We start from the raw sequence: 144,179 nt of genomic DNA on the forward strand, positions 1-144,179 counted from the left end.
AGAGCGTTGGACTCGCATCCCTTCGGTTTTGAGTTCTAACCCACCGGCCGAAGACTCTCCGTGTGTACGGTGGATGGCGCACGTATAAATCTTTTGTGGTTACATAGTCCTCCATGTCGAGAGTAATACCACTGGGGGTACTGGTTTAGAGGTGATCATTTTCTGATTCAGGTCTAAATTACGATTTGTGGATGAGTGAATGAAATGAATGAATGAAGCCCGCCCCGTAAAAAGGGTTATGATGCGTGAGTACCAAAGTCGTCTTTACCCTAGTTAGCGCTACTGTAAAAAAAGAGATGCTCACACGGTTTAAATAGCTGACATATTATAATATCCCTCTTTTAATAATTGTTCAATATGTCGTAAAAGATGGAATTTATTTGGAAACATCGCGGATAAAAGGACTGAGATAATAAAAGTATTCAAAAATGAATCGTAATTATCAATAGAAGACTTCATTACGTACAATTGCAAGCATTTAATAAGCATAAAAATTCATAATTAAATGTTGAAATTTAAGCAAATGAAACATTAAAAACTAAATGAAATACATAAATGAATAATTAATATTTCAATATATTAAAAATAAATGAAGGATTATACTTAATTTAATAATGATTTTCATAGTTTTAGATAAGCACATATTATAGTCCTAAAATTTTATAATTTATAGATATAATAATATTTAAAAAAATCAAATTTATTTATTTGGTTTTGAATTTGGCTTATTTTTAAACATTTAATTTCTTCAGCTAGATAGTTTTGTAAATTTTAAATCTTATATTTCGTTTTTCTTTTATTGTTTAACCTGATGTTCGATTCTAAAATTATTTATTGCAAACTTCGAGAAAACGATTTGTGGTCATGTGCATCTACAAAATTTAAATATTTGAAATGATGAAGCATCAAGTGACTACTTATTCTGAAATCGAACAATAGAATAAATGATAAACAATAATACAAACAAATGAAACAATATCAATACCAAATTCAAAAATTGAAATAAACTCCATAATTCCCTTTCTACGATTATTTGATTTAAGTTATTAAATGATAGTTTTTTAATTAATTATTAAGAAATTTACCTCTTTCGAACTCTTTCATTGATATGATTTAATATTGGCGCTGCTTATTTGTTGACTATCTTGGATAATTCAGTATTTCTTCGCTATCATTCTATAGCAACCTATTTGCAGAATCATGCTCTCAGACGATTTTTGTTTTCAGATTTGGCGCAAATCTTCTATTAGCTTGGAATTTCAACTTTACGTCTGCTCTTCAAATAGAATAAATAAATCGAAACAGAATAAATAAACTAGAGTTCTTCGGACATATGTGCTATTCAAACTAATCCCTAACTTTACCAGACAGATTTCTTTCTGTGTTTTGAACTATTTTTTTTTTCTTTTTTACATTGCAGGAAGCCATATTCTCCCAAAACAAAACAAAAAAAGTGTGTTTTATGGCTCGAATAAATATGAAAAGGCCGCACTTTTCTTTAGTGTTTTTATACTAAACAATACTAAATTGTGAGCATATATTTTTATACAAGACTCGTATCGTGAAAAGAAGCGGTCTAACTATATGACAGACGTCTGGATATTTTTGTTATCAGAATATTAAACCACTGGTTTTGGAAAGTTTCAAATCAAAGGTCTTTCAACTACGTCAAGTCCCCGAAAATTGTTGTTATAGTGGTATAACTCAGTTGTCTCAGATAATTTTACATCTAACGAAGATGAATACGAAAAGCTAATAAATGAAGTCACGCAAATACAGTAAGTCTTAATCAAATGGATCAAATCTTGTCTTTGATTATTTGTTTCAATCTTCGCTTCTAATAATAAAGATGAATGTGTGTGTGTGTGTGTGTGTGTGTGTGTGTGTGTGTATGTGTGTGTGTGTGTGTGTGTGTGTGTGTGTGTGTGTGTGTGTGTGTGTGTGTGTGTGTGTGTGTGTGTGTGTGTGTGTGTCTATGTGTTTTTTTGGTGCTCTGCAGGGTAGATCATTTGACCTATAGCTAAAAATTTTGCATATCTATACATAAAGGAGGAAAAAAATGTGCACTTAGGACCGAGGTATTTGAAATCTTTAATTAACACCTCAGTGAAAAAAAAATAAGATTGATTTATGCGTGTTTACCCGGAATAAATTCCAAAAATATTATTGTCCAAAAAGGAATTTTACAGCATTCAAATATTTTTGAAAATATCTTTTTAATGATATTAGTTTCGTAATCGTTCAGATTCTGAATTTATAGGTAAATGCACAGTTTAACACTGAAAATAATTTTTTATACAGTACATTTCATTTTATTAATGTGCAAAATCGTTAATTAAAGCCAAATTATAAAAGAATGCAAAACTTAAAAAATTGCGAAACAAAATAAAAATGGAAAGGCATAAAAGAAAGTATTGAATGTTAAGGTTGATTATTCTCTGAGAAATGAAGTTGCATTTTATAAGAGTAATCAAGAAGTAATGGTTTTATGTCTGATTTAAACTTCTTCATTTTTCATATTGAAGAATGTTTATATAAAAACCATGTATACCATGAACCATGTTTGTATAAAAACCATGTAAACCATGTGTATATATTCAAAGCGGAAAAAATTTTCAAAACAGAAAAAGAAAGAAACAAAAAAAAAAAAAAAAAAGAAAGGAAGAAAGAAAGAAAGGAAGGAAGGAAGGAAGGAAACTGCAAACAGAAAAGTACCACTGTCGCTTAAAATTTTGCAGGTAAAAAAACCACTCTTTGAATAGAAGTATGAATTCGTGATGTTAAATATCATTGAATTACTGAACGGCTATGAGGCTATGTTGATACAATCATATTCAAGTAAAAATCCATCAGAATATAATTGTATTACATTGAATTACTGAATCGCTATAAGGTTACTGTAATATACCCATTATTGGATCTATAAGGTTATTGGAAATAACATAATTTAGATATTGAGATACTGAATTTTTTTTCACATTTAAAAAATTACTGTAAGAAAAAAGCTCGAGAAGAATTTTTGATATAAAAATTATATTCATTTATATTTAAGTATTGTAGATTTATATTAATAAAAGTATATGTAGCATATGAAAAAATTTTCGGTTTTGTGACAAAATCCAGACAATTATATATGCTGTAAAATAACATTTCTCAGCATTTTTTCACATTTGAATTTTTTATATCGTAAATTTGAAAGTTTATCGATACCAAGCTGGTTAAAAATGTATTATTTCAAATTCTAATCATTGCTACCTTACTCAGAAATTTCTTTACGATTAAATGTGCAAAAGAGAACATTTCCAGAAATTGGATTCTTTTGTAGCAGCATTTAAATGAACTACAAATGAAAAAGTTTAGAAATTATAAAAGAAGAAGAATATTTTAAAAATATGTTTTCAATGGATCATAGAAGAATTGAAGTAAAATTCAAATTTTAATATGTATTTTACTATGTATTTTAGGAATAACAATAGCTTTCATTATAAAATGAATACATTACTAGGAATAATTCAAATGTATAATAATATATTAAAATGAAATGAAGAAATAATATTTTCTAATCATTTATTTAAATGAAAACAACAACAAGAATACCAAATGAATGCTTCAGTTCGAAATATTTAAATATAAAGTTTAGATTACGTACATGGGATTAATTATTATAATTCAGATGCAAATGCATTTTCACATATCTTATTACTTCATCCATTATAAATCATTCTTTTGTCAAGTAAAATTAGATATTCATTAGAAGAATTGAAATAAGAATACTGAAAAATACTGTATTCTGAGATAATGGATGTTAAATTAAAAATATTGGAACATTCGTACATAGAATAATGTTTTCCGTTTCATGAATAATGAATTCGATTTGCAAATACTTTTAAATTTCATTTTTTTTCATTATATTCCTTAGTTGAATAAAATTCCTTAAAACTTGGGTTTCGAATATGAGATGTAGGAGCTCTAATTTTTAAACAGCAAAATTGATTTTAAATTAAAATGACGTTTTATGTTAAATTTAAGCAACAGAAAAATAACAAATATTTAATTAATTTATGTACAAGATGAAGGTTTTCAGAAAATGATGAAAATGATATTTCATAAATAGTGTTAAAATTTCTGTGAATTTCTTCGTGTAAAAAATCGATTTATTAAATGTAATGAAAGCAAAATTTCTAGTCCAGATATATTCAAATAAAAAGATTATCTTGTACTTATAAATATTTAGGATACATTTAACTTAATCTAGAAATAAATCATTCGAATATTCGCAATATATTTCGAATTTTTCTTTGGATTTAATTCAAGAAAACATTTGTGGCATGCTTCGAATAATAAAAAAAATGTATTTCAAATGCTCAAAAGAAGTTTTATTCTGAATTTATTCATTTTAAAATGCGAGTTGTAGTTTTCTCGAATCTTTGTAAAACTCTAGAAAATATGTAATCGTTTTGCACGATTTATTTTCTTCAAGTGAGATGGAAATGGGCAGTAAATAAATAGAGTAGCTGTTTAAATCTCAAAAACAAAAACTTTATACCATCCAATATTTTTCATTCTTCTTTTATATTTACGGTACTGCATCTTTATTTCAACAAATGCCTTGCTCCAGAATGATTTGCAGTCTTACAAGACGCAAATATTATGAAAAAGAGATAGAAACTGGTTTCATTGGCAAGTATCTGAGTCTCCATTCACTGCAAAATTTTCTATTATTGTGAGAGAGAGCTCTTATTTGCATGTCTTTAAGACAAACATCAAATAGCTCTTCATGAAACCGCGGGCTAGATTGTCTGTTAATAAACATGTCTTAAAGGACTTTATATTATTTTCAGCTAACTGAAAGAAAAAGAAATATGTCCATGGTAATCTTCGAAAAAAGTTTTACCTCTACATATGTTTTCAGTCTCAAAAAAGGATAAATAAATTCATTACAAATATAAGATAAAATTTAAACTGCATTATGGAAATATCTTTAATGGAATAGTTAATTTGGTGCAGTTTCCAAACCAATGTTAGAATTAGGTATGAAGACAAAAGTCATTAAGTAAACCTGCAATATTTATTTAGATTATTATTCTGCCATTAATAATAGTAATGAAATATAGATTTGCTTTCTAATTTTTTTGCATACCCACCATTTTGTTTTACAAAGTATGGTGCATTTTGTGCATTTAACCTGTATGGTGCATTTAGCCTGTATAATAAAGTGAACGAAGCATGTATTTTGCATTATTTGATGTAGGTCGAATCTTATATAGAATTGATCTGCTATTATGATTCCAAGAACACACACCAAATTTTATTCATCTAGTTAGATATACTTCTGAGCTGTATGGTTTACATTACACTAACTGGCAAAAAGTCATACTTTCGAATCTTTGATGGATTGGTCATTAGATTTTGTACATTTTTTATTATTTGAAAAAAAATTCCCATACTAAAAATAATCAAGCTAGTTTGCTACTAAATTAATTCGGCGCCTTATTTTTAATTACTAATTAAAAATAAGGCGCCGAATGTTCGATCTGGTAGAGATGATGGTCTTTGACGGTAGATATTGTTCTTCAAATACCCCACAACCAAAAGTCGCAAGGGGTGATGTCCGGCGAGCGAGGAGGCCCTGCTGTTGGTAAATGACGGCTGATAATTCGTGTTTCAGTAAAATGATGTATTCACAATCGCTTTACCCGACGATCAATATGAGGTGGTGCAGCATTCTGCATGAAAATGATGTCTTGAAGGCATCCATGCTGTAGAAGAGTTGGGATTACAAAATCCCTCAGCATATCATGGTACCGTTGTCCTGTAACGGAACAGGTTTGGATTTCATTTGAAGTCATCTCTTCAAAGAAATATGGTCCAATGATAAAGGTAGTTGTAAAACCACACCATACTGTCACTTTTTCAGGACGTAAGGGTTGTTCCTGGATAACGTGAGAATTTTCCTGTGCCCAAATTCGACAGTTGTGGATGTTAACTTGCTCATTGAGGCAAAAGTGGGCCTCATCATTCCACAGAATGTTCCATGACCAAGTTGTGTCAACCATCATTCGAGCAAGAAACTGAAGTGCAAAAGTTTTAAGGACTTCTAAGTCCCCGCCCTGCAACAGGTGCACAGACTTGATTTTGTATGCATAAAAATGCAAAATCTGCTGTATGCAAAATCTGCTGCATTTGAATACGGCATATTCCGAACACGGAAAACAACAGGCAAAGTTACATTATTATGCGGTGAATGACTACTGTCTTCAACGAGGGTGGTCGCAACATTTCTGACGCTGGAAGAAGGGATTTTTTTTTCATTCTCTATATGGAATAATGCCAAGTTGCTCATTTTTTTAACATTTCTGCATCATCTTGCTTAGGTCACCTGGAGATATTGGACTTCTTCGTTTTAGCTTCTTACCATGAAATTCCTTTAGAGCCGCAACGGAGTTTTGTTGGTTCTGGTAGAACAAATTCACCAGTAGCACTTTTTCTTGCAATGTAGGCATGACGAACAGAGAAGAAATTAATGTTCGTGCAGAATTCGTCTTCTTTTTATCCAAAGTAGAATGGCAATAGACATTTGCTAAAACGCAAATTGTGTTTCACATTTTTAACATATGCAAATAAATGCCATTTGTATTACAGCGCCATCTATTGGTAAATCTTTTGTACTAATTTTTTGTAATGTAAAGCACATAATCTGAATAATCTGTAGTTCGTTCACATTTTATCTTATTTGGATATATATATATATATATATATATATATATATATATATATATATATATATATATATATATATATATATATATATATATATATATATATATATATATATATATATATATATATATATATATATATATATATTATAGTACCTTAAATAAAATATGTAAAACCAAGACCATTTATATTTGGTAAAATGTTAACATTATCTTAACATTTTATAATGAAACTTACTCACAAACTTAATTACAAAAACATTAATTATTTGCTTACTGATTTCTTTTTTGACAAATAAAAGGATAATTTTCTTTAATTGACTTACTTGCTACACCCCTCTCAGTCTAACGGCTATAGATAGCTGTATAATTGGAAATTCGCCTCTGCTTTTCAATGCATTTTGTTTTTTCACAACTTAAACGAAAAAAATCATGTATAAAAGTGGCATTGAAATGAATTATAATGGCAATAAAATGCCTAAGTACTTACTTTTCAAGAACCCTATGATTGTTATTTTATTTCATTATTTAAAATGCCGACTACCGAGAAACGTCTGTAAAACGTCTAATAAAAGGTAAGTAATGTGTATGTCTAAAATAAATCATCGATTTGCTTAGACATACATAAAACATTATAAAAAAGGCATAATTTAGAAAAATGAAAGAAATGCTTTAAGTAATATGGAAGAGTATTTTCAAGATTTATGATTACGCAACATTCATTCTATCAATGATTTCATTAACAACCGGTAGTCTGCATTTTGAATTTGGTTTATCTAGGAATGGTCATAATTATAACTGTCCCAGATTAACATTAATACAATAGTCGTGGAATAAATTATTTTGGTAAAATATTGGCCGTCCGTTTCGCTTGAAATGCTTAGTAAGAGAGGCTCTTATTCAAAACTTATGAATAATTCATTGGTGAATTCACAATAATCTTATGCATGATTGACGAATAAAGATTCTAACTCAAAATTCTAATCTGAACTGAACTTCTAAGAATTCAATAACTGAAAGTTCTATGGATACAGTAAGTGAAAATTCTATGGATTTTCTAAGCAAAGTGGTATTCGGATAGGTAACGAATACGTGAATTCCGACCATATCTTATTCACTTAATTATGAGAAGAAACTTGGATAATATTAGTGACATTTATCTTCAAAAATAAAGTGACAATATCCCCAGTTTTATGGAAATAATTATAAAAAAAAGATGTATCTGTACTCAAAGCAGAAATATGGATTATTCATTTTTCTAAATTTATTAGAAACGCTTGTTCTGTAATAATTTAAGCATTATATTTTCAACAAAAGACTCATGAGGCAGAAAAAAAAATGAATCTTTTCTAAAATAATAGTTTTTATCAGCTTAAGTTGGAGATTTCTGTATCGCATATATGCATCCTAGAAGAAATGAAAAATTAATGTTCTGTATTTTAGTAATTTTCGCATACATCAGCGCATTAAAATGCTCATGCGAACTTACAAATCGTGGTGCATAAATAAAATGTCTCAAATTTTACTCCCTTTCTTTTCCTTTTGTATTATTAATATTTATTAATTATATCTATATTTGTATGTCTATATATAACTTGGGAGTGTCATTTTTTTATAATAACGTTTATTATCCAAAATCGGTTCGACTGATTATAGCACTCAGGAATACAAGAAAAAAAAATGTTTTATAATATGACCAAAAAAAGAAGATGATAATGCCCGTTCTACATGTGTATCCTATAATGTTGTAAGACTTAGCCAAAGTTGGTCAAAGGCAATTATTATTGATATGCAATACTAGACACCTTTGAAATAAATAGTTAAATTGTTTTTATTGGCAATAAATTAACAGTTTTTCTTCGCTAGGTTGGATCATTGTTAATAGAAAATTGAAAAATACCTCTAAACCAGAATACTGGCTTCATATTTTCAATCCTTTAGATTTTGAAGAGAATACTATTACCAGAAAGAAAAGAAAATTTATCTGCCCACTTGAAACCTTAGTGCAACAAAAAGTCTTGCCGAACCTGTCTAAGCATCAAGAAAAGAAGGTTGATCAAATTTACAAGTTACGTCTATGGTTCTTCTTTATTTTTGCAACAAAGTCAATTAAGAAAAAGGATATATACATCAATATTTTTAATTTCTTGTATATAAAGTATAGAGATTTTGACGAATTTCCACGTTTTGGAACCTCTACGAGTTCGAAGTACGCATTTTTGGAAAATGTCTGTCTATCCGTCTGTTTGTAATAAAAATAACTCAAAAACGCTCTGAACTAAATGGACAAAATTTGATATATAATCATTTAATTTAATTTGTAGATTTTTTTCAAACCGGTCAGCAAGCGCTTGTCAGAGGAAGTCTGTCTAACATAAGTTAACGCATTAACTATAAAACGGATCGAACGAGATAGATTAAACTCTGTATATAGATTTACCAATGTAGTGAAGACAACTATCAAAGTTTCAGCCAAATCCAACAAGGAGTTGACCGTCTGTCGATCTGTGCTTTCAGAAACGTATAAACACGATAACTCAAAATCGCAATGACTTAAATATATTAAAATTTTGTACTATGCGTTTAATGGTTTTTGGTTTAAATCCAAAATATGATTCATTCCGGGGATTAATCGCCAAAAAACTCGCCAAATATCAAACATAGATTCAATAAAAATGTTAAATTCTTGTCCAAGGTCATTGTTTCTTAACTATTGTACGTGATTGCCATGCTAAATATTCTCTGGGATAATAACATTATTAGAGAGTGTGGGAGAAAATCTTATGAAGACAATTCCACCGGTCTGTTTCTCCTCATTGTATTTAATATATATATATATATATATATGCAATATTTTATGAGTTCAGTTGCATTGATTTGTGATTACGATTGTCAATTTTATTGTATGGATTTGTGATTATTTTAACATTCTTTGCTGAATCTGTAATTTTAATAATTCCCATAAATTCTGACCTTCATTGCCCTTCATTTATCAATTGTGTTTTATTTATCAATCAAATTTGTGATAATGATTATTATGATATATATAAATAATTGATAATGATTATTATGATATATATAAATAATTGATAATGATTATTATGATATATATTTTTTGTATGTTTTTATCATAAAAATTAAGGCATGGAACCAAGTTCGTGATGATTTTTTTTTTGAAAAACGTTTGAAAATTGTTATAATTTTTGAATATTTGCATAAAAAAAGATTTAAAAATATCTATGAAATCAAAATACATATCAGTCAAGTGACAAAAATTTGTTTAGCTAGAACAAGTAGCAATTTTGGCTAACAAGTAGTATAAAGTAAAAATATTCTAGTTTAGAGATTTATTAAACCATTTGTTTGAAGTTTTGTAGATAGGAAATATATTATGTAGTTTCGGAACTAAAAAGTAATTAGTATTTCTATCCATTCTTTAAATATATATTGTGATCCTACTGAAAATTAACAATTTTTTTTCACATTTTGAAACACTAAAACTACTATAAAATATTTCTAAATGAATACATTATTTATTTTTTACTTCAAGAACTGTAAACACGTTAATAAGTTACTATATCAAATTTGAACAGAAAAAAAGTATGCGTTATATTTAAACTCATGAGGTTTTTCGTATGGAAATTTTATCAAAGATTAGAATTTGAGAAAATAGTATTTAAACGTAAAATATCATTGAAATGCTTGCAAATATAAACATAAAAATTAGAGTAACTTCCCAAAAATTCGATTTACAAAAAAAAAAAAAAAAAAAAAACATGTAACAGTTTTAAAAAGAATCTGTTCAAGTATCAAGAACAGTAAACAAAAAAGAATTCATAACTTCTCAAAAAATCGACTTTTCAACCTGACAAGATAAATTCGCACGCTCTTTAGATCAAAGAAAAAAAAATGCTTTACAAAATGAAACAAAACTAGCACCAAAAGATGCATTAATCAGTTTTAATATTAAAAAAAACTTCCAATGAATGATTTAAGATAAACATTAGAATTTCATTCTTTTTGCTAAAATAAATCCTTTACATTAACGCTTTCGTTGAAGACTTTGATAACAAGCATAATTCCTTTGAATTGTTTTCCAGAAAATGACAATAAAAAAATTTACCATTATAATGTCATGGAATCAATATGGGAAGATATATAGTCTTAATGACTTTTGTTTGCAATTCTTCATTCATGTTATATCGGGAAATGATTCCATGTCCCGTTTCCATGTTTATTGCTTGTCATTAAGATCTTTCCCATTCCAAAAAACAGTTTTCTGAAAGAGAACTCCGGCTTTTCTGAAAACGCATTCGAATTGCCGAATCGGAAAAATGTTCTTTGGGAAAGATTAACTTTTGTTACTGGAACAAAGGAACATTCGGTCTTTCTATTTGAGCGCAATAAAAATTTCAATGGAACAGTTGTTATTTTGCAAAAAGAGAGAAAAAGAATAAGAATTCTCGTGGCGGATAGTAACGCATTGTTGGGAAAATTAGGGATGCTATCGCAAATAGAGGGAAATGAAAATTTTTCAGAAAGATACCATGCTTTCCTTACTTATTGAAAACAACTGATTAGGTAATGTTTGGAGGGGTGGACATGAAATAATTATTTCTTATAAAATAAGATTATATTTTTCAAATCCTCTAATTAATTATTTAAAAAAATAATTTTAAAAAGAAATTTTAGCTCTCATAATTTAAAGGAAATATTCACAGTCATATATATATATATATATATATATATATATATATATATATATATATATATATATATATATAGTGTTATAAAATTTGATGTTGCTTATGGCTCTTGTCATAGAAAAGCCCGCTCACTAGGTCAGAGATTTAAGCCGAGTTTATGCAGTAGCTTCTGAGAGTAAAGGCTCCTGAGCACCCGAGGGCAGAAGTCTGACTTCTAGCTCTTATGAAGATGACACATACTCGCTTGCACAACCCTTTTTTACATGGGGGGAGGGGCTCTTTCACACACCTCACAGATAGAACACAGGGTAAAGAACAACCATCCCGAACCAGGACGCCCAGATTACGGGGAAGACACGCTACCCCTAGGCCAGGACGCCGGCGTATTATAAAAATGTTGTTGATTTGCGCATCAAATTAGTTTTAATTGCCTTAAGCAGGCATTTTATAACATCTAAAATAAATTTCTAAATGTTTTTAACTATATACAATAAAAATACTTTATATTAGGTTATGTATTGTGGTTATAAAAATAAAATATGATTCTTAATTTTGTAAATTTTTGTCCTTTCATATCACAATAACGTCATAAAAATTGAACATACTAGGTCGGAACAGCCTTGTAAATCTAACATTATTAATTAAAAGCAATTAATGAGTATGTATAGCTTTGGTATTGAAAATTTATGATTCAACAATAAAATTCGATTAAAATTAATTGCCATGTGAGTATTTCACAGCACTGATTCTAATGACCAAATTAGATATTTATCTTCTATTTAGTATTAATATCAGAACCAGGTATTCGATAACAATTATCTCACAATGATATGTCGAAAAGAAAAGAAATAATCAGTAGAAATAGCAATAAAATTGAAAGATAACGTTTAAGAAAGAAATATATGGCATTATTATTTAAAATATATTTATTAATAAGAAAAAACAGATAAGTTGTTTTAAAAAATGCATTTATTGTTGACTTATAATAGATCATCCATAGAAATCCATTTTATATTTTATATTCACTGATTGTAATGACCAGATTAGATATTTATCTTCTATTTAGTATTAATATAAGAACCAGGTATTGAATAACAATTATCTCACAATAACAGTAAACTTACTCACTAAATATTAGTAACATATATTCAGTAAATATTCTCACTAAATATGATGGCTATTCCGAATGTTAAATCGAAGCTGGTGGTAAGGTCTCGGCTTCGGAACCGGAGAGCTTCAGGTTCGAGACCCGATTCCACCAAATAACAGTCACTTAAGCGGTTCTGATGCACGCAAAATCCGTCGAGACCAAGCTTCTTCCCATTGGTGTGGTGGAAGTTTCGATATGGGATGCCAGATCACGTGTCGTTCTTGTTACGTAGGGAAGTTTGAAAAGTGGGTTCCAGCTCACGTGTCGTTTTCGTTATCTGACCGCGGTTCAAAATTAATAAATAGTAAGAGTTTTTTGCGATTACAATACTTATAATACGATTACAATACTTACGATTACAATACGATACAATAATAATAATCTTGTTTTCTCTTAAAATAAGAGAAAGTAAGAATAATATATAAGAATAATTCTCCATACAAGAATGTGAATATTTTCATTATTTTCCTTATATATTTATAGACTCTTCTCTTTTTGTAATTAAATTGATAAATATATAATTTTGTAATTAAATTGATAAATATGATTTTCCTTACATGGAGTAGGTGTATCTGGTCTAATCTATGGAATTGGTTCAGAATATTATTCTTTAATATATGTTTCAGTAATTTCCATTTCATAAACTACGATAGAATCTTGTTTTAATTGTTTTCATTTACCTAAATGAAGATGACTAGTCTATGAGAACTATTTTTTTTTCAGTGTCTATTTGAATAATGAGAATTTCCTTTCCGTTGTTATTTTCATTTCAGGGATACCAAACCACCAAATAAAAGCTGAAATCATTTAAAAGTGTTCTCCTGAATGCCTGTCAACTGATAACAAATGTTGGGAACGCACGAGAATATGTTTTAGAGAAAATAAAAAAGTACGGTTATGCATAAGTCAATAAAATCGTCGGCGAAAAATAAGTTTAAAAGAAGTTCCTCAAATCATTATCATTAATTTGATGCCATTGTCTTACATAATTCGCATTATTCAAATTTGTCAAAGAAAATGTCTATCAGAACAATGCTGATCATAATAATTTCACGGAATGTGCTTCTGGCAGCACGAAAGAAAAGAACATTTGGAAAAAATATGTTGTGACAGCTTGTCTGCAGTAGCATTAATAACAAAGCGGGAAAGGGAGTGAAATCTTTTATCATAATTGCCCAGATGACTGCTTTACCTCTAGAGAATACCACTGAAGTACTTTTATTTAACATTCCCATCACAACATTTAAGAAGGAAATTGAAAATTACTTATACGTAAATTATAATTTAAAACTCTAATTTTCCAATGCATGCACTTAATGCATATGCATGAAAGAAAATGCTTGTACTAACACGTACTAATATTGAAATGCTGAAAGAAATGTCAAGAAATTTATTGAATGACATTTTATTTTAAGTCCAATTCATTTGGAATATTTATTGATAAGATAATCCAAAATAATAAAGAATTTTATATACTAAGAGATGAACATTTGTTCGGTATTTAGTTGAAATTATTTGATAGGCAGCATTCATTATTCGCTATCATTTATAGATATCCATTTCCATTTATAGATGCATTTAAAGCTCAAGTTTCTTATTGCAGGCCCAAAATGACAAATAAATCGATATTAATCTTCAGTGTTATCGTCATGTCTACAGGTTGATAGAGATTTCTCGACAATAGATTTCTCAACCGCAAATAAATAAAGCGAATGACATCGCGCCCTAATCCTCACACCACTTCGATCCGACGATGGCTTCGGATGTAGCCATTAACGTTCCAGCTCACGAACCGACAGGATTTGCGGAGATCACGAAAACCAGTGATTATATCATCTTGCCCACGATAAGCGATAAAAAAGAGGTGTGATATCTCTGGGGTATGTCAAGTCCCAGAAAGAGAAGCAGACGTGCATTTCATTTACAGAGCTTTTTCTTTCGTTGATACCTACAAGTACATTGTCACCACCTCCACAATTTTTCTGTTTGGAAAACGGTTTTAAGTCGCTTTTATTATTTGGGCAGTGATTGTAGATCAACAATATATTTTCCAAGACAGATGAGCGTTCTATGTAGAAAAGGAGATTTCTAAATAATGACATTTCGAAAAATAGTGCAATCATTAATGTGTTTATATTTATTTTCCCCTTATTTATGAAGATGAACATGCTGAACTCAATTTTTGATAGAAGAATAAATTAATAAGAGTTTTTGAACCCTGTGAAAAGGCCTGTGATGCATGAGTATTTGAGAAATGCTCTTGGTCCTAGATGGTGCTACTGAAACAAGCGATGGTAAAACTCGGCTTAAAATCACTGACTTACTCAGCGGGCTTGTCTTTGACAAGTGCCATAAGCAGCAATAACGACATTTGATCTAAAAGATTAACAGTTCTGTTTGACCCATATCGATATTTAAAATGAATTATGAAAGTCATGTTAAAGAAAATTCAAGACTGCTTACTCAGATTCGAAATTTTCAATTACACTCATCATAACATTATGCCTTCTCCAGATCTAGTTTGATAATACATGTTATTGCAAAACTTCATTCAGGTGGGACTCGGAAAAGTAATCCTGATTTCAAATTATTCCATTTAGAATTGCTATTTTACGAGGCGACGGTCACAGTTAATAACTGCGACGTATTAATGCAGTTATTAGTAAATGTATACCATCTCCACCCACTTCGATCTCGGCCAAGAAAGTATCGCGGATGCATAATAGCGACGACTGGGGATAAATTAAGTAATCTTGAGCAGCGACTGTTGTCCAGTCTCCTGAATATGCATTTCGTGGGATGTGAAACTTCTCTTATTAAGAAGATGATGAGAAATCTTATTACATTAAAATCATACTGCAGAGTAGATATATAGAAATAAGGAAGACTGTTATATTCATATTGACTTGAGGATGCTGGAAGGATTGAATGAGGACGAAATGGTATGCATATTCAGTAGAGTTGTCAAAGCATGTAAATGGTTTTGAGGAATTGTCTGGTTGCTTATATCCTTACAAGGTGATCGAAAAAGAAATAGGAATTACCATTTGGTACCAGTCTTTACCTCCAGATATAAACAATTAAAATTATCGTTATGTAATATAGAACGGTTTCATATGAATGAAGTTGATAACGTTTTGTAATATTCTATATAAACTATTGACAAAAAATATTATATAAAATCAAATATCTTACACTTCATTAAAATTATGAATAAAAATCAATTAGACTTTGAAAGTAGAGATAAATTCTATATTATGAATGCAATATTTTATTTTTCAAATTGAAAAACTGTTTTTTAAAATTATAAACATAGTTGAAGTTTGTTTAAATTACTCAAACTACTAATCGCGTAAAGTTTGATTTTCCTTATCAGTAGGATGTTTCAATTTTAATAAGATTTTCTTTACAAACATATACTTTATATATGGTATCATCATTTACTTATCTAAAAGAAAGTCTTAAAAAATTGATTTATTCTTTCAACTATTGACCTGATAGTCGATAGTGTAACTAGTAATATTAATTAATCAAGAACCAAATGAAAATTATTATTCACAGTTCAGGTGATCTCAAGAAATAAGAAAATTTGGCATTGTAACTTAAGATAAGAACTTCCCTATTTCTTAAATATAATGAAAACATAAATGTCAGAAATATAGTAATTTTTCATTGTAAAAATGCGTATTTTTAAGTAATGGAGTTTTACGCATTTTTAAGTAAAAATGCGTAAATTTAAAAGTACATGGATGCACTTTTAAATATGGAACACCATTTTAAAGTCAACTAAATTAAAATAAAAAGCATTCAAAGAAAGTAATCAATTAAAACTTGTATGTAAAATGTACCCATGAATGAAAATATGTCTTGTTTATTGTTTCACTCCATGAAATATGAATGCTATTACTTTTTTCACGAAATATAATTATTTTTCGGAACTTGTGTAAAGTTATAAAAATAGGATTAAAATTGACAAGCACTTTATTTTCTAAAATACCCGAGAATAAAATAATAAATGTGACTTTCAAAATTACAAAAAAAAAAATCTTGTTTTTTGTAAATGATTCGCTTGTCTCATGGTCCACACCACTTACCACATAATTTAATCAAAATAAATTTGATATTTTCTTTTTTAGTTGCAATTTTTTTAACTATTAATTCCCGAGATACTTATTTAATTAATGTCAACTTGCAACGAATTTATAGTTACTTTGACTTCTTTTATAAAACTAATTTGAATCCCTTGTTCAACTGCCTTATGAAATATTTGTAAATTTTGTTATCAGCTGAATTACATTTAGGTTAAGAAATTTAATTTGTGCAAGTCAGCTTTTGGTATCTCATATCTCAGAAAAAATGATAGAAACTGGAAATTTAATTTTATTCAAACAATCGTACAAAGAAAACACTTGTAAGCTATCTAATTAATTTCTAAAAAATTACTAAAAGACCATGTTATTTTTTAATGAAGAAAATACTTGCATTTTTTGCTTAAAAATGGAAAGTCATAAAAACGAATGCAGCTATGAAAAATGAGATTTCAAAAAAGACTAATCTATTCGGTTGACGCATATTTCCATTTCATATATGAATGAGCGAATCGAATAAGAAGAAAAAAATGAATAAAATAGATTAAAAAACAGAGAAAGAAGTTTAATTTTCCTTTTCGAGATTTATGAGATGAAAGATCTAAATTTAATTATCTGTATGCGTGTAAAAAATGCAATCATTAGAATTGCAATTAATAATCGCATTTTTATTTCAGTTAGCAAAATTTATTTCAGTTTTTATTTTATCATATGTATATATATATATAATTTTTATTTTTCTTAAAAATAAAATTTGAATGAATGGAGCTCTAAGGATTTAGGTAAGAAATACAATTTTAATTAACTGATTTCATTCTTCATTTCAACCGAAGAGTGCAAAAAGGAAATATTGCAAAGTCAAAAAAAATTGATCTCGGGATTTTGTAGAATCTTTATTTTCCAGATCTCCTTCTAATTTCCAAAATTTACCTATTTTGGAAATATATCTACCTGTATATGGAAACTATAATTCAAGAGCGTTTTGACCTAGACGAATGTCATTTGGTATGTGGTATCTGCATCAAATTGGCAGATTTCTAACAAATTTTGAATGTAGGCCATTCACAGGAAGCTTGTCTGTCTGTCTGAGATTATGTAACTACGATAAATGCAAGAGCAAATAAATAAAATATGGAAACATTCTTTGTTAGTCTGTTCCTTTTTATGAATATTAATGCCAAAACTATAAATAAAGTACCAAAAGCAGAATGAATGAAATTTGGGATATGCTGCGTTTTGTTGAAATTGTAATGCTGTATTTTGGTTTTAATCAGTCGACAAAAAATCTTTCAAAATAGGACAAAATGGGCAGCACAAAACGGCCATGTTGGAAACACTCAAAATAAAATACTGCGCACTCGTGGTGTGTTCATGCCTTACTTTAAGTCCCAATTCTTAGATAGAAATAACACCTGTATATTACAGAATATGCGATAATGTTTCTCACGGCAACTCATCTGCTTCAATTTGGAGGTGATTGAAGAAAAACGAACATAAACCTGAGAGACTACACAGTATTCCAGACTCACTAAATATGATACCTTTCCTAATTTTTCTGGAAATCAAATTTTTTAATAATATGAATTACCAAAATTTATACGAAAGCTGGTATTGCAACTACGAGCGCAAACTAGAGATCCAGTGGGTTCATTTAGTTCAAGCAGACATTTTCTGCATTAAGAATTTTTAAGCATTTCTTACAGATTGAATTTGGTTTGACCTTCAAACTGCAATTTCTTATTGAACCGAAAGTTTCTTTAAACTTATCGATAACAGTTTGGCAAGAAGAAAAATTAGATTTCCCGTATTGCTACATATTGTGAGACGCAAATGTTTTGAAAAGTTTTCATCGATAACCAAAGCATATATTGCAGTCAATTTCTAAATTGAATGAAATGAAAAATGCCTGTCTGTATTTTATGCAACTTTTCGAAAATAGCAAATGAAGCAATGCCATGTGGAAAAATTTTAGAATACCGAAAACTTTATTAGTATTTACACATGTAAAATTCTCCATTTCGAAATTTAAATACTTATAAGAGTTATAATTTAAAATTTCACTTTTTTATCCGTAGAAAATTGTTTTAAATATCAATCCAGCCCATTTTCCTTCGAAACCCAATCGAGCTATATATAGTTATATTGATTCAATATAAATGCTATAAGTTTGATGTTATGCAAATAGTGAAGTAAATGTAATAATAATTATGAATAATTGATTAATATAATAATAATTTGTATTTAACAAAAAATTGTTGCTAAGTTTGATGTTAAAATGCAAATAACAAAATACAGATGTTTGTTTATCTTTTTTTTTTGTCGTAATCATTACTGATGTAATTTTCAAGTTATTATTTCCAGATTAAAAATATTTATGTCGAAAATTATTTTAAAAGAGATTGAATATATTTAAAGTCCTATTTTTTCCCATAAATAATTGAAATAGCCTTTTCGATAAAATGAAGGTAATAACAATGTATCATCTCTAGCGAAAATTCAATCTTATCAATGAACATATAATGAGCAATAGAAATAATTTTGCAATCACTGCATAGTTAAAAATTTTCTTCCAGCTTTCTCAATGATCTGTTGCTAAGGGATAATTACTCCCTCTATCTTACTCCCGTCATCAAGCACAAACAAAAGATGTCAAAATCTTAACTCGTTAACGTGAGAAAATATTTAGGATGACTAACCTTTTTTAGAAAGTAGCAGCAACCTATCGTTTTCCCGTAACGAAATGCGATAGACAGACAGTCTTCTTCACAGAACTAATACCGCTCGTTATTTCTAATTGGAAAAGAATGCTATTCTTGGAAACGGCAGTTACAAACGAAATGCCGCCTATTGTGAAAAGGTATTGGATCGATATTTTCTTGCCGAGTGATTTAATTAAAAGTTTGAATTTCATTCTTGTCCACAGTTTCTCTGGTTCTCAAAAACAATGGAGGTCGTTAAGGTAGCTTTTAATGAAAGGGACGCGCTTTAAAAATGAGCGCGAGATACTGCAAATGGGATAGAAAGATTATGCAGAATGGTCTAGGGGGTGATTTGGTTTAAAGAATAAGAAATATTAAATGTAAGTTATTCTCTTAATCAAATGGATATGGACGAATTATTTTTCTTAATTTAGCTAACAAAGCAATTACTTCTAGAATTGAAGGATATGCATTGTATTTATATGCATTAATGAATTTTACAAATTTTATTTTAAATGAAGAGAACACACCGGATTTATTATTGGATAAAAATCTAGACAAACACTTTAAATTATAACATTTGGATTTATTATGAAATAAATTTAGAGATTAAACATCATATTTATATAACTACCTCAAAAATAAATAAAAATATGGCGAAGGATTCATAGTGTTTATTTGAATGACAGTAAAGATTCAAAAAAATTTTAAAAAATCTTGGTTATTCTCTTATTTTCATGCTTATGAATATAAGAAAATATTGTGGCAAGCAGAATTTGAATTCCAACCAAATAAAGTATATAGGATATTAGGCCCTTCTAGTACGAGTATAACTAGGCATTGAATTTTCATGTCATACAGCACGATGACGAGCTACATTCTTTACTGTTGAATATGATAATAAATTTGGTTTAAAATTTCTAGTGTATTGAATCCGGTAGCACTTTTGTTACTTCTGTTGTTATCAGAGATCACTACAACATATTGCTTACCGTTAGAATTCCTTGATATAAATCACAACTAAATTGTTGTTATTCAGAGAGATTTCATTCTTATAAACGTTTAGTGTAGACATCGGTCAGACCAATATATATTTTTACTAAAAGAAAAACATATTGCGAAATAAACAACTGCAATGGATAGTGCAGACTATGAATATCAAGATGATTAAAGATATTCTGAATAATCAGAATAAATAAGTAAATTTTAATGCCATGCCGATAATGAAACTTATGATAGTGAAGTATTACCATAAAGACGAAAACATACAAGGCGACTAGTAAGTGATTCTTGTGATTATTCTGGAATTATAGACACATCATCAGAAGTATGGATTTGGAAGGAAATAGATAATGTGCTTGAAATAAAGAAATTTACGGAAGTGCCTCTTGTAAACGCTCTGATATTGGGAAAACTATGTGCTTATCGAAAATTATTAGATGTTTCTGACAAAGTGTTAAATATAAATTTAGGAATTGCAATTATATCCATATCAATAATAAAGTTTTAATTTACACTATGTAAGAATTATAAAATAAAACTTTTTTTAAATAAAGATTTAATGCTTATTTTAAGCACAATTTTTCATTATTAATTCTTATATATAAAATTCAAAAATATTAAAAAATATCAAAAAAGTTGCTAAATTATTTCGTTCTTAAAACCTAAGTTACAGTAATATTTATGACCAAAATTGTACAATATTCAAAAGAACTTTAAAACGAGGATAACTGACATTTATCAAAAAAAGTTAAGAAAATATGAAATAAAATAAATCATTGCAGCATGCATTAATTACACATAAAGGGGGAAAAAATATGTATCGTCGAAAAGCTTAGCTTCATTATACCAATGTTCCATTTTAACACAACGCTAGGACTATTTTGGGACGGACCTCGTAACTTTGAACAGCGGTCAGATGACGAGGATGATACCAGATCAGGTACCCCCTCTCCAAGCTTCCAGGCCACACCAGTGGGATAGTATTTGACCCCGACGAATTTATCGCTCACCAGACACGTTTACTCGGTGATTCATTAGTGGAATCGGGTCTCAAACCTGGCGCCTTCTGGTTCCGAAACCAAGATCTTACCATCAGGACACCGAGGCCGCAAAGAGTGCAGCATAAATGTAATAAAGACCAAATACGATCAGAATATTGATTGAATAACTAGTTTTCAATATTTTTATTTGTAAATAAATCTGAGAATTAATACTAAATTTAAAAATGAATTTTAAGAAAAATTATGAATAAGATATTTAATTTTTATATTGTCGCTGACGTGTCAATAAGCGTATTTTAAGTATTTCATTTATGCTCCTTTATATATATATATATGTATATATATATATATATATATATATATATATATATATATATATATATATATATATATATATATATATATATATATATATATATATATATATATATATATATATATATATATATATATATATATATATATATATATATATATATATATATATATATATTCATTCTTTAACTGCAATCTTTTCCTCTGTACATTTTTTTCAGTATTTTTTTTTCCTTCAGTTGAAAAAATTTTGTATAAAGCTTCCATTGGAAATAATTCTTTGATATATCTTATTTGAATGCACTCTTTACTCTTGTCGTAGGTTTACACTGCACATTTATTCAAGATTAGATTTACAGGTCGAATTCTAATAATGGGTATATTTAGCCTTAATATTTCCTTGTGAGAATCTTGTATAATGGTTTGAGCATCGAAATCGGCGAGTAACGTCAACTGTCAGACGAACACAAACAAAACAGTATTTCGAAAGCCTTGTACCGTCACTAAAATATTGGAAAACTTGCCGAAATATCGACAACTACCTAATGAATAAAGTATTTTTCCAAGAGAAAACAAACCTGGCAGAAATGATTTCTATTTTTAACGCTAATCTCAAGGGTTTGGTGAAGTGAAACAATCGCCGCCTTTCGCGACTCTAAAAAACCACATTAGATTAGTTAGCATAAATGTTAAACAAAACGCTTTGAATCTTATCCGAATTAGAAAATTACAGATCAATTATGTTGTATCACCCATTTAATTTATTCCCTTTCAGGGTTCTTGATCTTTGATAGATCTGTGACGTCATACATCATTTACGATTCCAATAAAATTTTTAAGTTATGTAATAGTTTAAATAATCAAAAAGCAAATTTTGTTCATCAGTTAATAATTAAGATGATTGTGGTAAATTCAAATATATTTCAAAATAAATTTTATGTATCATTCTGACATATATTGTGAATTTTTTTCTTTAATCGGTTCAAAACAATACTTCCTGGCAAGTGTCAAATACAGACGTATCTTTCTGAAAAGTTTGGACTAAACTTTCCGAATTTTTATTCATAATAAAAATATTCTATGTTTTGCAGTTAGATTTTTGAGTAGAATTGCGAAATTTTTGATAATATTAATGCAGATATTTTCTGATATCCATCACTACCGGTGATATTGAGATTGTGGATGAAGGAAACAGAACAGTTAAATTTTAGAGACAAAAGATTATTTTTCCTCAAATAGCTTTCATACACAAGATTCAGATATCGTTGCTTCATTTTGTCCCTAAAGTTTCTTTCTGTCAAGAATAAATTTAAAACTTTTTAGGAAATAAATATTCTCAATAGTATGCATATAATACAAATAAGATAGTATATCACATGGTGTTGCTAGGAATCTTCAATGTTGCTTCCTAGCACAGTTGATTCCATTGTAGGCAAGACAGTTTTGCGCTTAGCTCTATTGGGTGCTGACTGGAATCAATGACCCTGGGTTTGGCGACCATTTGGCCATTTGACGCCGAATTTGATAACAAAATGGATGATACTAGAATCTTCAAGAATTTTGGAAATAGAACCAATAGGAGCCGAATTATTCTTGATTGTTCGAGAACATTCTCTGCCCTACTCCGGAAAGGATAAAAGGTCGGCAGCCAAGACGAAAACAATCTTATAGAGGTAGTATAGTGAGTAAACAAAAAATTAGTTTGACAAACAAACAAAAAATTAGCAGCTGGGTGCAGCTAAAGTGAGTAGGCAGTGGAGAACAGCAGGCGTTTGGAGAGACTTTAGTGAATAGCTAAGTGGATTCCCTCTTCCTGCTGAGTTCTTTCTGGCCGCATTGGCCAGAAGTTCTTGGCCGTGTTGTTATGGTTGCTTACTACCGATTACTAATTCTGGATTGCTGTTTGTTATAAGTGTTGCTGTGCATTGCTTGTGTAAAGCTCGTCTGTGTCTTCGTTCTAATAAAAGTCGTTATTTGTTATTGAGATTTTCTAACTGTATTACACCATGCACCCACTACAAGCGAGCTCTCTCGAGTTTAGCGGAATTTTATCCATAACAATATTCATACTATCATATGATATTGTATAGGTGCACTGAACTAAAGCTCAATGTAATGGCAAAAGTAAAGAGTGTATTTAAATAAGATATACCTAAAATTTATTTCCATAAAAATAAATTTTTCAACCTAAAATTTAATTTTATAAAAATAATTTCCATTTTTTAACGAAGAAGAAGAAGAAAAAATATTTTTTTAATGTTTTCAAGGCTTGAGAAATTTGCTTGAAATTTTAGAACAAAAATTCATTTAAAAAAAATTAGTAGCAAAATTTAATTTCATATTTAGAGGTCACAAGTTAATTAATTATATGATTGATATCTTATATATATTATTTGCTTGAAATTCAAATATTACTAGTCACAATACTATCTTGTCTTCATAAACATGAAAATAAGATTTAAGAGAACCAAGAGATTTCAAAATCATTTTATTCATTTTCAAATTATCTAATTGAATTTTTATAGCTATTAAAACAAAAAAAACCTTAAGAAATAGTTTGCTTAATTTTTTTGTAGTATATTTATTTATTTCACATGAAGGAGTGTAAATATAATATTCATCCCCCAATTTTATTTCAGAATAAATTGTAATATAACAATTTTGAGCATTTGTGTACGATCTTATATTTAATTCATTATCAATAAAATTTAAAAAATAAAATTAGAATTAATTGCTTCGTTAGCTGAGTTAAGAAAATAGATTTCGCCCATAGTCATTTGACCAAGAAAATAATTTACATTTATATGTCTGATCTTTTACAGCAAATCAACCTCGATACCCTTTTGCATAACCTTTCTATCTCATTTGCAGTATCACGAATTCGTTTTTAAAGCGCGTCCCTTTCATTAAAAGCTACCTTAACGACCTCCATTGTTTTTGAGAACCACAGAAACTGTGGACAAGAACGAAATTCAAGCTTTTAATTAAATCACTCGGCAAGAAAATATCGATCCAATACCTTTTCACAATAGGGGGCATTTCGTTTGTAACTGCCGTTTCCCAGAATAGCATTCTTTCCCAATTAGAAATAACGAAGGGTATTAGTTTAGTGAAGACTGTCTGTCTATCCCATTTTGTTACGGGAAAACGATAAATTGCTGCTACTTTCTAAAAAAGGTTAGACATTTTAAATATTTTCTCAGTTCGAGTTCGGATTTTGACATTTTTCGCATTCTCTTGATGGCGGGAATAAGTTAGAGGGAGTAATTATTCCTCAACAGCAGATCATCGAATAAGCTGGAAAAAGATTTCTAACTAAGTAATGATTGCAAATTATTTCTGTTGCTCATTAAATGTTTATTGATAAAATTAATTTTTTCACTAGAGATGATACATTTTAACCATTTTACCGCGAAGGCTGTTAGAATTATTTACAGAGAAAAAATGATAATCTAAATAAACAATATACACTCTCTTTTAAACATTCAGAATTTCGATATATTTTTAGTCTAGAAAACAAACCTGAAAATAACATGACTAGTGAATATAAAAAAAATAAACAAACATTTCTATTTCGTTATTTGCATTTTAACATCAAGCTAATAATTAATATAACTAGTCTAAGCGATTTTTGAAGTGAAATGGGCTTGTATGATATGTAAAAAATTTCGTACTTATTAAAAAATTAAGTTCTTTATTATAAATCGTAAATCTCTTAAATTTACAAATGGAAAATTTTATATGTGTAATTACCAATTACGCTGTTGGTATTCTAAATTTTGCTACATGTAAATTGCTTTTTTTTCCGGTTTTTAAAACGTTTCCTTTTTTATTTTATTCATTTCAGAAATTGATTGGAAATATATTATTGGGTTATTGCTGAAAAGAATTAAAATCTTTTTCGCTTCTCCATATAAAAGGAATGTGAGAGCTCTAATTTTTCCTCTTGTCTAACTTTTATCAATAAATTAAGGAATTTAATAAAATAAAGAATATAAATAAGAATAAATTAAAGAATTAATTCATAAAAGAATGAAGTAAGTCTAACTTTTATCAATGAATTAAAATAATTAACTCTTTATAAATTCTAGTTTTAAGTTCAAACCAAAATCTATCCTGTGAGAAATACTTAAAATTTCTTAATGTAGAAAATATATGGGAAAACTAAATGACCCGCTAGATCAAATACTTTACGCTTCAAGTTGCCACGCCAGTGTCGTATAAGATTTGGTGATTCATATTATTAAAAAGTTTGATTTCCGCTCTTCCGTAACCAGAAAAATTAGAAAAAGTATCATCTTCAATGAGTCTGGAATACTGCATAGTCTCAAAGGATTGTGTTTGTCTTTCTTTAATCTCCTCCAAGTTGAAGGATATTAGTAGCCAGTAGTCAAAATATTATCGCATATTCTCTAATATGAAGGTGTTATTTCTGTCTTCCTCTAAGAATTGGGGACTTAAAGTGAATTGATGAACATACCAGGTGTGCTCAGTATTTTGGGAGTCTCGAAAAGTGTCATAATAATGGAAATGAAGTCTCATTTCAACGATTTTTTTGTCGACTAATTAAAAACTAAATTCACTCGCATTATAATTTCAACAAAAAGCAACATATCCCCAATTTTATTCATCCTGCTTATTTGGCATTTAAATTTTGGCATTTACATTCATGCAAACGTGACGATTGACAAAGAATGTTTCAAATTTTATTCATCTTGCTTTTTGCATTTTGTAGTTGTCGTGTTCACCTGATCTCAAAATAGCAGACAAGCTTCTTGTGAATGGTCATTAACCTAAATTTGATAGAAATCTACTAATTTGAGAAAAATACCACATACCAAAAGACATTCATCTGGATCAAAGTGCACTTGAATTATTGTATTCACAGCCCGGCATTTTTATTTCCCCAAAATGAGATTTTCTGAAATTAGGAGGGGGACTGAATAATAAACATTCGACAAAATCCCAAAATCGATTTTTTTGACGTTTGCAATACTTTTTCTTTACATTCTTCGGGTATCAGAAAGGAAAACAGAAATAAATAAGACTTCATTCTACCAATGAAAAGCGATAATTAGAATTCTACATTTTTTTAACTTTGTTCATTCAAATTTTATTTTTAAGAACAATGAAATAATTTAATCGTTATGAATATATGTATTATATTCATATCATATAATATACAGTCATTATAATATATATATATATATACAAAAGTATTAGAATCAAGTTAATAGGAAAAACAAAAATCGAATAAAAATTAAACCAAAAAAAATTATTAAAAAAATTAAAAAAGAATCCGGCCTGAAGACTTTTTCAAGGGTCACCCTCAGGCAGGGATTCAAATAAAGGAATTTTTTCTGTGAGGACAAACAGACATAAGTCTAATAATGATTCCTCGTGACCCGAAAATTCCCTGAAATTATGCTCAAGAGATATACCATTTTAACAGAAAGGAAATACAAAATAACAAATTAGAAAAAAGCCACAAAGTAAAAATACAATATAAACAATAACAATAAAAACAAAAACAGCATTAAAATTAAAATTAAAATTAAAAACGAAAAGGCCAAAACATACCATCCAACAGTGAAGGAAACTTTAAACAATCGATTGTGATTACCTGTTTTTAAAAGTTAACGGTAAATTATGTAAACAGAGGTAGGCACCCAGCGCCATCTATTGAGTGATCCAATATGCAAGTAAAGTTCTATTTTTATTTAAGCCAAAATATTAATCCCAAACCATACCTTGTTTAATTAAAAAATTGACATTACAGTAATTTTTAGGAAAATCATTTTTAATTAAATTTTTAAGGAGGATATTTGATGCTTCAATATAAGAATTTTTATTATTGCAAACCCTTTTGATCCTGTTAACTTGTGAGAAAATTAGATTTTTGAAAATTTTAGAGTTTAGATTGGAATGGTAGTTACATAGTTTTGTTATTTTAAAGTTGAAATCATCCCTTTTATCGTATATACCAACTATTGTTTTATCATTAGCAATTTCGATTTTTAAATCCAGAAAGGTAGCCTCAAGTTGATTTATATTTGTATCTTTTAGAATTAAATCTTTTGGATAGCAATTAGTAATAATATTAGTATTGTCGAAGTTAATCAAAAGTAGGTCATCAATATATCTCCACCCGTTTATTAAATTATATTTAATTATTTTTTTCTCATAGTAATGCAGGAAAATATTAGCTAAAGCACTTGAGAAAGCTGTCCCCATTGGAATGCCCTTGACTTGTTTATAAAAATTAATACCATTAAACACGTAATTTTCAGTAATATTAAAATTACATTTCGTTTTCATTTTAGTTTCGTTTTCAAACTTTTTCTTACTTTAGATTGGTTACTTATATATATATATATATATACATATATATATATATATATATATATATATATATATATATATATATATATATATATATATATAAATATATGATAAAAGGAAAACTAGATTATGTTATGACGAATAAAACAAAACAAAATCATTAATATTATTCCAACATTCCAACATCATACACATAATTAAATTTCAATCTTTCATTTCATAAAGCTCGAAAAGGAAAAATTAAACTTTTTTTATTACTTCATTTAATTTTTTCTTGCCACTCGATTCTCTCACTCGTATAAAAAAAAAATGGAAATAAGCTTATAACTGAATGAAGTAGACTTTTGAAACCTCGTTTTTCATTAGTTGCATTCTTTCTATGGCATTCCATTTCTAAGCAAAAAAATGCAACTATTTTCTTCATTTAATGAAATAATATGGTCTTTTAGTAATTGGCTAGAAATTAATTAGACAGCTTACAAATGCTTTCTTCGTCGCATTGTTTGAAGAAAATTAATTTCTAGTTCTTAACATTTATTTTGAGATATGAGATACCAAAATTCGAATTTTGTAACGAGTATTTGCCTAAAAAGTGATTCAACTCATAATAAAATTCGCAAATGAATGAGAAGGCTGTTGAACAGAAGATTGAAATTAGTTTTATAAAAGACGTCAAATTAACAAAATTATTTGCAATTTGAAAATCCAGCATTAATTAAATATCTTGGGAATTCACTGCTGAAAAAAATGCGACGAAAACAGAAAAGATCACATTTATTTTGATTAAATTATGTGATAATTCAAGAACCACGAGACAAGTGAATCAATGGTGAAAAAAAGTTTGAAAAGGTTTCCCCCAAGTTTGAAAAATCACATTTATTATTTTATTTTCGGTTTTTAGAAAAGAAATCAATCGCTTTATTAGAAACGAGATGCTTATTCTGCCATTTTAACTTCTACTTCTGAAGATTGATAGAAATTCTGAATAAAAAAACATTTATATTTCGTGTAAAAACAATATTAATTGTGTTTCACGGAAAGAGATAATAAACAAGACATTCATTTCTATGAGTGGGTATTTTTTATATATAAGTTTTAATTGACTGCTCACTTTGATGGCTTTTGATTTTAATTTATTATAAAGTTCCATTTTTTAAAAAATTTAATTTAAAATTGAGTTCCAAATTTAAAAAAAAGCATCCATGCCTTTTTATTGTAATGAAAAATTACCATAATTTTGACGTTTATATTTTTGTTTAATTAAAAAAATATGGAATTTCTAATCTTCCGTTACAAATTCAAATTATCTTAATTTTTCTATTTCTTGAGCGAGTATTAGATTCATATTCGATTGAATAAACCAAATATTTATGAATTTCTTTTTTGACAATCAGATGATGATGACACAGCATATTTTGAATGCTTGAAATTAAATATTTTTGAAAAAAGAACCTTATTAAAAACAAAACATACTACTTTTAAGGAAATTCAAACTAAATACTTGATTGGTAATTTGAAAAATTTAAGCTGACTTCAACTTTGATTATAATTTTAAAATAATGATATTAAATTTGTAAAGCAAATATTGTATTCATGATATAGAATTTATCTCTACTCTCGATGCGTAATGCCCACTTGATTTTTATACATAATTTGAATGAAGTATAAGATATTTGATTTTATCTAATATCTTTTTGACAGTCGTTTGTACCGAATATATTAAACATTTCTCAACTTTATTGATACGATAATGTTCTATTATAGATAATGGTAATTTTAATTCATTTAAAGCTGAAGGCAAAGACAGATTCATCGTCTGCCAATTGGTAATTTTTATTTCTTTTTCGATATCTTTGCAAGTTATAAAGCATACTATTTCGCTCTCATTGCATCCTTCAAGTCACAATCCTGAAATCAATACGAATATTTTAGCCTTCCTCATTTCTATAAACAGTGCTGGATGATTCTAATGCAATAACAGTTCTCATCATCTTCTTAATAAGAGAAGCTTCACATGCCTTAAAATGCATATTCAAGAGACTGGACAACAGTCGCTGCTCAAGATTACTTAATTTATCTCCAGTCGTCGTTGTAACGCATCCGCGACCCTGTCTTGACCAAGATCCAGTTGGACGGAAATAATATATCTTTACTAATAATTGCATTAGCACGTCGCAGTTATTAACTGTGATTGTCGCCTCGTAAAATAGTTGTATGAAATGGAATAATTTGAAACCGGTGATTATTTCCCCGATTCCCGATTGGATAAAGTTTTGCAATGATAGATATTATCAAGCTAGATGCGGAGGATGCGCAGTGTTTTGCTGAGTGGAATTGAAAATTTCGAATCTGAGTAAGCAGTCTTGATTTTTCTTCTACGTGCTGTTGATAACACAGTTTAAATAACGATATTGGTCAAATAGAACTGCCACACAATTATATTCGATAAATATTATATGATAGCTTTTCGTTGTTTAGTTCCTTATAATTCTCTCCTCCATTTTGAATAAGCCGAATCACTGCATATTAATATTTCATCTGATAAATATGTAATAAATTTCAGTATATTTTTACTTTGTATGAAAGAAATGTATTTTTTATTTATTTACTTCTCAGTTAAAGAAAAACAATTAATTTTAATTTAACATTGTTTCTCTAACCAAAAGGCTGACTGTTGAAACAAGTTGATTGATGAAAGAAATTAAGTACTTTGTTTGTACTGTTGGGATTTCTTCTCAAAATATTCGTTTTATTTGATTGATTGATTTAATAACTATAAAATAAAAACTTACCTTAAAAACTGGCTTATTTCCATTACTATACACCTTTGACAACCAGATTATCCCCTGGAATATTAATTTTATTTAAATTATATTTTATCTCTTATGGATAACTTGATATTCATTGTTTTATTGACAAAATAATTTCAAATTTGAATTGTAATGCGCATTTGTCCTGTACCGTTTAGGGACTTTGAAATACCTTGCTAATTAACAACATGAATGATCCTAATGGTGGACATCATAATTTTTTTGTCCTCTGTTGTATTGCATTTTACTACTGGAACCATCCAAATTGAATGAAGAGATGGCCGTAAAAGGAATTACAGGTCTATAACCGTGACCATTATGATTACTGTATATATTTCAAAGAACACCTCATACGAAATTCACAAAAGAATCGATAAATTAAAAACAAGTCGAATCGATTAGAACATGATCTTACCTTCCAACCAATGCGAGAGTAATGCGCAATTAAGTATTAATTTCACTATAAAAAGCAAAGAAGATTGTGAGTGTATGTATATGTTTCTGTTGCATTTAAGCAGATTAGAGCATTCGAATTTTCTTATTTGGCCCAAATATATGTGTGCACATATGAGCTAGTCTTCAAATTTTAATTACAATTTTTATTTTATTAAGAACGTAGTTGAATATTGGAGCATTTCATGGAGTAGCCTTCAAAATATAATATTGAACTGACAATTTTTACATCCTTTTTAAAAATAATGATACTAATTTAATTGTCGTACAATTATTTCTAGATTTTGAGTATTAACTCTGTTGTATAAATTTATCAACAATTTTTTCACTGCTACAATGAAATTCGAACAGATATAAACTACAGATACGCCAAAAATATATTTTATGATGCATCTCAGATACATTTCTTTAAACATTTATTAGATACTTAAAGAGGTATTAAATGAAATTTCAGAATTTATCTTCAATAACTATATAATATAACACTCGGCTAATGTGTGGACAGCATGAAAAATTCGAAAAATGTTCCTTCTACAATATCAAATAGTTGCCATGCGTTTTTTCTGTAAATGTAATAAAATATTATGAATATTTTAAAACAAATTGTACAGGGCGTTTGTTTCGTGACAATGAAATTCAAATATTTTCTTTGTTATTTTAAATAATTTAGCTTGCATTTTTCTTTTAGCATAAAAAAGAAAGCAGCTTATCAAAGAATTTGAAAGAAACAAAGAAAAATTGTCTGAAAACAGAGAAAGAAACAAACAGAAAAACAAAGAAAAACAGAGAAAATTGTCAAGAGATTAAAATACTGAATGAAACATTTCAATATTTTATAATCAAAAATTTAATTTTCAATGTAGTCACTTAATTCAAAATAAGCGTGAATGATTTCCAAATTTTTCTTGCAGTATTCAAAGTAAATTACAAATGATTGAGACAAGAATAATTCTTTTAACCTGTCAACCGGGTAATAAACTTATATTCAATTCGTTTTTGATGTGAAATATTACGTCATACCCAGTTAAAAGATTAAATCACAATAGAAAAAGTTAAAAACGAGCAACATAATTTTGAAAAATCGATTATTACATGTAATGCAATTAAAAATTGCTTCTTTAAACACTGCATCACAGACATAACGCGATATTATTGTGAAAAATGTTAGAAAACTCCATACTGGAATTTAATTATTATAGCAATGGAACAAATTCTTTAATGTAATAAATAATAGCAAACAATCCATTTGAAACTATTGTATTGTACAGCTACCTCAAAGAATGTAAATGCGAATTATATATTTAATTGTGAAAAATGATTAATCTGTAACATCCAGAAAATACCTTTTAATGGGAAAAATAAAATACTTTATCAAAATTCAAATTTTTATCGAAGAATCTATTATGCGGTTTTAATAATGATGGTAATTCTTCATAAAATATGCACATTTTTATTAAGCAATTCACATTTATGATTGTATATTTAATTCAAAGATGTAAACAGTTTCTTCTTATTTTTTCTCATTAAGAATAAGAATGTTAAAGGATCATTGTAGAGAATTGAAAAGTAACGCCTTGTGTCTTATATGAATAGATAACAAAGTCTGATCAAAATTAAAATAATTGTTAATCACGTTTTGATGCAAATGCATTGCCTCAAGGCTTTTCTTCCGTAATAAATTATTCCTTTTACCAGATAATTCAAATATTAAGTAAAAATGTCAAAATGGAACCTAAATACTGATACAGAAAGATTTATTGTTATTAAAAATGTATTTGAAATTTAATGAACTTGACATTATGACTCCCAATTATTGCTGCTCTAATATTTTTAATAGAAATGAATAAAATAGGTTTCTAGCTAAATTTATTCAGAGTATTTTTAAATTCAAGTTTCACGTTGATAACAAATTTTCTTTTGATTTTTTTATCTCATCATTTGTTTAATTAATATCCAAATTTATAAAGAGTATAACTTTTTACAATTCTCACATTTATAAAATTTTAATCTGTGAAATCAAGGTACTTATTGAATTATTAAAATTATCTTCAATCAAAAATATGTTTATGGATAAAATAAAAATATAAACATACTATTTAAAAGATTTTATTAAAACTTTTTTTAAATAACATTTCGATGCATTATTTAGAAAATGCACGATTGAAAAGAATGTATACAAGAAAGATTTAAAACAAGTCTGACTTTGATTGTAATAAGAATATAGCAACGGCTTTTTAATTTTAACTTCAGTATTCTGAGACGACCACTTTTCGACAATTCTACCTCTTTAAGGGGTGGCACCAGAAAGGATATGCGCATTTCCAGAATTTACTTTATTGTTAAATGAAAACATATCCCCCTTTTCTCTTTCCTTTCATTCCTATTTTGCCAAATTAAGCCCAGCCTAACGCATGTGGGAAAGCACAGAGGCTTTTAGAATCCGTTGGCAAACAGTAAATACAGTGTTCTGAAATACCGTTTACAAGTGAGTCATCCAAGTGGCTCTTTATCGGTGAATTACGTAAAAGAAAAGTAAGAAGAAATGCTCATTCATGATTTAATGGAATTCTCTTCTCTGTTAATAATAAAAGGGAATGTTTATATGTTACACTTCTCTAGGACAGATTGTTTGACTCAGAGCGACCAAATTTCGCACAATTATACTTAAAAGGCTGGGAATGTGTGCCACGGAACAATTATTTTGAAATTTTGATTAAATTATTTTTAAGTAAGAAAACGACATTTTCTTTCCAAGATAAATCTCGAGAATATGATTATTCCTTAACTATTTCCTAGAAGTTTTAGCATTTGTGCAGAATTAATGGATGTAATTATAAATTTAATGCAGAATACTAATATTGCATCATTTTCAAGCAAAAAATGTTATATTTGTGTATTATATTTATATATGATGATATGAGCTGAGCAAGATGATATGAGCTGTTTATTTTTTGTTATTGCGAGATATTTAAAGGTTTGCATTTCAGTAAATTTAAAAATATTGGTAAGTATTAATAGATATATTTTTTGTATTTTGTGGTAAAAGATAATACAAGTTTATTATTCAATAGTGTTTACAGTGCTGACTAAAAAAATACGAGTTTTTTTTACAAATAAATGGACTTGCCTCACTTTCAAAATTAATGAATAATTGTAAACGTACATTAAATTGGGAAATATTTCAGTTACATGAGTCTGTTTTTTTAATAATAAAAACAAAATACTAATTTACAATTATTTATTCCTTTGATAAAAAGTGAAACAAAACAAAGAATATTCTTGTATCTAATTTGGCCTGCTTCAGATCTGCATTTGATTAGATCCATATCTAAATAGATCTGCATCAGATGTGCATCTAATTTGGCCCTCATCAGGCCTGCATCTAATTAGACAGACATCAGATCAGCATATAATAAGGCCCGTCTCTAAATAAATCTACATCTAATTAGATCCGCATCAGACCTGCATCTAAATAGAACTACATCTAATTAGTCCCGAACCTAATCAGATGTAAATCACGTCTACATCTAATTAGATCCGCATCTAAATAGAACTGCATCTATTTAGATCTGAATCAGATATGCATCTTATTAGGCCCAAATCAAACCTGCATATTATTAGATCTGCATCTAAATAACACTGCATCTTATTAGGCCCGCATCTAAATAGATCTGCATCTAATTAGATCTGAATCGGGTCTGTGTCTTATTAGACCCACATCAGCACTGCATCTAATTAAGCGCTAATGATATCCGCATCTAAATAACACTGCATCTTATTAGGCTCGCATCTAAATAACACTGCATCTTATTAGGCCTGCATCTAAATAGATCTGCATCTAATTATGTCTGAATCAGGTCTGCATCTAATTAAGCGCTAATGATATCCGCATCTAAATAACACTGCATCTTATTAGGCCCGCATCTAAATAGATCTGCATCTTATTAGGCCCGCATCTAAATAGATCTGCATCTAATTATATCTGAATCAGGTCTGCATCTAATTAAGCGCTAATGATATCCGCATCTAAATAACACTGCATCTAATTAAGCGCTAATGATATCCGCATCTAAATAACACTGCATCTTATTAGGCCCGCATCTAAATAGATCTGCATCTAATTATATATGAATCAGGTCTGCATCTAATTAAGCGCTAATGATATCCGCATCTAAATAACACTGCATCTTATTAGGCCCGCATCTAAATAGACCTGCATTTAATTATATCTGAATCAATACTGCATCTTATTAGAACCGCATCAACACTGCATCTATTTAGAGCTGTAAATAACTAGATATATTCAAATCTGCATCCAATAAGGCCCACATTAGATCTGTATCTAATTATATCAGCATCTAAATAGAACAGCATCTAATTAGGTCTATATAAAGTCTGCATCTAATTAGTCCTGCATTAGATTTGCATCTAGTTAGATCCATATGAACCCTTTATTTTGAAACTGGGGCAGTCCATTTTTGAAAAATATTATATATTGGTAGTTATAGATTAAACTTGTTATGATGTATTTATGCGTGAACAATTTTAAGTAAAAAATATCAGATTCTAGTTTTTGGAGATGGTAGTTTTAGCTCTTAATAGTATTGAAAATCTGTTTATTTTGGAAGTGGTGCAAGTCCATCTTAGATAGAAATTATTTTTGACCGAATATATAACGGCAAAATTTTGCTCGATTATATAACGGTTGACCGAATATATAACGGTTGCTGTATGGTGAAGCAAATGTGGCTCTTTGATATCATTTCTGAAATCTAGGGTGTTTCTATCTATCTATTTTTGATAATGAAAATCGATGGTTGTAGAGTGTTTCATAAATAATAAAAAGTGTATCTTAATTTTTGTGTTTCGATAATAATACAGCATCATGTGTGCATCTCTGATCAGATCTCCATCTAATTAGGCCCGCATCGGATATGCATCAAAATAGAACTGCATCCAGTAAGACCCGCATCTAAACAGATCTGAGTCTAATTATATATCAATCAGGTCTACATCTGCATCTATTTAGACCTCAAAGTAACTAGATATATTTAAATCTGCAATTAATAATTCCCGCATCAGATCTACATCAAATTAGATCCGCTTCTAAATAGAACTGCATCTAATTTGATCTAAATAGATCTGCATCAGGTCTGCATCTAATTTGATCTAAATAGATCTGCATCAGGTCTGCATCTAATTAGATCTGAATCAGGTCTGCAATTAAATAGGTCCACATCAGACATGCATCTAATTAGATCTGCATCAAATTTGAACTGCATGTAACTACATCTAATTAGATCTGCGTCTAAATAGCTACGAATCAAATCTGTATCTAATTTGATCCGCATCTAAATAGAATTGCATCTAATTAGGCCTGCAGCATGTCTGCATCTTATTAGACCCGTATGAGGTCTGCATCTAATATGACCCATATCTAAATAGATCTGCATCAGGTGTGCATCTAATTACGCCCTCACCAGAACTACAACTAATTAGGCCGGCATCAGATCCGCACATAATAAGACCCGTCTCTAAATAAATCTACATCTAATTAGATCTGAAACAGGTCTGCATCTAATTAGACCCTCACCAGATCTGCATCTAAATAGAACTGCATCTAATTAGGCGCGAACCTAATCATATCTGAATCACTTCTACATCTAATTAGATCCGCATCTAAATAGAACTGCATCTATTTAGATCTGAATAAGGTCTGCATCCGATTAGGCCCAAGTCAGACCTACATATTATTAGAACTGCATGTAACTAGATCTATTTAGATCTGCATCTAATTAGGCCTGCATCAGACCTGCATCTAAGTAGAACTGCATATAACTTGATTCTAATTTGATCTGCATCTAATTAAGCCAGCATCAGATCTATCATCTAATTAGATCCTAATCTAAATAGAACTGCATCCAATTAGGCCTGCATCTAATCTGCATCTAATTAGGCCCCCATCAGATCTACATCTAATTAGATCCATATCTAAATCTGCGTCAGGTTTGCATCTAATTAGAACGGAATCAGGTCTGCATCTAATTAGGCCTGCTTTAGTCCTGCATCTAATTAAGCGCGCATGATATCCGCATCTAAATAACGCTGCATCTTATTAGGCCCGCATCTAAATAGATCTGCATCTTATTAGGCCCGCATCTAAATAGATCTGTATCTTATTAGGCCCGCATCTAAATAGATCTGCATCTAATTATATCTGAATCAGGTCTGCATCTAATTAAGCGCTAATGATATCCGCATCTAAATAACACTGCATCTTATTAGGCCCGCATCTAAATAGACCTGCATCTAATTATATCTGAATCAATACTGCATCTTATTAGAACCGCATCAACACTGCATCTATTTAGAGCTGTAAATAACTAGATATATTCAAATCTGCATCCAATAAGGCCCAAATTAGATCTGTATCTAATTATATCAGCATCTAAATAGAACAGCATCTAATTAGGCCTATATAAAGTCTGCATCTAATTAGTCCTGCATTAGATTTGCATCTAGTTAGATCCATATGAACCCTTTATTTTGAAACTGGGGCAGTCCATTTTTGAAAAATATTATATATTGGTAGTTATAGATAAAACTTGTTATGATGTATTTATGCGTGAACAATTTTAAGTAAAAAATATCAGATTCTAGTTTTTGGAGATGGTAGTTTTAGCTCTTAATAGTATTGAAAATCTGTTTATTTTGAAAGTGGTGAAAGTCCATCCTAGATAGAAATTATTTTTGACCGAATATATTACGGCAAAATTTAGCTCAGGTTACTGTATGGTGAAGCAAATGTGGCTCTTTGATATCATTTCTGAAATCTAAGGTGTTTCTATCTATCTATCTTTGATAATGAAAATCGATGGTTGTGTATTTTATAAATAATAAAAAGTATATCTTAATTTCGTGTTTCGATAATAATATGTTTACTTTCAACACCGATTGTTCAGTCCAGTGACAATGAAATAAATATCATTGATCATAAATTTGGTTGTCAGGACATTGAATTTTTGGAATGATCGTAATTTTGGACTGGTAGTACTGGCAATTCGGAAAACCAGTTTCTTGTATATTCCCCAGGATTATTATAACATAATACGAAATTGTCGAAAATATAATATATGAAATGAAACGCGGATATTTATTTTCAACCCAACCTCTGGAGAAAGCGATTTTAAAAAGAAATAAAAATACTGATGGAGAAACCGTGAATTGTTTAACTATAATATAGTTATAATATTATTAATAATATTATTATTATCGAATATAATATTATCGGTAATAATATATTATTATTGAAACACAAAATTAAGATATACTTTTTATTATTTATAAAAATCTGTACAACAACCGATTTTCATTATCAAAGATAGATAGAAATACCCTAGATTTCAGACATGATATCAAACAGCCACATTTGCTTCACCATACAGTAACCGGAGCTAAATTTTGCCGTAATATATTCGGTCAAAAATAATTTCAATTTAAGATGGACTTGCACCACTTTTAAAATAAACATATTTTCAATACTGTTAAGAGCTAAAACTTCCATCTCCAAAATACTAGAATCTGATTTTTTTTAAACTTTAAATTGTTTATGCATAAAAATGATCATAACAAGTTTTATCTATACTACCATTATCACCATTTTTTTTTTAAAAACGGACTTGCCCCACTTTCAAAATAAACGGCTCATATAATCACTGGTTTTCGTGATCTCCGCAAATCCTGTCGGTTCGTGAGCTGGATTGTTAATGGCTGCATTCGAAGCCATTGTCGGATCAAAGTAGTGTGATGATTAGGGCGAGATGTCCTTCGCTTTATTTATTTGCGGTTGAGAAATCTATTGGCTTGAGAAATTTCTGTCAACCTGTAGAGATGACGATTGCCTTAAAGATCAATATCGATTTATTTGTATTTATTGGCCTGTAATAAGAATCTTGAGATTTAAATATATCTATAAGTGGAACGTTATGTTATTCTTTTGTTACTTCTTATAAATAAAAAGATATTTTTATATGGATCCAAACTTTTAAAAAAGACCTTGCACTTAAGAAAAAAGGTTAGATAAAAAAAATCATACAAAAAAAAAAATTTAACTCCGAAAACGATATATATCACTCTTCGCTACTGGTATTGAATAATTGTATCTAAATAAAATTCAAATTCATCAGAAGAATTCACTAAAATTGAAGTTATAATAAATATGTCTTTAAATAACATATAAGACATATGGAGCAAAAAAACAAAGATCTACAAAATAACATAATCAATACAGCAGCCATTCTTAACCGAACAGTCCCAAAAGAAAACTAACTTCAGAGACATTTATAAAATTCCTATGAAATTCAAACAGTCAATATATGTATATAAATATACAAGAAAATCATTTTCTCATTCATCCAGACTTTCATTTCAAGCTACATGCAATCATCTAGCAATCAGAACAGTCATAAATTAAATAAATAGTCCAATAAATGATAGCGAATAATGAATGCCGCCTATCAAATAATTTCAACTTAATACCGAACAGCAAATGTTCATCTCTTGGAGCGTAAAATTCTTTATTACTTCGATTATTTTGTAAATTAATAATCCAAATGAATTCGGCTGAAAATAAAATGTCACGCAATAAATTTCTTGACATTTATCTCCGCAATGCAACATTAATACGTGTTAGTGTAAGCGTTTTCTTTTACGCATATGCATTAAGTGCATGCGTTGTAGAATTGGAGTTTTAAATTATAATTTACATATAAGTAATTTTCACATTTCCTGCTTAAATAGTGTGATGGAAATATTAAATAAAAGTTCTTCAGTGGTATTCTCTAGAGATAAAAGCAGGCATCTGGGCAATTATGATAAAAGATTTCACTCCCTTTCCCGCTTTGTTATTAATGCTACTGCAGACAAGCTGTCACAACATATTTTTTCCAAATGTTCTTTTCTTTCGTGCTGCCAGAAGCACATTCCGTGAAATTATTATGATCTGCATTGTTCTGATAGATATTTTCTTTGACAAATTTGAATACGAATTATGTAAAACAATAACATCAAATTAATGATAATGATTTGCGGAACTTCTTTTAAATTTATTTTTCGCCAATGATTTTATTGGCTTGTGTAAATTTTTATTTTCTCGTAAACATCTTTTCATTCATTTCCAACATTTGTTATTAGTTGACAGGCACTCAGGAGAATAAATTGCAAATGATTTTAGCTTTTATTAGGTAGTTTGGTAGACGGGAAATGAAAATGGCAACGAAAAGGAAATTCACATTTTACAAATAAAATCACTTTAGAAAAAGAAAATAAATCTTTAGCCTGATTAATAACCTTAATTTAAATAAATGCAAGCAATTAAAACAAGATTCTATCTTTGTTTATGAAATAGACATTACTGAAATGTATAAACAAAGAATATTATTCCAAACGAATTCTATATAATAGACCAGATACATTTACGTTCATTTATGAAAAAGGGATTTCTATTCAATTTAATTACAAAAAAGAGTAGAGTCAATAAATGTTTAAAAAAAAATATGAAAATATACACACTTCTCGTACAAAAAGAGAAAGTATTATAATCTCTAAATATTAGAACTCAAGAATTTTATGAATCATCACGTCTCAAGTTTCTCAGATTTCGAAAAGAATATTTTTTCCGAATTATGCTTATCTGTCTGTGAATTCAACACCACCATGAGATAGACGAATGAAATCTGGTGTATGATTTATATCGAGTATCCTATGTCATTTGTTACATATATCCATTTATTTATCCTCCTTTGTTACATATATCCATTTATTTATCCGAGTTGTGGCTCCTTCCCCATTAATTAATAAGTACCGAAAAATATTCAATGTTCCTTGTAATATAATATATTATCAAGGAAACTTTAAGTGGACTGTTTTAATTATTAAAAAAAATCATTCTTCAAAAAAAGGAAAACTTTTGAATCGCATATCAGTTTATATTTCATTTCCGGGGAAAAATTCTTCTATTTGTTTTACTTCTATGCAACTTTTTGCAGAAAAAAAATAGAAGTTTCTCTACTAAAATAAAAATGAGGAAAGGAGTCTAACGACAACTGCCAGCCGAACACAAACAAAACTACAACGGAAGCCTTATCCCGTCACTAAAATATTGGAAAACGTGCCAAAATATCGACAACTACCTACTGAATAAAGTATTTCTTTTCCAAGAGAAAACAAGCTGTACAGAAATCGTTCCTATTTTTATAATTTCTTTCAAGGGTTTGGTCGAGGTGAAATAATCGCCTCTTTCCGTGACTATTAAAACTCGTATCGGATTAGTAAGCGTGGATGTTATACAAAACGCTTTGACTCATATCCAAATTAGAAAATTACACATAAATAATGGTATATGGTTCCTTTAATTCTTTTCCTTTAAAAATTCTGGTGCCTTGATAGATCTGGTACTTCAAATTGCATTTACGATTCCAATAAAGATCTTTAAGTAATTTAATAATTTAAATAATTAGAAAGGAAACCTCATTTATCATTTAATAATTAGGAGCATTATGGTAAATTCAAATTTATTTGAAATTCTATACATTATTCTGATCTATGTTAAGAGACTTCTCTTGGAATCTGGTTTAAGATGATACCTCCTATTAGTTGCAAAATATAGGCATATACCTTTGAAAAGATTGCATAAAACAATATTGCGGATGTATATCCAAAAAATTTAAAACATGACTGTTCTATAATCAGATTCTTTGGATATAATTGTGAAATTCTAGGGAAAAAAATGAAAACTCAGCCGTTTTTCTGATCCCCATCTTTGCAGGTGATATTGGAATTGTATATGAAAGAAGCATAACAGTTAAATTTCAGAGACCGAAGTTTCTTTCTCCTGGGGAACGATTTAAGCCCAGTTTGTGCTGCAGCTTCTGAGAGTAAGGACCCCTGAGTACCCGAGGGCAAAAGTCTGACTTCTAACTAATATAAAGATGACGACACTCACGCAATCGCTTGCACAACCCCTTTTTATAGGGGGACTTTTTCATACACCTCACAGATAGAGCACAGGGTTGAAGAACAACCATACCCGAACCGAGACTCCCAGATCACGGTGAACACGCGCTATCCCTAGGCTAGAACGCTGGCTCATATTTATATAATACGGATAAGTGAGTATATCATTATAGAGCATCTAATCCCGAAGAAGTTAGTATCATCAAAAGGAACGGTTTGCCTTGTACAACATTTCAATTATTTTCGCATCAGACATCAAGTCATATATAGATAATATTCAACCTATCAACATTCTCATATCAACACGATGCTATTAAAAAGAAGAAAATGAGCTGATTAACATTCTTAGGGATATAACAATATTTTTATACAATTTTTTTATGTATTCAAATTATTTGTAATAAGTTATAAGTGATGTTGTTGTTTCTTATGGCACTTGCCATGGACAAGCTCGTTGTTACGAAGACAGCGATTTAAGCAGGTGGGAGCGTCTCTTGTTCTTTTAGTAGCGACAATTAGGGCCAAGAGTACGACTTTGCTACTTACGCATCACTCATTCGCTTGCACGGCCCCCTTTTTACAGGAGGGCACATTCACACATCTCACAGATAGAACAACGGAAGAACAACCATGCCCAAACCGGGAAGACGCGCTACCCCTATGCCAGGACGCCGGCTGTGTATAAGTGTATATAAGTGTATTATTTGTATAAGTGTATAATATATATGCTATAGAAAGAATTTCAGATCTGCTTATAGATAAATAAATCAAATATTATTGTTGTATAATTGTTCAAATCTAATCAGACAGAGAACATTAGACAAAAAGCTGAGACTAAAAAAAACTAAGAGTAATAAAGTTAAACAAAGCAGGAATACTTTTAAATTGTTTTAACTAAAAGCTTATTATTTTGTTAACCACATCCTACGCTCTATAATTAGTTCGAATAATGTAAAATTTAAAATTTTTGACAGAATGATAGTTAGAAGAATTAGCCTACTTCTCATCTATCCTATTTGGTAAACTTACCACTTACCTACTGCATTCCTTGCACTCAAATGTACTTATTGCGCCATATATATACATATATATATATATATATATATATATATATATATATATAACGCAAGAAGTACATCTATCGAGGCTAAGAAAATTATATCTCGAGAAATGATGAGTAATTTTTCGGAGGTTTTGAAAGATGTATTTAATTATAGAATTTTTGCAAACGTATCAAGTAAATAAACATCATTATTATTCAGGTATAAGAATAAGGAAGATTTTTCATAGTTATATAGCTTTTATAGATAACTAAAAAAAACTAAATGAAATTCTTTTCAATCAGTTAAAAAAAAGAATTTAAATCATGTGACTCTTAATTCAAAATAAATTATTCAGTATTTCTTTGAAAAATTATGAAAATTTTCAGATTACTTCTTTTCATTTTAATGTAAACTTTTCTGAAATTCAAATGAAGAGAAAGAGAATCAATTTCGAAGCTTTCCTTATTCATATACTGAAGAAACATATACCATTAGTACAGCTGCTTGCCTTAATGGAAATTTTGCTCATCGGCAGAAATTCTTTGATTAATTTTGCATCAAATGCTACAAATAAATCAACCATAGAAATGTCAGGGAATCAATATCGGAAGATTTATTGCCATAACAGCTTTTGTCATCATTTCCTTGCTACATATTATCATTTGTTATTATTGCACATTGAAGGATTTTATGACGTATTTATAAAGAGCCATTCAGACATTCCCAATACAGAAAACACTTTTGAAGCTTTTAATTTTTATCCGCAAGAAAGAGAATGATTCATTTTTAACATCATGCATTCAAATTGCCGAACCGTTGAAATTATTTTCTTCAGGAAAGAGTAACTTTAGTTATGGGAGGAATAGAACATTCAGCATTTAACATTTTGAATGGAAGAAAAATCACAATGGAACAGTTGTTTCTTTGACAAAGAAGAGGAGAAAAAGATAAATGTTCTAAGAAGCCATTAATGAATTGTTGTAACAATTAAGGACGTAGCTTCAAGAAATACGCTGAATAAGAATTATGTAGATAAATGCATAATGTTCTTTATTACAGAGAATCGATTAAGTAATTAACAGCGATTTTCTTGTACAGATTTAAAGATTGTTTTTAGGTTTGCAATTAAAGGAAATATTTTTTCTTTTAATAATAATTGAATTAATTTTCTTTAATAACAAAATTTCAAACCAAACTTGTAAAAGTGTTAACAGTCTTTCAGTGCATATTTTTTCCTGCATGTAAACTCTATAACTCAAACAAGCGAAATAAAATTAAATTAATGAAATTTGGTTGTTATTTTGTGACTACAAATTTAGTTCAGTGTCGAATTTCATTTTCGATCGATCGAAAAAAAAGCTTCCTAAATACATATTTGACTTTCTAGTACTTGTATAGTAACAACATGCGAGGGATGAATTCCAAAGATCACACGATAGATAAATATTGTTACGAATCTGTGATTCAGCTTCCCAGCATAGTTGGTTCCATAGGAGGTCCCAGAGCTTGGCGACCATTTGGCGACTTTGGCGCCAAAATAAATTATACCCAAAGCATCGAGAATTTTCACGATCCGTCCAGTAGGAACCGAGTTACGCCTCGAACGTTCCTGATTGGTTGAGAGGTTTCTAGCCCCGCCTCCTGAGACATATAAAAGGAAGAAGCCGCAGCTGCCGAGTAGTGGTGAACCAGAGAGTAGTCGAAGAATTGTCGGAAGCGACAGTGCGGAGTCGTCGTCGGAAGCGACAGATAAGAGTCGTCGTAGTCGGGATCGACGGTAAAGAACTGGCCTTCCAGAGATAAGTGGAGCAGCGACGGAGTGAAGCTAGTGCTGAACTAAGCTGTGCGCTACTGTCTACAGTAGAGACTTGTTGTATGCTGCATGTCTCGGCTGAAGATAATCGTCTTTTGTGCTGTATATAGTTGTCGTCTTTGTGCTGTCCTGTGTTTCTTCGTGTAAATAAACGTCGTTGTTTTATTTTCTACTGCCGCCTGCTGATTGAGCGTTCTCCACACCATATAACTCCCACTATCCAAACAAACCGTGGAAATTTCGCAACAATATTTAAACAGATAAAGATCTATCTATATTTTAAATATTTTTTGTTTACGGCCTGACTCAAGGTCACCAGTTTTGTGGGTAGAATATAGAGAGTATAATACGAGATAAAGTAGAATACGAGATAAAAGTTTGGTAAGACCTCTCCTACTGTTTATAAATTAAATAATTATAAATATATCCTTAGACTAAAATAGAAAAATCTTATTGATTCAAGTTAGAGCGTATGTGTTTATCTATGGGTTTGCTATGACAGGATAAAAACAGATAACCGAATGATATTCGGTTCCTTGTTTTCGATTTCTAATTGCAGATAAGTTTCAATTTTTGAAGTAAGGAATTCACTGGAAGAATGTCTGAAATGATATCCATGCATATCTGAAAAGGATATCTCAACACAGAAATAAAACAACATTTGATGTTCGATCTTTAAACTATATTCTACATGCTGAGAAACGTTTTTAACACCTTCGTCAGAAAGAGATATATCTTTAAAATAAGGGCACTGAATTCCAGAAATGTATTTAAACAAATAAAGATTTGCATTTTTTAAAAATGATTTAAATCATGGAGGATCATTTCTGATTTTTCTCGATTTTTATACACTTTTTAAAATCTTATATAAAGAAAAGATACATGTAAGATCTATAGAAATAGTAATTTCTTCTAAATGAAAGACTTTTTTCTTGTTTATAGATTTTTCAAAGGTACTGAAATAATATGAAATTAACATTTTTCGAGTAAATCAGTAACATGATACTTAAGACTTTAGCAACTGACTTTTACTAAACTAAGAGGTTATAAATTCAGTTTTCCTAACTTAATAACTGAAACTGGAAATTAAACGATTGTTTTCTAGTTTAATAAAATGATTTTTATTGAATAATGATGTTTTCCTTTTACCAAGTTATTTTTCTTCCTTTTTAGCAAATGCAAAATTTTCCACTAGTTTTTTTTTTTTTTTTTTTCACATTGAATAATTTTTATAAAGTCAAATCCTATTCATCTCTTTTATAACATTTTATGATTTTTAATTTTTCATTCTTACTATTTTGTTTCCAAATTAAATCTTTTTTTTATTATATTAGCTATTTTATCTTGTCTTTCATTCTAATATAATGTCCCAGTTTCTTACCATGTCAGTTCGAAAAAAAATAAACACATTTGTCTGTTGGAATCATAATGATCCAGATAAATTCAAGACCATCTAAAAATAAATTCTGAAAACCTTCTTACATATTTCGGGTATTTTCTTGGACCAGATTCAAAAAGAAATGTGATGGTATATTTGGAAAAACAGCCGAATCCTTTTGTAAACATCGCGTAAATTTCTATTTCTTTATTTCGAATGTATTCAGCCTAAAAGATGGGCTATAGCTTTCTCAAATCCTAGTGTAATGTCGGAAAATTCTGGTAAACATGTATATATATACATTACATACCCAGATTTCCATGTTTGCTGTGAGATGGGACTGCATATAAGAGAAATAAATACGCTATTGAAACCCCAGAGAGAAAAATGGTCTTTCCTGAAGCATTTTTTACTCACTCATATATGAATTCCGGGAGTACTTTCGTTCTTTCCGCTTTATTTAACCAGAGATCTAGATTTCGGAATAAACTGCTGTCTCGCATGATGCAAATATTGGGAAAAGAAGGAAAAATGGTTTCGTCGACAAATAAATCAGATCCACAGTACAAAATTTATCATTAAAAGAATAAGGGTTTGTTAGCATTCATGTCGATAAATATTAAACAACGGTTAAATAAATATCGTCATAAATTTATAAACTTTATTTTGTTTTTTGGCATATAAAGATTCTTGGAAATATCTAAGTTGCTTTGTATGGAGAGAAAAAAATGTAAGTAAGTGAAACATGCAAGCTTCGAAAATGGTTTTGTATCTTTTCCTTGATAATTGATGAAATCTCAAACGTAAACAATCATCTAGGGAAGAATGCGAAAAAGAAAGAAAAAAACATCGTGAATTTTTTAATTAATCACACAAGCTTCAAGATTATTGCTGGATTTCGAATAACAAAGGATTACACCATAAGGTTGTTATCAAATATTTGTTTGATAATGCAGCTAAAAGATAAGGGTTTAATCATAATAAATAATTAAAAATTAAAACAGTCAGAAGTAATTAAAGAGTAAATTCTAAATTTTAAATTAAATGCATAGTATATTCTAAGCTGAGGAATTTGATGTTTTCAATATTACAATATTATATTACCGATATAAGAGGAAAGGTTAAAAAATGATATTTCCTATTTTATTAATGTTTAAAGTTTAACAGTTTCCTATGTCTTATCGCCAGACGTTTATAAAAATCTATCATTTTCTAGATGAACATTACAGAACACTCAGACTTAATTTAACTTTGAAATTGATGATGAAAATATTTATTAATTACAATTAATATTTAGATTATCAATCACGAAATTTATCATGTCACATATTCCTATGAATGTTTTGTTAATAATGCGAGTATAAAGTATAAAGTTATGTCTGGCAAAATTTCACAGATATAACTTTATTGATTAACCGCGAAGAATTTTTTTCTGTATTAAAAAATATATATATAACTTTTATGAAATTCAAGAAAATCCCATCATGTATGAAAGATGAGAGTTCGACAAATTTTCTGAGGATTGAATCTTTAAAGTAAACTTGACATTAAATATAGAATATTCTAGGAAAATATTCTTTCACTAGAATCAAGTTTTCCTGGAATACATAAATAAATTTCTATTCTATGAACATAAATAATCACTTTCAAGAGATGATAAAAGCCAAATATTCTTGTTTCTTTATATAGCTTTGTCCTTGAAATATCAGCTTCATTAGCATTTCTATACCTTTATATAGCGTTATTATTTTTCCACTGTATTATTCGACAAGAACTGATTGATTAAGCATTTATTTTAAAATTGTTTTAATGTAAACATGTCGTAAGTTTATGAACATATAATTAATACCATTACGGAAATTATATAAAAAAGCATTTTAAAATTTCACTTCAAATATTTTTCCCCATACAAATCAAAAAAGAAGAAAAACAATACAACTTGAGAGGAATAAAAATAAAAATTTTGATTTTGAAATATAAGAAATTATTTCCGTTTCCAGCACAATATTTGTTAGTATTTATCGATTGATTAGTATGATATATCGTATTACACAACGTATGGTAATCAATAGCGTTATGTTTAATTACTTTTTTAAGTCCATGGTAGGCTAATGTATTGCTTATGATTAAAATTACCATTTTTTAAATGTTTTCAGAAACTAGAGAAAATATTATTAGTCGATTTACCAAATAATATGTTTGTAACAATAAAAATTAATAATTATTATTTTGAGATTATTATTACTATTTAAGCATGTAAAGTTTACTTTAAGCCTTGATTCAGTCAAAATTCATTTATCTAGAAATGGAAATAACCTGTCAGTAATTATCATTGTGTTAATTCTTTTAATATTTCAAAAAAAACGAAGAACCCCATTTAATCGATTTAAATTTTAAAAATGCTCTTAGCTTTTATAAGTGATACCTTTCATTAGATGAACATTGTTTTAATAGTTTTTAAAACATACACTTGCTCTTGGATAGTAAAGGTCTCGATGAATAAACGAACTTACAATTGTTTCTCAAGGGATATAAAGTGGAATTGTAATATTCGCTGGAATGGTGTACACGCAAGGAAAGTGGGAGAGAGTACTGGCTCATATATCGTCCTTATCAAGTGATTAAGGCTGAAATTTACAAAATTCATTCCAAATAGCTATCCTGTTCTCTGAAAATGAAGCATCATATAATAAAATTAAATTTAAATAAAGTATTTATTTATCAAGTTCTCATTAATGCTGAAAGGACAAAAATGGCAATTATAGTAATGATTTCTTTTGTCATGTGGCGTTTATTTCAGGAAGTCGAGAATATTGTTTCCGGAGTATTTTATCTCTCCAGAAACAATATGATACGTGTGACTAAGATAAGAGAATTTTCTGAATTCAGTAATAAACCTTACAACTGTCCATTAGTTTACGGTATTTTTGCAGTTTATTTTTCGCTTATTTCGACTCACACTATTTTATTTTTAATCTAAATTTGAGTATTTATAATTTATATCGTTAGTTTAGTTTAGTGGATTATTTGTGGTTCCTGCACCGATTGATTCCGCTAATAAATGGGGTTCATTGTTCCGCTTATTAAATATAAATATTCTTTTCCATCTTTCATTTTACCCATTGTAGTGTCTCCCGGGGGGGGGCACCTCGAAATGAGAATGAGATGCTTTCGGTATGGTGGTTGCATCTCGTCACCCTGGAGGGTACACAAATAGGAGGGGAATCTGACTCCTCCCATCGATGACGGGACGTACTTCCTTCGGGGAGGGTTGTACCGTGGCCGGTGATGGCCCTTAGTACTCAACCACAGTTCCCGCCAGTGTTGCTGTTGCGGTGGTCCGGTTATTCAGTTTTATGGTTTAAATCCGTGTGCCTTCGTGGCGGCTCGGAGAGTCAGACGGCTGACTTATCCAGTGTAGTGAAAGTCAGCCTCAGGAATCAAACGCAAATGTATTGAGAGTTCCCGTATCTGATAATAAGTATGAAGAATAATTTTTATCCTCCCTTGATAATATCCATCAACAAAAAATAAATGTTTTATCATTTAAAAATTATCTAGATTATCTGAAATGACTCCTTCTAGACAAATTGGCAAAATTATTTTTTAATTTTTTAAAATCTTGGAAAAGATGAAAATGGTAGAGAGAATAGAAAAAAAAATCTATCAAAAAATAAATTTCGGGAGATAATAGTGACAGGTTTAATAATCTTCTGGTTCCTTGACTAATCTGGTGAGGTGAGTGGCCGATGTAGGCGTTTTGCAGCCGTCGGAAATGAACATTGTGCCTCACGTTTAAGTTTTGGATAATTTAGTTTTAATTTTTGGCACATTTTAAAAATCAACATGATATTAATTATTTATTTTAATTCGTTGCTTTTGTTTAATAATTCAGCTGAAATATGTATATTTTTATTTATTTATTTTTTCAGTGTATGTAATAGCTTTAATTTATCTGAGTTCTAGGAATATTTTTTATCTAATTACACAAACTTCGGTTTTACTTCAACTTCTGAGTTACCAGGGTTGTTATTTTCCTATATAAAAGCTCTACCTGTTGAAACCAAAAATACGTCCTGACAAAAATTCTATTCTAAAACTATAAAAGTTCGCGCAGCAATTAAATATGAGAAAGAAACATACTTTCAAACGACCTTTTTTCGAACTTTCCATTTTTCTCCCAACTCCTGGTCCAGGGTCTAAAAAGGAACTTTCCGAATACATCTTAAAAATAAAATAGTATTCTAATATTCTGTTTTACGGGGGAAAAACATTACATGTATATCATGGAAAAAATGTATAAAAAATGGAATTTTTAAAGAATTAAATAAAATATCATTTATTGATTTTCTTGCTTGCAAATGTAAGCATTTAATTGTTACCGAAGAAATAATAAATTTCATACAAATATATTAAAAATTATTAATTTACAGGACCTATCAAATGAATTATAATAAATAATTAATAATTCATCGCATAGTAAAAATGTAATTATTTAATGTAAAAATGTAATGTAATTAATTTAGTCGATTAAACAATGATTTTAATAATTTAATATGTATATATAATATAATCTTTGTATTTAATAATTCAGATTCGACTAATTCAGAAAATTTATTTATTAGACAATGCAGTTTTTTAATCGACGCTTTTGGGTTTTCTCCTCCATACTAGAGGTCCTACACAGCTGCCTAGTCTGCTTAGTAGGAAATCCTCCACTGAGTCAGATTCCTGCGTTTCGGTATTAAAAGAGGTATCTTATATAATCGTCGGATCAGAGCTTTAAGGGCGTATTATTTAAGAGGTGCTCTTAGGATAATCCATTGCCTAGAGAGAGATTTATGACGTCCAGGCATGCTTATGACTGAGATGGAGAATATTAGTTTTCATCGAAATGTCTGCCACTTTGAATTGGAAACATGAGAATCAAATTCATTTGCTATTGATTATTTTGTTGGTATTTCAAGTAACAGTACCTTTGAATTAGAGAATATGTTTTTCCTTTGGAACGTAGAAATTTTTTTAGAATCCATTTATAACTTCTTAGAGAAAATAATAATAATAACTTTAAAAATTTAAACGTTTAAACATTAGAAATTCGCTCACTTTGATTTCGATTTTTATCTCATTGGTTATAAGATATTTGAAAACTTCAAAATAACCAGACATCTTAGCTGTATACAATTTGATGCAATAAATGCATTTTTGGAATTTAAAAAAAATATACTCAGCCTGTAAAAGAATATTTATGTGAAGCTCTAGAAGAAGGAATATTACTATCCTCGCCAAGAGACTTCTACAGCAATATTTCTAAATTTCGTAAGCATTAATATTTTAGCCATTGTGCCATCAAATTACATAATGTAACGCTGTGTCAGTTTTACATTAGCATGCCGCTTTGAAGCATTAGAAGAGCTAAGTTTCGACGAATATTAAAATTCCGAACCTCGGTCAGACGACGAATCCCATTGTGAACTGGCATCTCCTCTCTGGAATTCAATAAAGCACCAGCGGGAGGACGTTTAATCTACGATGTCAGATTTAACGTACAACATGCCCTATTACACTAAGGATATATAGTGGAATAGGGTTTCAAAGCTGAGATCTTACTATTAGATCATCATGAATCCAGAAGATTTATCATGCTCGTAGAAGGGATTTTTTAAGCTCTTAGTAATGGTTGTTTGTCCTTCTGAACCATAGCAGTAGGCAAAACGAATGCTTCAACCGTATCATGAAACCGAGAAAGGTTAACTGAAAATTCAAGTGATTCATGATCAGGAAATCCTAAAGATCCCAAGTTCTGTTCCAAAATAAAGATTCCACGATATTCTGTAGCGAAATAAAGAAAGAAAGGTAGTTCCTGATGAAGCTAGACACTTTGTAATATACTTACAAAAGTGTTGGTTGGTAGGGACGAGCATATAATCTATTCAGGATTTTCTAACAGAGCTTTGTGACAAATATAAAGTTTCCCAATTGCATTATAATTTTCTTAATCTCCACAAGCAAATGCGTGTTTTATATGTTCTATTTAAAGCATTATTGTAATCAAAATAAGTTTTCATATTAAATAGATACTATCTCCATAATTTGTATCCCTTTATACTATTGCATCATGTATCTATGCCGAGATTGGAAAGCTAATTCCATCTTTTGTCACTAGAGGGCTTAAAATGTAGTTCCATGGTTTAGGGCAAACTCACTGTAGTACAACCGCTTTTAAGATTACAGGTATCTCCATTTTGAAGCCATTTAAATGACTCATTCAATAGTACGTAATGGCATTCTGTACATTAAATTCCATCCTTATTTAATGTAAGCAACTACATTAAAAATCGAATTTTTGTGAAATTATAATTTTTTAAATTTAATTTTCTAAATGCTTGAAAGGTTTCTTTATGAGACTGTTAAAATTTTGTTTCAATATCTGTGCTTGGAAAGTTGCAATTATTTTATATTTACATTTTAATGCTTATTTACATCTTATATGTTATTTTCTAACAAACTAATCTTTGATCTCTTTCTTACGATAAACCTCATGAATTAAAATCGAAAGCATATATTTTGTTCAAATTTGTATAATAATGTCTCAGTATATTCTACAATGTATGAACTAGAAAATAAGTAAGCTATTCATTTAGAAATGTTTTATCGTTGTTTTAATGTTTCGCAATATAAGAAAGAATTGAAAATTTCTTGTTTTTTATCAATCGAAACTTAATATTTAAGGAATAACTAAAAATACAGTTAATTTCTTAGTTCAGAAATTAGATAATATTTTTAAGCTATCTGCAAAATTTTAAGAAAATCATTTTATAAACATCTAAATTAGAATAATTTTTTCTTTATACATCGTTTTAGACAAAAAAAGCACCCTTTTTTCCATTTTTTAAAACTTTTGCCACGTAACTGATATAATTTGGTTTCACAGATATTTTTTCAATCTTTTTAGACAAATAATTAAAAAAAACTATTTTGGAAGGTTTTCCAAACATCTATTCCAAAGTCGTGACATACCTTAAAGTTTCGTTAAAATAAAACGTTTTTAATAAAACCAAAATATTACTAACTGAAATTTATTACAATTTTTCTGAGATACATTGTTTTCTTACATTTTAATTTTGTCTTCACGTTCAGTTTCAGAAACGAAATTTTGAATCGTGCATGATTGATGAACAAAAACTCTCAAGTCAACATGTTTAGAAATGCAAAGAATTTTGTTTCTGACGTTTTATTTACAACATCCTTTGGAGAATAAATAAATATATAAGCCCTAAATATAGCTGATCTCGTGAATAAATAAAAAGCTTTGGATAAAAGAAATGATATTTATTTTAGCTGAAATTGAGGCCACAAGAAAAGTGGAGTGATAAGCCTATATAAATATGAATGTTTTGGTGAATGGTAGAAATGCATTTATTTTTCAGAAGCAGTGAAGCCCTTTTGGTATAAGATTGATTTATGAATATACTACATTTTCGTTGCTGTGCATGAAGTTTGTTTTTGTTTTCCATAAATTACTGTAATCCCGAATTTCTTAAAAGGGATGAAACAATCAGTTCTTTCAAAATAAAAGATAATTCATTCACATTTTAGCATTTTTTGCTCTTTAAAATGTGCATTAAAATTAAATAAATGCAGTTTACTTTATAAAATTAAAGATAATTTTAAGTGTTATAAAGAGGAAAATAGGAAAGAAATTAGATTTCATAAACTCTTTCATTTTTTTTATTTCACATTCTAAATATAAAATCTCTTTGACTATTAATAGTAATATTTATTATTATATATAGATTGTGTTTTTTGGTTAAATATTACATTTTGGAGCATTCTGTGTCATATAAATATATCCTAAAAAATCGGCGCTCTAATCCATAGTAATTCTATCATCTATCCGCTATCACAATTTCAACTCATTGGGAAATGATTACTCGATAAATTTGTTTTATTTTGAGTTCTTTCAAGAACAATAATTAAATCTATCAACTATAGATTGATAGTTTAATGAATCAAAAGTGAAAACAGAACAGTTTTCATTTTTCATGAATCCAAAGAATCTATAGGAATATTAAATTTACCATACATTATTTACGACACAGAAATAAAAATCAAATGACTTAGACATTCCGGATCTATTTGTAAAAACATATTGTTTGCTGTTCTATGCTTAAAATCAATAGATTGCCTTTCAAATGGGTAATCCAAAAATTATCTTTGAATACTCTCATTTCAAGTGCCAGAATCGCTAATAATATTTTAAAATCAAGTATGCAAATCTTTCCTTTAAATTAAAATCTTTTTCCAGAATAGTTACATTGCATAGTGGGATATAATGATATTTATTTCCAATTTGCCAATTCAAACAGTGAAACCGAAACTGGTATTTATCTTAACTGGCTTGGTACTAAACTAAACATCACATAGCAATCTACAAAAGTAAATTTCAATCTATACTATTTTTCTGAAATATTTTTACAAAGCTGAAAACTGTATTAAAAATTAATTTTCTCTCTGAATATTATATCTTAATTTTTCAAAAACAAAAATTGGTAGACACCATCTTAAAGAACTGTATTGATGCATTTGAAATAGAGACATTTAATTTCATCACATAACCTTAGTAAATTCGGACTTGGAATTTGTTTGGGCGGTATCGACCCCCACCCCCCCCAATTCCTTCTCCATATCTTTCCCTAGGCTTAAGTTATGGTGACTATTATAAAATAAATAGTAAAAAGAATCTCACTACAGAGATATATCAGTGATATATTTGTTGAAGATATTGACTTTTTCCTAGAATAAACTGGAATTATTTAAAATAAATTATAGCATTCGCAGAGAAAATTTGCAGCGCTTCTATAATAACGAAGGAAGAAAACATTGTTTATGGGGAATTATCTGCTATATCTCTAAACATTTATTTGAATCATTAGCAATTGTAGCATATGATAACAATAGGAAATTACAAGATAATCCAACTGATTTAATCTCTTATGACAGATAAATCTTTTAGAAATCTCCACGTTATTGTAATTGTAATAATGTTACGATCATGTATATTACTAATGCAATAAATCCTCAGTTCTGATCATAGAGTCAGTGCGACAGAGAAGTCTTTAATCCGATTATAAAGGCAAATACTTGAAAGGATGTCGAGTTTTGGATTTATTTGAAGATAGAATGAAGTTATTAGATGTATTAAGAATATTGAATAATTTCCAGGTAGCATTGAAGATACTGAATAAATACTCAAGATAAAAGTTACGCTGGTATTTAATTAATTATACAAACATTTTAGGAAACTATCAATATGGAGATAAGGATTTAGTTTCAAATCGGCTCAATTTTAATAATTTAATATTTAAATATATCCTTTTAGAACAGAGATGTTTCTTAAACCTCTTATCTTAAAGTTGTATTACATATGTCTACGGGAAAAATTCTAATTATGCTTATTTCATCATAATTATTATTAAAGGACGCTATTTAGAAATTTCCTTAAAAGAAGGCAATTAAATTTAATTCATATGTGAAAATTATATTTAAAACAAATGAATAAAATTGCGACTAGAATTTTGAATTGTTTTCATACTGGTGAGATCAATTTAGGGCTATTATAAGTTACTATATACTGTACACTGCCTATATAGTGTAACGTAAAATAATAAGAAATTACTGTATTGTAAAATACATACAGTATATTGTATTGTACAGTAACACTACTTGTATGACACAAACATGCGATATATAAGCAAACATATTTTTCAAGGAAACGAAACGGAATTGTAGATTTGTTTTTTTGAAGGATGATTTCAAAACTGATGATAAAAACTGTAGTCCAACTATTGTAGTAGCAATAACAAAATTTGAAGTGCAATAGCTACTTTTATGTTGGAATATGATCTTCATAGTAAAAAAACCTAAAATGTCTATATTTTGTTGTAGATCAGAATTCGGAAGCGCTAGTCAATAGAACGCGTTTTTTTTTTTTTTTAATTTTTTTTTTTTTATCTTTTCTTTTTGTGAATCACGTGAAATCCAGACTTCCGAATGTCAACGTTCATGTTCTATGAAAGTCAGATTCAAATTCAGAACAGAGCTTCAAAAATTATGTAATGAATTAAGATTTGAGATAGACCACAGCACTTCAGATCAATAGTAGAGCTTACAATTATTATTTTTTTACATAAATGCCTTGCAATTTCTGGTAAAAGCATTCCAAAACTTCACTCTAAGGTATCAAATGCCATAACGCCAGAAGTAGTCATGGTTATTTATATTAGTAATAAGCTCAAGTTGGGAAAAACAACGGTTTTTGCATTGCATACTAAATTGCATAATTTCCATAATTGCATACAGATTCAATGTTTTGGGTATTTGCGTATAATACTGAAAACATCACTTTAAGTTGTGTTGCATTATTAACTGCAATTTAAATTTCACACTTGAGTGATGATGATACATTCGCAATTATATTTTGAAACTTTATACAATTCATTATAACTTTCTGAAGATTCAAGTTAAGAAAGTATTGATTTGTGGAAAAATCCTACAACAATTTGCTTCTCTTACAAAGTAACCGAGAACCGCAATATTAATATCTTTCTAAGTTTTAACTGCATACAACTAGAGTTTTAATAAATGACTCGCAATACATCTCACTTTATAAAAAAATTATGCTATGCATCTTATATGCGCAGTTAAAAATATTTTACCACAAGTACTCGCTATTCATCGAATTATTCAAGCTATTCACATTAAAATTTGTTATAATATTACGTCAACAGACTATCACGTTAACTATAATTTTGATATAATTCTATTGAAGCCTCTTCAAGTTATAGATAAAATATCTGAGATTTATTATTGATAATGCTACATGCTGGTTTTATGAAAATGTATAAACAACAGCATAAATCACTTTCATCATCAATTTTTGACTGGTCCCCTAAGGTTCCATTATTATACCTACCAAATAATCACAATTTCCCATTGTCTAATGAATTTCTTTTTTTCTACTTTCTTTCAATTGTGGTTATAAGAAATGAAAAGTCTTATTCATTAGTGATTCTTACCCCACATCATTTGCGTCTGTTCATATAAATGAAACAAAACACATGTGAGAATGCTTTTCCCCCCTAATTTATCTATATAATGCTGACTAATTTTAATTATAATTACTGCGGTCTTCTATTTATAAAAAAAGTTCCCTTATTTTATAAAATTAATTTGATTTTTTTGTTTATTTTTATTATTTATTAAACTTTTATTGGAATATTTTAGACAACGACAATTTTTTGCTTTATTTGAATTATGCCTTTATTTAATAATTATTTTATCTAATTAGATGAATCTTTTTCTGCAGTAGTTAAAAATAAAGATCGAAAAGGAGTATTCTAATTAGATTAAAAGTGTGAATCACGATTGTGATTCAAGGCAGCGAACACCTTTAAAACTGTTGGATAAATATGTATGTATTTATTTATTTATGTATTATTTGTGTATTTATTTATTTATGTATTATTTGTGTATTTATTTATTTATGTATTACTTGTGTATTTATTTATTTATGTATTATTTGTGTATTTATTTATTTATGTATTTATTTATTTATGTTATGTATTTATTTTCAGCATTATTATACTTTTATTGGAATATTTTCAGCATTTCAGCATTATTTATTTATTTATGTATTATTTGTGTATTTATTTATTTATGTATTATTTGTGTATTTATTTATTTATGTATTATTTGTGTATTTATTTATTTATGTTATGTATTTATTTTCAGCATTATTATAAATTGGCTGTGACTTAAGGGAATAACTCGCTAATGATTTTTAACTTGTCTAATTAGGACATTGGTATCAGAGAAATGAAAATGGTAATGAAAAGGTAATTCTGATTCTTTTGAAATCTCAATGAAAAAAATAAAAAAAAATTCTAGTAAAATTAAGCACACACTAGTTTAAATAAATGAAATCAATTAAGCTATTTTTATACAAATGGATATCTAAAGGTATTAATAAAAAATGTGATTTCCAACTAATTCCAGCTATTAGCTCTAATATTTTCAGTTTATTTATAAAAAAATTGAATTTCCTTCAAATTATTCCAAAAATTGGAGAGATGGTAATATGTTATATGTTAAGGAAAATATTAAAAACTCTATATAATCTTTTATTTGGAATCGAAAACGAAATACATAGGATTGAAATTAAAATATATTCCTTTCATTTTAGATTAAAATTAGAATATAATTTATAAGCTGAAATTAATCTGAGTTTATAATATGGTTAAAAAACAGATTTTTACAGAGAAATTAAGTACCAAAATCAGAATTTCAGCTCATGGATTTCTCCAGAATATTTAGGAATTAATTATCTTCATCGTCAAGATCTGTAGCAGAGAAATAATTAATTTTTCCAATTTTTTTTCGCCTACAGATTTTCTCCAAGAATTAGAGACTGTCAAATCAAACTCGTTAATTCGAAGAAATGCTTCATATATATATTTTTTTGCTGTCACTTTTAAGAAAGTAACATCAATTTATTGCTTTTAAAAATTATGTTTGCAAGAATTATAATTTTTGTTAAAAAAAATAATTCACCTCATTATTTCTAATTGGAAAGGAAAACCATTCTTGGAATCTGTAGACAAAAACAAAACACGACCTCTTCTTATAAGAAACTATTGAATTGCCATTTTCTGAGGTGAAATTCAATTAAAAATTTGAATTTAACATATCACTCGCCACCCCTGTCTTCCTCGTGAATTACGCTTTTAATGAAAAGAATATTCTGCAAAAATAGAATTGAGATTATGTTTATGCTGCGGAACGATTACGCAGAAAGGCCTCTAGAGGATTTATTTTGACGAATTGGAACATATTTTCCCTTGTCTATAAGATCAACATTAAACCACTTTTCTTTCCCAGATATTAATGAATAAATGTTAATAATAAGAATAATTAAAGCATCCGATTTCAACTCAATAATATTAAAATAATAGTGTTTTCCAATTCAGATAGTAATTATAATCCCTTAATTAAAATCCAAACCATATCTAATAATTCATATAATATCAATAAAGTATTGTTTTGCTCAGAAATACAGATTTAGTTGAATGAGCGAGAATTAAAAATATTAAAAGAATTCATCGATGCTGTGTCAAAAGACTTTCGTTTCAACCTAGATACAAATTTCTTTAAACAGCACTATAGTATAAATTCGTAATTTAGATATGAACCAAAGCCAAGGTTTTCGAATACACACAGTTCAAGAAAAGGCCGGCGTTTAATTTTAATAAAGATTTTATTTAAATTCTATAATAATTTTTTACTAAAAAAATACAACTTTTCTAATATTATTTATAAACAAAACTGCATTTAAAATGTGTGTTTTTTATTGTTGATGAAGAATTTATCAAAAGGCTGTTATTTAATTTTAAGCAAGCTTGAAATACTGTAAAAAATCACTTTCAAAAGATTAATTTGTATGATATTTTTCAAGAAACGTTTTTCCTAATATTACATGTTGACTTAAAAATGATTTTCCTGAAATTGTACGCTCAAACACAAATGAATCTTGTTTTAATAAAAACATAATACAATAGAAGAAAAAAAAAGTTTCCTTTCATCAACATTATTAGCCTCAATGCCATAGCCTTTTATATAAATTTGTTATTTTAAACGGTTGATATACGCAAAAGAAGCTGTTTGATATCTAAGAAATATCTAACAAAAATGAAAATACTTTTCGATAGAGTCTCATGGGAATCGAGAAAAATTATTTTGAAAAATAAGCAGCTGCAGTTAGTCTTCTATAACAACAGTGCCCATGAGAATGGTGTATAAAGCTCCTTTGCAAATGATGATCGCACAATTATATGTACTTCTCTCTCAGGAAATATCTAAAATAACGTATTCATAAAGTGTCTTCAAGAAACATTGTTAGTCATTGAACCATCGTATTCACTTAACAAGATGGTGAAAACATTTCCATGTACTTAAATGAACAATAGTCGGAATAAACAATAGAGAAATTACAGAATTATATATTTCTGAGGAGCCAATACATATGAATGTTTGTGAAACACAATGAGAGAATTTTTGATAAGCAAAGAATTCTTAATGGTAAGGGAAATACTTTTTGTCAATTCAAGTTTAGGATATATAAACTAAATACGAAATCAGCAGCATGCACTGTTTAAACAGAAAATAAATGCAAGTTTAAGAAACTAGAATAAGTATTATATAAAACAGAAAACAATCAAAATGTAAACTGAGATATTTTCTCTGTGGGAATTGGTATGCTATTCCGAAAGTGTTAGATTTGAAATAACCTTTTAGAATGATTTACCTTTCTTAACAGTTACAAAATAATATGGAGCTCCAAATGGAAAGTCTAAGGCATATTATCATAGATTTTCATAAATTTATGCAGATAGACTTAGATTCGAGCCGTTTCTTATTTTTTAAGCTTTGAATTCGTTGTTCTTAAAATAAATTTGAGAAAAAATAGGGAATAGTGTGTTTAAATATATTAATATTTTTATTGCTACTAAATTCAATAAGACTTGTAATATATTCTTTCAAATTAATTAATCTTCTCTTCAAGGTTTAAAAGTTTAGAAATAAAATAAATTTAAAATAGAAATAAAAATTTCTTCGTTTAAATAGATTTCATTGCTTATTAATATTTTGGTTTTCTCTGTTATATCGTCTTGCTGATATCTGTTTGAATTTCTCATATTTATTGTTACTATTATTTTTCAAAGCATTAATATGAGAGTAATTCTTTTGTAGTTGTTTGATTAAGCTCTTATGAGTTCTATATTTACATTTCGAATATTGATGATATCTTGGAGTACAATATCATGTTTATAAAGAGACAATAATCATGTGGAAAAATTATTATGATGTATATTTCAAGCCTTTTACCATTTCGATTATTTCAAATTTAAAGAAACGTTTGTGTAAGTTGTTTAGATATCAGTGTAACTGAATAAAATGCGGGTTCGCATTTTTTGGTACAAACAGAAATAGTATTGTTATCATTGGCGATGACGTGACATACCTTCTGCAGAAGAGCCTGATATATGGACTGTCGACAGCTATTCTTATCTTACTTTGTAACCGGTCTTAGTATTCGCAGAGGCCAGTAATTCAGGTGCATCAAATGACCAAAAGCAAGGAGAAGGTGACCCATATCATATATTATCATGTTTAAAAAATAACGATTTCTAAGATCGGGCTTTGATGGGAAGTCACTGATGATTCTGAAAACCCCGGAACGAAAACTTGAAATGAAATTGATAAATTAATGATCATATATGGAAAAATTGTAAAAGCAATATAAATTGCAATATTTTATAAATTATTTTCAACCATTTCAGGGAAAAGATTTTTAATGATATCTATATTCAACATTTTGCCCCTTATATTAGTTTTATTTTGTATGTCTAAGATTTAAAATGGCATCTAAAGTAGCAATCTAGAGCGACAAAAACAAGAAAGAACTGACATTATTTTCTGAATTTTTATCCTACTAGTAAGGCGTTATAAATTAATCAGGTGGTGATTCGACACCTACTACGCGAAAATTATAGTCACATGCAATCCCTAGAGTATGTGACGTTAATCGCGAAAGGTGTGGGGGGGAGGGTAAGAGGAGAGATCTGTTTTGTTAAATAGGGAGAAAATGGCGTTGTGTGTCATTTGATTTCTATATGTTTGGAAATTGCTTTTTTGTTTTCAAAAGGAAATATAAAATTACTAAACAGAAATAACGTTTTCATAACTACGTTTGTTTCCATAATAAAACTTATTTTTTTAAAGAATTTCCTCTCGATTCAGAATTTTGAATATTTTTTAAGAAAAGGTGTAATTTTTGGTTTTCAAAAGGAATAAAAATTCTACATCGGAAAATTGCTTTTTGAATGGGAAATGTCTTAATGATTTGCAATACGCATGACATGGAAATATTTACCATGATTTGATTGAGAAGTTATGGATAATACTCATTGCGCAATTAATCGTCCAATATTGATTTCATGACTTTATAAAAGCAGCCGTTTGTTACAGATATTTGTAAGATAATACATAAAAGGATTTTCGCCTGTAACCAAAATTTTGATGAAAGCAATAGTTTATCAAACATATTCACTTTTACAAAATTTTTCCAAGTGCCATTTTTAATTCATTAACTGTAAAATTTTCTATTAATACAAAATATTACAAGAAATAGCAGTGAAAGATTTGGGAGTTTCGAGATCTACGCTATGAGTCTTGCCTTTCAAAAATTTAACTTCATATCATGTTAATAACCTATTTTAGATTTTTTTTTTATTTTATTTATTCATTTACTATAATTTATTCATTATTCATTTACTTATTTTATTCATTTACTATAATTTATTCATTATTCATTTACTATAATTTATTCATTATTCATTTACTTATTTTATTCATTTACTATAATTTATTCATTATTCATTTACTTATTTTATTCATTTACTATAATTTATTCATTATTCATTTACTTATTTTATTCATTTACTATAATTTATTCATTATTCATTTACTTATTTTATTCATTTACTATAACTCATGATGTCATGAGATCATATTTGTGCAAGCTGGTGTTTAGCAGATTCTTAAATATTCATAAAATCAATAATAACTCAGTGAACGCAATGAAATAAAGAGAAACCTGGGTGATTACACTTGATTAATTGTAAATACTATTCTAATATTTTATTATTCATAGAATTGCGCTTTCAAAAAGTTTATATAATTGTTAACTAAGCTAATAACATCATTTTAAACAACTTGATTGCGCCCCACGTCATCCCAGTGGCTTTGAAAAGTTGCATAATTGGAAATCTGACACTAATTGGAATAAAAGAATGTAATCATTTTCTTATTAGAGAAAATCTAATATACGGCATATTGATTGCAGTTTATTAATTTTTCTTTTAATATTTCGTAATTTTTCTTTTAAAAGCTTTATCTATACTCTTTAAATGGATTTCGTAGCTTTTATTTGCTTAACGTACATTCATTAAATATTTATTTTCTTTACATTACGAAGGAAAGGCCACTAATCAGTCCATAGACGGATTTTCTTCTTTATGCTATTGTTTCACCCCCATATGAAGACCAGGATTTTCTCTACTATTAATAAAAAAAGTAAAGCTTTGGTGCTCTATAGCAGATCGTTTGACAGGCTGTTAGCTCAACGAGAAAAATAATCTGCCCATGTATTTTGTATTTACCACCTATATTTCTTCATACTTATCATGAGCGTAGATATAACGAATTTTTGCTTATTTTATATTGTTCCAATTTATGATAGAAATGAGTTTAATTGAGAAATATCTCAACTAATAAAGGAGATAAAATATTTTCTCAGATTATCCCATCAAGGAGCAAGAGGGTAAAGGACATTTGGAAAAGATGCTGTAACACTTTGTTTTCTATTTAGAACAAAGGAGGGGCGATCAGTGGGGTTTTCTTTAGAATTGTACCAAGGTATGCGTATCTCTAGAGAAGTAGGATTTGGAGACATTGTTTTTATTTCATTTCTTTTTATTAATTCTTAAACAGAAATGATAAGAACTACAAGCCTGGAAATGATAATTCTCGATTCGAATTCCATTGAAAGAATTTCCATTTAGTAATTTAATTATTGTCGAGAAATGAACATAAAACTCTTCTAAATAACTTTTATTAAAAATAACCTATTTAAATATTTTTGAACAAAGCAATCAAATGTGTCATACAGGCTAATGCACTTAGAAATCCAGTATTCGCCATACCAATATTAGTAATTGTTGTATCTAAAGATAATGCGTATAAGAAAAAATCCATAGGCTAAAAAAACCTATTGAATTTTGTGAAAATTTGTAGTTGAAATTATTTAAACTTTTCATTTTCATCCTATATTTAATAAATTTATAACATTTAAATAAAGTAAAAGAGCATTTGTTTAAAATGTACTTACATTAATAATCATACTAAAAAACAAATGCACGCAATCCGGCGTCCTGGCCTATGGGTTGCGCGTATTCCCGTGATCTGTGAGTCCCGTGTTCGAGTCCTGGTTCGGGTGTGGTTGCTCTTTACCCTGTGTTCTATGTGTGAAAGAGCCCTCCAGTAAAAAGGTGTTGTGCAAGTTTGTGAGTGAGTGTCATATTTATATTAGCTAGAAGTCAGCCTTCTTCCCTCAGAAGCTACTGCATAAACTTGGCTTGTCTCTGACAAGCGCCGTAAGTACCAACAACAATCGCGTGCAACGATTTCAGTTTCAAATCTTGAATAGAATATGCTATCATTTTTTAAATTTAAGATTTACTATTGCAAACTATATTCAAGTTGTTATGTAACATATGTACCAAGGTGTATGTCAGCTGATCAAACTTTTTGTAAAGTTAATATAGTAATAGGAAAATGTTCCATTAAAGAATTATCTTGATATTTTCAATAAATAACTACATTTCTAATCATTTGTTTGCACAAAATTATTAACAAATTGTCATTTTAATTCATTCCATAGCTAAAAATATAATATTACAAAAAAATTTGTATCTACACATATTCTTTTTCTTGGTTTTTATTTAAGGCGGAAATTATTGCTACCTCCATTTATCGATTATTGAACAATGGGGAAAATCACTTCAACATTTCGGTCTGCTGGTAATAAGGTCGAACTCGTTTGTTTCTAATTATTCACCTTTTTTCACTATTGCCTTGTATGTTTGTCGTGTAAAATTTATCAAAAGCATAGAAAACTTTCTTTGAAAGATAAAATTGAAATTTTATAAAATTTCATGATGCACAAATATAGAACTGAAAATAAAAGAAATTGGATATTCCTGTTCCATCTTTGACCCATGCATATCGAAGAAAATAAAAAATTGCATCAAAATTGAATGTAAATGATTGGAAAAAAATGAATGTAGACGATTACATGATTTTATAAGTTTAAAATCCGATGTGTATTTTCAAGTGATAAGCGGGAAACAAAGCACAAAGGGTTGAATCCTGTATAAAACTTATTATTAAATGATTACCAATTCTGCCTTTTCTTTTTCATGTATAAAGATAGACGTATCATTTGAAGTTTACTATTATTATGACTTAGAAATAATTGAAAAAAAAATTGATACCTTCCTTATAACAAAAGTATTCGTTTTTGAGTTTCATTATATTCTCAGTGCTTTCCTGAATAAATTAATTCACCATACTTGTTTTCTTTTACCGTCTCAAAGCAATCGATATATGTGTGTATTTGATACATTCATTCATTTAGTTCTGGGTATAAGTTAGGGAAGAATGTATAAGTTCTTTGGTTGCTGCTCTTAATTTAGTTCCTTTCTACAGTTTAGTCATTTCAAGACAATAAAAGAAGCCTTCTTTACAAGCAAACAATCGGTCCCCATTATTAGACTTGGAGTTGTTTAGTGTTTACTTGAACGGCATATCAATAGGTACTCTATTTTTAACGACGAAATCTCCCTGCTGATTGAAAACTAGCAATATATCAAAAACATCACATTATATATCTTTTCAAAAATATTTATATCTTGAAAAGTTGCCAATTTATTCTGAAAAGAGAGAACATGCGAGAGATTGAAAAATGCGTGAAGAAATAAAGTCTTTGTCACTGAAATTTAAGCAGCCTATCCGTTTCTTTGATATTCAGTGCTATTTTGAAGCGCATACAATGTAAAAATACATATTTACTAGAAATTTCCGGTGCTGTACGAAGATATGATAATAATAAAGCCCATATTTTATATTGAATGCATTCAGAATAAAATTTTATGCGATCATGAAAGAGAAATGTTTGCATTTAGAACCTATTGCTATAAAACGTTATTTTGAATCTGATCTAAGGAGAGAAACGAAATATATTGATACCATGTAATTTCTATAAATATGTAAATCGCAGTGAGTATATAAATTATATATGTATACACGCAATGTATATATATATATATATGCTAAATCCTAAAAATAGAGAAGCGTTAAAATCTAATAATTTAACAGTAACACTAAAAATAATAAGGAGGGGGATAAGGTGTGTTTCAAATTTTTAGGGACACCATATAAAAACATAAAATCGGAATAATTTTTACCTAATATCTGCAAAAACTTCTTTGAAAAACATGAAAAATTAAATATAATAAAATAATCTAAAATAATTAAATAAATATCAATGCTAATAAAAGAAGAAAATAGAAAAAAATGCCAAATTTGGGTTTCAAATTTTTAGGGACAGCTAGATGAGATGGTATACAAATTCAAGTTAAATCTTTATTATTGCTCATTTTCATTTACTACCAGTTGTTTTAGTAACTTAAAAAGCTTATATTGAAAACGTCCACGTTAGTACTTAATTTTTTGCCGAAGAAATATGGCTACAGGTAAATGGTTATCAGATCTTGAAAAAGGCCAAATAAAAGCTCATTACAACGAAAAAAAGTCTTTGAGAAATATTGCAGTCCTCATAAAACGTTTAAAACGTGCTGTGGGAAATTATGTGAAGCAGTTAAATGGGAAATCAACTGCCATTCAAAAGCGAGGACCTAAGCCAAAGCTCTATTCACGTACCCACAGGAGAATTATTCAGAAATGTGTAAATGGAAAATCATCAGTACGAAAAGTAACAAAAGAATTGAAACTGGGATGTTCTTACACTACTGTTTGGAGGTCAATCAAGAGAAATAAAAACATGAAATATGCGAAAAAGCCTTGCAAACCACCACTTGCCAAACAACACAAATTACAACGTTTATCCTGGGCAAAGGAACACATGCATTTCAAAGATGAGTGGATAGAAGTCATGTTCAGCGACGAGAAGAAGCTTAATCTAGATGGGCCAGACGGTTGGAGATATTACTGGCATGATCTAAGAAAAGAACCAGAGATTTTCTCCAAAAGGCAAATGGGCGGTGGATCTGTTATGATTTGGGGAGCTTTTAGCTTCAATGGTACATGCGAATTGGCATTTGTGAATAAAAGAATGGATTCTGACCGATACCAAGAAATGTTACAAACACATTTACTTAATGCAAGACCTGAAATATGTGGTCCAAATTGGACTTTTCAACAGGATAATGCATCTATCCACAGCTCAAAATCAACAAAAAAGTGGTTTAGAGATAACAATGTGAAAGTTATGGATTGGCCAGCCATAAGCCCCTATCTAAACCCCATTGAAAATCTATGGGGTCTTTAGGCAAGAACAGTTTATGAAGGAGGGCGCCAATTTCATTTAAAAATGCAGCGTCAACAAGCAATAATGGTATTCTCTGGATCCAACACTTTTTCAGAACCTAATATATTCTATGCCAAACAGAATATATGATGCCATCAGAAAAAATGGTGCTAATATTGAACGGTAAAAAAGTTTAATTTGAAGTTTTGAAGCTTTTAATTCCACTGTCCCTAAAAATTTGAAACACAAAATTTGTGCTACTCTTTTTTTTAGTCATTTCAAAGTTGAAATTTATTTGTTTAATCCTTATTTGTTTAATCTAAATTATCTTAGAATATTTATTTTTGTTATTTATCTAACTTATTTCAGAAATAAATGTCAAATATTTATTATTTACGCTTTTATTTTCATTTTTACTGGTGTCCCTAAAAAATTGAAACGCACCTTATGAAACGATAATCAGCAAAAACTATATTGCTATTACATAAACCTCTAAAGTATAATAAATGAACTACGAACGTAGTAATAATAATAATAACGATAAAGAATATAATATAGTTGCACCACACGGAAAAAAAATTAATGTTGTACTTCTCTTTCAAAAAAGTGTCTGAAAGAAAAAAGCTAATTTAAAAAAAAAAAAAAAAAAAAGAGGTGAAAGTAAAAACGTTTTAAGATATTTTTTTAGTTATTGCATTAGCATGCATACAAAGTAAAGACTGATGTCGTCAGGGCTGTGAACCCCCTTGCGAATTTGTTCCGATTTCGATGTAGATTTACATTTTAGATACTAAATCTCTGTACCAAATTTCATTTATCCAGCTTTTTAATATTTGCATTTATTTGATGTGGATTTACATTTTAGATGCTAAACCTGTGTACCACATTTCATCTATCCAGCATTTCAACATTTGTAATTATTATATTCACTTGTACTCGGACAGATTTCCTCTAAATGATTTTCATTCGAAATTAGACAGAAATCTACACATTTAGTGTAGAGCACATGTACCAAATTTCATTCGTCTGGCTCAAAATAGTTTAGAATTATTATGTTCATATACAAGCATAAATAATTTCAGAAATGTGTTTTTCAAATTCGGGGAAGTTTGAAACGTGGAGGTTCGTCAAAATTTCGAAATCTAATTGTTTGGTGATTTCAATAATTTATCTTGGTATAATACTTTGTATGTGAGAATGGAAAGCACTTTAAGAAATACTAGTTATTTTCACTACAACTTCTTCATAGCAGTTCTGTGTAATATGTTTATATTTGATGATATGACAAATTAAAAAAAAATCCATCCAGTTGCAAACCAATCGATTTTTTTTTATTTTTGTAACGAATCTAAGACAACGCAAAAGAGTTTATAAGACTGAAAAAGAGGAATAAAGATAAGAAATTAAACGAAAATGCAGCATGTCAAATTTCTAATTAAAATACTACGAACAAAAATTAAATCCAACTATAGTAATAAATGAATTCCGATTTGTCCGCAGTTTAAATATCTGCAATTTTTTGTTAGAAAATAAAATTTCCTTCCAACAATAAAGCAAATGATGTATCCAAAACCATTACAAATGGCGTTCCTTTGTTTTGTAGGTAAGCGAACGTTTCTTGTTATTTTTTTAAGGTATTCTTATGATAATTTAATTTTGACAATTTTCAGTCGATTCAATCTGAAAATAATTTAGATTAACTAGAGGATTAATTAAAAGGACGTAATTATTTTGAAATAATAGTTTGAATTTTGTCATTAATATTATTTTAGAGAATGTATTGTAATATTGTTTTTTTGTTTGAATTAGATGGTTTCTTTTATTTTAAAAACTTCTTAGTCATCGTGAATACCAGATTGAAACTACTTAATTACGATAAATTAATTACTGCAATGCCATTGTAGAGTAAATCCATATATATTGAGTAAATCTTTGTAAATGTTGATGGGAAAAGTCTTTAAATCTGATTATTGAATTTTTTGTATTAGCAAACGACAAATTGGCTTTATTCAATAAGGATAACTATTAGCAAGGTTTTTTTTTTTTTTTTTTGGCTCTGTAACTAAATTTTAGATTTTTTTTTTATTGTAAGTAAAAAAGATATTTGCTCGTTTTTCTAGTTGTATTTAAGGAATCATAAAATAAAAATAAAAATAATAAAGGATTCATTTCTATTTGCTTATATGTTAATCTTAATTTTAACTTCACGAAAATGCGATTTTTGTACAAGTTTATGAAAAAAAAATATGTGGACATTCGATTATCCAAATACGAAGGAAAATCTCCATTAACAAAGTTTTATGTTACAATACATTAGTTGTAACGTACAGTATTTTATAACAATAATACATAATTAGTGATTATTTCGAAACAATTATTTGATTAGAAATTTTGTTTCCTTGTTACACAAATATATTATAGTTTTTATCTTTTTTCTATTATGATTTAATTAAAATTTTAATCATAATTTTTTGCTATTGCATAGTTATTTCTTAGTACTTTCATATTTCTTATTTCATAGACATCAAATAAATAAATCTTTAATAAACATTTAATTTTATTTATCGAAAATATAATCTAAATTGCTTTTTATATCGCCATTTTTATTACTTAAAAATACTTTATAATATTCTATTCAGAATGATGCGCTCAGAAGTACAAAATTAAAGAAGACAAAGGAAAAGTTCAGTTGCATTAATTTGTAGCTCAACAAAACAAAAAGGTCCTTTCGGGCACAGACTTTGTCATTAACATCTCAGTCAGTAAACCCACTTCAAATGGTTGCACCATGCATGAAAGCGTATTTTTGTACTACTTTATACAGTATTACTATCTTCTGTAAATTCAGGTCTTAAACTAGCGGCATTCTTATTCCGAAGCCGATACCGTCCCTTACTGTCTATTATAAAATTATATCTTGCACCAAAAACTATATTTGAAAGAGTGATGGTTCAATGCATAGAATTTCAGTTTGAGGGTAAAGAATTATTTAGTTTTATCCAAGATCAGTCGTGTATGTGTGTTTAGTGCAGGCAATGCTTTCGTACAAATTATACCAAAATAATTGTTTTGATTTATTTTTTATGTAAAAGTCTAATGCCATCAAAAACATAACGTGTAAAAAAAACCAAGTCTCGCAACCCAGTTCTTCTATCGTAAAAAGTTGTGAGATCCATGTAATACCAAGTCGGTCAATTTATTCAGTCTCTACTTAAGGGTCCTTCTGTCTTAAGTTATTACGTAATTAGTTAACCTAACAACATCTTATAGTGACCATATCAATATTAAAAATCCTTTATGGTTTAAATAAATAGATTGACTTGGCCTTAGCATGAAAACACAATGCAGCTTTACATTAAATTAGATTACATTAACATATTATATTAAAATAGATTGTTTAGTGCGATTGCCAAGCCAATCTATTTATTTAAACCATAACAGATTTTTAATATTGATATGGTCACTATAAGATGTTGTTAGGTTAGCTAATTACTTAATAACTTAAGACAGAAGGACCCTTAAGAAGAGAGTGAATAAATTTTCCGACTTGGTATTACATGAATCTCACAACTTTAACGATAGAAGAACTGAGTTGCGAGACTTGGTTTTTTTTACACGTTATGTTTTTGATGGCATCTCATTTCTTTTTGTAGATAGTCCTTTTCTTCTTTTTGTATGTAGTCATCCACTTTTTCTTTTCCGGTACTACTTCTTGAGCTTCAGCTACAGTTTTTCCTATAGCCCACTCCCTGTCTCTATGGGTTTTTCTCGTAAGCTTTGATGCTACAATTTTTGACAAGTCTGAACGGTAAATGCTTCTTAGTCTGTTGTATTCACAAATTGAGGATTCCTGCACTTTAATACTTCCAAAGTCGACATTTATTAGATGTAAGTCTTCCAGACTTATAACTCTCGAAATTGCCACGTATGCTTGACCGGGTGTGAATACTGCTGGACCGATATTCATCAGTGCATTATTTAGATTTAGGCTCTGACTTTTGTGTATAATTATAGCATAGGCTATACATATGGGAAACTGTTCGAGATGAACATAAGCTCTATTAATAATTTCAAATTTAATTTTGACCGGACTAAGCTCGTAAAAATGTGTTTTATTAAATGTAATGTATATTTTCTTAATTATTTTTGTATTTTCCGAATCAACCTTTATTCTTTGCACTATATCGATAGAACCCTGAACTAAACCAAGACTCACGTCAATATTTCGCCTTAACATGACTTTTACTCCTATTTTTATAATTATTTTCTCTTCCAGGCTTGCAGTCGTAGGAGCATCGTCTTCATATTTTTTGTATGCATTCACGAGTTCTTTTTGTGAGGTATCTGGGGCAATCTATGCTATCTACAGCTGTAAGTTTTATTTCGGGATGTGGAAAAGATTTAAGCATTGCAGTATTTAATTGTTGACACATGTATTTTGTAAGTAATAAGCAAACGGTATCATCAGGAAGTTTCGAGAGGTGTTCAATTATTTCAATTAATCTGTTTTCATTTGAATTGGATTTTAGAGTTATTAATCTAGTCGAGAGTAAGTCGCGGTCCTTTTGTGTAGTCACATCTAATCTTATTGTATTTAGCATTTCAACAAAGTCAGAATCATTGAGCTGTCTCATTTTAATTGTAAGTTCATCGTATATGAACAGTTCAATCCACAGATTCGGTATCCTGAGAGAACCTAACAACTTATGAGTTTCAGCAGTTGGTAGTTTTTCAAAAAGTGACTTTTCTATTACCGGCGAAAGCTGTAAGAGATCTCTGAAAAATACAAGATGTTTTTTTCCAAACCACTCATTCTGATCATCGCTTGTGTCGAATATTTCAGGTAAGCGTAAATGAATATATGTTAAAGTAACATTGGATATCACCGACACTTTGTCTATGATAAACAACACTACTTCTTTCAAATCTGATCTCAGAACTTGGAGCACTTCATCAGAAAGTGCCTTGCATTTCGGTGGTTGCTTGTGTTCTACAGGCAGCTGCAATAGTCTATGTATAGTCAATCCATTCACATTGAATGCAGCTATTCCTGTTGGGGTACTAACTGCCACTTTTTTGTTTAAATACGTCTTAACCCAAACTTTCAAAATTTTTTATTAAAAAGCTCTTTCCAGTGCCACCAGTTCCACTCACAAAACAGCGTAAAACGTCAGCGTTATTATCAGTTGTGTCCATTTTATTTGTGATCATATCGAAGACTCTTTTTGGATCGGCATTAAGTTTTACGATCATACTTTGAAGATTAGTTTGCTATTCTTCTACCAGATTGATTCTCTGAAAGTCACCCATCGCGTTTGCAGCTTCCACAGCTTCAAATTGAATTATTTCAAATTAGATATTGTTACAAACCTGTAATTTTGCTTCTCAGAGCAAATAGTGTCATCATAAGAAAGACCGTTTTACAGTAATCTGTATTGGATGCTGTCGGATGCCGAGCCAGTGATCCCAGAGCTTGGTGACAAACTTGGCGACCATTTGGCGACGGATTTGCTGACAAAATGGATAATGCTCAAAACATTTATCGATCCGTCCATTATTACACGGATATTTTAGTTTTTCCTTGATTTATACACTAAGCACTAATTGTATTTTAAATTTGAAGCTTCTATGTCTGCTAGAAGTGCCTTAGAGTTTTGATGATCGGTCAGTCAGTCAGTGACAAAATTCACAAACTTTGACTAGTTATAATTCTTAAACTACTGGTTCAAATTTAATGAAATTTGAAATATACCGTATTTATATATTGTCTGCCCGGTTACTGAAAATTCAGATTTCTAGTTTTATCCATAACAAAGTTATAGGGGGTCGAAAATGGCCTTAACTGCTTCGAGAAAAAGATGGTACGGCCGTGCCGCTTGTTTTTGCTCGACTTGGCGGGGGCCCTGCCGTGCTCCCAGATTCATGCAGATGTTCTCACTATCTCAGATTGATAAAAATAGTTAGTCTTTCTCAAAATGGCTCAATTATAATTCCAGAATTGAAAACCTCCTTCAGTATCTTTATATCCATCAATTGATCATGAAAATATGGCAATACTAAATGTGAAACTCATAAGAATATCTGAAACATGTATTAGAATAACTCAATTTCGAATTCTCGTGTTCTAATCCTAGAAATCAATCAATTACTTCACCTCGAATGGCAATCAACATAAAAAAATGGTGATTCAGTCAATGGTGTTTAACGTCAAAATTTTTGGTGATTCAGTTGAGTACCTCATATTAGTCACCTTTATTAGAATGAATTGATTCAAGTTTTTTTCTAGTATGAAACTGTTCATATAAGAAGATTTTTTTTCTTCTTATTTGTAATCAAATTCAAAGCTGGTACCATTTCTATGAATTTGAATATTGAAAGACCGATTAAGTAATTTTCATTAATCTTTAAAATCTTATATAAAGAGGTTTAAATCATAAATACTTTGGCAATAGAGAAACCTTACACAATATGAAAAAAATGCTACCAATAACGATTTTATAAGAGAAGAGAAAGAAATTCATCAAATTCAAACATGAATCATTACAGAAAACATGTTCTTTTTCCAGTCACGGATAGAACCAAATATCAAACTGAAAATCTCACTGTTTACAGATTACTTTTAACGAGAGCAATTCAAATTAGAGTCGCAATAGAATAAAATGTACATTGATTGTAATTACTGCTATTTCAAGAAAATAGACTGAATTGGTAGAAATTGAGGTAATAATCCTTAATTCAATTTGTTGGGCAATTGCATTGTTTAATTTGGCTTTAGAAACCAGGTGATTCATCTGGATTATTGGTCTCCATTTAATTTACTTTAAATATTTAGTACATAGAATCAAGTTCGCGATACCTGAACAAAGTATTTTTAAGCACCAGATTGAGATAGATATTACAACTGTTTAATTTCAAAGACCCTACTTTCTTTCTGTTTATTGTGAATATTAGATTCATGTCAGAAATAAGTCCTACACTGTACTATTAAAAGTGTAAAAGTAGAAAAAATTTATTCGAATTACACATTGTTTTTCGCTATAATGTAACTTCACTTTCTTATTCCTCATATAAATTGTACAAGTGATAAATAGACTTTCCTCCACAGCTTTTAACAATGATAAAAATGTAACACAATTTATATTTATGAAATACCAAAAATAGTGTTGTAGACGCAGCATAAAATAATTTCAAGAAATTATTAAAATCCATTAAAAATGCATAATAATTTAATTGGTGTAATTAAAAACAATTGTTTGAATTTAAAATGGTATAAAGACTGTTGTTGTTCAATCATATTTCAAAAATTTTCCGGGGTTGGGGATCCAAATTCTTACATAATCAATTAACACATATCAATCTAATTATACTTTTTTGAAAAATTCCGCACCAAATTGCCCGTTTTCATTCTCCTAAATATATTTGCTCTAAAATTCTCATCTGTAAATTAAATCTCTTGGCGTGAAGCTGTCAACAAACGGATACACGCAGATACATATTCTCTTTTATTATTTGTAGAGATGCTATGTAATCACTTTTATTATTTGTAGAGTTGCTATATAGTCAAATTATGTGACGTAACAATCTTAAAATATCATTTAGTTATTAACTATATATATATTAGTGTCGTGATGTGAAAACTAATTTTTCCACTTCAAAGTACAGAATGAATATAAAATTATATTGTCGAAACGAAATTGTTAAAAATCATGTCAGAATGATGCAACTTCATTGTTTATGCAATTTGACATTGTTTGTTTGTTTGTTTCTTATGCCACTTGCCACTGACAAGCCCGCTGTTACGAAGACAGCAATTTAAGCCTGAGGGGGAACGTCTCTTATTTTTTATAGCAGCGCCAACTAGAGCCAAGAGTACGACTTTGCCACTCACGCATCACTCATTCGCTTGCACAGCCCCTTTTTACAGGAGGGCACATTCACACATATCACAGATAGAACAACAGATAGAACAACAGAAGAACAACCACGCCCAAACCGGGACTCGAACCCGGGACGCCCAGATCACGGGGAAGACGCGCTACCCCTATGCCAGGACGTCTGCGCAATTTGACATTACTATTCGCAACCATCTCCTTTTCAACCAGTTCCAGAATCTTTCTAGAAACAAAATTGATTAGAATCATGTCAGAATGAGACAACTTTATTGTTTATGCAATTTGACATTACTATTCGCAACCATCTCCTCTTCGACAAGTTCTAGAATCTTTCTAGAATCAAAATTAATAAGAATCATGTCAGAATGGTGCAACTTTATTGTTTATACAATTTGACATTACTTTTCGCAACCATCGCCTTTTTGACATGTTCTAGAATCTTTCTAGAAACAAAACTAATAAGAATCATGTCAGAATAAACTTTATTGTTTATGCAATTTGACATAACTATTCGCAACCATCTCCTTTTCGACAAGTTCTAGAATCTTTCTAGAAACAAAACTGATAAGAATCATGTCATAATTATGCAACTTTATTGTTTATGACATTTGACATTACTATTCGCAACCGTCTCCTTTTCGACAAATTCTAGAATCTTTCTAGAAACAAAACTGATAAAAATCATGTCAGAATGATGCAACTTTATTGTTTATGTAATTTGACATTGCTATTCGCAACCATCTCCTTTTCGACAAGTTCTAGAATCTTTCTAAAAACAAAACTGATAAGAATCATGTCAGAATGATGCAACTTTATTGTTTGTGCAATTTGACATTACTATTCGCAACCGTCTCCTTTTCGACAACTTCTAGAATCTTTCTAAAAACAAAACTGATAAGAATCATGTCAGAATGATGCAACTTTATTGTTTATCCAATTTGACATTGCTATTCGCAACCATCTCCTTTTCGATAAATTCTAGAATCTTTCTAGAAACAAAACTGATAAAAATCATGTCAGAATGATGCAACTTTATTGTTTGTGCAATTTGACATTACTATTCGCAACCATCTCCTTTTCGACAATTTCTAGAATCTTTCTAGAAACAAAACTGATAAGAATCATGTCAGAATGATGCAACTTTATTGCTTGTGCAATTTGACATTACTATTCGCAACCATCTCCTTTTCGACAATTTCTAGAATCTTTCTAGAAACAAAACTGATAAGAATCATGTCAGAATGATGCAACTTTATTGTTTGTGCAATTTGACATTACTATTCGCAACCATCTCCTTTTCGACAAGTTCTAGAATCTTTGTAGAAACAAAACTGATAAGAATCATGTCAGAATGATGCAACTTTATTGTTTGTGCAATTTGACATTACTATTCGCAACCGTCTCCTTTTCGACAAGTTCTAGAATCTTTGTAGAAACAAAATTGATAAGAATCATGTCATAATTATGCAACTTTATTGTTTATGACATTTGACATTACTATTCGCAACCGTCTCCTTTTCGACAAGTTCTAGAATCTTTGTAGAAACAAAACTGATAAGAATCATGTCATAATTATGCAACTTTATTGTTTATGACATTTGACATTACTATTCGCAACCGTCTCCTTTTCGACAAGTTCTAGAATCTTTGTAGAAACAAAATTGATAAGAATCATGTCATAATTATGCAACTTTATTGTTTATGACATTTGACATTACTATTCGCAACCGTCTCCTTTTCGACAAGTTCTAGAATCTTTGTAGAAACAAAATTGATAAGAATCATGTCATAATTATGCAACTTTATTGTTTATGACATTTGACATTACTATTCGCAACCGTCTCCTTTTCGACAAGTTCTAGAATCTTTGTAGAAACAAAACTGATAAGAATCATGTCATAATTATGCAACTTTATTGTTTATGACATTTGACATTACTATTCGCAACCGTCTCCTTTTCGACAAGTTCTAGAATCTGTCTAGAAACAAAACTGATAAGAATCATGTCAGAATGATGCAACTTTATTGTTTGTGCAATTTGACATTACTATTTGCAACCATCTCCTTTTCGACAAGTTCTAGAATCTTTCTAGAAACAAAACTGATAAGAATCATGTCAGAATGATGCAACTTTATTGTTTGTGCAATTTGACATTGCTATTCGCAACCATCTCCTGTTCGACAAATTCTAGAATCTTTCTAGAAACAAAACTGATAAGAATCATGTCAGAATGATGCAACTTTATTGTTTGTGCAATTTGACATTACTATTCGCAACCATCTCCTTTTCGATAAATTCTAGAATCTTTCTAGAAACAAAACTGATAAGAATCATGTCAGAATGATGCAACTTTATTGTTTGTGCAATTTGACATTACTATTCGCAACCGTCTCCTTTTCGACAAGTTCTAGAATCTTTCTAGAAACAAAATTGATAAGAATCATGTCATAATTATGCAACTTTATTGTTTATGACATTTGACATTACTATTCGCAACCGTCTCCTTTTCGACAAGTTCTAGAATCTTTCTAGAAACAAAACTGATAAGAATCATGTCATAATTATGCAACTTTATTGTTTATGACATTTGACATTACTATTTGCAACCGTCTCCTTTTCGACAAGTTCTAGAATCTTTGTAGAAACAAAACTGATAAGAATCATGTCATAATTATGCAACTTTATTGTTTATGACATTTGATATTACTATTCGCAACCGTCTCCTTTTCGACAAGTTCTAGAATCTTTTATTAATTACATTCTTATAAAATCATGGTTTTACTAACAACAGATATCACTACTAATTCATTTATAAATACTAATTTCTCCTACTAATGTAGATAATATTTTTTTTATCTAACAATGATTATATAAAGCTATTTTTCTTTGGTTCTTCACTGACTTTTGTTGTTGATTCACATTTAAAAAGAGAAGCCAGAAATTAATTTTGATTGCATCAAAATATTTTCAAAATTACCAATAAACCTAAATCACGTTTGAAGGCAGCTGTCCAAATAAGCAAGATTAATGAATCCGCGCTTTTATTACGGTGGGATTAATCGTGACAAGCGTTTCTCTAGGCGCCGAATATTGTTTCACATTAAAAGAACTTCGCTTAAGAGTAAAAAAAGTATCGAAACAGAAATAGCAACAGAACAGCAGTTGATTCTAAGTTTACTTATTGATTTCTTGTCACGGAGAATGAAGTTTCGCTCAATAAACTGCTGGAAGTTAGAAAAGAAATAACTAGCTGAAAGGGTGGCTGACATCAGGCGACGGCGCTGTCACTGGCCCACTATTTTTACTAGACTGGCTGGAAGAGGATGACTTTTAATAAATTTGCCTTCGACAGAAAATCAGTGAACTCACTAGATGTGTCGTACAGGCAAAGTATATCAAAGACAAATAACTTTTGAAATGAGATTTCAGTTATCGTGAATTTAATAAATCCTATTTTAAAATAATCAGAGCATTCACAGAATTTCTGTTTTAACATCAAATTTTCAATCCCCTTGCGTTATTAATTAATGAACTAAAAACCACAATTTTAAGGATAGTTATATGGAATTTTTTTAAATATCTGAATTAAAAGATGATAAATCCAACTTATTTCCCCAGTTGATCAGTATTCTAAACCAGCTTGAGCGATCTCTCCCAAACTTTCTGGCACACTCTTTAATAAAAATATTATCCCAGTGTACACAATGTACGGCATTGGCGAACAATAGTTACGAAATATTAACCCTTGGTTTAGTTTAGTTATATTAACGTCCCGTTTTAAAGCAACACTAGGGCTATTTTGGAATGGACCTCGTAGTTTTGAACCAATGTCAGATGACGAGGACGACATTTAAGCTGCACTCTCCTCCTCTTCATACCACACCACAACAGTGGGAGAATGTTTGGCCCAGACGTTTAACCCTTGGATAATATATTAATATAATTATATTACCCCTTATTATTATTAACCCTTGGATGGAATTTAGCGTTTTTACTGAATCTATCGCATGATCCTTGGCGTGGGTTTCACTTAAAAAACTACACTTAAAGTACCATTTTTGGATAATTTTAAGTCATTGTGTTTTTTAATTATCACGTTTACCGAAGTACAGACCAAGGAAATCGGATTTAACAGTCAAACTCTTGTTGGATTTCGCTCAAAATCTAGTAGGCGTCTGTACTAATGATGTTAAATATCTGTACCGAAATTTATCTATCTAGTTCTCTTCGTTTTGTAGTACTATTGTACTATTTAATATTCAAACAGTCGGACAGGCTGACTTCCTCTGAGTGGATTTATAATTTTGGCTCAAAATTTGATAGAAATTCACAATTCGTTTAAGCCTATATGCCAAATTTCATCCGTCTAGATCAAACCGTTTTTGAGTTATTTTTGTAACAGACAGACGAACATTTTCCAAAAATGTATTTTTTGAACTCAGAGATTTCTAAAATGGGGAAATCGTCAAAATCTTGATTTCGAATTTTTTGACGACTATTATACTTTCTCAGTATTTCGTGAACGAGAAAGTAAAAAGGAAATGCCAAAAAAGTTGTATGAAGTTGATATTAAAATATTGCAATAATTATAAACTGTGATGTTTACTTTTTATCGTTGATTTATAATTTAGATATTTTTTTCTTGTTTTTTGCTCTCATTTTAATAATTCACTTTTATCTTTTAAGCTTTTTTGTATTATTAATTTCAAAGATTCTAGGCTGCTTAAGCAAAATGAGATTAATTAATTTCAAAACATATGGTAAAAATGGATAAATTTTGATTATATATAAATTACAATTTCTACATTTTAACTTTCAATTTAAAATTCCATTTTATAGCTTTAGACAAAATTTTACATTTCCTAACGATCGCATAAATGTCCAAAATAATATAGTTTTCGCCTCGATTTCAGACTAATGGATGGCGAGTAATTGAAACCTTGAATTAAATCGATAATAAAGTAGACATAAATTTATTTTTTAAAAAGTTTAACCACTAGATAATTTTTTTTTCTACATCATCTTAAAATAATTGCATTTGAAAACGGGAAAAAAATTTGATAATTAAGTGTAATTGTTTATGTCTAGACATGTAATTAATTTACACTAAAGAAAAACATTGCTCTCTTGAGATTGTTTTCTGACATTATAGACAATTTATTAATATTTTCTTAAACGATTAATATTTTGTGAAAAAAAAGTTTACTATTATAATTGAAAAAAAATCTAATTTAGTGATTGAGGTAACAATAATGAAGTTACAATAATGATAGGTTAAGAAAAAAAATCAATATTACTCTCACGTGCATAGCTCCAAATGATATTAATTATCTAAGAGCACACATATCAGATATTTCATTTCTACATTATATAAATACCTATGGCGATAAGATTTTTTCCTCTCCCATTTATGTTCAAAAATACTTTCAATAGTACTACTAAATTATTTATTAAAGACTGCAATGAACAAACAAATGAATGAGATTCACAAAATGTGTCTGCTATTCATAAAATGTCTGCTATTTTACAAAAAATCAAAAAATGGATAATTGATTAATTTATGAAAATAACAAAATTTGGGTGCCAAGAAAAAAGGCTAAAAAATACTGGATCTTTAAATATAATTTTTACGTGAAAAATGATTTATTAATTATTACGCATTAAATCACGCATTAAATTATTTAAATTGATTGTTAAATGGTTAGAAAGATAATAAACGAAATTTGAAGTATGCATTTTGATGATAAAATCCATACGAGAAAAAAAATCAACGTAAAATTAAATTTAGTCTCAATATTTTTGATAGATTTCATTATGCAATCTCTAAAATACAAAGATTTCATAACACACAGGAAAAGAATTTGACTTAGAATAATATATAAAACCATCACATGCTGAGAAATGTAAATAAAAAGCTTTTTCTGGAATAATCAGAAACAAAATTTCTCATTAAGTACCGTCCTTCTATAAGGAATATCCATTTAAAAAACACTCTTGTTTTCCCTGATTTGAAATGGACATCATTTTACATAATTATGCATATTATCGGCAATTTTAAGCTTCATCAATTAATTATGAGTATAATGATCGGAGGGTATATTTGGGAAATTACAAGCTGTACTTTTTTTCTTCTCGGTATTTCCTAAAATAACTCCCAATAATTTTTCCATCGTTTCTATTTAACGAGCAAATGTCAGCATTGCGCCTTCGCTACAAAACGATACATCCCATTTTTGTACTATCATCCGCTTCTGATAGGATTAAATAATAATTTGACATAGTTCCGGCGGCGATTAAATAAGTGTCATTATTAATCAGATACTATTTAAAGACCGACGCCAATCTACGTAATGGTAATTAACGTTTTGATTCCCGTAATGGCTAAAACTGAAGAGAGAAAAAAAAAGATAATCTCTCACTTATTTAGAAAGTTTATTTATTTCCCACATAGGCCTTTTGCTCTTAAATACGAAAAAAAAAGATTGTCTTTAACAATCGATGCAGTCTGTTATAGTGCTTTAAAAAATCGTAGATACAACAAAAGGCACTTTGAATACCAATGCCATTTGGAAGCACGTTCTGCTTCAAAATGCATAAATGTAAGGTAAAAGGAATTTATTTATAACAACGGCAAATCGAAAGAATAAATTCAACTTGATTTCAACTTTGTGAATTGCAACTGAGCTCTTTGAACACTGAATATTAGTATGTAAAGTAAAATGCACATAGTTTCTGAGCCTTGACTTTGTGGCAATTCTGTAAGCTTAATTCTCTAGGATTTAGTTTAGTTTAGTTATATGAACATCCCGTTTTAAAGCAACACTAGGGCTCCTTTGGGACGGACCTCGTAATTTTGAACCATGGTCAGACGACGAGGACGACACCTGAACTGGCACCCGTTCCCATCTCCAAGCTTCCACGCCACACCAGCGGGAGGGCGTTTGGCCCGGCGGATTTAGCGTAAACCAGAAACAACTTACCACCAGATCTTTCCACCAGGCCACCGTCGCCCCCTTCATTCCCCAGGAAGATATGCTCTAACAATTCTGTAATTGCATGAATTCTATTCTATTCATGCAAACGCATTTTCTTCCTTATATTTAGGCTTCGTTAAAGAAATTGCGTTGACATTCATATGTTAATCTGTGATTTAATTTTCCTGTAATAAATACTAGAACAATTTTAAAACCATTGAAAACATGAATTGCTTTTACTGCTTTGGATTCTGTATAAGGTAACCCCAAATTATCAGAATATGATAATTTTTTCAAATATAAATGTTTTCGACATGCGCGATATTTTTCCCTTTGAAGTAGCAATATGGGTTTCAGATAAATGTTCTCAATTAGAATAAGATATTTACTGAATTCAAAAGCAATAATATTAATTAGCTGTCTTTTTAATGTCTTTGATTGTCTTGTGATTAGTTCCCGAAGTTCTGATTTTATTCCATTCATGACAGATCGAGTTCTCTTTTACTTTACAGATTCTGTTTTATTTTTATATTTTTGCATTTTAAAATGGCTAATTTCAAATAGATAAATTATTCGAAATTTAAGGCATCATACTTTAGTATATTTTCTGAAATTGTTGTAATAGTTAATATTATTGTTAGCTATCGCTTCAAAGACATTTTGTAAAAGTTATTCTTGCATAGGTTTTATTTCTTTTCATTGTATTTGGTTCTGTTTGCGAATACTAGTTATTCTGGAAATTTAAAACTTCAGTTAGTTTTTAACTTAAATGAAGCATTATTAATAACTTAATTGAATATATTAGTAACAAACTACAATATTTCGCTTTGAATTTCTTTTCTGCTTATTATTCTTAAATTTGAAAAAAAAAATGACTTTGAACAGCGACTTATTGCTCTTAGTAAAATAAGATTGATTGCCTGTTTTCTTTCTTCTTTTCTTAATTCATTTTCATTTAGTTTATTTAACAGTATTATCATTTCGTTAAAAATTTAAAGCAAATTCGTTCTCCTATTCTGAAACGTTGTGGCATGATAATACTTCCGACAAGGAAGACTGAAAATGTTACAGAGGGAAAGCATTTTTCATTTTTTTAATAAAAGAAATGAGAACTCACATGTTTGAAAATTATATATTCAGAGTTTTAAAACTGAGTAAGAATGTTTTTGAAAAAATATTCACTAAAATATATGAGACCTTGAATAGTTTGATTAGATTTATAATACAAAATCTAATTAAAATCTTCAAAACTCCTTTTATAGCAGAACTAACTGTACAAAAAATAACTAAGTAGCGGATTTGGTAGGTCTAACGTTGTCTCTGTAGAATGTTTTCAACGAGCATATTACAAGAGTAAAAGGGCCGGGATAGTCTGTTTGGTAGGGCGTTGGATTCGCTCTTAAGTTGCGAGCTCAAACCCTGTGTGTGTGGTGGCTGGCACAATTATAAATCTGTCGAGGTCACAAAGTTCTCCTTGCTGAGAGTAATACCGCTGCAGGTATTGGTTCAGAAGTGATCGTTCCCTGATTCAGGTCTAAATTACGATCTGTAGATGAGTGAATGAAATGCATGAGTGAAGAGTGCCCCGTAAAAAGGACTGTGTGAGTAGCTAAGTGGTACTCTTGGCCCTAGTTGGCGCAACATAAAAAACAAGAGACGCTCATTCGACTTCAATAGCTGACAAATCGCTTTAGGAGACTTGTAAAATGCCATAACACAACAGCAAGAGTAAAAAAGTAATTGGTCTGTTTAAGAAACTAAAACGGGACAGAAATTTTACAATATCTTTAATTTATTTGTCTATCCCAAATGTCCATGAAATATCTGTTTTTCACTTTCGTAATTTAAACATTATTTTTTAGGAGTACATAAGTGTTTCATTGCCTTCTGCTCAGAAATCTTGTCTTACTTTTTCATGCGTCAATGATCTGACAAAGAATCATCGCAGCTAATATATTGCCTCTTTCCCTCTTGATCAGCATCGTCAACATCGGTACATACATTCTTCATCATACACTCATGCAACTGCCGCTATATTTCAGTGAAGCTAAATTATTTCGCTCGTGAAAAGCGAATCACTTTCCAATTTGCATACCAATTGCTATTGTGGAGATATGCTTACAACTGATTATCATACAAGCTAAAATTGCTGCATGAATGTCGCAGCTCAAACAAAGTAGATAATGTCTGCATTATTGCCACAATGTTTCATTAAATTTATCCTTCAGCTACAAATTTTGATGAAATGCAACTAACTTTTGATTGAACTTGGTACCTGACGTAATTACTAATAGTATGACTGCTTATAAACAGTACCTTTATTTTCTTAATTCTCTAAATCCCACTCTGGCCTTTCCGTGAACATTAGCATTCAGAACAATTCTAACATTCAGTGTTTTTTTTTGGAATAATACCCTGAACAATCTCATTTACGATTTCTGTGAGAATCTTACATTATGTTTATCCACTCTAAGAAGTTTAGTTTGAATGCTGAGCATAACCCGAGGAATTGAAGCGAAATGTGCCTGATCTAACTGCATATGTGTTTTTGGCTATTTTTCTGGCAACATCCGATACAATCAGATTGAGATGGTTCTTCTTCGCCAATTATATGAAATAAAGGGAGGGTTGGAAATGGGAAAAATGAGAAATATAGTCAGATAATATGTTTTATCTGAAAATGATGAACTAAGATGAATGTGAGCAAAATTATACTTAAAATTACATAGATATTTAATACTATATTCGGTATGTGTTAATCATTTAGTCATGAAGATAGTTGTAAATTTTTAATTATTTGTTACACAAAATTAAAAAATAATTATATCAGTATAAATATAAATTTGTTCTATGTGACCGTAATGGATGCGAAAAATATTGATATTGCGAATGAAATATTTTTAGTTTTTCATCTCATTTTATTTATGAATTCAACATTTTTAGTTGCTGCATATTTTTGAAGGATAATATATATTTATGAGCTTCAGCAGTTATGTGAACAGTATTTAATTAGGTGTATACCACAAGTCAAATTTAAAATGTTTGATTTGATTTAAGATATTGTTCTTTCAAAATCTTAATACTTTGAACTACTTCGAAATGTACAGTTGTTTTTTGGGTTAATTATGAAACTCATTTTCAACAAATTCTTTAAAACTAATAAGAAATATAAGAACCCATTTGACTGCGAAAAAATAATGCATTTATAAGCATTTGTTTTAACACTTACGGAGTTGGAAATAAACCAGAGATTGAATTACTTCAATTCTTAAAAATTATTCTTAGAATTTTTCAAACTGTGTATAGTTAGTTACCTTTGACCAACAATGTGAAAACGATCCATTTTTCAGAATTCCAACTTTCAAATTTATGATACGAGTGCAAAGAGATAAAAACAAAATTCAATATAATATTCATGGATCTGCATTTTTGAATATCATCATATTTGCATCTATTATACATCTTTAATAATCTTGATACATTGTTTCATCTTTATGACAAGCTGAAGTATGAAAATTTCATGCAAAATATGTTTGTTACTAATATATTTTCTTTCATTAAATAATATATATGAACATTACACATCGCAATTTCAAAAGATCATTTTAAATGTTGTTTACAACACAATTTATCATTCAAAAGACTTCCAATTTTATAGAGATCATTTCAACCCATTAAAACGCGGTTTAGAGTATATATTATTTATTATCGTATTTTAGACAATAACACATCTTTTCTGCTTTCAGTCATTAAAATTTATTTCAGATTCTATGTCTTTCATTTTAGTTTAGTTATATTAGCATCCCGTTTTAAAGCAACACTGGAGCTATCTTGGGACAGACCTCGTAATTTTGAACGGTCTAATGACGAGGACGACACCTGAGTTAGCACCCCAACCCCTTCACCACAAATGCGGGAGGACGTTTAACATGCACCAGACCCTTAAACGACGTTTATTTTGTGGAATTGCGTCTCGAACCTAAAACCCTTCGGTTCCGAAGCCGGGACTTTACTACAAAGCCATCGCGGCCTTCGCATATTCTGTGTCAAAGTCATTTAAAATCAATAAATTATGTTCACTTCGTCGACCTTTACAATTTTCTCTTATTTTCAACAAATTAAGAAATGGTGTCAAATTAAATATAGAAAGCAACTACTCAGATCATTGGTCACCATTTTTCTTTTAACTCGTTTGTATGTACAGTCGTAGGTTCCTTTATTGTAAATATCAAATTAAGCCACTGTATTGATTCTGAATTCTGTGTTTCGAACACATTTGTTTGTAGGAACGAAACATTTCTTAATGTAAATAGCAAAAAATGGAGGAAAATAAGGCAATGTAAATTGATCGAAATAATCTGTACTGTTTCTTCAACGCGAAAAAAAAGGCTGAATTTCTTGTACAATGTTCTGTAATTAGAATAGATGTCAAATATAAATATAATCTCCGGTATATATAATTATTATAATTAATGCATATAAATTTAGTTTTATAAGTTTGTACTTACTTCGAAATAAATAAATATTCGATTCTTTGTTTCTTTTGAAATTCGAATAGTTTATTTTGAGCAAACATTAATAGCTAACTGAACCAATGACGGATTGGACAGTTGGACTATTATAGTTTCATGCTTAAATTTAATTCGTTAAATATGTGCAAAGCTTTCTGATTATTAGGTTATTATCATTCGGTGCAGAAAAAAATATATAAAATGTCCTCCTGCAAAATTCTTTCTCACATTTTCCTTCATGAAAACACCTTTCATTTACCAAACAATGACATTATCTACATGTATTATATGCGCTCCTTCAACCCACAAAGGAACAACTCTTCCACTGAATTTTTTATTCCAATGAAAGGGAACGCTGAAGGAATGCTGAATGCCGATTTGTTCTGTGAACAAAAGTCAGTCGTACTGAAAGAACATTTTCACGACTCGGCATTTTGAATATGCTGTGCAAAAGACGCTATTTTCTTTCAAATGATAAAAATTCTAAACGATGACTTTGTTTTCCGAAAGAGGAAGACATTAATGATTCAAACAAACACAAAATGATATGGTTTGCCATCATAACATAAATCCGGTAAATAAAAATAATCATAGCAATAAGCCTTTAGTTATCGATTTCATGTTATTTTAATGACAGATTTAATGCAGATCGTTGCTACAAAATGAATCGCAGACTTTTTGAAGATAAGTATGTTTCCTTACATAAAAGCATCTGCTTTGAAGATTTATCGTAAGATAATAAAAGGCCACTGAAAATCTTTCTTAATTTATTCATGGCATTTCGCTTTGTTATTATGACTGTTTATGACATAGTGACTGTAAATTTTCCAACATGGCTGAAGCGAAACCTGTAATTTTGAAAGAAAACGCATCTATTTCCTTTAAAATCAAAATTAAAACAGCTATTGCTTATTTTATTCTCTGCGTATAAAAGTTGAATTTTTTAATTTATTTCCTAATATGCTAAATATTTGAAATTTTGCTCTCGAGTCCGGGAATTTTTCAAGTAAGTTATCTGATTCCACTAGATAACGGCTGCATAGAAGGTTCATGTGCGTATTATTTCCCTTAAACTCAAAGATTATATTACATTCAAATGTATGCCTGTTGGTGTGGAGCGGTTTGGGAAGTAAAGCAAGGGCTTATATGTCATCCTCGCCATCTAAATTAGGTTCTAAACTGCGATGTCCGTCCCAAAATAGCTTTTGTGTTTTTTCAAAATTGGACATAAATATAGTTAACTAAAATTTTGTACATATACTTTATCGATGCCTACGCAATGTATTAATATTTGCAGAACTTCATTATCAGAAAGTCATCAAATGCTTAAATTTTATATTTCGTTCGCGAGGCGCTACTAAATTGTGAATAAAGTACTGATTTCAATATAATTTCAATAAGCGTTATGACGGCCGCCGTGGTCGGGTCTCGACTTCGGAACCGGAGGCTTTCAGGTTCGAGATCGCCGTGAAAGCGAATCTGGTGCACGCTAAATCTGCTGGGGTCAAATGTCCTCCCACTGGTGTGGTGTGAAGTTTGAAAAGGAGGTGCCAGACCAGGCATCGTCCTCGTCATCTGACTGCCGCTTAAAAATACGAGGTCCATCTCAAAATAGCCCTAATATTGTTTTGAAAAGTGACATTAATATAACTAAACTAAACTTATAATGAGGAATTATAAACTAATGAAGAAAGATTAAAATTTTATGTTAATTTGTATTTTTAAATATGTTTTTATTAAATTTATTATCATCTTAAATATAAAAATAACATTAGAATAAATATACTATTTTATAGATACGTTATATGACATGAACCTATTTTGCTTAATGAATAGACGCCTTTTATATTTTGCCTCTTAATATTCCTGGGCGGATAGGAGACAACACAGTTAACTATAAAAAAATCAATAGCCATTAACTGCCATGATTCCCTATTTATTTAGTTTTAAAAAGTTTTAAGTCTGAACTCTGAATCAAAAGTTTCACAAATGAATGCAAATGTGCATTAATGTATTTGCAAAATTACCACTGAACATGAATGGTATATCATTAAAGCTGTCCAAATAAGGTTTATTTATGAATATTTACTTTTATTATAAAGAAACTTTTCATAATAAGCAAATTTGTAGGAACCAAAGAAAGAGTTGAAGAATTTCGTATAATAACAAAGGATTATCATACAGGATTAGAAACAGAACCGCTTTTCATTCCAAGTTCGCTTATTGATTTCTCGTCACCAAGAAGTTTCACTCCATAAACTGCTAGAAGTTAGAAAACAAATACCTCTCTGAAAAGCCGACTGACAACTGGAATCAACGCTGTCACTCATTCTACTAGAATGGCTGGAACCAGATAATTTTTAATAAATTTACTCTCAAGGAAAGTTTGATGAATACGTTAATATGTCGCATAAAAGCAATATTTCAAAGATCGATATTTAAAATGAAATTTCGATTTCTAGCGTGAATTTAATAAATCTAAATTATTTTTAAATGAATATTTTTCGAAGTTATGATTTTGTTTGAAGCTTTCAACATTTTTATTTGCCCTCATACGAAAAAAATTGAAGGAAACATATTGTAATCATAAAAAAAAATCGACCTTCGAGGATTTTGATGAATCTCCACGTTTCAAATCTTCTTAAGTTCGAAAAATTATTACTGGAACTATGCAATTATGTTGATGAATTCGATAACTCAGTAAGGCTTTGAGCGAGTCGGTTGAGATTTAGATCATGGTTTTTGTAAAATTCTAAAAAATTTGAACGAAATCCATTCACTGGAGGTTTGCCTGCTCGAGTTCATATGAATACAGTAACTGTAAAATGAAAGAACTATACAGTTAATATTTCTTACATTTTTTAGCATCTCAAGTGTAGATTATAGTAATATTAATAATAATTATAGTTAGTTACTATAGTAATAACAATAATAATTATTAGCATCAATAGTTATAACATTAATAGCAATTAGCATCAGGAGTAATTTCCTTTGTGAATTCGATAACTGAGTAATTCTTTGAACGAGACTGATTTGAAGCATGATTTTTGTAAAATTCTATAAATTTTGAACGAAATCCATTAACTGGAGGTTTGCCTGCTCGAGTTCATATGAATACAGTAACTGTAAAATGAAAGAACTAGATAGTTAATATTTCTTACATTTTTTAGCATCTAAAGTGAGATTATAGTAATAATAATGATGATGATAGTTAGTTACTATAGTAATAACAATAATAGTAATTAGCATCAAGAGTAATTCCATTTGTGAATTCGATAACTGAGTAATGCTTTGAACGAGACTGATTTGATGCATGATTTTTGTAAAATTCTATAAATTTTGAATGAAATCCATTCAATGGAGGTTTGCCTGCCCGAGTTCATATGAATACAATAACTGTAAAATGAAACAACTAGATAGTTAATATTTCTTACATTTTTTTAGCATCTAAAGTATAGATTATAGTAATATTAATAATAATGTTAGTTAGTTCCTATAGTAATAACAATAATAGTTATTAGCATTAATAGCAATTAGCATCAGGAGTAATTTCCTTTGTGAATTCGATAACTCAGTAATTCTTTGAGCGAAACAGATTTGAAGCATGATCTTCTTAAATTCCTATAAATTTTGAACGAAATCCATTCACAGGAGGTTTGTCTGTCCGAGAACAAATCAACACAATAAGTGTAAAATGAAAGAACTGGATAGTTAAATAGTTCGAAAATTAATCAAAGTTTATATCAAAAGTATTAGTAAATAAATGTAATATGGGAAAAATCAGACTCTAAATCGTCGTAATTTAAAATTCTTTAGGAGAAATACAAAAATCATAAAATTAAAATTAACGTTGATACTTCCGGAAGATTTTATAAAAACTAAAAATATATCGTTTCATTTAGTAGGATAAACAAAAAATTTTATTAGCTGGAATTTTGATAGAAATTAAACTTATTTATATATTCATTAAAAACAACAATAAATTCCAAATAATATTCATTTTTTAAAATACTAAATTGTCTTATTTAAAATAGTCTTATAGGATATATCAGAGTCGATCAATTTAATGACGATGTAATTTCTCCTTCTACGGCCTTCACCAATTAATTACGAATTCGGTAATGGATAGGATATTCCAGTAGGTATCGCAATTTCTTTTTTCAAAATCGTCTAAAATAGCTCCGAGATCTCATCCCAATTTATTAATAATTAAAATCGCTTGTTTCTATAACGAGCAGATGTCACCAGTAACTCATACTATGCGCCGAATTCTATCTTCCCTATTCAATCTAATTGTAATAGGATTTAACAGTCATTTGATGCACTGTCCCAGGATTGATTATATAAGTGCAATTATTAGTAAAGTACCTTTTAATGACCGAGGCCAGTCCTAATAATGGTATTTAGAGCCTTGATTGTCCTGCTTGATTACTAGAGGCCATAGAAAAGTATAATCTAAAGATCAGTTAAGAATTTTATTTATTTTCAATGCTTACCTGCACCTATTAAATATGAATTAAAGGTTATATTGGGAAATCGATTTAATTTGGAATATTTTAAAACGGGCGAATATGGAAAATCATAAAAATATGAAGAAGTGAGTTTATAAGAGATAATTATATATTAATTATAGAGAGACTTTAGTTTTATTTTGCCTGATATTTTATTTTAGATTTGCGAGCCTACGGAGAAATATAAACGATTGAGGAAAATGAAATATTAGTTTAAAGTGAATGAATTATTACAAAGGAAACATCAGTTTAAACTGAATATATTAATACAAAGTTAACAATAGGATGGATAATGTGTTGAATCATACAAGTTGAAATTTTTCTTGCTACAAGTTCATCATACAATATCATACAAGTTGATCTTTCCTTTCAAACATCAGAACAATTTCGGGAGATATTGTAAGAATAGCAGAATAAATAAAATAGCTTATAACTGAGCAAATTTTTTTTGTAATGCATGATGAATTCTTTATTGTATGAATAACATTTATTCATATAATCGTTTCAAAATGAAATCTCTGATGAAGATTTTCTTGAATTCTCATTTTTTTTCTTAGCCATTAAATTCTACCCAGTATTAGTCCTTTCAATAAAAACTATTAACCCATAACAAAGAAGAAACTGGCTAAAATGCGAAGCTAGAAATGAACATTCTCTACTAGCACAAAGAGCCTATCTTCATGATATTGTACAATATCCAGAATATCGAAAAATATCACGGATATATCGAATAGCATCTTGCACTAATGGGTTACAAAGCTGTGGGAAGCATGCTAATCATAAAAAAAAGTCGGCACACCACCGAACATATCAGAGAATTTATGCAGAAAATATAATTTGTGATATTGAATCAAATGTGAAAAAGAATTTTATAAAATGTTTTTTATTAAATATAAGAATTAATTATTTGAAACCTGCATGTAAATAAATATTATATGCAGTTTTTTCTTCACCCAATACCAAAGCTTCTTACTGTTAAGAGGCAAAAATATTTACATTACAAAATACTCTACACTACAAAAAATTTTAAAAATTACAGAAATACTAAAATGTCTTATTTAATCGAATTTTGCTTATAAACTTTACAATTATTTTCCATTTGATGCATATGTAATTTAAAGATGTTTTCATGTTATTAGGGTAGGAATAAATCTTAAAATACAAGAAATAATATTTAATTCTCCAAAGATGATTACTATGAGCCGCTGTGGCCTGGTGGTAAGGTCTCGGCTTCGGAACCGGAGGATTTCATGTTCGAGACCTGATTCCACCGAAGAACCGTAGTGTAAGGAGGTCTGTTGCACGTTAAATTCGTCGTGACGAAACGTCCTCCCGCTGGTCTGGTGAGAGGGGTGCCAGCTCAGGTGTCGTCCTCGCCATCAGACTACAGTTCAAAATTACGAGGTCCGTCCCAAAATAGCCCTAGTGTTGCTTCAAACGGGGTATTAATATAACCAGACCAAACCAAAGATGATTACTATTCTTTTCATTTTGTGTGGCATGAATGTAAAAGATAGGAATATGATAATAGGATACAAATATCATCTCCATTTTTATCCTTGTCTCTTGCTTATAGATAGCATTAGATATAGCAATCGCAAATTCAAGAAATAAAAATTTGAACGGTAAAATAGTAAAAGAAACCGCTGGGATTCCTCAGGAAGTGTTTTTTTAAAACCGGCGGAAGTGCTTGTAGTCACAAAATTGTATGCCTACTTTGCTATATTTAAGACATTGTGTTTTTGAGTTATTCCCTTTGCATCTTTTTGAAAGTACAGACCGACAGACGGTCAACCGGTTATTAAATTTATCTCACATTTCGATAGATGCCTATGCTACAGGTGTTAAATCTATGTACCTAATTTTGTCTATATAGCTCTCTTCGTTTTGTAATTATTGTTTTAATTATATACGAAGAGCCGGGTAAGCAGACTTCCTTTCAACACATTTAACTCAAAATTTGATAGAAATCTACAAATTTGGTGTAAAGACTGTATCAAAATTTTATCCGACAAACTCAAAGCGTTCTTGAGTTAACTTTGTCACAGTCAGACAGACAGACATTTTTTAAATGCGTTTTTCGATTTCAGGAAGGTATAAAACGTGAAGATTCGTCAAAACCTTGAGCTCGAATTTTTTGACGATTACTATATTTTTTCTATGCTACGTATACGAGAAAGTGAAAATAATTATGGAATCATGCTATGTTGATAAAGTTCATAAGGTATTCTATGTTGATAAAGTTTTTATTATTATGTTAAGATAATGTAAATGTGTAATTTGGCAATGACGTTTGTTTATGTATATGTTACCGTTAAAGTATATAATGCAGTTATTTCATAGAAAACCTAGTTATTCCATGAAATAACTGATCGTGTCCGTTAAAGTGTGTAATATGTTATTAATTTGACGCTTTAACTAGTTATTCTATGAAATAACTAGGTATTCTATAAATGAACTAATGAGAGACAGTTAAAGTGTAAAATAAACAATTTATCTAAAATGAAATTAAACTAATGATAGACAATTAAAATGAAAAAGAAGCAATTTATCTAATTTATGCAGCGTATAAATGGTATTTATGGAAACGTACCATAAAATCATTTGTTATAACAAGGATTACTAAAATGACACTTGGAATTACAAAGAACATTATTTCTAAAACAAAAACATTTTTTTTATTTTTGAGACAAACAAACAAAAACATAAATGCAGTAGGGATGGAAGGTAAATGTATTTGTTGTGCGAGATATATGATATAGATTATTTTACACTTTAACGGGCTGCAGATCGTTATTCTATGAAATAACTAGTTAAACCATGAAATACAAGAGAGTTTTACACTTTAACGGAAACGATCAGTTATTTCATGGAATAACTAGGTATTCTATAAAATAACGGATTTCATACTTTAATTGTAACATATACAGTTTTTTAAAGTTTGCATATTTTGCAAAGGTAAGGATTAATCTTCGTATAACAAGCGTTAGAGGTTCTATTCAAATTTAGATAAAGAATTCGGAATATATTTCTAGTAGCATTCTGTCATTCAATATTTTGCATTTAAAAGTTCAGAGATTCAATAGTTACATTTGAAAACTCGGCAATTAATAGAGAATGAAATGAATAATTATGAAAACCTTTCAGAGCGATAATGTATATTTATAAGGAATTTTTAATTCTGATATATATGGATATAAATCACAAAAAGGAAGAAATCGTATTCTTATAAAATAAAATGTGATCTGTATCTTCAGAAGTATTATTTATAAAATACAGCTATATTTTTATAGCTCATTATCTGCATAAAACAGGATGTCATTGATTTTCCACTTGAAATTATGTCATTTAAAATAATGTTTAGATATATTTCAATGGAATAAATTTCATTGTTAAAATTAAACTTTCCCTTTTGCTCAAATCAAAGACATTAATAAATGTTTATTTTGAGATTATTGATTTTCATTTAATAATTCTTGAGTTCAAAACTCCATTATCTTTTCTTCAAAGAAAGAGATATTTCCCAATTCACCTTTGGTTCTTATCCTTTGAATAATTGTTGGAATTCAATGATCATTTCCCGTCCCCGTCTGCTAATGTTTGTTCTTTCTCTTTAAGGTAAGATGCCTTTGGCTATAGATGCGCATGCATTAACTGAATTCAGAATCCCGTTTGATGACAATTTCACTTTTGATATTGATTATTGATTCCATCTTTGTTTGGTACATCAAACAGATTTTCAATCATCTCCTATGTCCTTAATTATCTTTTGTTTAACAATAGCTTATGTTCATGCGTAATGCGTTGAATACATCTTTTCATTCAGAAAATTAATCTGCAATACAGGGTGTTTATAAAGTCCCGGACCCATTTTGATGTTTAATAACTCATAAAATAATAAAGATAGATTTAAATTAATAACATAAATGGTTAAATAGACTCAAAAAGTTTCATGACCCTTGTCAATGAGCTTCCACGTGTGCCCCCTTCCTCGCACGGAGAATATCAAGTCGATAGTCAATTTCACGCCAGGTAGCGACAAGCATGTCGGCATCCACAGAGCCATTTGCGCACTTTATGGCGATTAACAATGCCAGAAACATGAAAGGATGCTTCATCGGAGAACATTATGCTCTTCAGAAAATCAGCAGCATCTTCTATCCTCCTTAGCATATCTGTTGCAAATGCCATCCTCCTAGGCCTATCGTTCGGTTCCAAAACTTGAACAATTTGAACTTTGTATGCCTGTAGTCTTAATTTTTTCTTAATAACCTTGTACACCGTCGAAATTGGCATATCCAATTCTGTTGCCGCTGATCTCACAGATATTCTAGGATTGTGTAAAAATGTCTCTCTGACACGCTCAACATCAAAATCACTTGTGCAAGGACGTCTGGAACGTTTCTTATCTTCGATACTTCCAATTTCTAGAAAATTCTTTTTCCACCGCAAGATGCTGTTTTTGGATGGAGGATCTTTTTGGTAAATTCTTCTGAAATTTCTCTGTGCTTGCACTATCGATTTCATTTCTATGAACCACCATAAAATCTGTGCTTTCTCTTGTGGTGTATGCATTCTCCTTAATATCCGCTCGAATAAAACATCACATACAAAAGTACTACATAGAACAAACACATCAAAAGTAAACATAACATTGCAATAATTGCCAAAAACAAAAGAGAGAAAAATGCAATTAATAAGCAGACAATATTTAGAAAAGTACAGATATTTAGACTGGAAAATGAAATTATCTTAAATTAACCACACCCGCAGACGATATTTACAAAAGTAAAAATATTCAAACCTGAAAAGGAAAATATATGAGTTATTCCATCAATAAATGCCATAAGTGTGTTTATATCTTTATTATTTTATGAGTTATTAAACATCAAAATGGGTCCGGGACTTTATAAACACCCTGTATTTGGTCTCCTATTTGAATATCCCTTCAACCTGTAAATGGAATAAATAAATATTATGCAAAAAATAAATAATTTGCCTCCTTCAAATTCTATTATATCTATGTTGTTGTTTTTTAAAAATTTAGGTAGTAGCTATTGAGGCTGTAGCCATAGTGTCAGAAATTAAAAGCATGCCTTATAGCTTCTAATGCTTCCAAAAATCATAGTTATGTCTTTGTAGTGAGTACAATAATATTAATGACTGCCATTTCCAGCTATTCTTCAATAATTTATCCAGTAATTTGTAATTATTTTACTATTTATCACCCCAGCTGCGTGTGGTTTTTGCGATTTTCATCAGTTCATTTTGGTTTATGACATCAGGTTCTACTGCAATTTTTGTTTTCCTTGATACACACTAATTCTTTTGTTATCCTAAACACTCTTCTTAGTTTGGCGGTTCATTAACCTTATATAATTATTTTTGAAAGCCGATATTTATATCTTTATCTTATAATTGCATTATAAAAGTACGTATTCATCTGCCTTTGCGCACAATGCAATTCTTTATCTTATTTAAATTGAAAATTCTGCTATTGTTGTTCCTTATGGCACTTGCCACGGACAAACCAGCTGTTCGAAGACAGTCGATTTAAGCCTGAGAGGGAGCGTCTCTTGTTTTTATAGTAGCGTCAATTAGGGCCAAGAGCACGACTTAGCTATTCACGCATCACTCATTCGCTTTCACAACCCCTTTTTACAGGGTGGCACATTCACACATCTCGCAGATAGAACAACAGAAGAACAACCATGCCCAAACCGGGACTCGAACCCGGGACCAGATCACGGTGAAGAAGCGCTACACCTATGCCAGGACGCCGGCTTGAAAATTCTATCACATAGTAATCATGCAATGTTATCTTTGCAATTAATGATGTTATATTAAATGCACTGATTACTCTTATATATCACTTTATGAAAATGTATTTTTAAATTGTGGGATAAAATCCAAAATGATTTTTTCATTCATTTTTTCCGCATTTTGTTTTCACAGTCATTGCTTCTTAATAATATGCTATATATTAGCTACATATACTAATAAATGAATAAAAATTATATCATAAGTAATTACTGTGTATATTATATAACGTTACAATAATTATTAAATAATTTGGAATTTTTCTTCCAAAGAAATGGTTTACATGACCCAGGTCCCTTGGCACAATTTGATACGACAACCGCAGAGCTTTTTCTTTTTGCAATTAATGTTCTATGGTTTTTCTACTGTGTGATATAAATTTCCATTTAAGAAATAATTCAAAATATTTATGAAATAATGAATATATAGTTAACTTAATGAAATAATAAATATAACAAATATAAATAATCTCCATATAATTTGTAAAACTAATAAATTATGGATTACTTTCTTATTATAAACTATAACAATATCTTATTACTATATTTATATTATTATTCCTTACTAATACCAATAAATTAAATTTGTATCCTAAAAAATTATTTATCTGGAAAGAAAAATTATTTAGCTTTAATGAAGAAATATAATAAATAAGAAAAATGAGGGAAATGTTTTTCATTTATAAAGCGCATACAGTTTTAAAAAATTATGCCTGGAGAAATTAAAATTATTTATATCACATATTCCACTATTTTTATTTCCACCAAACACACACTATCTCTTTATTTATTATATTAGATTAAAAATGCTTTTAAAGATATTTTAATTTTCCATTTTAATATTTTTTCCATATTATTAAAACAAAAAGGAAAGGACATACCAGTAGCAGGTAAAAGTTCTACAAAAAACGCAGGTGACGCGGGAAGCATCAATATAGCTTGGTGTGATGCCTTTTTTGTAGAATTTTTACCTGCTACTGGTTCTTTCCTTTCTGTTTTAATAATTTTCGGTGTGAGTGTTCTTTTTTTACAGTTTATATTATGTTATTGTAATTTTCGCTTAAATTGGAAATTATAATTTATTGTTTTATTTCTGCAAAAACCGGTTTATCTCTAAGGCCTCAATTTCAGGGGATTTTCAGGTCACGAGGGGTCAACATTGTTCGACGAAAGTCAGACCCCTCTCAGAAAAACCCTGTCTGAATCCCTGCTTGAGGGTGACTCTTGACAAAGTCTTCAGGTCGAATTCACAATTTCTTTTTTATTCTACTTTTATTCTTATATTATTATTTACAAATAATTAATATTATTTATAAATATAACATCAAATCGAATAATCAGTATATCGATTTTTCACTCGAAAATTTAAAGAAAATATGTAATATCCATTAAGTGAAATTCATAAGGAATGAAAGATAGTAACATTTAATTTTAAAAAATTGTTTCGTCCAATTTTGTAGAAGAAATATATTTCTTTCTTTTCTTTTTTTTTTTTTTTTTTTGAAAAAATGTAGTTTTAATAGATTTTTTTAAGTTATAATTGCGCCTATTGTCGACGGTTCAAATATTTGGAAAATAATTACTAATATAATCATCGGAGGGTATATTCAGGCAGTCCTTTATTTTATTTTCTTAGGCTCATCTAAAATAACTCCAAACTCTTGTTTAAGTTGAAGAATAATTATAAATATTTCGTTTCCATCTAGAGAGTAGATGCCGCCAGTGTACTATTTCTACCAAATGGGACAATCCCATCTCATTTCCCTCATCCATTTCTAATAGGATTAAATAGTCATTTGACGCAGTTCCGGTGGCAGTTAAATAAGTGCCATTATTAATCGGATGTTATTTAAAGACCATCTTTCGACCTTTTTGGATCTCCTAATGGATAAAGTGGAAGTAAAAGTGGGGGGGAGAGTAATTTTTTGGCAATCTAGGAAACTTATTTCCCTTGTCTTTTCCTTTTAAATAAGAAAAAAAAAGAGAGAATTCTTAATATTTAATTTCTGCGACAATATTTAATTTCTGGGACAACGTCTAAAATTAGTCATGAGTACTTGTGCTTGCCATTGGGATATATCTTACACGAGCATAAAATTAATATTTGAACAAAATAAGGCATCCGTTTAGGCCTAGCTAAATATTATGGTAAGTCCATTTCTTCACTTTTCACGATAACATAAACTGTTGTTTCATATTGTTGTTTTTTATGGTACTTGCCATGGACAATCCCGCTGTTACGAAGGCAGCGGTTTAAGCCGGGGGGTGGGGGGCTCTCTTGTTTCTTTAGTTGCGCCAACTGGAGCCGAGAGTACGACTTAGCTACTCATTCGCTTGCACAACCCCTTTTTACAGGAGGGCACATTCACACAGACAGAGCAACGAAAGAACAACACTGCTCAAACCGGGACTCGAACCTAGGACGCCCAGACCACGGAGAAGACACGCTAACCCTATGCCAGGACGCCGGCATAACATAAGCTGGTTAGTAACACTACATCCTTAAACTTATTTCCCATGTTCTTTTATTACCTACAATTTTTTCAATTAAATCCGTCGTCGAAAGTTCATGCTTTTTTTAAAATGTAAATTCTAGTACTAAGTAAAAGGAATATTACAATTTCTACCCCCCCCTCCGAAATTTTATCCAATAACTTATCTGGATGCAAACTCAAAGGCTTATTTTGAAAAGCCAACACAACAAGTCATTTTATTTATTTGTTCTTTTTCTTGACAATTGGCCTAGAAATCACTGTAAAAAAAATCAGAGTAGAACTTTTGATGAAGGTTTGTCAGATCCTTTAGTTAAATCTTTCCCTAGTGCATTCATAGGAATTAAATCTTTCTTAAAAGCTGTTTATCGTCTTGTATTAGATAAAAGTGAGTTCAAAATATACATACAGAAATTACGTGCGCTTTGATATATATCTATATATATGTATACCTATATAACAATATTGACTTCTTCCAAATTCAAATTATATTAATAGCAAGTATGAAAAACAGTTAATTTTGAATAGAACAGTAATTCTAGTTAAATTTTCTGTAATCTGTTTTTATAGGTAGATATCAACTGTTGCAAACTATTTTGCTTAAAATGACTTTGAAAGTTTTTTTTTTTTTGGAATATATTTTTAGGGGGAAAGTAGAAAACAGATCTCTAGAAGCATGATAATAGGGTTTTAGTAATAGGCAGCAAAAATTGTAAACTATTATTTTATTGGTTAAAAAAATCATTTTTGATATATATACCTATAAGATGAAATATTACAGCAAAAATTACAAACTATTATTTTATTGTTTAAAAAAAATATTTTTGATATACATTTATAAAATGAAGCATTACAGCAAAAATTGCACACTAATATTTTATTGGTTCCAAAACACATTTTTGATATACACTTATAAGATGAAATATTACCCATACTTTCCCAACACGTTTATTTAATATTTATAACTATTTACACGCATCTATATAATTGAAATATTACCGATATTTTTCCTAAGAATTTTATTTAATGTTTATAACTACTTACAGACATCTGTATAGTTGAAATAACACCCAACGGTTTTCAAAACATTTATTTAATGCTTATAAATATTTATAGCTTAATAACTGACAAACTAGATAACGTTTTGCTTAACCGCATATATTTCCTATGAAATATGAAAATACCCATTCTGCTGCTTTTATATCACATGAACTTGCAAAGTAAGATCTGGAAAACAAGATGCAAATATCATTCTTTGCTTTCTTTCTTATGTCTTCTGCCCATATACATTTTATCTATCTTATACTGGCATAAAAGAAATTCAAAACAAGAACATATAATAGTGAATCGATTTAGGACTGCTGAGAACGAGTAATAAAACGATATCTTTTGAGAATGGCTTAAAGATCTCCCCATGGTCTCCACCATCCTCCTGGGATTATGACGTGCCCTCTTTAAACTCATTCTTTTTTGTAGAATATTGCTATTCTAAATTTAGTAGATAATAAACGAATAGAGGAAATGCACACTTTAGCGGTTTTACAGAATATTCTAACTCGGGGGAAACAAGAGAAATTTTTGCATTTTGTACTTGGCGATATTTTCTTTTGAGAATTTGCATTAAAAGAATATTGCCATTGTAAATCTTAGAGTTTGTAAAATGCTCTTTTTTATTTTGTCGATGGAATACTTTTATCTATAATATTATTTTGTTTTCTGCATCACTTGAAGATCATTCAAAATCTTTAAAAAATAAGATATTCTAGCATTATTTTAAATTTCTTAGGAAAACTAGAAAAATTAGAAACGGTCTATTATTAAGTATGGAACATTTTTGGAAATACAGAATTTAATATTTAATGAAATAAATGTCTATAAAATAAAATATAGCTCAGATAATACACGTTTTGTTTTCGATTGGTTTGGTTATATTAACGTCCCATTTGAAGCAACACTAGGGCTATTTTGGGACGGACCTCGTAATTTTGAACAGTGGTCAGATGACGAGGAGGAGACAACTGAGCTGGCACCCCCCTCTCCAAACCACACCAGCTGGAAGACGTTTAGTCATGAAGGATTTAACTTGCAACAGACCCCCTTACACAACGGTTCTTCGGTGGAATCGGGTCACGAACCTGAAACCCTCCGGTTCCGAAGCAGAGACCTTACCACCAGGCCACCGCGGCCGTTTTGCTTTTCGAATAATATCTAACTGTTAGTATTGCATGAATGAATGAATGGTAAAAAGAGTCAAATTTGCATTTTAGAGATGTAGGAACACAATAAAATCATTAAATAAAGACTTCTTTGAATAATATTATTTTTAAAAAAATTATTCAAAATGTAATTTATAATATTATTATACATATAAACGGACCATTTTAAAGCAACACTAGGGTTACTTTGGGATTGACCTTGTAATTTTCAATTTTCAGTCAGATGACGAGGACGACACCTGAGCTGGCACCCCCCACCCAAACTTCCATACAACACTAGAGGGAGGACGTTTGGTACCCTACGAATTTAACGTGCACCAAGCCCACATACATGACGTTTCTTCGGGAGAATCGGGTCTCGAACCTAATACCCTCCGATTCCGAGACCTTACCATCAAGCCACCGCGTCCTGCTAACATAATTGTATTTGTTAATATTTCAGGACATATAAATTTTCAAAATATAATCTTACATTCATTGTTTAAGACTTAAAAGGATTTAATAAAATTTACATTTTATTAAAATTATGTTAGTAAAAGTAAAAATTTAACGCATACACAAATTTCTACCAAAAACATTCTTGTTTCGCAAGTATATTAGATATACTGAATTTGAAATTAATGGATCATTTTAGAGATCTTTGAGCTCAAGACTAAATATCCGATTAAAGTAAAGACTGATAGGATTCCAACTAGAAATGATTAATATATTCTTTGTTGAAAAAGAAACATTGGTAGCAGAGACATATTTTGACACATGGATGTGTTCAGCTTTAATTTTTGCAGTATAGGATTTTATGTTTAAATGAATCTTTGTATATGAATCACTATTTCTTAAGAATAATTTATAATTATTGAAACAAATCAATTCATCAACCTGCTTTCAAAGCTTTTATCTTTAAAAGGAGTCCTTATTAATTACAATTAAAAACTTTCAACGTGGTTTTTGTATCGGCTTATACCAATTTTGCAGTCTGAAAATACTGCGACTTCTGTTAATTCTGCTTAAGGAATTTTTTGGTCGGAAGCTTAATTGAACCTTTATTGAATTAAGGTTCAATTAATCTTAATTGAATCCTTAATGGAACCAATACCAGTTTTTTTAATGCTATTTCTTTCGAAGAAACGGAATTCTCGAAAAGTTAATTGCATTGTTTTGAAGTTAAATTACAAAAATGCTGGACTTTATTAAAACGATGCTTTCTTTACATTAAAATATTTAGATATTCTAAATAAATCATCTTCCCGTATTAAGCCATTAAATTTGAGTCTTTCTGAAAAGGCGACAGAAATAAATTAAATTAATTGCAAAACTAATATATCTCTTGTAGCTCAAATTAGCTAAAAAAAAATTGGTTCAGAATTGTTCCCCAGTATATTTTTATTCAGTAGCTCTGTAAAGTTTGTTCCTTTATTTACATTCATAACAATTGATAAGATCTATGCATCTTTTTCTATCTATGCATCATAAAAGTGTGATCAGTTGGTTAAAGCTAAGTCAAAAAGAGTTAAATTGAGATAATGAAACCCAGTTCACCATTATCTTTCTAGTAACTCGTGTTGTTACTTTTTATCATTTGTATATATTTCAAGGGAGCTGACTCATTAAAAAAACAGATAATTTATATTTATGAAAATGTAATATATATATATATATATATATATATATATATATATATATATATATATATATATATATATATATATATATATATATATATATATATATATATATATATATATATCCTTTACCTTAGTAACTAATATCCACTTTTCAAAGCACTTTTTTTTTCATATTTTAAATATAGTAGGATTTGCGTAACTATCCGCATTATCAACAATTGGAAGCTGTGACAATTAATTACGAATATAATGATCATACGGCAAATTCGGGTAGTGTAATATATATATATATATATATATATATATTGATTGATTGATTGAAGTAGAATGCAGGTTCGAAGCAGTGAAGAGAATTGGTATTTTTAATTACGTTTTATTCTATTCCGAGTGGCAGGCATGATTATATACAAGAAAACGCAGCGCGGCACAGACAGAAGAGCGAAAAAAGGGACAAACAGATGATGACTTGCCTTATATAACATAGGATTCCCGGCCACGCGCCGCTGGAGTGAACTTAGACAAGGGCAAAAGTATCACTTTCATTTGATACGTAGTACTGATGGCGCATTCTTTTTACAAAGATATTAATTAAACCGAAAGTGGAATTGGGTCACGAAATAAGACAATATTTTATAATGAAGTTACTTTGGGCTAAATTAAGATAAAATCTTAGAAATTAATTAAATTGAAATTGGAATGAAATTATCATTATATATATATATATATATATATATATATATATATATATAAACAGAAACTAAGAATCTTTAATTAATAAGAAGAAACCTATTAGAAAATATATGTTACTAATTAAAAGGGTTATTGATATTTACGAACAAATGTGTGATGATAAAAGAGAATAATTTCACATATAATGAATGTTATATAAACAATTCGAAACTGGAGCATTAAAAAACTCCGGAAATTATGGATTTAAGAGAAAAAAGCTAATCAAATCCTTTACCTTAGTAACTAATATCCACTTTTCAAAACACTTTTTTTTTCATATTTTAAATATAGTAAGATTTGCGCAATTACCCGCATTATCAACGATTGGAAGCTGTGACAATTAATTACGAATATAATGATCATACGGCAAATTCGGGTAGTAAATGACATTTACTTTTTTATGCATCTCCCCCCCCCATTATTACTCCAAACTCTTATGAATAATGAAAACTGCTCGTTTCCATAACGGACACATGTCACTAAAGCTCCTCTCCCCCCCAAGCGATTAGGTCTCCTCTTTTCCTCCCCTTATCCGCTTCTGATGGGATTAAATAATCATTTGACACTGTTCCAGCAGCAGTTAAAGAAGTGTCATTATTAATCATGCATAATTTATTGTCCCACACTATTTCTCATAATAGTAATTAGCTATCTGATTTGTATAATGGCTAAAGTTTAAGCAAAAAAGCTTGATCTGTGAAAAATAAAAAATATTTTATTTACTTTAATATGTGAAAAGATCATTTTAACCGATCCATTAACTTTACCGCCTTTTTATTAAAAAAAATCAGCTAATAGGGAGGAAAATGCATTTGAAAGCTGCTCTTTTTTCTATCCTGAATTAAAGGCAGAGATGGTGAAACGAACTGGTTATGAAACTCAAGGAATCGTTGTCATTTTTATCTAGAATTTATATGTATAAAGGGCATTCATATTTTTTTTAATTTTGGATAAATACTAAGATGTTCATTTCGCATGGTTTGAATAATAATACAAAATGAGATTACAAATAAAAGGCTTTATATTATATAAAGACTTTATTTGTTATATTCTTTTATTACTGAAGTTATTCTTTCATTCCTAAAGGCTAAATATGTTATTTTATTTATTTCTATATTTATTTATTTATTTCTTTTATTTATTTCTATTTTTATCCACTATAAACTCATCCGGATTCTTTTTTAAATTCCGCCACTTTTATTCAAATATCAACCATTCATTAAAAGTTTTTACATGTATATATTAAGCATTCGGCAACACAAAATTTCAAAATGAATCCTCTGAAATTAATCTTAGCATTCATTCTTCTTTTTTAGTGCTAGCAAAAATCCTTATAATTTATCACCATTTACCTATATACTGCTACTTGCGCAGCAGAAAAAAAATTAGGCTAGGTTCAAATGAATTTATTTTGTTTTATTCTCAAGAGTTACATCGTTCTCACTTATGTTCAAATGAGAATTTTAAAAATGTAACATTATAAGGTAAATGTTTAGTTGTCGAAATATACACTTTTTTGCAGTAATTTTTTTTATCTCTTTATTACAGTATTATCCAATATTTAAAGCAATTAGCCAATATTATTTATTCCATATTATCATATGAGTAAAAGAAGCTAAATCCTTAAGTACAGAATAATGATGAGTTTAAAATGTATATTGCAAGATCATATAACTTTCATTGACGTTTTGAAAAGTTTCTTAAAGAATGCTTGTTTCTCCTCAATAAGTTCATTAAAAAATGCCTCTTATGATTAGTATTCCGTAACTCTGAACTGTTTTTTATTTTATTGAAGCTCCTGATGATCACAGTGAAACACTCTCTACATAAGAAGAATATTCCAAAATCTATACAGAATTTAAAACAATATATAATCAATTAATGATAAAAATTAACGGGATATTTTTATCCGAAAATAATAGATGTCAGCTTATAATCTTTTGAATTGTAGAATGTTATTTTCCAGGTACGAATCATAATTGTAGACTTTGGAAATACAAACATTATGAGAAATCGTTTAATATTTTAATTTATTACCTCTCCATGTTCATTTGCAACTTCGCAACGAAGGCCGCGGTGGCCTGGTGGTAAGGTCTCGGCTTGTGAGCCGTAGGGTTTCAAGTTCGTGACCCAATTCCACCGAAGAACCGTCGTGTAAGGGGGTTTGTTGCACGTTAAATCCGTCAGACCAAACGTCCTCCCGCTGGTGTGGTGTGGTGTGGAGAGGGGGGTGCCAGCTCAGGTGTCGTCCTCGTCATCTGACCGCGGTTCAAAATTACGAGGTCGGTCCCAAAATAACATCTAGTGTTGCTTAAAAACAGGACGTTAATATAACTAAACTAAAACTAAGCAACTTCGCAACAACAGCAGATAAAAGATTCATCTGAATATTTATTCACATCAGATATTAATATCAGATACATAATATAAAATCAGATATATAATATTAACAACATTAGAGCTATATCCATGACTGTACCACTTATTCACTTATTGTCATAATGCATCTGATAGATTTTCACTCATTGTCAACTTGAGACATCAGTGATAAAACCGTCATTTATATTTATGTGCCCATAAAATTACTGAATAATATAAGAATGGATTCAGCAACAAAATTCATCAACAAAACCTTAGTAGTAGTTTAGATACATGTATTTAATGTAAAATTCATACTCGTAGATTAAATAATCTACGGATCATTAGGTGATAGACTCATTTGCATTGAAATGTCATGAGTAAAAGCTAGACTTATTTTTTGTTATGTATTATTAAATAGGTACAACTACTCAAAAATATATTCAGCAAGATACGGTGAAGCTAAATTTTATGAAGACGAACATATTTTAAAAACATATATACATTTACTAATCTATGCTGCAACATGATAACGATAATTCCTTATAATGACAGATCAGGTACATGCAATTGGTAAATTGATCTACTTACTAATAGATTGCATCGGCAGTTCGGTACCGTTTCAGTCCGATAAACTAAGGATTAAGATTTATGACTGAGATTGACGAGTTAGACTTATCACTGATTTTGAATAATAACGGCAAATTATATATATCCTGCTTAGAATATTTACATAATAACTGTGATTATCGAATAGATAAAATGTAATAATTTCCTGTTTAAGTGGATGTATACTTTGTGAGTTAATGTAGTACAAGTGTAGTGTACAAGTGTAGTTAAGTGTAGTGTACAAGTGTAGTTAATTAAAAGTAACGATGTGATATAGAAATAATCTCTACTTTGGTATAGAAATAATCTCACCTTTTTTCATTTTAAAAATCAATTCTGTTATATTCGCTGATTTAGGCCAAATAGGATTAGGCTTTTTATACCATTTTTATTTTTGGTTCAGTCACCATTAAAAATCATATTTCCAAGTATTGAAATTTTCTATTGTTTCAACTTATAAGGAATTATTTTATTTTTGATACGAATAAATATAGTATTTAGTCTGGAGCAAAATAGCCGACTAATCTTTTCTGTACTTACAAATTAAATCAAAACCAAACCAAACATAATAGAAATTAATAGATTAGTTTGCCCTAGTATAACTAAAACCTAAACGATAAGTGCATTATATAGTAAAAGAAAGACAATACGGATTTCGAAATAGAAATATGATAAATTAATTTCCGAATTTCCTAGAAACCTGTTACGGAATACACGTGAAAACTATCCCCTGTCAAGCAACTGGAAATTGATACCTCAACTTTGGCAAGAGTTGTGGAAAGAAAATAAACATTTACTCAGATTAGAGGAAAGTGAAAAATAGGAATAAAAAAAATGGAAGAGTAAAAGATGGTGTGTGAAATCTGAATATTGTTAATGTAAAAGAATTGCAGTCAAATTATCGCTTTTGGCAATCAATTCAACGTTGCTTCCCGGCTCCTTTGATAATTTTTATGTTATGTATCTCTTATAGTTCTGTATCTCAGCGTTACGAGAGGCATTCTTAATTTTAACAAATATTCGTATGCATTATTCGCGTTCTAGAAAGAATTATTTTCTAAACTCTCCAATTCAGACAGAACTTTAATTTGCGCTGGTTGTGAGCTTCCCACGATGAATCCAGACGAGCTGAAATCAAAATACAACTTCAGCTAAACTCTCTATTAAAGTATATTCTAAATGTTTTGTGCCTTCTAATGTACTAAATCCTTTTTACACGTTCGTTTTCTAAATGTCTGTTGTTGTTTTTTTCTGCTTTGTACCTTCCTATTCTTGCTTTCCTATGCATGGATATGTCTCCAATAAAGAAACCTTAGTAATATATGTTCCATATGAAATAATAAAACAACGATTGCATGCATATATCATCCACTTCAAGAAACTTTACACATAACAGATAAACTGTACATTAGAAACTTCAAACATCCGGTCTACATTCATATATATATATATATATATATATATATATATATATATATATATATATATATATATATACAAAAGTATTAGAATCAAGTTAATAGGAAAAACAAAAATCAAATAAAAATTAAACCAAAAAAATTATTAAAAAAATATAAAAAAAGAATCCGGCCTGAAGACTTTTTCAAGGGTCACCCTCAGGCAGGGATTCAAAGAAAGGGATTTTTTCTGTGAGGACATACAGACATTGTCTAATAATGATTCCTCGTGACCCGAAAATCCCCTGAAATTATGCTCAAGAGATATACCATTTTAACAGAAAGGAAATACAAAATAACAAATTAGAAGAAAATAGCCACAACAAAGTAAAAATACAATAACAAAAATAACAATAAAAACAAAAACTAGCACTAAAATTAAAATTAAAAACGAAAAGGCCAGAACATACCATCCAACAGTCAAGGAAACTTTAAACTATCGATTGCGATTCCCTGTTTTTAAAAAAATTAACGGTAAATTATGTAAACAGAGGTAGGATCCCAGCGCCATCTATTGAGTGATCCAATATGCACGGAAAGTTCTATTTTTATTTAAGCCAAAGGATTAATCCCAAACCATACCTTGTTTAATTAAAAAATTGGCATTACAGTAATTTCTAGGAAATTCATTTTTAATTAAATTTTTAAGGAGGATGTTTGATGCTTCAATACAAGAATTTTTATTATTGCAAACCCTTTTGATCCTGTTAACTTGTGAGAAAATTAGATTTTTGAAAATTTTAGAGTTTACATAGTTGCATAGTTTTGTTATTTTAAAGTTGAAATCATCCCTTTTATCGTATATACCAACTATTGTTTTATCATTAGCAATTTCGATTTTTAAATCCAGAAAGGTAGCCTCAAGTTGATTTTTATTTGTATCTTTTAGAATTAAATCTTTTGGATAGCAATTAGTAATAATATTAGTATTGTCGAAGTTAATCAAAAGTAGGTCATCAATATATCTCCACCCGTTTATTAAATTATATTTAATTATTTTTTTCTCATAGTAATACAGGAAAATATTAGCTAAAGCACTTGAGAAAGCTGTTCCCATTGGAATGCCCTTGACTTGTTTATAAAAATTAATACCATTAAACACGTAATTTTCAGTAATATTAAAATTACATAACTCAAGCCAGTTATTTTTAGGAATGATATTTTCATTCAAATATTCGTCATATATAAAAGTGCAGACCTTTAATTAATTTTTCATGAGGTAGATTAGTGTATAAATTTTCGAAATCAAAAGTATTAAGTTTATTAATGTTGTTATCTTTAAGAAAATCCAATACTTCTTTGTTACTAGAAATAATAAAGTTGTCTTCATTTTTTATTTTGTCCAGGATAATTTTTAAGTATTTAAAAAAATGTTTACCCGCATAGTAATTATAACTGCCAGTGCTACAGGTTACGAATCTGAATTTTAATGGATTTTTAAGAAATTTAACTGTTGGGAATAAATAAGGATAGTTAAGAGAGCAAGTCTTAGTTTTGGTTTTTTTTTGCGAAAGCTAGCATTCTTTTATCTAATTCCTTTTTCCCGGTGTTCTTTAACATATAAGTTGCATTAGAGTTATATTCATTAATTAAAAGTTCTTTATAATAATATTTACAAATTAAACAGAAATTATTTGCTGATTTATCTATTACTGTAATAACAAATTTTTCTTTTAAATTTTTTATTTCGTTTTTTAATGTTTTACTAAAATAAATCCCACGTTCTTTAGATCTGTCAAAATCAGTATTCATTTTTATTTTAATTTCCTTTAAAATTCTCACTTTCCATTCCCCGAAACCGTCCGCAGGCCAATGGTATTTTATAGATAAATTGGCAATAAAAACATCCAAATCATTACCAATAGCAATCAAAATTTTGTTATGGTTTATTTTTTCTCTTAATATAAATTTTGTTCCTCTTCCCATCAAATCTCTTAAAGAGTTGGATTCAATAATTTTTAAAATACCTGTAATAATATGACCTTCATCAATATCTATAAAATCTTTATATTTTTCTTTGTTATAGTAACAATCTGTTTTATTTATTTTATCTAAATTTTTGCTATAGTAATTATAATTACAAATTTTTTTCTTTAAAGTTGAAGTGTAACTAAACGCTATTGATACAGTAGTTTTATCTGCAAGAGGAAAAAATATATTATTATTATGTATAATTTTGGGTAATTTTAGATATTCGAAGTAAATATCCAAGAATTTAATCACACAGTATTCTTTGTAAACATTATTTTTATTATTAAAAAGTAAATCGTTTTTTCCAATATATATATATATATATATATATATATATCGATGATGGAACATACTTCCTTAGGCAAGGATTGCACCTTGGCCGGTTTTGGCCCTTAGAACTCAGTGCTGCTATTGTGGAGGTCCGGTCATTCAAGTTTTTCCATGCACCTTTCGGTGGGTCAGAGTAGTCAATTTGTGATATCATCCTACCATTAAAAATCTTGCATTTGGAAATACTTATGAAGATTCAAAGACTAATATTAAATAAAATACCCTGCAATGAAACTAAGCTGAATTTCTTAACTTTTTTCCCTATAAGTTAAAAAAAATTTATTGCTTGAAAAAAAGTTTCATTCAATTCTTTCTCATGTTGGATAGCATAATAATGATTCGTACGCATGGAATTACTCTTTCTCATTTTATTATGTTAGAGCAGTAAAATGGAATATTGACTTGTTTTAATGGGATCACTCTCATTTCAAATATCGTCCGCATCTGTTTAGAAGTGTTTGAATTTTTCCAGTAACATACTGTTTTCTGCATAACATAAATATTTTTATGACTAGGAAAAATATTCAAATCAATCAATCAAATATTCAATTCAAAAAAATTGATAATAATTTTTAATTATAATTTTATTATTATTTGGTACTTTTATCATTATTATTTATTATATCTGTTATGGCGGTAGGCCTAATTCTAGCGGTATGCCGACAAGTAACAAATTCGTCGATATATATGTTATATTTTAGTTTGCACTTCGAAAATATTTTCTGACCTGAGCGGTATTGCTAGAGCGGTTTTGAACAAAAATTCTTTTATGTAGTTTGAGGACTAAAATTTACCCGCATTACAAGAAATTTTATTTTTATCAAGATGTCACTAATTTTGGCTGATTATATAGAAATAAATTAAAAATCTGTATATTTGGTTTCGATAAAATTCTCTAAACATTGCCTCGATTCGGTTCATGAAATCGAGGAGAGAATATGTATGAAGGATAAATACTCTTTGATAATGGAAGGAAAACTTCGATGAGGCAGCATTGTTATGTTTAACTTTCACGATTGCATGCTCAGAAAATATAATTAAAACGGAAAATGTATTGAAGTTTCGAAAGTATTTCTAACAAGCAATTTATACAGGATACCTCCATTCATATAACGGATACAACTGTCTGCATTTTAAAGCTTTCTGGAAATCGGAGATATTTCGAACTAGAGTTAATGTCTCTTTTCGGATTACTTGTGATTCTAAAATATTGCGAAAGTTTTGAGAAGAAAGACATTTGAATAATTCTGATCAGTGAGAACGTATCCATGGCGATAAGTGGCTTTCTCAGAAAAGATGTATTAAGTGATTTTTAATATTAAATCATTATATCTCAATTATAAAACAGAAAATTCAATAGTAAAAGCATGTAATAGAAAATTAGAAAATAAAAGCCTATAATAGAAGTTTTTTTTTTGTTACCATTTTAAGTTATTGAATAAACTACGATGAATCATATAATTAAATATTACATAAATTAAATTCTTTAATATTTTATTATGAAAAACTTTACATTAGTGAATTCTTCTTCAAATGAATTTTTGGGATTATGAAAGCTACTAATTTCTGTGTTATTTTAGCTCATTAAATCAATCGAAATCAAATATTTACTTTTAAGTTACTTTTTAAAGAATTATGAATCGCTTCTAGAAATTCTGGAATAAGAAAATTCTTATAACTATTGTGTTATTAAATAATTCTCCATTTTGAGTTTAACACTCCAGAAACCTTATTTCTTCATTTTCGTAGTTTTTTTTTATTGTATCCAACTTTTTACATATAACACATTTGTAATTAGCAGGACTGGTCTGCCCAAAACTTTCTCGCATATTCTCTAATAAAGTTATTTCCACCTCTCGCATGAAATTGTAAAACTTAGGCAAGGTTATTGTGGTAAATAGCATATAAGCCAGTAACAGCGCTTCTACCCGAACAGCTGTTTTGGTAAAATGGTTTAGTTACAGGACTGCTAACCACAAGGTCCCAGTTCTATCCTAGCCCATCCCTCACCGCTACATTGGTGACCTCGAACAATGAACCTTCTTACAGCTGTTGTGGCGCCATCTACCCGCAACCAAAGTCGTCAGACTCACTTGACGCAGCGAACCCAAAAAGTCGTCAGACTCACGTGACGCAGCAATCCAAAGTCGTCAGATATACTTGGCGCTAATCAACTGGGTTGGCCCATTAAAACAACAGCTACTACTACTAATAATAACTTAATAAATACATCACCACTCAACGCCATATCGTTCGTCACCCCTTCGACTCACTGGAGGGAGAGTACTGTGGTGAATAGCATATAAGCCAGTAACAGCGCTTTTACCCGAACAGCTGTTTTGGTAAAATGGTTTAGTTACTGTACTGCTAACCACAAGGTCTCAGGTTCTATCCTCACGCATCGCACACCGCTACACTATGAAGGACACTATTGCTCAGATTTTTATTTTCACAGACTCACTTGTGTTTCATACTAAAGTGAAAAAGAGGTTCTTCTTTAATAATTGCATGAACATAGATTTCGAAATATATGTCATTGGTTAGTATTCTTTGATGATTAATCGCTGACTATTGATTAACAAGGAAGCATTAGAAAATCGAATATGTGTTTTGGATGCCTTTTATTTTTGAACTGATTGAAACTAATATTTGGCATTGTGCATGTTAAGAATTCAATTAACCACGTGGTCTTCTTGGGAGGAGCCAACTGCCAATACATGTAAATACCACGTGGTTTCATTGTTGATGTTAGTATATTTACTTTCACCAGAGAAGCGAACTTGACTCATGTCCTAGGGGAGTGTGATCTCAGCTCTCTCCCGAGAAATCTTATGTGTAGTTAGTTCTCTAGGCCTACTACACTAGGCGTAATCATCTGCTATTTGTTCTTAATGTTACCGGGGACCGCGGCGGCCTGGTGGTAAGGTCTCGGCTTCGGAACCGGAGGGTTTGAGGTTCGTGACCCGATTCCACCGAAGAACCGTCGTGTAAGGGGGTCTGTTGCACGTTAAATCCGTCATGACCAAACGTCCTCCCGCTGGTGTGGTGTGGAGAGGGGGGTGCCAGCTCAGGTGTCGTCCTCGTCATCTGACCGTGGTTCAAAATTACGAGGTCCGTCCCAAAATAGCCCTAGTGTTGCTTCAAACGGGATGTTAATATAACCAAACCAAATCTTGATGTTACCAATAAGCCACATAAAAGATAACATGTGTGTTCAAGCCATTCCAACAATGCAACAATCTTCACTATCAAATAAATTATTGTGTAATCAAGAAAAGCAATAATTTTTTCAGTGCACAATTATAGCTACAAAGTCACATATCAAACTGCATGTATATAATTGCTGAAGTTTTGATTTATTGCTATTAACCGCAGGAAAATTACAGTCAAAATGACGATCAATCCCTTTACAGATTTGATTCCAATTTTACATGTCAAATCAGTGTGCCAAATTTCACTCATTTAGCTTTCTTCATTTTGTAGTTATCATGTGATATTAGGACACCGAACAAATAGACTTCCTCTAAATTTATGTCACTAAAATTTAATAGAAATCTTAAAATTTGCTATTAAGTCTAGATGGAATTTTATTGATTTCAATGTTTTTTCAATCTCTTCCTGATAGGCAAAAGTTTTAAATTCTCTTGAGCTACTAGCGACGAAAATATATAATGCTTTAATATTTTCAGAATTTAATTATCAAATAATCGAAGGCTTTAAATAATTTTTCAATTCATATGAAAAGCATGGTCTTACAAAAAAATCTCAGAAAAATTAATTATTGTTTCTGTAATATTTAGAATAAGGAATTATGAATTCTATTTTTAAAAAAAAACTTTAATGAAAAATAGAAAAAAAAATGTTTTTATAAAAATGTTATTTAGATCACAGAAAAGTAGAAAATAATTTAAGTTCAAAACTATGCAAGTTATAGCAAGATTTACAAAGATAGAATGCTAAAAGCAGTATTACAATCAAAATAAGTCGCCATATTAACCCTTATTATCCCTAAAATCATGCTAAAAATCAAATGTGAATAAAATCTTTTTCAAATTTGAACGTTTGAAACGTTTTCAGCATTTCAAAACATTTGTAGTTTATTTTTTCCCTTAAGCATTTTTTTTTAATTTTTAAGAATGCAAATAATATAAAAAAATATTTTCTAATTTTTCAGTATGAAAAAGAGTATTTCTTTTCTTTTTGATAGTTTCTTCTTTAGCTATTAAAATTATTTAAGTTAGTTAAGCTGTTTCTAGCAAATGATACTGCATATTTTCATAAACTAACTTTTAGATAAATTAATGAAATCTCAAACATTTTTTTAAAATTCCCCGATCTTTTGATAAGGTAAAATAGTATAATTGCAATTTATACTAGTACATTGTGAAATTCGATATTATTTTTTCCTTTTTTTGTTTTTTACGAATAAATTTGTAGATGCATTATAAAAGTGATTTTCCGTCTGCAAATATGTTAAGCTTCCAAACAGAGATGAAAAAATAAAAAAAGTCAAATAAATTTTAGTAATCTCTGAATGTAAAACTGTTTATTTCGAGAATTATAAGAATTAAAACTATTCACACTCGCATGGTAAAAAAATGGCTATTAAGAATTTATCCAGCATCCTGCTTACTAAATAACTGCATTACTGCAAGCATCTAATTTTCGGATGAAAAACACCAGAAGCCCTGCCACATTCAGAATGGTTTGTTGTTTTACTCTCCAGAGTCGGAAATGAAGAAATATTTTCAGAGACGAAATGGTTGTCGGATTTTCAATCGGATAAAGTGAAAACAAGAAAGAAATGATGGACTGTGTGCCGTCTTTCATTATTGTAGTGGTTGCGAAATATATTCCTCAAAGGATTTCTTATGGCATGTTAGAATTATAAGATTGGTGAGAAAAATAATACATAAAATTACCTGAAATTTGCTTTTTTGATTTAAATTATAAGAATTGACTTTAAAATCGTACTAAATTATTTATTTTAATCATTGATATTATTCAATTTTACCTTTGATGTTTAGTATCCATTCAGATTCATGGAGATATTCTAAGAATTCTAAAATTATCATGCATTCAATAGATTTGGGTTAAATTTAAAACAGCATCAGATACCCTACACTTTACTCATTTGAGTTTAATAAGGATTATTTTCTATAGTGTTACAAATATATCCTCATTTTTTTTTTAATCTCTTTTTATATTGAAATTTGCTCAAGTATTGTTGTGAAACGAAAGAACGAATCATAAAGAAAATATCGTGCAATTTTGGAACTACAATTTGAATCCTAAATAAAAATTTAGGTTTAAACGGCCTGAAAAAAGGTTAGAAAATATATAATTTATTTTCTATCATTTGTGCGCTAACTACCTGCAAACAAATTAATCGCCAAAGATTCCAAGTTAGATTCCCGCCAAAGATCTATATTTCATTCTTCAATACAATGCATTTAATATATAGTAACGATTTTCTTTACTATATTGCGAAACGCGCAACTTTCATATGTGTTATTCTGAAACTAAAAATCTCCACATTCCTAGCTTTTGCGATCTTGGCCAAAATCCACAATTTTATGCAGGTTTGGGATAAGAGATAACAATTTTATTAGAAAGCAACCGAGAAAGTTTTGAAAATACTACACCTTGAAAGTAATTCTTTTTTTTAATGTGTTAGCAATAAAACGTTAAAGATATATGTAAAGCATGAGAAAAGACATTGATTGGAAGATTAAGAAAAAATTAAAAGCAACAAATTTTGTCAAAGAAATAATGTAAAGGCCAAACATTTTGCAATTTCTGTTTTCTACTTGCAATGAAAATGTCAGTGTATTTGGAAGTGAGCTTCACGTAACAATAAATTTATTTCTACAATCTTACTCTAATTCGTTAACAAATAATCCCCTGTAACAGCCTTTCTCAGCTTTTGCGAACCGATGATCTATTGTAAAAATGTCTTATTTATATATGCCTGATCTTCCTTTCGTTTTATTGTAGAAACACTCTGTATATTATGATGATTTGAACAGGTTATGGATGAATTAAATTTACTAATCATCAAATAAATTAAAAATAGTTTGATTGGCATAATTCATAAAATTATACAAAATTAATTATAAAAAGTCATTAAATTGTATATATTATCTAAAATGATATATCTTTCAATTGTGATATATCATTTTATATTACATTTTATCACTGTATTGATAATACAATAATGATTATCAAATAATTATTATTATCTATCATATTAATTACTTAAATATATCATTAATAGAATTTGCATATCAGGAATTTTTCAAAGGTATGGATTTATTTCCCAGTTTTACCAGTGCTTTCAATCAGATGAAATAAACCTGTTTTAAATATTTCTGTGGAAGTATCATTAAAATTTATAACCTAAAAATTCGATTATCAAAACTTAAGCATTAGAAATATTAGTTCATCAATACCGATTTTCACTTTTGCTTATGAAATATCTGTAACACATAACCGCCGCCAAGAAAAAACAGGCTTAATCGTATTTTCTTCCAAAACTTTGCATAGAAAGTGCACATTTTTATTTTGAAGAAACGTTTTATAGGATAATACCTTTATAATAAGATGTGAATTTCATATCTTGCCCACCTTATATTTACCATGCAACTCTAGATTTCGGGTAGGTTGAATTCCATCTACCACATTTTGGTATAAAATACATTCAAAAGGAGAACTTGTATCAGTAAATCATCGAAGCCATTACCAAAAGCAAGATCGACGCATCGCTGGAGAATAGCATGCGTTAGTGGCCAATCCACAGCTACGTCATCCGCTGGGATTATGGTTTCTTTATTCTTTCTGTCTTCCTCTGTTTTGGTTTTTCTTTTAAATTTAGTAGATAACAAATGGAGAAGAAATAACAGCACTTTAGCACTTTTATAGAACATCCAATTCGAAAAAAATAAAAAAGCAATTTTGATTTGTATTTTTGAGGAGTTGTAGAGAGTTTTATTTTGGAAAATTCTTTTTTTTTCTCCCACCAGAGAAATTCCGTTTTTCGTTGTTCCCTGTATCTGCGTGTGATCTTTTTCTGTTTTTAGATCTGATTTTCTTCAAATAAATATTCAACTTAATGTGTTAGGACTGCATATTTAATTGTTTTTTTATCTCTATGAATCTGTTATTCCTTTCATACTTTTTTATATCTCTTTTGCCTTTGAATTGTAAATATGTTTCCTAAGCGAAACCTCTTTCGTTTCAAGAAGCATCATGATTGAGATAACATTTTCGGATTTTAGTTCAATGTGACGAAGTTTACGAACATATCTATACTAAATTAACAATTTAAAACCATAAATCGTTTGCAAAAATTGTGAAAGAGTAATTGTCCTAATAACATTTGAGCTGAAAATGTATAGTAAATAAAGAAATTGCCTTTAACTATTGATTTAATGACTGAACTAGTATTATATGAAATTTATAAAACGGGAAATGAAAACCAGCCTTAACGGAAATATTTCTTTAAATCATAAAATATAAAGAATTAATGAATTTTTAATTTGTGGAACCTTAGCATTTATTATAACTATCTATTTTGCTCTAAAAACAATGATTTGTATTTAGCAGAATTTTTATGAAGCTGACAGAAGTGATATGTACATTGATTTGCATAAAATAATTCTTCAATTTGGAAAATGATATACAAACATCTAATTATAGCATCAACTGAGTGTTTAAGAAAAATTTACGGAAAAAAAAAGGTCATCGTACAGCAAAAAAAGAAAAAAAGAAAAAAAAAAGAAATAATAATAAGAAGAAGAATGAAGCTCAAATTAGATATCGAAAAATACAATCGAGCCATATATTTTTGTATTGGGGTACCGTCATATATTTCGATACTACTATTAATTCTGTTCTGAGACGAAGATATCGAATATCAAGCCCGAAAAGAAGTGAAGGATGCAATGCCCGCAATACTTTCATAACTAATATTCTTTCGTTCTCAATATCTTGGGAAAATGCCAATGGCATTCGTGAGGAGATTGCTTCGCAGAAAGTCGATACTCTTATCAATTTTCATTGCATTGCATAATGATATATTTCATTAATATAAAATAACCGTTCTATTAAAAAATGTGATTTATACGCAAACTTTTTTTAACTTTTCAGAATCAGATACCGTTGATGATGTTAATATTATACGTCTTTTATTTGGCATAAATTATGTAAACTTATTTGCGTTTACATCTTTTCAAATTCTTTTGCTTCTTAGTTTCTGTAAGATTTTTGGTGCATTTAAATATATTATAAATTTAAGGAAACAGTATTTAAACTTCGTCGCTACGGATTTTAAAATGATGCAGGAATTAGCATTTGTTGTACTCAGCCTAAAAACAAGAATCGAAACTAGATAAGAAAAAAGTGTTAATGTTAGTTATATTATAAAAGGAGACACTTTGTGTTATTTCATTTCATTCCAGAAAATTCGACTTTCAATTAAAAAAAATAGAATGAATCATTCCTTACATGTTTTTTTTAAGGTCTTTGTAGAGAAAGCTTATAAGCCAGTTAACAACTACTCTACACAGGCAATTGCTTTTGTCTTGTGGTCTTGTTACACGGCTGCGAATCACAAGGTACCTGGTTCTATCCTCGCTTATACTAATCCGCTGCACCTTCACAAATATTATTTTACTCTTACAATCATTTTTATAATGCTGATAGTTGTTTATTTCTCATATATGGAATTAAATGAACGAAATATTGTAATCTTTAAAACACTAGACCAAGAGACTTTTATGAATAAAATGTTGTCGATTTATTAATTAGGAGATTCAATTTTTGGAATACTGTTGAGTGTATATGTGAGGCTAATAACCATACCAAAGAATTTTTCGCGCATACTCTTGCGGTGAATTGTGATAAGCGAGGATAGAACCTGGGATCTTGTGGTTCGTAGCCCAGTAACATAACCACGATACAAAAGCGAGCGTAGTTGCTAAGTTGCTTATAAGGTTCACCACAGTACTCTCCCTCCAGTGAGTCTGAGGTGATACAAACGATATGGCTGTTGAGTGGTGATGTATTAGCTGTTGATTTTAATGTGCCGGTACCCATTTGAGTAGCACCAAGCGTTATGGCGAGCGGTTGCTGATGCTGTTGCTGCGTCAAGTGAGTCTGACAACTTTGGTTTGCTGCGTCAAGTGTATCGGACGACTTTGGTTTGCTGTGAGTAGATGTCCCCACAACAGCTGTACAAAGGTGGAAGGTTCATCGTCCGAGGTCACCAATGTGGCGGATTGATATGAGCGAGGATAGAACCTGGGACCTTGTGGTTCGCAGCCCAGTAACATAACCAGATACAAAAGCAATTGCTCGGGTAGCGCAGTTGTTGATTGGCCTATAAGCTTTCACCACACTCTCCTTTAATGTCTTATTTGCCTTCCACCACATAAAACTATGGACCTTCGGAAAGGCCACGAGTAACTTATATGGCATAAATCAACGATAATTATGAAACATAGATGTTTGATTTTAATTTTGCCTTTTGACAGAATCTATCTTCCGAACCTGTAATTTGAAAACGTTTTGCTGAATGAATAACACCGGAATTTGATTCAGAATCTGAAGACGCAATACTTTCATGAAAAACACAAACTATTTCTTCATCAAATCTTAAACATCAGGTTACTTTACACTATTCTAACTACTATTATATACCATTTAGAATGAATAACCATGACCAAGTCAAAAATAAAAAGCACAATTTTTATTATTTGGATACAATTCCTAACTTGCAAAGTGGCCGGAATATAGTATTTATTGGACTACTGTTGGTGCTGCCTTTGATTTCATAATTTCCGTACAATTCATAAATTTTAGCATCTAATATATGAAGAAACTGAGAATTCATATAGCAGCCTCAAGAATTTTAAGCATTTTTGTAAAATTATTTATGATAGCATCAATGAAATAATACATACTTCACAAAAACATTAATTTTTTCGTTGGATTAGAGATAAAATATGATGAACCGTTTTAATTCTATTTCAATCAGGATTTATTTACTGCACATTATTTATGAAAAGAAAATTTTTGCAAATGTAGAAATAAAATTATAAAATATAATGTATTTGATATACTTACACAGTTATTATTGTCTAAGACCCCTCCCGAACCCTACACATATTTGCAATTATGTACATACGCTTGGGAGGGAGTAGAACATAGATTTTTCAAGAAATATAATACAAATAGAGTATAATAAGAAAATATATCTGGAGCTGTAAGCAGTTAAACCATGAATGTCCTTAGACATGGAAAATAAACCAAGATTTGCATAAACAAAAACAATTAGATATATTATATGAAGAACCATTGGATAATATATGAATTTCGAAATCAACATATTCTTGACAATTTTTAAAATAGCATTTATAATACTTTGCACGTAGTATGATTTTACAATGTGATTTTCAAATAAAATTTTTGAACACTTTTCTAGCATAGAAATATATATTTTCTGCCTTTTATAAAAATTTTTTATATATATATATTTTTTATATATATTTTAAACCATATAAAGATTAATTTTATTATTCAGCAAAAGGTTGAATTAGCTAATTGGATCTTTGGAATCAAATTACTCCATTAAAAGTTATTTACGTCCTATATTTGGCAATACAACTTATAGTAATTAGATTCTTTAAAATAACTCAAATGTACAAATATAGAAATCTTTAAATTAAAAAAACAAATATTTTGAATATATAGTAATATTGAGCATATTACTCATCCATCATTATCTGAAGTAAAGAGAAATTACGGAAATTTTAAAATCGAATAGCCAAAAATGATTGAAAATCTCTTTTAGGAGAAAAGCAGAAGTCAAACTACAGATAGGAGGAAAGTAAGACTGAAAAGAAAATACTTTCAAAAACGCGACATCTGTTTGGAATGGCTTTGAAATTAAATTTCACGAATTTTTTTTTCGAAACTTGCAAAAAGCGCTAAACAAAGATTTAGACTTGCGCAAAGCACAAAGAAGTCGAATTCTTTCTGGAGTGCGAAAAGCATACAAAAGGTTCATTTTGTATTAAAAAGGTAAATGTATCTAGAATTTAATAATTTCTTTGCCATTTTTTTAATCATTTTTTTTTTTTGGCAAAGTTCAAAAAAAAAAATCTCACCAAGAGTTATTTTGAATAAAAAATAAAAAAAGAAGGTGTCTAAACTGTTTAATTCTGGGTAGAGTTGAATTAAACGTTAAAAAAATCTTGCAGGTTTTTTGAAACTCTTTCTTTGAAAGAAAAGTATGATGAAACGCACACATCAGAAACATTCTTTAGAAATTTTTCCTTCACGATGGTTACGCATAGTAAAGAAGTTGCTCTCTTTGAATTTAAACTCTCAGCACCTTTTTTTCCAAAGTGTTTTTTTTTTTTTTTAGATATGCTTTCTTTTTTTTTATTAGGAGAAATTAAAAATATTGGAGTAAAAAAGACATTTTACTACTGTGTTTGGTTATTTTAGGCGGCCAAACCATATTTCGTCTTGAATTCTTTTCGAAAAATGATATATATATATATTTTTTCCGTTGAAACTTTTTACCGATAAGCCAGATTCTAGAAACTTTTCTTTGGGCAAATAAGAGAATACTTTTTAAAAAACGTTTGAAAGAATTCTTATTCCATCACGATAGATTAATATAATTTTTAAGAATGGCAGATACATTCATTTATATAAGCAAAGTTTTTTTTAATTTTGTACTCACTAATGACCAATGTGAATTTTAGCATATATATGAATTCGGCATATATGTGAATTTCAGCATCAGAATGAATATATATATATATATATATATATATATATATATATATATATATATATATATATATATATATATATATATATATATATATATATATATATATATATATACTATATGCATCAATCACTATAATGAACAGTTTAGTATTAGAAATTTTTTTTTTTATATCTACCACGCTTAGAAATTAAGAATCTCTAATTCTTGTCATGTAAACTGATTCTTGAGTTTTGCTTTTCTTAATTCGTCGAAGGTATGTATTATGAATAGTTCCAGCTTTGAGAGAAGAGGGTCTGTAAGTCCATTCCGCGGAAGCTCTATTTTGCATACAAGTTCTAAACTTAAACACAAAATGGAATCTACCTACGCAAGGAAATTTTTGATACAATGCCAGAAATATAACGATTCGAACACTTTCGATAAAATTGCAAATTCTTATTTATAATAAATGGCATGTATGTATTTCTTATTCTTTTTAATAATTATGCATCAATTTTATAATGCTTAGATAAAATGAAATTATCTTTTATCTTCAAAAAACATCGATCATCATTTTTATTAAATTAAAATTAGTTAATAATGTGTGTTTAAAAGAAATGTATAATTTCCATTTTTTTCAAAATCAACTAATAATAAAAGTTGCATTTAGAAAGTGTCTTTCACTTAGTGGCAAAATTTAGAAAAGATCCTTGTGTAATTCTTTAGATAAACAGAAGAAGATGTTTTATGCAGCAGAATCCTTTTTGAGAGTAGAATAAAATTCATTCTTTATTTAGAATATGTAGTTTAGAAAATACTTGAAAATAACATATCAAACGGAGCAAGGAATATAAATTCTTCTAGAAGTGTGATTTCACATCATGTTTCGATATTCATAGGGCCATTTTACTTTGTGTTTCTCTCTTACACCCAGAAAACTTATGGAGTATAAATTGATAAAGATTATGCCAAATTTTGCAATCTTTTTACATATTCTAAAACAATAGGTTATTAAAATTAGAACAAGTTGAAATTCGCATTGGTCATTAGTGAGTATAAGATTTTAAAAACTTTGCTCATATAAATGAATGTATCTGCCATTCTTAAAAATTATATTAATGCACCGTCAGGAAATGAAATTCTTTCAAGTATTTTTTAAAATAATCTATCATTTTCTCGAAGAAAAGTTTCTAGAATCTGTAATCGGCTTATCGGTAAAAAGTTTCAACGAAAAAAAAGAATATCATTTTTCGGAAAGAATTCAAGACACGAAATATGGTTTGACCGATAAAAATAATCAAACTCAGTAGTAAAATGTCTTTTGCACTCCCGACATTTTTAATTTCTTCTCGTAAAAGAAGGAACATATCGAAAAAAGTAAAAAAAAAGTTTAAAAAAATAAGATTATGAGACTTTAAATTCAAAGAGAGCAACTTCTTTACTATGCGCAGCCCTCATGAATGAAAAATTTCTAAAGAATGTTTCTTATACGTGAGTTTCCACCACACTTTTCTTTCAAAGAAAGAGCATTTCAAAAAACATGCAGAATAATTTTTTTTAAAGTTTAATTCAACGCTATCCCGAATTAAACAGTTTAGGCACCTTCTTTTTCATTTTTTTCTTCAAGATAACTCTAAGTGAGATTTTTTGAACTTTTCAAAAAATTGATGAAAAAAATAGCAAAGGAATTATTAAATTCGAGATACATTTACCTTTTTAATACAAAACGAACGCTTTGTGCACTTTTCACACTCCAGAAAGAATTCGGCTTCTTTCTGCTTCCTGAAGTCTAAATCTTTGCTTAGAGCTTTTTGCAGCTTTCGAAAAAAATCACGAAATTTAATTTCAAAGCCATTCCAAACAGATGTCGCTTTTTCGAAAGTGTTTTCTTTTGAGTCTTACTTTCCACCTCTCTGCAGTTTGACTTCCGTTCTACTCCTAAATGAATTTTTACTCATTTTTGAGAGTTCAAATTTAAAATTGCCTTAATTTCTCTTTATTTCAGTTGATGTTGGCTTAGTAATATGTTTAATAAATTATTTGTATTTTAAAAAAAGATTTCTTTGTTTGCCGTTTGAGTTATTTTACATATACTTATTACTATATATTGAAATGCAAAACACAGAGTAGACATAATTTTTAGTGGAATAATTTGACTTCAAAATCCAAATTTGCCAAATCAACATTTTTCTGAATGATACAATAAATCTTTATATCTTTTAAAGTATATAAAATGATTTAAAACAATGCAGAAAATAGTTATTTCTATGCTAGAAAAATTTTCAAAAATCGAATTTGAAAGTCATTTTTGATGATATAAAATCATAATATTTCCAAAATATTGTAAATGTTATTTAAAAAAATCGTCAAAAATTCATTTTCTTCAAAATTTGTATATTATTCATTTGTTGTACAAATGGTATGCCTAGTACTTTTTTTTTATTTATGCAGATCTTGGTTTTTCTTATATGTCTAAGAACATTCATGTTTGAGCTGCTTAAATCTCCAAACATATTTTTTAATATACTCTATTTCTGTTTTGTGCCTTAAAATATTTTTGTTCTAATTCCTCCCAAGCATAAATAAACAATTGTAAAAAAATGTGCAAATTGCTAGATGGAGCCTTAAACAATAATGTGTAATTAGTATATGAAATTCATTTGTTTAGTAATTTTATTTCTACATTTGCAATTTTTTTATAATTAATATGCAGAAAATAAATCTAATTCAAATAAAACAAATACGATTAATCATTTTTTTTTTTAATTTTTACTCCAGGAAATAAAGTAGTGTTCTTTGGCAGGCTATATTATTTCATTGATACTATCATAAAGAATATAACAAAAATTCTTAAAATCCAGAGATTGCTATGAAATTCTCAGTTTTTTCATGTATTAGATGCTGAAATTTATGAATTATATAAAAATTATAAAATGAACAGGAAATGTCAGAAACAATTCATTACAACAAAATTCCTGTCATTCCATTCAACTAATCATAACATAAATATTGTCTATTTTTATTTTTGACTTGTTAAAATTAACTTGTTTTAATTAACAGAATTCCTGTCATTGCATCCGACTAATCAAAATATAAATATTGCCTTTTTTTATTTTTGACTTGATGATACTTATTCATTCTAAATGCCACATAATAATAGCTTGCACGGCGTAAAGTAATCTGATGTTTAAGATGGTAGAAATGGTTTATGTTTATCATGAAAGTACTGCATCACCAGATTCTGAATCAAATTTTGATGTCGAAACAGCATCAAGATTGCACATTCGTACGCTAGATTCAGCAAAAAAGGACTCGATCCACGCCAAAGATCTGTATTTCATAAATATCGTTCATTAATGCCATATAAAGTATTCGGAACCTTGCCCAAAGCCCATAATTTTATGAGGTTAAAGGGGATTAAAACCTTTATTGTAGAGCATTCGAGAAGGTTCCCATGATACCACTCCCGTAAGTTTAGTTATTAATTTAGCATAGATAAGAATAGACATATTCAAAAATTGAATCTTTTAATTAAGAAATCAATAGCATTATATTCTTAAAACTCTCATGGTACAACATTTTAAAGCTTACAGAAACTTCGTAACCCCTTTAAGAGGCCATTTTTTTCTAATCACAATATATAAAAATATTTATAGGATTGAGATTAGTTTAAGAAAAGTGATTAATTTAACTTATTAAATAAATTTAATTTGATTAATTAATTAATTTGTTTAATTAATAATTAAGTAACAAATCAAAACACATCATTTTGTGTGACATAAGGAACTGAAGCATCTAAGTTTCTGTCTTATTGAAAAATTTGTCAGAACTAATTCCAACCTACATAACTTCATGCAAAGATTGATTAAGCATACTTCCCATGGCCCTAGAAAGGGTCAAATCAATTTCATATATGAGAATTAAGCAACTAGCAGAATTATAAATATGTAACCATAAAACTAAAATATTGGAACAATGATATATTCTATATTTTTCATTTAATCTGAAAATTATATTTTTGAAATGAAATAATATTTTTTATTGAAATAACACAGACAGTCTTCATTTATATTATTTAATTAGCACGGACATTTTATTTGATTTAGTTTTTATACTTAGCACAGCAAATTCTTATTCCAACCTAATTTTTACATTCGATGAGATCGAAAATACATTTAAAATTGTTTCCTGAAATTTAGAATGTATTCAAATGAACAAAAAATCCTACTGAAATTCGGAAGCAGACGCATTTCACAAGATGCAACCGCAAATAATTTTAAATAATTTATGCCACTAAACACGTATAGTAAAATACCAGCAGATTCTGAAAAGTTTAAAAAAAATCTTGCTTATAAAAGACATTTTTATGATTTTATATTACTGAAGTATATCATTATGGAACGCAATGGAAATTGATAAAAATATCGGCTTTCTTCGGATCAATCGCCTCTCGAAGATGCCATTGGCATTTTTTCTAAGTATAGAGAACAAAAGAATATTAGTTATGAAAGTATTGAGAGCACTGCATACTTCACTTTTTTTCGTTCTTGATATTAGATATCTTCGTATCAGAACAGAATTAATAGTATTGTAGTATCGAAGCATATGACGGTGAACCAATGCAAAAATATATGGCTGGATTGTATTTCTCGATATCCAATTTGAGCTTCATACTTTTTTTTTTTTTACTTTACGAAAGTCTCATACTGTTCTTGTCAAACCTTTGCAATCAATCAAAGAATGCTATAATTAGATGTTTGTATATCAACTTCTAAATTGAAGCATTTTCTTATGAAAATTACTCAAACATATCATTGTTGCTAGAAACATGAAAATGCCATCGAACACAAATCTTTGTTATTTGATCAAATTAATTAGTTATAATAAATGGTTATGTTCCAAAAATGATAAATTCAATAATTCTTTATATTTTATTTTAAAATTCTTTATATTTTATTTTTATTTTGTGTTAATTCTGCTTTCGTTTTCCCATTTTATAATTTCCATATAATGGCAGTTTCGTTTTCAAATCAATAGTTAAAGGCAATTTCTTTATTTACTATACATTTTCAACTCAAATATTATTAGGACAATTTCTCTTTCAGAATTTTTGCAAGCGGTTTATGGTTTTAAATTGTTTATTTAGCTTAGATATGCTCATAAACTTCGTCACATTAAACTAAAATCGGAAAATGTTGTCTCAATCATGATGGTTCTTGTAAGGAAAGAGGTCTGTCTCGTTTAGTAAACATATTTACAATTCAAGTGCAAAAAGAATCTGAAAAAATTGGAGGAAATATTAGCTTTATAGAGTTAAAAAGCAATTAACTAAAAAGTCCTAACTTATATTAAGTTGTGTCTTTATTTGCAGAATTTCAGATGCTTTTAAAAAGAGAAAAAGATCCCTAACCGATCCAGGAAGCAACGCAAAAAAATTTTCCCTTGTGGGGGAAAAAGAATTCTCCAAAATAAAACTCTACATATCCGCGAAAAAAACAGATCACAATTGTGTTTTGGTTTTTCCGAATTGGATGTTCTGTAAAAGCGCTAAAGTGCTGTTATTTTTTTTCTATTTCTTATCTGCTAAATTTAAAATGAGGGCCAACGCAGAGAAAGAAAGAAGGAATAAAGAAATCATAACCCCAGAGGATGGCGTATCCGTGGATTGGCCTCTAACGAAAGCTATTCTCCAACGATGCGACGATCTTACTCTTTGTAATGGCTCCGAGGATTCCTTGATGCAAGTTCTCCTTTTGAATATATTTTAAGTCAAAATGTGGTTGATGGAACGCCACTTACCCGAAATCTAGGGTTGCATGGTAGATGTAAGAAGAACAAGATATCATATTCACGTCTTATTATAAAGGTATTATCTTATAAATCATTGTTCTGAAAATAAAAATGTGGCTTTTTTCACAATTCTATGGAAGAAAATAACTTATTTTTTATGTTGGCGGTCATGTGTTAAGAATATATGTTAGCGGAAGTAAAGTTGGTTTTAATGAATCAATGTTTTTATTGCTTGAATTTTAGAAATAGAATTCTTATGTTACATGTTTTAATGGTACTTGGAAATATTTATAAAAGTTCAATTTCATCTGATTGAAAGCATTAGTAAAAACTGGGAAATAAATCCATAACTTTGGAAAATTCTTGATATGTAAGTTTTATTAATGATATAGTCAAGCAATTAATATGATTAATAATAATTATTATTTAATAATCACTATTTTATTATCAGTAGAGTGATAAAATACAATATAAAATGATATACCATAATTGAAACATATGTTATTTTAAATAATATATATATATATATATATATAATTTAACGACTTTTTATAATTAATTTTGTATAATTTTATCAATTATACCAATCAAACTACTTTAACTAACTTTGATGATTAATAAATTAAAAAAAACGTTTGATGATTAATAAATTTAATTAATCCATAACCTTTTCAAATCATTATAATATACAGAGTGCTTCTACAATAAAACTAAAGGAAGATCAGGCATATAGAAACAAAACATTTTTACAATAGATCATCGGGCCGCAAATGCTCAGAAAGGCTGTAACAAGGGATTATTTGTTAACGAATTAGAGTGAGATTGTAGAAATAAATGTATTGTTACATGAAGTTCACTTTCATATGCACCGGCATTTTCATCGCAAGTAGAAAATAAAAGTAGCAAAATGTTTGACTTTTTTATTTCTTTGACAAAATTTGTTGTTTTTACTTTTTGCTTAATCATCCCAGAAATGCCTTTTCTCTTGCTTTACATATCATTTTAACTCTATTTGTAATGTTTTATTCCTAACACATTCAAAACTTTCACGTGTACTCTCTAATATAATTTTTATTTCCTATCCCAAACCTGCATAAAATTGTGTACTATGGACAAGGTCGCAAATGCTAGGAATGTGGAGATTTTTAGTTTCAGAGTCCCAGATATGAAAGTTGTGTGTTTCACAATTTAGTAAAGAAAATTATTACTACATATATTAAATACCTCGATTTAAAGAATCAAATATAGGTATTTGGAAGGAATCTAGCTGACAATCTTTGGCGGTTAATTGTTGGCATGTGGTTAGCACACACACAAAAAAGAAAATCGAGTATGTACTCGTATTTTGGACACGTTTATTACGATCTTTCCAAACCAAAATTTCAAGCAAAAATTTTACTTAGCATTGCAATTTTAGTTCCAAGATTGCAAGATCTTTTCTTTATCATTCGTTCTTTTGTTTCACAATAGTACTTAAACGAATTTCAATAAAGAAGAGAATTTTTTTTTAAAAAAATGAAGATAAATTTGTAATTGTGTTAAAATAATCATTAATAAACTCAAGTAAGTGGAGAATAGGGTATTTGATACTCTTTGGTATGTGATACCCAAATCTATTGAATGCATGATAATTTCAGATTTCTTAGAATATCTCCATTCATCTGAATGGATACAAAACATCAAACGTAAAATTGAATAATATGAGTGATTAAAATAAATAATTTAGTATGATTTTAGAATGAATTCTTATAATTCAGATCACGAAAGCAAATTTCAGATAATATTTTTATGTTTTATTTCTTTTACTAATCTCATAATTCTAGCATGTCGAAAGAAATCCTTTCAGGAATATATTTCGCATCCACTACAGTAATGAAAGACGACATACAGTCCAGCATTTCTTTTCTGTCTTCACTTTATCCGATTGAAAGTCCGACAACTATTTCTTCTCTGCAAATATTTCTTCATTTCCGACTCTAGAGAGTAAAATAACAAACTATCCGAAATGTGGCAGAACTTCTGCTATCTGGTCTTTGTCATTCGACAAGTAGATTGCTTCCAGTAATGTAGTTCTTCAGTAAGCGGGAAGCTGAATAAATTCTTAATAGCCAAATTATTTTATACCATGTGAGGGTGAATAGTTTTATTTCTAATAATTCTAGAAATAAACACTTCTTGATTCAGAGATTATTAAAATGGATTTGAATTTGTTTGATTAATGGATTCCTGTTAGGAAGCTTAGCATATTTCCAAGGGGAAAAATTGCTTTTATATTACACAGTTTAGAGGTATAAATTTATTTGTTTAAAAACAGAACAAGAAAAATTATATCAAATTTGACATTATAACTAAAAATCAGAACAATCAGTTTTTCCTTATCAACATATCAGGATTTTTTTTAAACCTATTAGGTTTCATGAATTTATCTAGAACCGAACTTGAGAAAATATGAAATATGCAATATAAATTGCTAGAAGAAGCTTAACTAAAGTAAATAATTATAATAGTTAAAGAAAAAGCTAACAAAAAGAAAAGAATACTTTCTTTATACTGAAAAATAAGAAAAAATATTAAACTTTAAAAAAATACATTTTTAAATTTAAAAATATGAAATTTGTAGAGGTTAAGGCAATGATTGTAAAAGTTTGTGGTGCATCTGAGTGCTGAAAACGTTTTGAAAAATAATTTATTCACATTATAATTTTTAAAGATTACTTGAGGTTCAAAGAGGTTAAGATGGTCTTAGCGTCTTATTTTCATTGTAATATTGCTTTTAGTATTGTATCTTTGTAAACTTTGCTGTAACTTACAGGGTTTTGAAAGATAAATAATTTTCTATATTTTAGTGAACTAAAAAAGGCATTTTTATAAAATTTTCCATTAAGAACATTTTAAATACAAATCATAATTCATTATTCTAAATACTATGGAACTTATGGTCATTTTTTTTTATTGAAATTCTTTACAAGAAGGAATTTTTAATTTGAAATGAAAATTTATTTCAAAAATTACATTTTAGTAATGAAATTCTGAAAATATTAAAGCATTATATTTTCATCGTGAATAACTCCAGATAATTTAAACCTTTAGCATATCAGGAAATGAACACAAAAAAATCAGTGAAACAATCTATATATATTTATTTTTTCTTAAATAATATGTACAAAGACAAGTCCGAAAAAAATATTTTTGGAAATATGTCTATCTTTCAGTATACATGATAAATCAAAAACGCTTTGAGATAAAGTGATGAAATTTGGTATTCACACTTAACACCAAATTAGAAGATGTTTATTAAATATTAGTGAAATATGTTTCGAGGAACTTTAATTGTCCGGCTGCCCCAGTATCACTTCATAAATACAAAATGAAGAGAGCTAGATGAATGAAATTTGGTACACTAGTTCAATATCTAAAATTGGATTCAAATCTGTAAAGGGATTAACTGTCATTATGCTGTAATTTAAATGCGTATAACATCAATGCCTCGAAATTTCAGCAATTATATACATGCAATTCGGTATCTGATCCTGCAGCTACAATTGTTATGGAAATAACAACTTCATTAGTGAATATGTGAGAAAGTTTTAGGGAGACTGTTATCGTTAGTTACAAATATGTAATATTTAATTTCTTTATTTTCTATAAATACCTTTTAAAATAAAGAAGAAAACTTTTTAGAATGTTAATTTCAAAATGGAGTATTATTCAATTATATAATAGCTAAGAAAAATATCTTAATCCAGGAATATTATAAGCGGTTCAAAATTCCTTAAAAAGTAACTTTAAAAACAAATATTTGATTTCCCTTGATTTAAGGAGCTAAAATAAGACAAAAATTAACAGCTATCATAACCAAAACAAATTTTTTGAAGATGACTTTCGTTCATTTACAAATGTTTCATAATAAAATATTAAAGAATAGCTATTCATGATAGTTTATACACTAATTTAAAATAATCAAAATATTATGAAAAATAACTTCTATTAGATGCCTTAATTAATTTTCAATTTTATAATCTAAATATAATGATATGATTTTAAAAAAGTACTTCATAAATCTTTTCTAAGATTCTCAGAACTCCCCGACTAGAATTACTCAAATATCTCCGCTCTCAAAACTTTCGCAATGTTTTAGTATCACAAGTAATTCAACGACAGACATTAACTCTAGTTCCAAATATCTCCGATTTCTAGAAAACTGTAAACTGCAGACAGTTTGCATCCGTTCTTTGGAAGGAGGTACGTTGTATATACTGCTTGTTAGAAATACTTTCGAAACTTCAATACATTTTCCGTTTTAATTATATTTTCTGAGATGCAATCGTGAAAGTTAAACATAACAATGCTGCCTCATCGAAGTTTTCCTTCCATTATCAAAGAGTATTTCCCCTCCATACATATTTTCTCCTCGATTCCAAGAACCGAAATGAAGCAGTGTTTAGACAATTTTATCAAAACCGAAATTTTAAATTTATGTCTATATAATTAGCCAAAATCAAAGACATCTTAGTAAGAATTAAATAAATAAAATTTCTTATAGTGCTGGCAAATCATATTCATCAAAATCTATTAAAGAGTTTTTGCGCAAATTTCCTATGCCAATACCTGTTTTTTTTTCTTCAATCAAGAATTGCATTCGCATATTACAAAAAAAATTCGAGTGCAATTGAATTATTTACATTTCATTAAAAATTCAATTATTACAGACAAGTCTTAGAATGTGTTTCATGAAACAATTCCGTTTTTATTCATAGAATTTAGGATTATAGAGTTTCCTATTTTCTTTTACTAATTATAATATATAACAATATATATACTACTATAATATATACTTTGTACTTTGGATATTTATTTCAGTATTTTCTATGATAAAACCACAATTGTACTAGCTTAATGACTCGGTGGATTTCGCTAAATATTATTTTTTTCAGTTAATGGTATGTTTTTCAGTATATAATTAAGTTTGCTAAGGTTTTTAATCACTGTCACTAATTTTTTCACTCATTTATGAGTAGAGATGCATAATCCACGATTTTTTGAATAACAAATAATATTTCTATTGTTATTTTTAAATATGCGTTCCAAATATCTGTTATTTCAATCATATTATTAATTAAAAATTATTACTTAATATTAAATATAAAATTTATTAATTGTAATGAATACTTAATTTACTAATTTAATTAACGTGTGATTGAATTCATTTATCTGTTTCAGCTTACTTCTTATTTTTTTTCTCAAAACTATTTATTTAATTTATTTATTAGAGTGAACCATTTTCTGGAAAAGATGAGCTAAAAATATATGTCATTTCTTTAAAATGTTTACTTTAGTCCTATATTCTACCAATAGATGGCGCCAGCAGTAAACAAAGTACATGTAATCAAAGTCAATCATGTCACGAGCAATTAAAAATGATCTATATGGAATAGTGCATCATCAAATACGAATATCGGTCACTCCCGTAGAGTGGATCGGTGACTTCGCACTTTCCAGTGAAGCCTCGCATTTTCCGATGAATCACCGCTCCGATAAATTTCAGTGATATGCAATTCAATGATACGATACGATAATTCCAATAACCGGTCCGTTCACTTTTCAATCCAATCACAGATTTCTTTCGAGAGCTTCCATTGGGCAGATCGTATCGATTGCTACTTTCCAGTGAAGTCACTTCTCCGGCAAATTTCAGTGATAGCGTATCGATTGTTATTTTCTATCGTAATCCAAAACCTGTAATCGAAATATCATCAGTAAGATCGTATGAAGGATTTGAATCACACCCCTCTTTGAAAAGTATTGATCACTTGTATTTGTGACTTTTTGATATTGGTTACGCAATAACCGCTCTATTCGTCATCCCTATTTATGAGAATTAAAAGAAAATATCGACTTTGTAACAATCATTATAAAAAAACTAATTTCCTTACAAGTTTTATGAAATAGCTAGGCGCAAATTAATATTAAATTGAAAGAATAATAAAATTAAAAGAATATTAAATTGAGTTGAATAATTAATTACAGCTTCAAATTTTTTTTACTATGAATAAGAATAGATCCAGAGAGAAACTTGAGGCACTTTAAAATACTATCGCGTTGAGGAGGGAAAAAAAAGAAAAATAATAATAAAATTGACTGATGTATTCAGCTCAAACATGGGGTTTAAAAGAAGTAAAAAACGGGGAACATTTGCTGGTTTTCTATAATTTTAATAATGAAAAGGGATATTCCAAGAAAAATTTTAAGAAATTAAAATCTAATTTTAAAAAATTAAGCGAGCGCATTTATAAAAATGTATGAATTTGTTATCATTTTTTTATCATATGCTATTTGTTCGTCCCTAAAAAATAATATATTAATTTCAGAACTACGTGTTGCGATTTTTTATGTTAAAAAATGGCATGAGTAGTCTCTAAGAAACTTTCCCCATCCTTCCTATAACTACGTTGTACCCCTCCCTCAACAAAAAATTATGAACTTTGGGTAACACCGAGAATTCCTCGCATGTCATTGGGACAATAGTTATGAAGACTACATCTCTGGCATGAATCTACCAATTTTTTCTAATCTACCGTGCAAATACGTATTTTAGATGGCGCCTTTTAGATGACCAATTAAACCAAATTTGATACAGAATTATAGTTCTAGTCCGTAAACACAAAATTTTATTAAATCTTTGTTTTATTCATTAAAATTATACACGCACGAAGGCGTAAATCGACAGGTAGTCAGTTCTTTGACAGATTAGGTTCAAAATTTGATACTTTAAACCTCTGTACAAACGTTACCTGAAAAGCATTTTGGGTTTTGTATTTGCCGAGTTTCTTCTTACTCGAGTAGCCAAACAGAGAACCTTCCCGAGAATGGATTTCGTTCAAATGTGTCATAAGTCCACATACCAGCAGTCATCCATCTAGCTCAACGAAAGTTTGAATTATTATGTTCACAAGCAAACAGATAAACAGTATAAGACATACTGCCATAAATTGATTTTTGAACTGGAAGTAATGAAACATGAGGATTCATCAAAATCTGAGGTTGGAATTTTTTTACGATTACAATAATTTCTCTTTATTTCGTATGCAAGAAAGTAAAAAAAAAAATGATATTGATTTTTTAAAAGTTGAAATTGAATTCTAATAGCATATTGCAATGAATATATATAGAATTTAATTGAATGAATAAGATAAAAATGATTCATGAAGATTATGACGTTGTAATGATTGAAAATTAATTAACAAAACAATTTCATGTATTATTAATCAATTTTAGATAAAGTATGCGCATGAGTTAAAGAACGATTTTGATAAAATAAAATGATACTTTTATATGAACTGATTACGTAATAACTAAAGTTTTAACAAATAGATACAAAGAAATTTGAAAATTTGAAAAGTTAAAGGAAACAAATTGATTTCAAGCCTCGTATAGGTGAAAAAGAAAACATGCATTTTATTAATTTTTCTGCATTTTATTCAATATTTTTTAGTGACTTTTCAGTAGTATAGCGACAAGAAAATATATTTCATTTGGCCCATCCTAATATGTTCTCTTTTATTTAATGGGTTCAGTTATCGATACTTTTAATACATTTGTATTAAAACTTTTTAAAACCATAAATGAAGATATCTAATTTGCACCAAAAAAATTGTCAGTCATAAGCTTCAGATAAACTTGAATAAATTAATGCGAACAGCAGGAGCATATCAATGATAAAAAAATGATATTTTCACAAAAGCTCTGATTGAAAGTATTATCTGAATTTTTTTTAAAACAAAACTTTCTGTAAATTATAATCGGAGTTTTAGGAATTTTTTAAAAAATTACTTTTACGAATAAAAAATCAGTTAGTTTACAAAATATTTCAAAAGGAGGCCGGTTAAAAAAAATATTCTGAATTTTTATTACTTTCTTTGATAATGGAAGAAACATGCTTGCAGGAATTAAAGTGGGTTAAAAAAAAAGAACAGAACAAAAGTGGTGCAGAAGCTTATCTAATAGAATTTTTTTTACTAATGCAATTTACACGAATCAAAGTTTTTTATTTTTGTTATCTATTTAATAAGATTATTATTATTTTGTTATTTATTTTATTTATTTATTTAATAAGATTATTATTATTTTGTTATTTATTTTATTTATTTATTTAATAAGATTATTATTATTTTGTTATTTATTTTATTTATTTATTTAATAAGATTATTATTATTTTGTTATTTATTTTATTTATTTATTTATTATTATTGATTATCGATTTATTTTTGATTATTTTATTATTTATTATTATTTTTGCTTATCCATTTTATTTTAAGGAAACAATTGCTTTCAATATATATATATTCCGTAGAATGGTATAACAGCATATTTTTTTCAAGCCTGCTTAGTTAACGGATTTAATTAAGTTATATTTCCTTTTTTACTTTCATTTTCCTATGGATATAATGCGTTTCACTCTGAAAAAAAATGAAAAAATAAGTAGTTAAATTTAATACAAGGATATACTCTTTTAAAATAAAAAATTCTTGTAACTCCTAACTCGTTGAAAAAAATTAATAATATTTTTTTGCTTCGTTTTATTTTGAAGGCCGGCATTTTTTTCTTTTCGCTTTGTGATTCTTAAGAGAAATTTAGTGAATTTTATTTCAAAAGTGTTTTTAACATTTTCTTACTATTCGAAAAGGTCTTATCTTTTTATTTCTTTCTCTGTAGATTTCTTAGTATTGGCCTCTTTATTTGAATTTATGCTCAAGTATTAAACATGACAGTACAAAAGCTTTTCCTCTATGCTCTTCTCTCTTATTAATGAAAGTTGTACAATATGATCATCATACAGATATTTTTATAATCATTAAATCAAAAACGAAATTTTAAAAGTAAATAAATCAAATAATTGTACGATTTTAAATACAAATTTTAATTATATCAGATATAATAAACTTTAATAACATAATAATTCAAAATGAATAATAATTAAAATAATAATATAATAAAAAAATAAAATAATAATAATAATAATAATAAAGAAATAATAAATGATTAAAATTAAAGTTCTAAATAATAATAAAATTTGAATTCTAAATTCTAATCAATTTTGTAATCAAAAGATCTTGCCTCCTGTTCTAAGCAGCAGGAAAAATTTTATCATTCTACAGCAAGTAATTAATACTCACAAAAAATAATCAATGCATATTTAACTTCCAATAGAAATCATGCTCATAAAAAATTAATGCATATTTCGCATCCATTCAAATTTGACCATTTTTATGTATTCTTTGGTAATTCGAATTACACTATAATTCAAAAGATAATCTGTTCTCAATTCAAAAGTCAGAATTTTCCAAAGACGAACAAGTTCGTAATCTCCGCTTAGTGTGATTCTTGCATCATAAAAATCCCCATTCCTTTTATCAAAAAGTTTGACCACTTCTAAACGTTTTGTGGACTGCGTTGAGTTGAGCTTGATAGTCCGATTCATTGATCCTGTCTTTAATTATTCTTTTGAAGTCTAAATTATAGTTTGTTTGTTTGTTTCTTATGGCACTTGCCACTGACAAGCCCGCTGTTACGAAGACAGCGATTTAAGCCTGAGGGGGAACGTCTCTTATTTTTTATAGCAGCGCCAACTAGGGCCAAGAGTACGACTTTGCCACTCACGCATCATTCATTCGCTTGCACAACCCCTTTTTACAGGAGGGCACATTCACACATCTCACAGATAGAACGACAGAAGAACAACCATGCCCAAACCGGGACTCGAACCCGGGACGCCCAGATCACGGGGAAGACGCGCTACCCCTATGCCAGGACGCCGGCCTAAATTATAGTAAAAGTTTATAAGATCTCCATTGGATCAGTTCGAAGATTTTATCATTCTCTTTCTGCAGGTCAGAGAGTGAGTTTAGGGATTATAGTACTCGTTTATTGGTGCTTATATGCAGTACCAATACTATATCTATGTAAAACATGTATGAAATTTGGAACATATTGTGCAGAACTTTTGTACGTTTTTTTTTTTTTGTGTGTGTGTGTGTGTGTGTGTGTGTGTGTGTGAATCTTATGATTAATTTCCGTGTAATAGTTGCATGATATTCTGGCATGATATATGATTTAGAACCAAAAAATTAGAGAATTGTGGTCCACATAAACCTCGAGATATATAAAAATATAATTAATTGAACAATAATATGAATAAATTTAGGCAAAAATGGCTTGAAATATTTAAAATGTTGTTGAATTTCTATGTAAAAGAACATTAATAAATCCCAAGAGTGATGAAATTTTATCCCAGAATGCATAATCATAGGAAATTCACAATCAAAGTAAAGAAGAGATTTTAGACTTGGATTAGATTTTTGACTTAGACTTTAGATTTTTGGTTTGTGTTTAACACTTTCGTCTTTAAAATTCTTCGAGGTCTGCAAAATCGAATTTTTACAACAGTTAATTCATTAACCAGGAATCGGTTACTTTACGTGTGACAAGAAATATACTTTTAATTCGATGTTAGCACATAAGAAATTGAATTCATACTGAATGCACAGAATAAAATTCTATCCAGTGATATTTCTTTCCTCATTAAAAACGTATGTTGCTTGTCTCTAAAACTTTATTTAATGATTTTGCTTTATCCATTTGTGTATCACATGTGTCTCTGTTACAGATTATTATAAATATGTTCTTAAGTCTGTTCTTTCTTTTTAAATAATCCTGCAGATATGCATTCCTCCAGAACCTGCGGGCGTAAAAATTACATGGCAATATTAAAGAAAAATAAGAAAAAGAACGTTCTTTATTCAGCAGAATGAGAGATGTTGTTTGAAATGGAGTTAGAATTGCTGCAAATGATACAGATGAAATGTAAATTTAATAATTTGCATATCAAATAAAGGCTTGTGTTATGCAAAAAATGGAAGTGAATATAGAATTGTTTCAGCTATGATCAACTTAAAATTGCAAGGAAGGCTCGTTTGTGGACCTCTGACATGATGTGAGAAAAAAAAATCTCTATACAAATGGATGATAATGGATTTTTCTTGGCCATAAAATTTTCGTCTTCAAATCTGAAAAATTATTCTCGCCATGATGCCCAGTTATAATGTACACTGACATTTTTAAGGCATAAATGCATAATGAGAAGTTTTTTCGAGTACTTCTTAGCAGATTCTTTACTTCATAATGAGAAATTATGGAGTTCTATCCTAGTCTCCAAACACAGATACGCAGTATAATACTAAAAATAAGTGAATTCTCATGTGACTTGCAAGGAGAAACCATATCAAAGATTACATAAAACGCCTGAACTTTTGTATTAATAATTCATGTGAATTTGTATGACACAGTGTGAATTTCTGCTGCAAGAACAGAAAACAGCCGAGAGCTCATAAATATATTCTCGTGAAAAGACAAATTATTTTCTCGCGTATGCATGATATCTTCTTTACACTCTCTTTTCTATAATAGAATAAATTACAGTAATAATTCCCATCGACAATAAGTAGGCATAAATAAAGTCACACCTTATTTTTAGAACTGTTGGAGGTAGGCCTTAATAACTTCATATATTCCATTTACAATTCATTTTTATGTGAAATAGACCTTAATAACTTCTAAAATTTCATATAGATGTTTTCGCTTGTATTTTATTAATTCTACTGATAGCTTTTGTATTAAATTACTTCAGCTGCGATTACTATATTGGATAGCATTTATAGTCAGATATACTGTCAAATTACTACAGCAGACGCACAAAGGCTTTTTTTCATTACTATTACAATCAGATAAATAATCAAATGAATATTTTTATACCGTTGCTGCGAAGTTATATATAACCTTATATTATATATAATAATAACAGTTATATATAACAATTAAAATGCTTAATTCAAATATTAAACGATAAGTCAAATAATGTCTGCATTTCCAAAATTTACAGTTGTGCTTCGTACCTGGATAATAACAATCTATAATTTGAAAACCTTTGATAATTTCTAGGTTTGCATCTGTTATCTGGACATAAAAAAAACATGCATTTGTGTTAATAATTGACTATAGATATATTTTAAGCATTATATATATTTTGGAATACTCTGTATATGTACCGAGAATTTCACTACGACAATCAGGAGATTCAATAGAATAAAAGGAATTAAGGGCTCAAAGTCAAATAGGAATCATATCGTAAGAGGAGTTTCGTTAGAAAATTAGAGTTACTAATTGAGGACTAGCGTGCATTCTTTAAACATTCCTAGTTACAAAAATAATGGGAATCTGGTGGAAAACCACAATGCTAAGAATAGAAATGATTGCAGGGCAAGTTCAAGATCTTGACACCTAAAATTTTTATTAAATGTGTAGATATTTTAAAGAAAAATTCTATTTGTGATGTATAAGATTTGGAAAAATTCATTGTACTGTTGAAATAGAATGAAGAATAATATTAAAAATAAATTTTAAAAAGAAGGAAAATATACAAAAGGCTTACTCGTTTTAGAGACTCGAACCGAGGACAAGCAAAAAGAACAAAACCATCGATTGTTTTATCCACCACACCACACATCTCTCCACCGCCGGTGAGATCAAAGATTCTTAATATGTTTAACAATTCCTAGTTTCAAAAATAATAGGTATCTAGTCAAAAAGCGCAAGGCTAAGAATAGAAATGTTTTCTGTGCATCTGCAAGATCTTGGCACCTAAAATGTTAATGAAATGTATAGATATTATGAAGAAAAATATTATTTTTGATGTATAAAATATTATTTTTGATGTATAAAATATTATTTTTGATGTATAAAATATTATTTTTGATGTATAAGAACTGGAAAATTTAGAGTAACCGTTAAAATGGTATGTAGAATAATATTATCAAAAAAAAAAAAAAATGGAACCATTCCTCGGTTTACAGACGCGATTCGAAGACCAGCAAAAAGCAGAGGAATGCTCAGTCATTCTATCCACCAGGCCACACATCGCTGAGCCACCGGTGGGATATAAGATTCTTAATATATTGTTACGAATCTGTAATACTGCTTCCCAGCATAGTTGGTTCCACAATCGGAAAGAATGTTTTACAGTCATCGGTATTGGACGGAGTCCGGTGTCGCGTCGGAGGTTCCCGGAGCTTTGCGACAAATTTGGCGACCATTTAGAGACGAATTTGGCGAATTTGGCGCCAAAATAGATTATACCCGAAACATCGAGAATTTTCCAGGCCCGTCCAGTAGGAACCAAGATACTCCTCGAACGTTCCTGATTGGTTGAGAGGCTTCTAAGCCCCGCCTCCTGGGGACTTATAAAAGGAGGAGGCCGCAGCTGCTAGGGGAGAGTAGTCGGAATCGAGAGTAAAGAACTGGCCTTCCAGAGGTAAGTGGAGCAGCGATTAAGTGAGGCTAGTGCTGAACTAAGCTGTGTGCTACTGTCTGCAGTAGAGTTTATTGTATGCTGCTGTTCATGCTGTTTTGTATGCTGCACGTCTCGGCTGAAGATAATCGTCTTCTGTGCTGCATATAGTTGTCGTCTTTGTGCTGTCCTGTGTATCTTCGTGTAAATAAACGTCGTTGTTTTTATTTTTTACTGTCGCCTGGTGATTGAGCGTGCTTCACACCATATAACCCGCACTATCCAAACGAACCCCAGAAATTTCGTAACAATATTTAAGGAACTTTTCAAGAAATCGATGGAAGTTATATGATCTTACTGTATGCCCTTCGAACTCATCATTATTCTGTACTTAAGGATATAATTTCTTTTACTTATATGATATAGTAGAGTAAATACTTTTACTCATAGGTTAATGGAAGAATAAAATGGGAAAAAAATTGTTTCAAAAAACATATTTTTCCGTATCTAAAATTTATAATATAATATTACACATGTAAACTCCTCAGTAATGCTACGTACTGCGAGATTAACATGGCTGGAATTGTGGAAAGTGTAACTCTTGAGAATATAGCAAGAAATATTCATTTTTATCTTATGCTATTTTTTATCATTATTTCTATACAAGTAACAGCATATTGGTAAAATGTGATAAATTATAAAGATTTGGATTATTTTTTAATATTAAAAAGTATCCAGAGCGATGGAGCGGGAAAAGAAGAATAAGAATGGTGTAATTGAAAATGAATATCCAAAATGTAGAATCTAGATAAACTTATGGCGGATTTGCGAATAAAATAAATAAATAAATAAACATATGAAGCCTTTAGAAATGAAGAAATAGTCTTAGAAATAAAACATTTTACTAAACCTTTAAATAATAAAAATTATTTTGTTAGAAATCTGATTTTGTATTAATTATTCAAATTCATCCATCACATGCGAAGCCAATATCTTAATATTCAATGAATTTATTTAATATTTGGTCATGTTTCTATATAAAAACGACGATGACTCCTCCGGTTTCTCAAACAATTAGTTTTGGCTATCTCATCCTTTAGTTTTTAAATTATAAAAAAAAGTAACTTTCAAATGCATTTTCCTCTCTATCAGCTCATTTTTTAATGAAATGTTAATAAAGTTAGTTAATCGGTTAAAATGACCTTTTCAAATATTTAAGCTAAAATAAGCGATGCTGAGAAGTAAATAAAGTATTTTTATTTTTCACAGATTAAGCGTTTTGCTCCCGCTTTAACCATTAGACAAATCAGATTGCTAATTGCTATCATGAGGAATACTTTCGATTATAAATTATGCTTCATTAATAATGACACTTCTTTAACTGCTGCTGGAACAGTGTCAAATGATTATTTAATCCCATCAGAAGCGGAAAGGGGAGGAAAAGAGGAGACCTAATCGCTTGGGGGGGGGAGCTTCAGTGACATGTGTTCGTTATGGAATCGAGCAGCTTTAATAATTCATCACGTATTGTAAAAGTTCGGAGTTGTATTGGAGAGGGGGGGGGGAGGATACATAAAAAAGTAAATGTCATTTACTACCCGAATTTGCCGTATGATCATTATATTCGTAATTAATTGTCACAGCTTAAAATCATTGATAATGCGGGTAATTACGTAAATTCCGACATATTTAAAGCTTGAAAAAAATGATGTTGAAAAAAGTGGATATTAGTTACGATGATGGGGGTTTTGATTAGCTTTCTTCCCTAAATCAGTAATTTTCGAAATCTTTTAAGGCTCCAATTTATATTTGATTCATTTCATGTGAAATGATTCTTTTTTTTTATCACCACAAGATTTTTCGTAAACATCGATATGAATTTTAATTGTTAACATATATTTTTTGTAATATTTATCTTATTATTAATTAGAGAATCTTAGTTTTTATTAATATTATTATTACTGTTGATATGATTACGTTAAGTTATTTATATGTTTTCAATGAAATCTATACGC

Source organism: Argiope bruennichi, chromosome 8 (assembly GCF_947563725.1).
Source record: "Argiope bruennichi chromosome 8, qqArgBrue1.1, whole genome shotgun sequence".
Taxonomy (NCBI): Eukaryota; Metazoa; Arthropoda; class Arachnida; order Araneae; family Araneidae; genus Argiope; species Argiope bruennichi.